Source organism: Primulina huaijiensis, unplaced genomic scaffold, assembly GCF_012295235.1.
Source record: "Primulina huaijiensis isolate GDHJ02 unplaced genomic scaffold, ASM1229523v2 scaffold43369, whole genome shotgun sequence".
NCBI lineage: Eukaryota > Viridiplantae > Streptophyta > Magnoliopsida > Lamiales > Gesneriaceae > Primulina > Primulina huaijiensis.
The window spans coordinates 1-133,091 of record NW_027360496.1 but is presented as its reverse complement, the minus strand read 5'-3'; the positions used below and the strand labels follow the sequence as shown (position 1 = coordinate 133,091).

The 133,091-nt window shown below is 34.6% G+C and overlaps 18 protein-coding genes, 4 long non-coding RNA genes, 1 other non-coding gene and 2 pseudogenes across 42 annotated transcripts; 13 read left to right on the top strand and 12 right to left on the bottom strand.

The window, feature by feature from the left end:
- Positions 1-1,655: 1,655 nt before the first annotated feature.
- Positions 1,656-4,911, bottom strand: LOC140970145 (probable NOT transcription complex subunit VIP2). The gene is made up of 6 exons (XM_073431751.1): positions 4,645-4,911; positions 3,041-3,357; positions 2,897-2,949; positions 2,768-2,809; positions 2,046-2,190; positions 1,656-1,755 (listed from the first exon to the last, which is right to left on the bottom strand). Exons 1-6 carry the CDS (start codon positions 4,745-4,747, stop codon positions 1,699-1,701), a joined length of 717 nt encoding a protein of 238 aa, XP_073287852.1. The 5' UTR covers positions 4,748-4,911; the 3' UTR covers positions 1,656-1,698.
- An 8,224-nt stretch (positions 4,912-13,135) lies between these two features.
- Positions 13,136-17,147, top strand: LOC140970153 (protein IQ-DOMAIN 22-like). The gene is made up of 4 exons (XM_073431768.1): positions 13,136-13,588; positions 15,268-15,468; positions 15,909-15,986; positions 16,077-17,147. Exons 1-4 carry the CDS (start codon positions 13,193-13,195, stop codon positions 16,839-16,841), a joined length of 1,440 nt encoding a protein of 479 aa, XP_073287869.1. The 5' UTR covers positions 13,136-13,192; the 3' UTR covers positions 16,842-17,147.
- Positions 17,148-17,378: 231 nt separating this feature from the next.
- Positions 17,379-19,308, bottom strand: LOC140970156 (large ribosomal subunit protein eL24y-like). The gene is made up of 5 exons (XM_073431773.1): positions 19,121-19,308; positions 18,167-18,242; positions 17,985-18,086; positions 17,748-17,896; positions 17,379-17,669 (listed from the first exon to the last, which is right to left on the bottom strand). Exons 1-5 carry the CDS (start codon positions 19,129-19,131, stop codon positions 17,516-17,518), a joined length of 492 nt encoding a protein of 163 aa, XP_073287874.1. The 5' UTR covers positions 19,132-19,308; the 3' UTR covers positions 17,379-17,515.
- Positions 19,309-19,990: 682 nt separating this feature from the next.
- LOC140970154 (bifunctional UDP-glucose 4-epimerase and UDP-xylose 4-epimerase 1-like) lies at positions 19,991-23,029 on the bottom strand. Of its 2 annotated transcripts, XM_073431769.1 has the most exons (9): positions 22,684-23,029; positions 22,326-22,375; positions 22,099-22,234; positions 21,852-21,953; positions 21,517-21,744; positions 21,256-21,337; positions 21,046-21,128; positions 20,688-20,779; positions 19,991-20,269 (listed from the first exon to the last, which is right to left on the bottom strand). In XM_073431769.1, exons 1-9 carry the CDS (start codon positions 22,879-22,881, stop codon positions 20,185-20,187), a joined length of 1,056 nt encoding a protein of 351 aa, XP_073287870.1. In that variant the 5' UTR covers positions 22,882-23,029; the 3' UTR covers positions 19,991-20,184. The 2 variants fall into 2 exon arrangements, with proteins under 2 accessions (XP_073287870.1, XP_073287872.1); XM_073431771.1 differs by lacking the exon at positions 19,991-20,269 and having other exon boundaries at positions 20,289-20,779; positions 20,986-21,128.
- A 1,468-nt stretch (positions 23,030-24,497) lies between these two features.
- On the top strand, positions 24,498-25,260 carry LOC140970155 (protein P21-like). Its single transcript, XM_073431772.1, has one exon. It carries the CDS (start codon positions 24,526-24,528, stop codon positions 25,192-25,194), a length of 669 nt encoding a protein of 222 aa, XP_073287873.1. The 5' UTR covers positions 24,498-24,525; the 3' UTR covers positions 25,195-25,260.
- Positions 25,261-27,126: 1,866 nt separating this feature from the next.
- On the top strand, positions 27,127-30,342 carry LOC140970184 (pentatricopeptide repeat-containing protein At1g15510, chloroplastic). The gene has a single exon (XM_073431820.1). The coding sequence runs from the start codon at positions 27,346-27,348 to the stop codon at positions 29,992-29,994; it is 2,649 nt and encodes an 882-aa protein (XP_073287921.1). The 5' UTR covers positions 27,127-27,345; the 3' UTR covers positions 29,995-30,342.
- A 595-nt stretch (positions 30,343-30,937) lies between these two features.
- LOC140970178 (uncharacterized) lies at positions 30,938-36,915 on the bottom strand. Of its 5 annotated transcripts, XM_073431813.1 has the most exons (8): positions 36,523-36,915; positions 34,650-34,754; positions 34,328-34,498; positions 34,150-34,245; positions 33,875-34,021; positions 32,933-33,008; positions 31,472-32,819; positions 31,136-31,394 (listed from the first exon to the last, which is right to left on the bottom strand). In XM_073431813.1, exons 1-8 carry the CDS (start codon positions 36,601-36,603, stop codon positions 31,352-31,354), a joined length of 2,067 nt encoding a protein of 688 aa, XP_073287914.1. In that variant the 5' UTR covers positions 36,604-36,915; the 3' UTR covers positions 31,136-31,351. The 5 variants fall into 5 exon arrangements, with proteins under 5 accessions (XP_073287913.1, XP_073287911.1, XP_073287912.1 ...); XM_073431812.1 differs by having other exon boundaries at positions 30,938-32,819; positions 34,328-34,444; positions 36,523-36,914; XM_073431810.1 differs by having other exon boundaries at positions 30,938-32,819; positions 36,523-36,913.
- A 379-nt stretch (positions 36,916-37,294) lies between these two features.
- Positions 37,295-41,845, top strand: LOC140970192 (uncharacterized). 2 transcript variants are annotated; one of them, XM_073431829.1, is made up of 5 exons: positions 37,295-37,476; positions 40,028-40,300; positions 40,876-41,007; positions 41,118-41,234; positions 41,357-41,845. In XM_073431829.1, the coding sequence occupies exons 1-5, from the start codon at positions 37,318-37,320 to the stop codon at positions 41,702-41,704; spliced, it is 1,029 nt and encodes a 342-aa protein (XP_073287930.1). In that variant the 5' UTR covers positions 37,295-37,317; the 3' UTR covers positions 41,705-41,845. The 2 variants fall into 2 exon arrangements, with proteins under 2 accessions (XP_073287930.1, XP_073287931.1); XM_073431830.1 differs by having other exon boundaries at positions 37,325-37,476; positions 39,992-40,300.
- On the bottom strand, positions 38,606-39,985 carry LOC140970193 (uncharacterized). Its single transcript, XR_012174084.1, has 2 exons — positions 38,907-39,985; positions 38,606-38,788 (listed from the first exon to the last, which is right to left on the bottom strand). It is a non-coding gene; the product is annotated as an uncharacterized lncRNA (long non-coding RNA).
- A 13,345-nt stretch (positions 41,846-55,190) lies between the features above and the next one.
- LOC140970163 (uncharacterized) lies at positions 55,191-60,670 on the top strand. Of its 3 annotated transcripts, XM_073431791.1 has the most exons (10): positions 55,191-55,613; positions 55,793-55,993; positions 56,079-56,201; positions 56,419-56,456; positions 56,544-56,652; positions 56,779-58,848; positions 58,948-59,112; positions 59,197-59,321; positions 59,634-59,908; positions 60,428-60,670. In XM_073431791.1, exons 1-9 carry the CDS (start codon positions 55,536-55,538, stop codon positions 59,872-59,874), a joined length of 3,150 nt encoding a protein of 1,049 aa, XP_073287892.1. In that variant the 5' UTR covers positions 55,191-55,535; the 3' UTR covers positions 59,875-59,908; positions 60,428-60,670. The 3 variants fall into 3 exon arrangements, with proteins under 3 accessions (XP_073287892.1, XP_073287891.1, XP_073287893.1); XM_073431790.1 differs by lacking the exon at positions 60,428-60,670 and having other exon boundaries at positions 59,634-60,327; XM_073431792.1 differs by lacking the exon at positions 60,428-60,670 and having other exon boundaries at positions 58,957-59,112; positions 59,634-60,325.
- LOC140970165 (tubulin beta-1 chain-like) lies at positions 60,389-60,907 on the top strand (annotated as a pseudogene).
- Positions 60,908-62,732: 1,825 nt separating this feature from the next.
- Positions 62,733-67,151, top strand: LOC140970149 (MND1-interacting protein 1-like). Of its 4 annotated transcripts, none has more exons than XM_073431764.1 (3): positions 62,733-62,900; positions 63,005-64,715; positions 66,273-67,151. In XM_073431764.1, the coding sequence occupies exons 2-3, from the start codon at positions 63,057-63,059 to the stop codon at positions 66,792-66,794; spliced, it is 2,181 nt and encodes a 726-aa protein (XP_073287865.1). In that variant the 5' UTR covers positions 62,733-62,900; positions 63,005-63,056; the 3' UTR covers positions 66,795-67,151. The 4 variants fall into 4 exon arrangements, with proteins under 4 accessions (XP_073287865.1, XP_073287863.1, XP_073287864.1 ...); XM_073431762.1 differs by having other exon boundaries at positions 62,733-62,905; positions 63,036-64,715; XM_073431763.1 differs by having other exon boundaries at positions 62,733-62,905.
- Positions 67,152-68,223: 1,072 nt separating this feature from the next.
- LOC140970188 (uncharacterized) lies at positions 68,224-70,376 on the bottom strand. Its single transcript, XR_012174081.1, has 2 exons — positions 70,165-70,376; positions 68,224-69,266 (listed from the first exon to the last, which is right to left on the bottom strand). It is a non-coding gene; the product is annotated as an uncharacterized lncRNA (long non-coding RNA).
- An 821-nt stretch (positions 70,377-71,197) lies between these two features.
- Positions 71,198-73,997, bottom strand: LOC140970191 (glutathione S-transferase T1-like). Its single transcript, XM_073431828.1, has 7 exons — positions 73,806-73,997; positions 73,617-73,690; positions 73,456-73,516; positions 72,629-72,682; positions 72,046-72,125; positions 71,670-71,875; positions 71,198-71,559 (listed from the first exon to the last, which is right to left on the bottom strand). Exons 1-7 carry the CDS (start codon positions 73,868-73,870, stop codon positions 71,386-71,388), a joined length of 714 nt encoding a protein of 237 aa, XP_073287929.1. The 5' UTR covers positions 73,871-73,997; the 3' UTR covers positions 71,198-71,385.
- Positions 73,998-75,140: 1,143 nt separating this feature from the next.
- LOC140970185 (probable phospholipid hydroperoxide glutathione peroxidase) lies at positions 75,141-77,301 on the top strand. Its single transcript, XM_073431821.1, has 6 exons — positions 75,141-75,300; positions 75,891-75,967; positions 76,404-76,465; positions 76,589-76,707; positions 76,837-77,004; positions 77,124-77,301. Exons 1-6 carry the CDS (start codon positions 75,265-75,267, stop codon positions 77,151-77,153), a joined length of 492 nt encoding a protein of 163 aa, XP_073287922.1. The 5' UTR covers positions 75,141-75,264; the 3' UTR covers positions 77,154-77,301.
- A 694-nt stretch (positions 77,302-77,995) lies between these two features.
- On the bottom strand, positions 77,996-84,935 carry LOC140970198 (DNA topoisomerase 2-like). Its single transcript, XM_073431832.1, has 19 exons — positions 84,335-84,935; positions 83,791-84,083; positions 83,639-83,705; positions 83,234-83,513; positions 82,947-83,146; positions 82,646-82,855; positions 82,409-82,522; positions 82,213-82,323; positions 81,913-82,077; positions 81,461-81,802; positions 81,152-81,285; positions 80,721-81,081; positions 80,449-80,635; positions 80,302-80,355; positions 79,771-80,195; positions 79,519-79,687; positions 79,375-79,442; positions 79,138-79,234; positions 77,996-78,786 (listed from the first exon to the last, which is right to left on the bottom strand). Exons 1-19 carry the CDS (start codon positions 84,902-84,904, stop codon positions 78,215-78,217), a joined length of 4,419 nt encoding a protein of 1,472 aa, XP_073287933.1. The 5' UTR covers positions 84,905-84,935; the 3' UTR covers positions 77,996-78,214.
- A 4,527-nt stretch (positions 84,936-89,462) lies between these two features.
- On the bottom strand, positions 89,463-90,916 carry LOC140970170 (uncharacterized). Its single transcript, XR_012174080.1, has 2 exons — positions 90,776-90,916; positions 89,463-89,550 (listed from the first exon to the last, which is right to left on the bottom strand). It is a non-coding gene; the product is annotated as an uncharacterized lncRNA (long non-coding RNA).
- LOC140970169 (serine/threonine-protein kinase BSK7-like) lies at positions 90,850-95,692 on the top strand. The gene is made up of 10 exons (XM_073431800.1): positions 90,850-90,979; positions 91,049-91,269; positions 91,549-91,684; positions 92,136-92,269; positions 92,399-92,504; positions 93,024-93,109; positions 93,773-93,961; positions 94,563-94,715; positions 94,801-94,914; positions 95,060-95,692. The coding sequence occupies exons 1-10, from the start codon at positions 90,898-90,900 to the stop codon at positions 95,303-95,305; spliced, it is 1,467 nt and encodes a 488-aa protein (XP_073287901.1). The 5' UTR covers positions 90,850-90,897; the 3' UTR covers positions 95,306-95,692.
- Positions 95,693-96,057: 365 nt separating this feature from the next.
- On the bottom strand, positions 96,058-99,501 carry LOC140970179 (probable aquaporin PIP-type pTOM75). Its single transcript, XM_073431815.1, has 4 exons — positions 99,089-99,501; positions 97,065-97,360; positions 96,505-96,645; positions 96,058-96,368 (listed from the first exon to the last, which is right to left on the bottom strand). The coding sequence occupies exons 1-4, from the start codon at positions 99,420-99,422 to the stop codon at positions 96,270-96,272; spliced, it is 870 nt and encodes a 289-aa protein (XP_073287916.1). The 5' UTR covers positions 99,423-99,501; the 3' UTR covers positions 96,058-96,269.
- Positions 99,502-102,872: 3,371 nt separating this feature from the next.
- LOC140970130 (uncharacterized) lies at positions 102,873-106,045 on the top strand. Of its 3 annotated transcripts, none has more exons than XM_073431721.1 (5): positions 102,873-103,016; positions 103,133-104,527; positions 104,608-104,765; positions 104,989-105,175; positions 105,273-106,045. In XM_073431721.1, the coding sequence occupies exons 2-5, from the start codon at positions 103,333-103,335 to the stop codon at positions 105,368-105,370; spliced, it is 1,638 nt and encodes a 545-aa protein (XP_073287822.1). In that variant the 5' UTR covers positions 102,873-103,016; positions 103,133-103,332; the 3' UTR covers positions 105,371-106,045. The 3 variants fall into 3 exon arrangements, with proteins under 3 accessions (XP_073287822.1, XP_073287823.1, XP_073287824.1); XM_073431722.1 differs by having other exon boundaries at positions 102,905-103,016; positions 103,130-104,527; XM_073431723.1 differs by having other exon boundaries at positions 102,911-103,042.
- A 600-nt stretch (positions 106,046-106,645) lies between these two features.
- On the bottom strand, positions 106,646-108,154 carry LOC140970190 (uncharacterized). Of its 2 annotated transcripts, XR_012174083.1 has the most exons (5): positions 107,853-108,154; positions 107,693-107,759; positions 107,544-107,614; positions 107,393-107,441; positions 106,646-107,279 (listed from the first exon to the last, which is right to left on the bottom strand). It is a non-coding gene; the product is annotated as an uncharacterized lncRNA (long non-coding RNA). The 2 variants fall into 2 exon arrangements; XR_012174082.1 differs by having other exon boundaries at positions 107,544-107,759.
- A 650-nt stretch (positions 108,155-108,804) lies between these two features.
- TRNAV-CAC (transfer RNA valine (anticodon CAC)) lies at positions 108,805-108,878 on the top strand. The gene has a single exon. It is a non-coding gene; the product is annotated as a tRNA-Val (tRNA).
- A 2,640-nt stretch (positions 108,879-111,518) lies between these two features.
- LOC140970132 (uncharacterized) lies at positions 111,519-116,260 on the top strand. Of its 6 annotated transcripts, none has more exons than XM_073431728.1 (7): positions 111,519-111,628; positions 111,942-112,029; positions 113,266-113,818; positions 113,903-114,609; positions 114,690-114,758; positions 114,848-115,046; positions 115,185-116,259. In XM_073431728.1, exons 2-7 carry the CDS (start codon positions 112,027-112,029, stop codon positions 115,253-115,255), a joined length of 1,602 nt encoding a protein of 533 aa, XP_073287829.1. In that variant the 5' UTR covers positions 111,519-111,628; positions 111,942-112,026; the 3' UTR covers positions 115,256-116,259. The 6 variants fall into 6 exon arrangements, with proteins under 6 accessions (XP_073287829.1, XP_073287828.1, XP_073287826.1 ...); XM_073431727.1 differs by having other exon boundaries at positions 111,529-111,678; positions 111,976-112,029; XM_073431725.1 differs by having other exon boundaries at positions 111,529-111,678.
- Positions 116,261-118,212: 1,952 nt separating this feature from the next.
- On the bottom strand, positions 118,213-124,628 carry LOC140970162 (beta-adaptin-like protein C). Its single transcript, XM_073431789.1, has 15 exons — positions 124,382-124,628; positions 123,848-124,045; positions 123,052-123,165; positions 122,672-122,922; positions 122,212-122,347; positions 121,864-122,043; positions 121,674-121,766; positions 121,368-121,579; positions 121,204-121,267; positions 120,935-121,114; positions 120,689-120,781; positions 119,804-120,198; positions 119,513-119,702; positions 119,235-119,438; positions 118,213-118,776 (listed from the first exon to the last, which is right to left on the bottom strand). The coding sequence occupies exons 1-15, from the start codon at positions 124,466-124,468 to the stop codon at positions 118,477-118,479; spliced, it is 2,697 nt and encodes an 898-aa protein (XP_073287890.1). The 5' UTR covers positions 124,469-124,628; the 3' UTR covers positions 118,213-118,476.
- Positions 124,629-125,001: 373 nt separating this feature from the next.
- On the top strand, positions 125,002-133,088 carry LOC140970180 (general transcription and DNA repair factor IIH helicase/translocase subunit XPB1-like; annotated as a pseudogene).
- The last annotated feature ends 3 nt before the right edge of the window (positions 133,089-133,091 follow it).

Genomic DNA, 133,091 nt, shown 5'->3' with positions numbered 1-133,091 from the left:
ATTTTATCACATATTTCATATTATGCAAATATATAGCAAGAAACATATATAGTATAAAATGGACAAACATGCCATTTCTATTATATTTTAATAAATTTATTATTTACCACTAATAAAATCAGCTTTTATATTTATTTTTTTCAATTTAAAAATAATTAAAATATTAATTTATTTTTGGATATAACATAAATTATTTATAAACGCGAATTTGTTTGTGCGTAGATTATTAATATTCATTATAGTCTTTTTTTACTTTTAAAGGGAAATTAACTATTTATTGAATCAAAGTATTTCATATGTGTAATTGCAAGTGATTGTGGTATTTAGAATAATCATATCATATTATTATTTCAATTTTGTATGATAATAAATAATATGGACGAAAAATTTCAATTGGTTGAAAATGATAAATTCATATATTTAAATTTAAACTATAGAATTTTATTTGCATAAAATAATTTAAGTGAAGATATTTGATTTAACAATATGTTTCAAATAATATATATTGAGTGAATTTGAAATTGATGACAACTATTGGTAAAATTAAACTGTCCAAAATAACCGAGAATAAATTTACAATTCATTTAAATTTAAATCATTCAAATAAGTTAAATAAATTTGAAGTATATAATTTTAAATAACTCGATCGAAACACGCTTTAGATTATTTTACAACGTACCCATTTCTAAAAAAGTTATTTAATTAATTTTATCTATCATGTCTATTTGTCTTTCTTTTTAATTTCCATTCATTTCCCTAAAACTGGGAACATGGTGTGCGAATGTTTACCAGTTTGCGACATCTCGTTAAATTATATTTTCCCCAAAAAAATGTCAATTCTACAAATTCTATACCCTTAAAATCGAACTTTCTGGCCCTTTGTTGTATTTTGATTTGATAATTGTATAGGCAAAAACTTGTGTGAGACGGTCTCACGGGTCGTATTTTGTGCGACAGATATCTTATTTGGGTCATCCATGAAAAAGTATTACTTTTTATTGTGAAAAGCGATAGGGTTGACCCGTCTCACATATAAAGATTCGTGATACTGTCTCACCAGATACCTACTCAATTGTATATTGATAAGAGTCTAATCATTAATTAGTGCTATATCTTCTTCATCATTTTGCATCCCTTGAAACCCTTTGTATAGATTTAAAATTGGTTGATTTAAAACATTTTAATGAATTGAGACATTAAAATTTTGTTTGAAGAGATTAAAATGCGTTTGGAATCCAAAATTATTTCAAGCGTACTTAAATTCATGCCTCAACAGTGTAGATGCACAAGAATTGCACAAAATTTATTTTATTTTATTTTTCTATAATAAAAAATTAAAAATTAAAAAAAGAAAGAAGAAAGAAGACCTGCACAAAATTTTCACGACTGGTTTTCTTTAAAAAATTTGTGCAATTCTTCTTATTTTAAAAAATACAAAATAAAATACATTTTGTACAATTCTTGTGCATATATCCACACTAATTATTCAATAAAGTTGCACACAACAAAACAAAATGTCACGAGTACTGGCTTTCTTTAAAAAATCGATATGATCAATTCATAATAAAATCACACATAAACTTGGGGTGCACGAATGTAGTTTTTGTTCGAACAATTTAACAAGTTCGTGATACAACGGATACAAAATGAAATTGACCCTATGGCAGGAGGGAGGAGAAATGACATTCCAAATCATCTCTACGGCGGAATTGCCGGTCGTTGCTCTATCATTTTGTAATACAGAACAACATTTTCCTGCATCCGACAAGGAAAAAATAAGTAACCCCAATTCTCTAGTTCGTAAAAGCATGTAATGTCAAAAACACAACGCAATCATCGAGATTCATTTTTTTTTATGACGTCCGCAACTGCTACCTTTCGGTACACATTATAGCTTGCAAATCATGTTATTATAGTAAAATTGTATTGTGCAAGCTTTGTGTGACAAACGTGCCCGATAAAATGTTGATAGAGGAATCAAACACTCGCCTACAATACAAACTCGGACACCCCTTAGGGGGCAACTCGAGATTAATATTGCTAACCTGTCTTATGGTCTGCCATGTGGAAGGGTCAAAACAGACGTAGCAACCTACTTCATAGTTTTCATTCTTTACCGTAGGAACCGAGTTCTTGTCCCTACTGAACCACATGTGGAGCTCTCTGTGGAAGTACCACCCTCTATCATGTCTGTGAAGAAATTGGAAAACTTTTGAGTCATTTTCATTATGAGGAACGAAACTTTAAGCATGTAACGTTATATGTAAAGATCATCATCCAACAAGTCGTAATATGACTAGTTAAGAGTTATGTATTAACATGAAGAATGGGTTAGTCGAATGGTACATTTCTGAAAAACTGAAAAAACAAATGGAACTTTAAAGATGCAAGGCGAGGTTAAATTTCTAAGTTGTTGTGAGGGAATATTTTATTTATATTTTTTAGCACAAATTTTTTTTAACAAAACCTCAAAAGTTCAAGCTTCTGGAGTTAAATTCTCATTTCTAAGGATAAGAAGAGGCAGCCACACGTCCGTCGTAATAGAAACGGTCTTCTTTCCAAAAAGATGTCGCTAATTAGCAAGAAGGATGAACAAGACTACCTATCGTTAAGCTCATTTTTATGAACTCAATGTTAATACTACAAGTTTCAACAAAAAAAACCCTCTTAACTATTCTATCTTGCAAAAATGTTATAGCTACAGAGAAATGCATGCTCAAGAAACAAAGAGAAATGTAAATCGAATATCTCAATGAAAAAGTCTTACAGTTCATTTGCTGCAAAGAGTTGCGCCTGGTCTTGTGGCATGCTGCAAGATAGGAGACGAAATCCACAAAAATAAGCACCACTGAACCTAAATTTTAAATTAATGAAAGGCCTTTATCGAAGTACTTACCTGTAAAAAATGTAAAACAACATCGCCAGATGGAATTTCTTGAAGTGACTAAGCTGCACGAATACAAGGTGACGCATTAATTAATAACAACGTTAACTGAATATGTTTGCAATAGTTTACCAATTAAAGGAATAAAAAAAACACCTTCAATGGAGGAGGTTGTTCAGTATTGTAGCAGTCAGGGATATTATACTTGGGCCCTTCTTTCACAGGTTCATCAGACCATGGAGATGCAAACTTTTGGTTAAGAGGCTCCAGAGAATTTAAGTCGAGGCCAAGGGAGTGCGGATCAACTCCCATAGCAAGAGAGGTTTTCGCTGGATTGGCACCTTTTATTATTTTAAGCAAACCAAGCAACCCATAGTCATCAGGTCCAAGCCGAGAGCTTTGTGCCACCTCTTTACCTCTTGAGGGATTATATAAGCGAGTTGAGGTTGAGGTTGCTGGAAATGCTGATATCGCTGCATAAGATGACAGATTACAAGTCATTAGAAATACAAATTATATATCCTCTATTTTTTTATTGCTGAGGCTGCACAAAATGTTCTCCCTGCCGCTGTGTTGCGCTATAATCAACTAGACCGCCGATGTTAAGACCACCTATCATAGTTCCAAGAAAGAAAAGCAAATAGATTCATAGCATCAAGCTCAAGTAATGATAAATATTCCATTGAAGTCAGACTAGACTAAATAGATGAAATCGGCAGCTAGACCCAATATTCATTTTCTTGATGAAACAATTGAAAACCTAGTAAATCTCAAACTTTTCTATACGCATGCTTTTCTAACTAACCGATATAGATTAGAGTTAGGAGTTGATTTATTAAAGAATGTTGAAGAGAGTCTCATTCCCCACACCCAAAATGAACAATAACAACCGGTGAAATTAGAAACACCAAGTTTATATTTCATCAGAAAATGTGACAAAATAGGTATCAAGACCATATGACTACCCTTGACACGGTGAAAAAACAAAAATTATAAATGTGATGGCATATATGGTATCAAAACCATATCACCACCCATTGAAGTGGTTGCAAATTCATTACTATGAGAATTAAAGCACCTTCATATGGCGACCAAGGGGAAAAATCCTCATTTGAAATGCCGAAATATTGATTATGTTGAAAAAAAAACTAAAGTTATTGGTTTGCTTTAAACTTGTACAGTAAGGAAAAATCTCTCGTAAAAAAAAAAAATTTTAAAAAATAGTCTCTCTGTTTATAATTACCTGGTTGACCTTCAAGATCACCAACAGAAGAATATATAATATCCAAATAGGTGGCATAAGTCATTGACATCAACATTAATATCATCGCCATTTGAGTCATTTAGTAATCCCATATAACTAAAATGACTGGTCTCATCTTGAAATTGGTTTTGTGGAAGTGGCATGGGAGCCCCAAAATGAGAATTGCCGGGAATGGGGAACATACAAGAAGCTAAGAAATCCAAATATTGTTACTTGAATAGCAATGGCAGTGTAAATGAAATTGGTTTTTCAACATTTAGTTTTGCATGAGTTGTATATCCATAAATACAAATGAAGAATACTTCAATGCAACTTATGTACGTAAAAATATACAATGTTGTTATTGCTAAGCAAACTTGAAAAACTAACAAATGGATAAGTTAGATTATGGACATAGAACTTGTAAATGCTAAACTTCATATCGGGTTTAAGTATAATCCTGCCAATGTTGTTGTACTACTTAGGTATTCATATGTGATAAACGTATAGTCTTTACCGGACAAATTCAAGCCAGAAACAGGACTAGGGACATTAGCCAACCCAGTAGAACTTGAACCACTACCATCTGCACTGACAAAACCACCAATAGAATTGACCATTCGTCCTGCATGTCCTTTATTTGGAACCACAGGTGGCTTATTTGGAACCAAAGGTGGCCCTGAAATCTCAAAATATGATGAAAAGATTGTAGATTCAATACATTCCAAACAAGTTGTATTTGTAGGTTTGAAAAACTTATACCCCCGGTTTTTGTGATGCCCGAATACCCATGTGAGCTTCCAAGAGACAGCTGCATCAGATGGTCAATTACAGTTTAGGATTTCTCAAGAAACTAGATAGTAGAGATATTTAAGACCACTTGCAGATAAGATTATTCGTTGTATGCATACAAAGAATTTTTTTGAAGAGTTTTTCCTATTGCAATATTGTTAGATAAATAGTTGTCTAGTTTTACCTGGGAAGGTTCATTGGTTAAAACACGTGACGTGTTTCTCATACTCGACGAGCCTCCTTGAGTTTGTTGAATGCCATTTGGAAGATCGACAATATTTGTTGATCTTGATGCATATGATCCAGGAAAATACGGAGTAAAACTCCCGTGAATATTGTTGCGAAGCCCTTTATTGTTTCCAGCAATATTGAGGAAAGAAGATTTGTGTTAATTCAAGCATTACAACATCTATATAAAAAAAGTAGATATTGATCAGCAACTTGGAGAGTATACCACCAGATTCATTAGAAGCAGCACTAGGTCTAGATGGAACAAATGGGGTAGAATAGGGAGTCATATAAGTTCTTCCATTGACATCTACACGGTTTGAGTTAGACTTGTTTGATGTCTTTGGTGTCCACATTTTGCACTTCAATAACTGCAAGATAATAAGTACAACATTATTAAATCATTTTGGTCTTTCAAAATATGAATGCCAAACTTTTTATGGCATATGCAACACATTGATTGATTTTCCAACTATGCGATGACGCATCGCCAAAAAGAATCATAAAGATCACCAAATGAACAAAAAATCTTCTTCTTGTCAACTTTTTCTTAATACGCATAGTAATTTTCGGATAGAATTTAAAATCGTCATTCCATCATATATAAAGCAAGTGACGTAAACTCGATTCCATGAATCTTGTAACGTCCAACTTACTGTAAATGTACAACGACATGATTTAAATAACACAAATATAACCGCACAATCGATTATCACAAAATAGATTTTTTTTAACTGTTAACGGTCAAATAACTTGTTTCTTTTTCTTTTTGGCATGAAAATCCAGATCTTTGTTTAAAAACCCACAAAACATATACAATTATGTCTTTTTAATGCTTTCAAAAAAATTTCTGCCATTTTAATTTGCTAGGCACCAAGATCTCACTTCTGATAAAGTTATTCTCTTAGAAATTTTTTTACCAAGTAAACCACAGATCTCTTCATTCAATGGTTGCTCCTTTAAATCATTTACAACTAAATCAAATCCAGAATTCAAGAAGTCTCCAGGAAAGAGGAGATCTAAGACAACATCAAATTCTTTAAACTCAATTCTTAACCCATGCAATAACCACATCCACACAAACAAAAGAAATTCAACAAAACAAAAAAAGCTCTAAACAAACGCGTGCATGCTCACCCAGATTCTTATAAAACCCTAAAAAACATATTGATTCAGATAAAAAAAAAAAAAAGAAAAGAAAGTTAAAATTCTACGGAAAGTTGTTCTCACTGAATGTTAAGTGGTGAACAGGAGCTCATGCGAAGAAGGATATATGCTTTGTAATAAGTTGGCTGGCTGGAAACGATACAGGACTCTCTTTATATAGGAGGACTCTCCATTGTCTACGGTGCTAGGAGTGTACAATTCTCTACAATTCTCCATTCAAACATTTATTTTGGGTTAATAAAATTTATTTTTTTTTGTAAATAATGCATTGTATGTACATCATGTATAAATTTGAAGTTACTATATAAAATAAAATTTTCATAAAATTGTCTTTTTCTGCGTCCTATTATTTAATAAATATATTATAATTATCCTATTTATAATTTTATCTCTACAATAAAAAAAAATCCACTCAATCTTTTTAACATGTGTCTTGTAAGTTCAAACAATCTATGTAATATGATGCTATTTAATGCATGTAATCTTCACTAGAGATTTTTTTTATTTAAAGTAAGTAACTTTATAATTTGTAATTAAATTGAGCTTATCTTGTAGAATTCTTAACATTTGTCTTTATTTTTTTATCTCATTCTATTTAAATTTAAGTAAATTAATATAAAAACGATCAAATCGTAATATAATATAAAATATTAAAAAAAAAAGTGAGTCCATAAGTTTCTATATGCATTTGTGTTAGATTACATTGATTAAAAAAAAACACGCACACACATTTGACAAACATTAGTTTAATTTACTTTAAAATAAAAAATTTACTTTATTTATTAATTGATAAAACATTTTACTTTTAATTTTATTAAAATCCATTTTTTTATTTGACTTTAAATTTTAAAAGGAAAAAAAAACATGACCATGACAGATTAATTAAAAAAAACTCAAACATAAACTTTGAATGAAAAAATTACTGTAACATCGCTTCACACAAACTTTGGATTTTGTATTTAATTACATTTACGTGCATGGAGAATAATGTTGACTCATTGAAATAAATTTTTTTGGGTATTTGCCATTTGGCACCTGAATGGAAACATTAACATGTTTGGTTTTTTTCTAAAATATATTCCAAAATCATAGACTGGTTATAATAAAGGGAAAATTAATTACAGCCGAGAAATTTAAATTAGTAATATTATTAATTCTAAAGAATGAATGTTTTTATCATTTAAACAAATTTTTTTTATTTTTTTATTATTTTTTATTATTATTGTTGTTACTTAATTATATGTTTTATATAATCCTTATATTATCCAGACCCATCCAAAAGCTTTCGCCTATTACCTTTAGTTAAATATATAGTAGAACAATCAAATTAGCCCAGTCCATTTTACTTTCAAATAAATAATCAAACTGATGGTATTAATATATTTTATATTAATTCTACTGGTTGTGACGACGGCTATATATAGGATGTTATCAATCGAATGAGTGATGATTGAATGAATGATAATATATTGTCTATGTACATAAAGAAATATTTTTAACAATTGATAAAGAAGATGTTGTACAAAAGTTTCAAAATATGAAGACTTGAATAGATNTTTTTTTTTTTTTGCCATGATGTCTTAAATGGAAACACCAAGGATAGATAAATGGGAAGAGATCAAAATTTAAATTTTATGTATGTTTCTTAATTTATACTGATCTTTTTTGGAACGTCGAAAACACGATGCTTGCTTTTATTTGTTTTATTCAACCCATCTCTTCTACGTCCACAAAACTAGAACTATAAGCATTGTCTATTACGGATCAATAATTTGCTCTCATCAGGAAACAATTGATCTTTGTGAAGACTATTATAATTATAATATTTTAAATATTTGAATTGCACAATTATTATAATATTTGGTTCTTTGGTAAAGCTAACAAATGTACGGTTTCATTATTAGCACTAGAGCCAATTTCACATGTAATATCGTCAGAACGATTATGAGCTTGTTCAAGAAGCTACTCTCAGAATTTAGAGCAAGAAGACTTTTATTAACAATCAATTGTGTATCTTGATCCAAGTCTCGAGTTGATTAGCAATATCAACGAACGACTTAACTTGCAAGTTGCAATATAAATATTTGACATGAAGCCTTTCAGAAAATAAATGTACATACATAAAAAATTAAATAGAAGATTATATTTGCACCCCCACGATGATACAATATCTTAAAAGTGGGCCAATACAAGTTGAAATTTGACAGGTTTAGAGTTGGCCCAATTCAAAAAATTTCAAGCATGATGATTAAATCAAAAATTTATATATAATAACACAATAAAAAATCTCTTAATAAAAAAATAAAATATAAAAGTTCTTCGACAATTTTTTTTGGGGAAGTTGGTGAAAAATACCCAATCAAAACATTTCTTTGGGTTCACACCCTATCCACAAAATTGTGGTACAATGTCATACAAATTGTGGTACACTTCATGTAGAAATGTGGTACACTTCATGTGGAAATGTGGTACTAAAAAAATACCCAGAGACTGAACACAAAAAAAAAAACGACGGCTGAAGAATGAAGGCCAATTCCCCGTTCTTTTTTCGTTGGTAATCGGCCACATGACTGAAGTCTGCGTTCCCAACGTTTTTCGGATGTTTGTTTCGAGAAAACTATATTGAAAATAAAATATCTATTTAGTTATATCTTAGAAAAGTAGTTAAGAAGATTTGGGCGAGTTTTAAACAAATCTTTGCAAAAATATCAAAGAATTTTTAAAACATCCTTTTAATAAAAAACAGGCTGTATCTTAAGATACCGTTTGGTTCGTGATATGAGACAAATAGTAGGGAGATAAGTAATATTTTTTAATAATAAAATATATAAAAATGATTGTTAATATAATATTTGATTTGATTGATTAATTTGATTAAATTTGAGATAATGTGATATTGTTTTGTCATTTTGAAAATATTAATAAAATATTTATAATATTATTTATTAAGGATAATATTGTAATTTCAATTCAATGATTTGATTGATTAGAGATAAATAATTGATGATTTGATTGATATAAGATAAATGATTGATTAATGGATAAATAATATAGTACATCAAACATGATATTAGATTGGATAAAAATATAGATAAGTAATATAGCGAACCAAATGATTCCTAAAGGTTTTTTTTTAATTTTCAGTTCATCTCCAAAATGATAATTTTTATTTATAAAATTTAAAGACCATAAACAAGTCATACTTGATGTATATCTTTTTTGTTTTATTTTTATCATTATATAATTACACAAAACATGCAATAATTTTTATTTAACTGATAAAATTAATTAAAAATTTTAATTCAATTTTTTAAAAATAAATATATTTTAAGGTTTAAAAAATAAAAATAATGGGTTAGATTTTATTTAAAAATCACAATCATAATATATTAAAAATTGCCAATACAAAAGTAGTGCTGCAACTTATAAGATAATTTTTATTTTTTTCTATCCAAATATCAAATCAATGGGATAGATATAGTGATAGGTCATAAATTAATATTTAATATGAACAAAATTATATAGGATAGGGGAGCAGACGACAACGTACAAATCCATGCACGTGATGCGAATTTCCAAACTGGCAATTAGAGTTCTGTACTTTGCTGCTTTTTCTAATTCAATCAAGTCTTTTCAATCCTGACTCGGACATCCCACCCTCAAATCGGGCCCCGTTGCAATTCATGGCAGGCTACAAAATACAAAATATATGTATTTTTATTTTTGGTATTTTATATATATAGCCCTACGAAAACTCGAGTCATCTCTCGTAGGGAAAGAAAACCAGGGTCGAGTCAGGTCAGACCTAGTCTTGGGTGGTGAGTTGGAGCTAACTCAAGTAAAATAAGCATCTACCCTATTTAAATCTCCATTTTTACCTCAGACACACGGCCATCCGGGATACATAACAAACTAATAGGAACGCATACAAGTTCGAACTCATATCCTTAGTCGGACAACATAAGAGGAATAAATCAATCGATCATGGACTTTGTCCACCGATAATCACGAGGCATGTTCTTTATGTTTACGAGATCGTGCTAAAGCTGAAAAGTCGGTCATGTCCTGGCATTGTGAGCACTACCCGAGTATACTGGGATAAGCACCTATCTTAATATCATATAAATACGTCCAGCATAGGTAAAATCGAAAATTTAATTCATTCTAAAAAACAATTCTAATACTCATTTTTTGATCATTATATTTTTCTTTGCGTGAATATTTCACTGACTTAAAAGTTGAAGTGACCATGTCAAAAACAATTTTGGTGTTCCGCTAACATTTTCTTGTTTGAGCGTGTGCAGACCACCCGATCGGGGCTCATCAACCCTGATCAACAGTACTCACAAGGAAAGAACGCATTCCAACCCGAGAAATTGCTCACTCAACACACTCACTTTTCTTGTTATAATCGATAAATATATATGTTTAAAAAAGAACACAAAATTCTCATGAGACTATCTCACGGGTCAATTTTGTGAGACGAATTTTTTACCCTACTCAACTCATGAAAAAAATATTATTTTGTATGTAAAAGATATTATTTTTTATTCAAAATATTGATCGTGTTGATCTATCTCATAAATATAAATATGTGAAATTGTCTCATTAGACAACTGCTCAAATAAAACACTGTGACATTCATCAAGATATTATTTATCCATCAGGTTCAACTGTTCAATCGTGGAAATAATGAATTATTTTTAAAGAAGAATTTTTTTTTTTTGAGAAATCGTACATGGAAATATAAAGCAATGCATATTGAACAAATAAATTACATAATGTGGCTCTAAAAAATTCAAATAATCGAGACAACACCCACTTCTGATTTATATCGGTAGTTAATTAGTAAAATATTTGTTTATATACGAATTTAATTTCCAAGTTCACAGAAGCGGATGTCGTTCCATTATTGGCGGCGTCATATTTTTCGGCCAGGCCGCATCCGACTTCTTTAGTTCGTGACGTTTTTCTTTTAAAACAAATAATGTAAAAATTCTCATTAATGACTAATATTTAATTTCGCGCATATTTTTCTAAAATTTTGAGGTACTTTTAATTATAATAATAAATGGCCAATTCTGAAATTTTAGAAGTGAAGGTGATGTATTTATTACATATCAAGAGGGGAATCAAAATTTTCCGAAAATCGCTTTTTTTTTTAGCAACAAAAAGTATAATTTTCGTAGCAGCAAATTACTTACTTTTCGGTTTTTTATTTCTTTTTTTTTCGGTTTTCGGTTTTGAAAATATATAATCCGATATTCGAATCATTTTTCTTCGTTTCGGTTCGGTTTTATACCAAAACAGTTTGGTTATTTCGGTCGATTATTTCGGTTTTGGTATAATTATTTAAATTAATAATATAAATATATTGTAAAATATAATATGTTAACGTTCTACATGTTTTCCTAATAAAATATTTAAATATAAAGTTTAAATTAATTAAACAAACAACAATCAACTAAAAATTGTTCAAAACGGTTTTTCATTCAACTAAATATTAAACTATTATTAATTTAATGAAATTTCAGTTTGTTCGGTTTTGACATATATAATCTGAAACCGAACCAAATAAACTTCGGTTTTAACATTTATATCCGAATTACAAAATTCGGCTTTTGGTTCGGTTTGTTGTTCGGTTTTTTCGGTTTGAATTTTCGATTTAATCCAAAGTTTGAACACCACTACTCACAAATTACAATCTATATTTATATGGTTATATTCAATAAAAATATATATATTTATGCACATTGAATGGATTAAATGTGCATTAATTTCTCGATTTGTTTAATTGACTATGTGGTACGTTGTATCTTTAATACATTTTACAACACTTTTGCAATAATAATTTATCGATGTGTATTTGCATTAATTATATATATCGTAACATCAGTGAATTATGTAAATGTTTTAAGAAAAGGTGTAATCCATTAAATTTTAAATATTCTTAAATTATATTCGTAACTTAAATTGATGGGAAAAAGTAGACCTTATTAACTATTGATCATGTTTTTTTTATTTTTTTGGAAATTGAAAAGACTTGTTTCGAAAGCAATTAAATTTCACCACAAGACGTTTCCTTTGTCAATTTTTCTTTTTTATTTTGTCTAAAATTAAATAAGATTGTACCGATCGATCATTTCAAAAAAAATTTGCACCAAAACATCAATTTTTTTATGGGATCGAATTATATACCTTACAAAATTAAAATTTTAAATTACTAGGAAGCAAACAAAATCGACTCAATTTAGAATACGTTCAAATATACTTTCTAATCGAATAATGAAGGCAAATTATATTATTTGATTATTTGCAAGTCATTTTATCATTTTCTTTTGGTAGAAAGCAACGTGCGACTTGAAGGACACGATCCGTTGTGGATTTTTAGATCCACCATCTTATTTTAGATTTATCGAGGAATGTATGAAAATAACGAGGCCATGAAATGATTCTATATTTTGTCTAATACTACAGGACGATCTACTAAACAAATTTAAGGTAAATTCGGATAGTTGACTCAAATTGAATTGAAATTATCGCAAGTTTATTTATCGAAATTTGAGATGACTAAACACAATTTTGCAGCAACAAAAAAATCCTTAATTTATTTGGTTGGGTCCCAATCAAACGCTCTACTCAACAAAATTTCACTTATAATTAATATAATAGGATATATATATTTACGATTATATTATAAAATAAAATAATAACGAAAGCTTTTTTATATTCATTAGAATTAATTAAAAATAATAAATAGGATATATATATTTACGATTTAAGATATTCATCCTTTAGTTAGTATAGAAAAACATCAGCTCTCTCTCTCGCATAATGGCTTCTTAAACTTTCTGATCACTAGTAAAACCAGAAAAACCATGGGAAAGACTTCGAAATGGTTTAGAGCTCTGCTGGGACTCAAGAAATGCGATCCAAACCCGAACACACGTCAAATCTCGCAACCACCGAAGAAGAAATGGAGCTTTGCAAAGTCCCATATGGAAAGAGGTCACCTGAAATCACAATACGTCGTAGTCACGAACGATAATGACCCCAGCCACCACGCAGTCTCTGTCGCCGCTGCTACAGCTGCCGTTGCGGAGGCTGCCGTCGCGGCTGCTGAGGCTGCAGCTGCGGCAGTCAAGTTAACCAGCGGCAGCGGTAGGAGTACATCAACGAGCACGGCGGCGTGGGTTAGCAAAACAGGCGCTGGGCGCTGGAGCCTGAAGGATCGGGCAGCCGTTACGATTCAGTCACATTTTCGTGCATATCTGGTATGTTACGCGTTATATACTTTCCTATTTATATTATTCGGGCACCCTTACTTCTCGATCAATTTTCCTACTACGTACTCGGGAGTTTCGAGTGTCGTACCAATGTAGATAATTTTTAAATGAGATGGCGAAGAACTGGTTTGTCTCTATGCACATCCTGAGCTGTTTTCTTGTAGTCAAGTTTCAATATTTTAGGCTGTATTCAGATCGGATGCATAGTAATTTAGTCGGGAAGTTGTCCCTTTGAGGCTGAAACGTGCATTCTTTCTTGAATCGTACATAAACTTTCTCTGGTTATGATATTTAAAGAAAATTTATTTGTGCTTGTGGACTATGGTATAGTTTTGTTCTTCAGTTCACATGAAATATGTTATATAAAAAAAATGTATGAACGGCCCATTAGCCGGTGAAGAAGAAAAAGGAAGATGTCAGATAGGGTCTAAGGCTAGGTCGAAGCCGTGTGGACCTGCATGTATTGATACTAGTAGTTATGGTTGAGTTAATTTAAGCATCTTCTTCAAAAATACAATGGCATGGCGTTTTCATGCATTTATTGATCCTTAATATTCTTGCGTATAAATTTGTTGACTTTAATTAATTCTTCATCGGTTTTGTACGTATTAACAATAGGGAAGCTTTCTTTCCTCATTTTTTTGAAAAATAATATAAAATTTGTTCTCCTAATGGGCTCCTTACTCGACAAATCATTCGGGTCTTCACATGGTTCAGGACATGGTTCTTAATGAGTTAGTTACGTTGGTTAGGAGTAGCCAGGATTTCAAACTTTCCCAGTAATTTGGTTTTTGAAAATGCATTATTATGATGTTAAAAAAGTGCGTATCTTTGTGACTTAAAATTATGTAAACAATTCCTGGGAATTCGACATGTGAAATTTTTCGCTTCCGTGTTCTTTCATTCATACGTGTTGTGAATGCAAGTTCTTTCTTTAGCATACCGCTGGCGATATAAGATATGAAGTATTATGGGGTTCGGGTTAGTTAGCTCCAAAAACTTGGTATCTACTGGTCCCATTCTCGTTTTATTTCATTTGAGATTTAAAGTTATCCAAGTTGAGTTTGCTTTATATCTATTACTTTTTATGTATAGAGATTTTAAGTTCATTTTTTTCTTCAGTTTTATCTGATATGCCTACTTTTAAATGTCATACATGGTCTCAGAAGACTTTTGAAGTGAAATTCGTGTTTCTTGAGGTGCCAATATCTTTAAAAAAAATTTAACATGGTTTTTCGTCTATGGCTCATGCCTCCATTATTGGTGATGAATTTTTTAGTTTATTTAAAAAAGTTTCATCAAATGCTAATTACTTTCTCTACTACTTTCACTTTATGTACTGGCATATGTTATTAATGAATAATTGTCCCTTATTGCAGTTTAGTCGTTTGCACTTTGCTATAATGAATTTGTTGAACGCGTCTGGCTTGATTTGTAGTTTCACTTTCATGTTTAAATGGTTTGATATTTTTACATATTGAGCTGTACTAAAATTTCGATTTTTGTCACCTTCATGTTGTCTCGTCTCAAATTCCCACCTTACATACACCTTGACTCCGCCAGACCACTATGGTAGCACCACAGTTTTATCATTTCAAGAATGTATTTTTCCCCGCACCACCCGATTATTAGAACCGGTCCAATAAATTGTTTTGTTGAATGTGTAGTCAAGAAGAGCTCTGCGGACCCTGAAAGCATTAGTTAAACTTCAAGCATTGGTGAGGGGTCACCTTGTGAGGAAGCAGACTGCAGATGTTTTGCGACGAATGCAGGCACTTGTACGAGCTCAAGCAAGAGCCCGAGCTGGTCGCTTTTGGATTTCTGAGTCCCCATATCCAAGCCTGAAATATTCCCACTTCAGTTATCATGTGAGAAAATACTGGAATTACCTCTTTAACTTTTTAAATTTTGAATTAGTCGTAGGGGCATGGCATGACCGGAAAGCGTATAAGTTGGGATGTGGACCATTCTTTTTATTTCCGGTCAGTGAAAATACGTACTACTTTATGATTCGAACAGTTGACATACTTCGTAAGTGTGTAAACAGGCCATGTGAAAAGTTGCTTCGCCTAATTTTGTGGTGGAACCTACTTCAATCCCATTGGAGTTGATGATAATCTGGTTTTTATTTGACTTGATGAACATTTGCAATATATTTTCGAATAGGTTTTGTACCTCAGGGGTAATTTAAAGTTTAAACATTGACCGTTCAAAATCTTGTCGAATTTGTGTACATAAATTTTACCCCGTTTACCTTTTTGACCTTTTGAAGAAAGGCCTATATTTTTACATTGCACAACATTTTTAGGGGCCGCCAACACCCGAGAAAATTGATCATGTTGTTCGGACTAGGAGTATGAAGCACGAACAATTAACGATGCTCAAGGTGAACAAAATTGACCTCGTTTCCCCTGGATTATTGTCTTCTTTCTCTCTAACCATACAACTGAGCATAGATTAATATGTGTGCATGCAGAGAAAGAGTTCAAGATCCAGCGGCAACGTTTCCTTGGATGCAGAAAAACTACCAACAACTTGCAATAGATTGGACTGTAGATTGGGTGATAGATCATGGGAGCAAGGACTTCGTACAAGAAATGGTCCCACAGATGACGAAAGAAGTTATAAGATTCTGGAAGTCGACACCGGAAAACCTTCCGCTACCAATTGTAAAACGCTATTCCATGCTTCTCATCCTAGCCTTGGCTCTGATCTAAACTGTCAAAGCTTTTCAACATCCAAGGACTCCACATTGCATTCAACAGTTCTGAGTCCAATCTCTGGTGAAGTTAAATCTTTGATCCCTATGAAATTTGCAAAAGACAGAGATGAAAGTGCTTTCTGTACTGCGGAGAACAGCCCACAATTATATTCAGCATCATCTATGGGTGGCAGCTCTAAAAGAGGAGCATTCACCCCTTCGAAGAGCGATGGCTCGAGAAGTTGTCTCAATGGTTACACCGACCACCCAAATTACATGTCTTTCACTGAATCATCAAAAGCCAAGGCAAGATCCCTCAGTGCTCCAAAGCAAAGACTTCAATACGACAGATCGGGGTCTACAAAGAGATACTTGGTACATGGATGCCATGAGTCGAGGTTGATTGCCCATAGAGTTTCTGCACCGGATGTCAACTTCACAATCAAAGCTTATCCAGGGTCTGGTCGATTGGACAGGCTTGGAATGCCCACAGGAGAAGGTATTACTGGTTTTCGTGGTGGTCAGTGGCTCGGATGTTAAGTTGCCTTTGGTTTGGTATCTTTTTATTTGACTGATACATTATCCCAAGTTTAACCAGCTTCCCTTACCTTAACATGTTGAAAGTTAGTTTTTCAGTTGTTTAAATGATTAACGCAAGTCATATCCAGCAACTTAAGCAGCTTTTTACGTAAGTAAAGAAATCACATGTTAACATGGTTCATGCACGTCCGAGTGAATTGTTTGGCTCGTTGACGTTATTTTACGGATGCAACACTAGAACTATGAAATGCTACGGGATTTAAATATGTAACTAGTCATGTCAAGAACTAGCTTCCGATCGAAAATGTGCAATTTCATTAACTATAAAAATTATTTTCGGTAGGACACTTGGTTTGATTTAATGGTTTGTCTATGCATATTCATAATTAGGTCAAAGATGATACAAAACGATATAAACTAGTCACTTCGGAATAGGAATATATGTGCATCAGAAACATGGTATGGCCACTGTGGCCATGAGAAATTCAGAAATTCAAAGAAAGTGTGTCTATGCTACTTCCAAAGGAATCCAGAGGATATAGCAATGTAATAATATGCATTAAAACCGAGAAATCAAGCGGTGCAAAAAACAAATCAGCACAAATTGCAATCGAAAGGAACTATCTCTGAACCAACCAACATTAAAAGACAATAGTTACGGAGCCATGCAAAAATCAACGCTTGCCACCACCACCTCCGAGCTTAGGGCCACCTCTGGGTCCAGCACCCTTAGGCACGTTACTCTTGGTACCTTTCTGCTTTGACAAAACTTCAGCCTTCTTTGCCTTCTTCTCATCCTTGGTTTTCTTGATTCTTTCCTTAATTTCACTGCGGTAAAAAATTAAAAATCACGAGGAACTCTGAACTGCACAGATACCACCGTTCTGGGGTTTGAACTCAACTTACCGTAAAGCAGCTTCACGTGCAGCATCACGGACCTCTGGCTTTTCAGTTCTTCTCTTCTGAATAACTTCCAATGTTGCGCCAACAATAGACCTTGAGTAGGGTTTCCTTGTGGCTCGTCGCCTCTTCTTCACCGCTTCGGCAGCATCTCCCTGAGTATCAGTGCGGAAATAAGAGCACAACGAGAATCAGTTAAGAAACATACTGAGAGAGAGAAGATGGTCTCAAGTAAGAAAAAACCTTCTTATGTTGTTTTCGGTAAATAGCAGTCCAATTCAGTTTTGCTGGCCTTAGTCGGTTGTGGAAATACCTCTTGCATTTTGAGTTAGCAAAGAGGAAGACCTAAAGAAACCAGAGAGTAAAGTTTCAGCAGAAAGAAACTTAAATCGATGATAAATGTAACCACCTCCCTCTTATCTGACCTGGGAGTCGGAGCGAATAAATCTTATGCCTTTTCCTGGATATATCTTGGCACCACTGAAACGACAAAGCTCTGTCCTGATAACCCAATATAAACAGTAAGTTATGAACTCGTATACCACCTGAACTAAAAAAATAAGCAGTGGAAAATAGTAACAGTTCCACTAGAATTCTTAGTTAACAAGAACAGAACTCTCAAGACATTGAAGTCCTCATCAAAAACCATTTCTGCAATCAACTTTTCCGCAGCAAATCAAGTCATACACAGCTTACGAAGATTGAACACAGCTTACGAAGATTGAACATTATGTACCATAGGCTGGAACTAAGACAACACAGAGCGATATGAGAAGGCGAGGATAATAATTAACACCACCATACTCTTCATTTGAACTCTTTGAAAACAAGTAAATACACAATGAAAGCTCCAAAAGCACATGATTCTGCAGAGTACTTCCTAAACCATAATTTTTTTTTTGAGAAGACTTCCTAAACCATAATAACAAACGAGTAAAATGCGATTCCAGGTTCATAAATATAAAAAGAAAAAATTCAACACTTAACACGCAAATCACATTTTAAAATCCACTCAAACAGAAGCTAATTCTCCACTGAAAACCTAATTCAAGCCACGTGATCGACCCCTTGAAATTTTATTACACAAGATATGCTACGTTAACTTGCCATTACTTGAACCAAAATGGTCCGCTGAAATCCTAAGCCTGCATGATTAGAGCAAGATACAAGCGAATGAAACACTGATCCCATCGAAAACTTGAAACAACAGTCATCCCCACAAAAAAAAAGATCTCAGAACAGCAAAAAGTTAATCAAAACGCCAGAAAAATCCCGACACCGATAAAAACATTAGGTAAGACAAAGCAATTTTACACACAAGAACCATAAAAGGTGCAATTTTGCATGCGTTAGGGGTAGAAAGAGATCGAGAAACATACTTTAGAACCATTGTTGTCCAAGCTTTGTAGAATCCGGGCTGCTTGCTATTCTAAAGAGAGGGTGAAACCCTAGTTTCCCAGCAACCTAAATAGGATCTGGCTTCTGCATGAAAACGGTGTCGTCGTACATCAGACATGGGCTTTTTGAAGCCCATATTTCGTAGTGGGCTCTCATTTTACAATTGAAGGGCATGGCGTAATGGTTTCTTCATAATGGCTCACCAAATTAATAAATATAGATTTTTTACTTAAAAAAGAAATAGATTTTGAAAAATATTTTCCATCTCAAGAAAATAAAAATAGTTCATTTTCTATATCACCAGTGACAGTATAAATTATTTAATGAACCATATTATGATGTAATTTTTTTTTAAAAAAAAATTGCCAATAAATTTATATATTTTCTAAGAGCATGTATCTTCTGATACGGTCTCACGGATCCATTTACGCAAAACAAATCAACTCGATACATATCTAAAGTAGAAAATAACATTGTTAGCATAAAAAGTCATATTTTGTTATTAATTGAGTTGACTGGAGATTCATATCACAAAATTGATCAATAAGACCGTCTCACAAAATTGATTCTTGATTTTCTAATTACATGACTAAATTAAAATGCAAAAACCCTTATTAGATCGTTCAATTTCGTGAGACGGATCTCCGTCCCAACCCGATCCATGAAAAATTATTGCTCTTCAGTATGGATCGATTTGACCTCTCTGACAAATATTGATCTATGAGACCATCTTCACAAAGATACATGCTCAAATTAAAATTAGTTCTAAAGGCTTTTATAAGCTAGATTTTTAATATTGGAACCAAACGAATCAAACTCGACCTTGGACAAATTTCTGTTACATTCTATTCGTTTGAGTACCGAAGTAATTGTAGGATTTTAAATCACATCACAAATCGTAATTGTAGGATTTTAAATCACATCACAAATCCATAAAAAGATTAATAACAAGATTTCTGTGACATTCATAATAATAAAATAAAATAAGGAAAAAAATTTGAAAGTTAGGAATATGTGTGGAATATTGACTTTGTGCAGCAGCTGCTCAAGACTTGGATTGATAGCCCCACGGATTCTGGCTTGCCCACTTCCATTGATCCCTACACATTTCTTCTATACCATATTTTGCCCTGTATATATTTATATATATGTATAAATATAAAACATGCGCTGAAAATGATCACAAAAGAACATATGTGCATTCAGCTACATCCTGAAAATCATAGCAATCCAAGAATATCAGGTTTCTGTATTCCTCTCTCTCTGCCTAGTGCCTCCGAGTAGGAAAAAAGGGAACCAGGCCAGAATAGGGCCTGAAACCCAGCTCACTCCGTCTGTTTTAACTTCACCCATACCTCTTAGGCCAGGAAAAGCCATTACTTCATGCGCCAAGGCCTCGACGAATAGTGTGGTATGACTAGTATTTTAACTAATTCAAATTTCAACTGAACAATGAAAAACTATGACAAACCCTGAATGTTGTTAAGCTCAAGATTTGAATGCAAAGAAGAGAAGTGTATATCCGCTGGGACACTTAAATATACTTACTTCCAACCGAGCTCTTTTTCGGCTTTCTCTGTGGATGCATAAACAGCCGTGGCATCTCCTGGCCTCCTCGGACAAAGTTTGATGGGTATTTTCTGCAAGATAAGAAAAAACGTTACAAGTCTAACTAGTCGCGTGGCATGTAAACTAGCGGGTTTATGGACAAGACAGGGAGATATTTCTATGATGTCGGGGATGCAGTCTGACAGAGGGGAGAAAATTAAAATCTTCAGGTGCAGCGAAATTTTGATTCTCGAAAAAATTACTGATAAAAATACATTTTTTTCAGGTGGTGTTTTACCGTCTTTCTCAGCTCCCATCACTATGCTCTAGGAGGAAGAGAGCAAGGAAAAGTAGTCACCTGTCCTGAAGCCCTTTCGAATGCAGCTACCATGTCAAGAACGGATGTGCCACGACCCGTCCCCAAGTTGTAGGCAACACAACCTTAAAAGAAACCTTCATTAGATAAGGTAAATCATATCCAGTGATGTCATGCAATCACAAACTAAAATTAAAAAGATGTGAAATTTTGAGATAGCAGAATAGTTTTTCAGCAATGGTATACGATCACCTATATCCTTGTTCTCGAGAACCCTTTCAAGTGAAACTACGTGACCATCCGCCAAATCCATTACATGGATGTAATCTCGTACCTGTTTCAGATGGTATACATAATGAAACACAATTTAATCACTCGACCTTTTTAATATGCCTAGATACACATCAGAAATACAGAGAATGCATTTTATATATATAGGAGGATTAAAAAACATCAGTTGTGCAAAAAACAAATTGAGCACCAGGGATTTTATTCTTGAATGAGCCTACATACCGCACTACCATCATGTGTTGGATAATCGTGACCATAAACATTTAACTCAGGCAATCGGCCAACGGCCACTTGAGTTATATAAGGCATAAGATTGTTAGGGATGCCCTTTGGATCTTCTCCCATAATGCCACTCTCATGAGCTCCAACAGGGTTGAAGTATCTGAGCAAAATGATTCTCCATTCTGGGTCGGCTTTTCGAATGTCTCGAGCAATTTCTTCGAGAAACAACTAGTTAAACCAAGAAGAGAAAATTGTAAACGCCATTTCTTTTAACCTAAAATACAATGCCATAAATGAAAAGACATATTCTTGAAATAGTTATGCTGAAGACCGACCTTCGTGCGACCATATGGATTCATGGCCTTTAATCCATAATCTTCGAGACAAGGAATTTTATCCGGTTGGCCATACACAGTTGAAGATGATGAAAATACCAACTACATACCGGAACACAAACAGAAAAAGGTACAAAATTTACAAAAAAAGTATAATTTGAAGAATATCTCAGTTTCAACATCCCTGAATTCATTTAAATGAAAGGATGTGTTGAAATCCAATAAAAGATTCAAGTGAAGCACACACCTTCTTACAATTATATTTAGCCATGGTTTTGTATAAATTAATTGATCCGATCAAATTATTGTCAAAATATCTCATGGGGTATGCAACACTTTCACCAACAGCCTTCAACCCCGCAAAGTGGATCACTGCATCAAAACTATCATAAGAATAATAAAAATTATATTTGCCAAAAGATCAAATCCAAATCCATTCAAATTAAAGATCTTTCTTAATAGATTAATTCATACTTGGTAGAAGAGAACAACTTCTCCAAATCCTCCACATTCCGAATATCCCCCTGCAGGTGAGACCAGAAGTAAAAAAACATTCAGAAAAACATCGAAATTCATAATATATACATCATACAAACGTATCTTTACAGTCATAAATCATTACTTGAAGAACAGATATCACTCCCAGTTTATTTCAAGCAGATGAAACAACAAAAAATAACGAAACAAAAGCAAAGTTTTCACTAATCACAAATCAATAAAATATCAGCATCACCTTAATTCACAACTCAAGATCCCTACTAAAGCACATTACCACACGCACAGAACACACATCAGTTCTCGATATATAAAAAAATTCAGAATCGTAAAATACCAAATGGAAATCAAGATACTGGGATAGTTGAGGCCCGGCCAACTGCCTTAGTCTATGAACCGCCTCTTCCACAGAATTGTCGAGATTATCTATGATCGAGACCTTAAACCCCTGCTTCAACAGCTGCAACACCGTGTGAGTGCCGATGAATCCGGCGCCACCCGTCACCAAGATACTCCTTTTCTTGAAGCCCGCCATTGAAATCGATCTTTCCTTCTGGGATCAGCAGATTCCGCGACTATTTTCTTTGTCTGCAATGGAAGATGGAGATTTTACGGAGTGCCTTGCAAGGGATGGGAGTTTGCTATGATTGAGACGCATTAAATATGTGTTGAAAAGAGTTTGAGCAAATTAAGAAAACGTTTTGACGTAACATTCGATAAAGCTAGTTTGTATGATCGAATAATGAATAAACAAAAATATCCATCAATAGATATAGTATAATTTATATTAAAAAAAAAACATTCCCAGCAAATCTTTAGCGCCAAGAGTCCCATAACTTCCAAAACCCTCGGCCCACCCTTTGTGCCACCGCCGCCTACAGAGGCTTCGTTCTCCGACACCTCCACCTTCAGTTCGATTAGTTTTCTCTCCCAATTCTAACCTCTTAAAAAGTGTATTTACCTGGGTGAAAATGGCGGTAGACAAAAGAGCAAGCTCGAAGAGGAAGCTTGCATTTTTCGATTTTACAAGATCGTGCTTTCCTGGGATTATCTTCGCATCCTTGAAGAATCCGAGGTATTGAATCCCCTACCCTATTCCCTTTTTCCTTTTTCTCTTCCGTTTTTTGTGTGGGTTTTTGGCCATACACTGTTGGTGCAATCTGCGTTGTTAACTAGCCTCACTGAATCACAGTTCCGCAAAGTCTAACACGCACAAGTCTTCTTCTTTTATTTTATTTTTATAATTTTGGTTTTACGGTGGTCATGGATTTTGATTATCAAGTCTAGTTCTTTGTATTCGAGCATCAATTAAGGTTTACTCACATTTTTTTTTATGAAATATTTAGTAGCGGAACCCCGATAAGAAGATCGGGGAAGGTGGTGTAATGGCTCTTTAGGGTCGTGAAAAAGATGTTGCTATATTTTCTTGTAAAAAGAGATGAACACTGGAATAACCGATTACGAACAACCTGAAGTTGACGAGATGGTAAACGCCGGAGAAGGATATGCATATGATGACGACTTTGGCAAGAATATAATGAATAAAAAAATGGATCAAGTGTGAAGAGGTAGGTGGGTGATTGATATTCCAAAAATGTAGCCTACTTTGGTGTACTACTTTGAATTTTTCAAAAACTAAAGGATGAAAAGTAAAAACCTACCTTTTTAAAAATTTTAAAAAAAAAATTCGAAAACAACCTACTTTCTAGATGGAAAAAGGTCATAGTATAGTAGGAAAAATATATAAGAAACTAATTAAACATCATGTGATCTTTGTTTTAAAAAAAACAATTTATTCGGCTGGACCCGGCGGCTAAGTACAGCGAGTTCCCACCGACAAAAGGAGAGGCTGCTGATAGAATTTAGAAATAGTCGGTCAATAAATAAATTTAATGTAGTTGTTGCATACATATATATATATAAATAATATTATATCACTTAAATTAGCAATGAGCAATGGTTTAATTAATTTATTTAAAGTAAAGAAATCTGAATTTGGGGAAAAAAGGTAAGTAGTTTTTTTTTTCTTTTTGATCAAATTTTAAAATTAAAACAATAATAAAAACGCGTCAATTTAGTACGAAATATGATGTAACCAAACGCAATCTTTCTGTATAAATACTCTAAACCTCCACAAATTTACAAATGTAATTAATCAAACGCACATTCCAAATTCAAAATGAATCACCAAAAGATTGCTGTCCTAATCTTCTTCCCACTTCTCTTCCTCCAAACCCATGCGATAATCTTCAATATCCTCAACAACTGCTCCTATACCGTCTGGGCCGCCTCCCTCCCCGGTGGAGGCCGCCGCCTCGACAGCGGTCAGACGTGGACGCTCGGCTTCCCCAGAGGGCCCGGACGCGCCAAAATATGGGCCCGAACAAACTGCACCTTCGACGCAACGGGCCGAGGCAGCTGCCTCACCGGAGACTGCAACGGCCAGCTCCAATGCCAGACCTACGGGTCACCGCCCGCGACCCTCGCGGAATACGGGCTCAACAGCTTCGCATACAAAGACTACTACGACATCTCCGTTTTACAAGGATTCAACGTGCCGATTGAGTTCCAGCCCACCTCGAACGGGTGCACCCGACCCTTGAGATGCACGGCGGACATCACGGGGCAGTGCCCGAATGTACTCAAGACTCCCGGGGGATGCTATAACCCGTGTACGGTGTACAAAACGACGGAGTATTGCTGCCACTCGGGACCGTGCAGGCCGACGGATTTGTCCAGGTTTTTCAAGTTGAGGTGCCGCGATGCTTTCACGTATCCCGAGGATGACCCCACCAGCACTTTCACATGCCCCGCCGGGACGAATTATCGGGTTGTATTCTGCCCGTAGAGATTTCTGCATTATAATTTGAATTATTATTAAATTTTGTTTCATCCAATATATAATAATATAATAATACATATTTTCTGTCTATTCGATTTTTTTCCAAAGTTTGAACACCCGTGTTTGCAAGTGACTTCAGACAGATCTATCTTGTGATTCATTAGAATAAAAACCAGAGTTTATAATTTGAGTTAAAGCTGAATTAAAGACTCTCGACCGAGACCGGGTTACTTGTCTAAACTCGGAGAAGAGATTTCTTTTTAATGACAATTTCAAAACATATAATAGTTTGACATAATATAATTAGCTAGTATTCAATTAAACTTTCGAATTCATCGATCTGTAAGGCCCGTGATTTTCAATACATTTAGTCGGCAAAATGTTTTATTCAAATAAAAACATTTTTTTATTACTTATATTATCGTGTGTACGAATTGCTAGTATTGTAATTAAGACCACAAAACGTATCAAATGTCCCACAAAAACCTGGTGGGCTAAGGGATTTAGGGGTCGAAATTAAATTAGAAGATAACATCTAAATAAAAGTCGCTGCGCTGCTGCCTTTCTTGACCAATAATTTATATACATTATATTAACTTAAATACAGAGGCGAAAAGTATATATGTGCTCTGATTTTGGAATATTCTCAACACAAATAGAAGAATTCACATTTCAATTATTATTACTCAAGTTTAGTTAAAATCCAGACATTTGTCTTGGTCGGCTCGATTTTAGAATTTTTAATGTTCAGAATAGTATAACAACTAAGTTCTTATTTCATAGTTTGAACGCTTCAAATATATTCTTCCTACATTACACAGAATAATATCAATTTTAGTAAAAAAAAAAAAAAAATTCGAGAATGCTAGAAAATCTAAAGGAACGAGAATATTTTGAATTAAAAATAAGGAAAACCTGAAATTTTTTGTATGTAAATTTTTTTTTTTTGGCGTTTTTGATTATTTATATTATTGAATTTCATATTTAATTAGTAATGGATCTTCTGATTTTTTAAAAATTTTAATTATTTTGATCGAGAATACTGATATGAAACCGTGAGTCTAAGTCTAACCAGGAAAAATCAAGAAAAATACATATTCAAACCTCAGGAAAATATCCCCAAAGACAAGGACGTACGGGTGCTTTGAACACACATACATATATACATACACATATATATAATACATATATACATACACACACATACATATATACATACACACACATACATATATACACACACACACAGATATATATATATATTATTAATTTGCACATGTTTTACGATTCGGGTTTGAATCTGTGTAATAGTCAGGGGACTATGCATTTACTTTTGGACAATATTTTGGTTTTTAGAAGGAAAAAAGGGTAAGTTGTTATGGGGAGCTCTCGTTGTTATACATGCGGACTATCGATTGGAAATAAAAACAATTAATTCTTAATATAATTAATACACAAGAATATAAAATCTATATTATCTATCTATGCTATCTTTACTTTTACAATATTTTTAAGTTTGAGATATTTACATTAACTAATTTTCGATGTCATGATTTATTTTAATAATTATATATATATTAATAAAATGTTAAAATTTTAATACAAATTATATGTAACTCAGTAGATAGAGTTTTTGTTTGTTAGTCATTACGTTATGGGTGAGTTCAATTCTTATTAGATCATTTTTTTTATTTATTTATTTTTATTTATTTTTTAATTTATATATCCAAATTACATTATAATTTTTCACTATTTTTTATAATTATATTTTCATTTTCGTTTAATTATAAACCAAATCAATCGTCGGTGCACTTGTTTATATGAAAATTCAACACACAAAAGAAGAAATGCCATTATATTTCCAATAATCACTATTACCGGCCTCGCAACATTGAGAAATCTTAGCTACATATTTGTTGTCTGGATATATTGATGACCATGTGTTGTTGATTGGACGAGTTGTTCTAGAACTTTAAAGTTTTCCAGTTCAGATTCAACTTGCATATTATGTATTTGATTAATTGATCAAGTGATTTTTTATAATCTTTTGTGGAAGTTCTTCATTGGGAATGATTTTTATCATGATTCTGTGGAACATTGTAGGACGTCTGGTTTGATAAGAACCGCAGCCTCCATCTTTGCCTTGCTTCGGCAAATATGGCTGTCTGTGCTAAAATCTCACCAATCTCTCTTCAGACAGAACCTAAAAATCTTCATCTGTTCAATTCCAATAATCTTAGAGGCCAGAATTTCACTCAAAGTATTTGTAAAACCCACCAAGTTCGGCTGAAAATATGCCACCCGCATTCTGTGTTGAACTCCAGCTCCTCCTTTGCCACCGAGCCCAACTCACTATTGACTCAGTTATGCATCGAAAATAAGCTAAATCAAGCTATAAATTTCTTAAACTCAATTGCAGATGAGCCGCAAAATGACATTGAGGAAGAAACTTTTGTTTCTTTAGTAAGACTGTGTGAATTCCAGAGGGCATCTAATGAAGGATTATTTGTTTACTCCTTTTTGTCTAATTTGATGACACGTTTGAGTTTAAAGCTGGGAAATGCGCTCTTGAGCATGTTTGTGAGATTGGGTAATTTGAGTGACGCGTGGTACGTATTCGGGAAGATGGAGGAAAGAGACGTGTTTTCATGGAATATTTTGATTGGTGGGTATGCAAAGAATGGTTTCTTTTACGAGGCAATCGAGTTGTATGGAAGAATGTTGTGGCTTGGTGGGATTTCCGTTAGGCCAGATGTCTATACTTTCCCTTGTGTATTGAGAGCTTGTGGGGGTTTGGGAGATTGGAATTGGTGTAGGGAGATTCATGCTCATGTTTTACGATTCGGGTTTGAATCTGAAGTTGATGTTGTTAATGCTTTGGTCACCATGTATGTCAAATGTTCTGATGTGTGGAGTGCACGGACAGTGTTTGACGGAATGTCTAAGAGGGATGTGATCTCGTGGAATGCCATGATCTCTGGGCATTTCGAGAATGAAGAGTGTCCGGAAGGGTTAAGATTATTCTTTTCAATGAGGGAGTGTTGTTATTGCCCAGATTTGATGACTATGACAAGTGTGATATCGGGTTGTGAGGTTATTGGTGATGAGAGCCTAGCACGAGCGGTTCATGGCTATGTTGCTAAGATGGAATATGGATCCGAGTCTTCAGTCTATGTCTCATTGATTCAGATGTATTCAAGTTTAGGACGATGGGGTGAAGCTGAGGAGGCTTTTGCTAGAATTGAGTGTAAGGATGTGGTATCTTGGACATCGATGATTTCGGGTTATAGCAACAATGGGATGGCTGAAAAAGCTATCGAAACTTATAACATGATGGAGTTAGAGGGTGTGATGCCGGATGAGATCACTATCGCGAGTGTCGTTTCCGCCTGTGCTTCTTTGGGGTTTCTTGATTTTGGCATAAAGCTTCATGAGATTGCTGAACAGGTTGGACTTATAGGGCATGTTATGGTTGCAAATGCTCTTATCGACTTTTATTCCAAGTGTAAATGCATTGACAAGGCTTTGGAAGTATTCCACCAAATTCCTGATAAAAATGTAATTTCGTGGACATCGATTATATTTGGGCTTCGAATCAATAACCGCAACTTCGAAGCCTTGATCTATTTTAGGCAAATGAAACTCGGTTTAACCCCGAATGATGTTACCTTGATCTCTGTACTCTCTGCATGTGCAAGGATAGGAGCATTGATGCGTGGGAAGGAAATCCATGCCCATGTATTGAGAAATGGGTCGGTATTTGATGGTTTTATACCAAATGCTCTTCTCGACATGTACGTTAGGTGTGGTAGGGTGGAGTCAGCACTGAATCAGTTTAAGATCCAGGAACCGGATGTGGCGTCTTGGAATATTTTACTGACTGGTCATTCCAGTAGGGGCCACGGTCATCTTGCCACCGAGCTATTTAACAAAATGATTGAGTCCAAAGTTAGTCCGGATGAGGTAACTTTTACAGCACTGTTATGTGCATGTAGCCGATCCGGAATGGTCACTGAAGGCCTGCAGTATTTTAATGTCATGGAAACTGAGTTTTCAATTGCTCCAAATCTGAAGCATTATGCCTGCGTGGTGGATTTGCTTGGCCGAGCAGGAAAGCTGGAGGATGCTTGCATGCTTATAGAAGAAATGGATATGAAACCAGATGCAGCAATTTGGGGAGCCTTGTTGAATGCATGTAGGATCCATAGACGAGTCGAGCTTGGGGAAGTGGCTGCCAGACACATTTTTGGGATGGATAAGAGGGACGTCGGATATTATATTCTCTTGTGTAACTTGTATTCCGACAGTGGTAAGTGGGATGAAGTCGCAAAATTGAGGAAGATGATGAGAGAGATGGGGCTGACCATTGATCCTGGTTGCAGTTGGATTGAAGTTAAAGGAAAGATCCACGCGTTCCTCAGTGGTGATGGTTCTCACCCTCAAATAACCGAAATAACTGCTCTCTTGAAGGGATTTTACCACAAAATGAAAGTTGCTGGTCTTGGTGATCCAGAAGAAAGTTATGCAAATGAAATTGAAGCTTCGAAAGCTGAGGTTTTCTGTGGTCATAGTGAGAGGTTAGCTGCTGCGTTCGGCCTCATAAACAGTGTCCCTGGAATGCCTATTTGTGTAACAAAGAACTTGTACATGTGCAAGAGCTGTCACGATACGATCAAATTCATGTCCACAATGTGCAGGAGAGAAATTTCGGTACGGGACACCGAACACTTCCATCGTTTTAAAGATGGGAGCTGCTCGTGTGGTGACGAAGGTTATGGGAAATGTTTTGTTAACGAAATAACTTGAACTGGTTTCCAAACGCCGAATCTCGAATCTGCAAGTTGCACGACAACATACTCTCTCTCTCCTTAATCACTGGAGTTTGCTAGCAGATGCATATGTAATTGAGCACAACACATACTCCAAAGAAGCTGGCACTATGTTTCTAGCTTAGAAAAGCTCGTTGAAAGTGAGCTGGTTCGTCTCAGGCTCTGGAAGATCTTCAACTAAAGCCAAGGGATTCGCTTATCAGTTACAGACATTGAAATTCGAGTTATTTTCAACATGTATATTTGTTTGTACAACTAAAGCTAAAGCTGAAGGGTTCGCTTCTTAACTATATGAATTCAGTTGAGACAGGCATTGTTGAATTTAGGAGATCAACTTGTATATTGTTTGTACAATTTTGTCACAAATGTAGTCCACTAGGACTGCCGATGCCTATCGGTATCCAGGAACATTTCAAGAATTTATGATTTATCAAATATGGATGATTTAATTTAATCGCGTTATTGGTTTAAAAAATAAATAAGAGACGTCTGTTCAGATGTTAAAAATTGTTTTCATAGGAAACAGATTCAAGTATCTGTATTGAAACTCAAGACGAGTTTATAATTGTTCAAAACGACGTTTAAAAATAATATTGAATTTTCGTGCTTTTGATTTTTAGTAGGTATAAAAATAATTCATTCTATATTTAACCATAAAGAACTTAAATGGTAAAATACTATATCAATAAATACAAAAATATTGCTTCAGAAAAATAAATATAAAAATATTGTTAAGTAAAATAACGAAATGAATAATATTCATAAACGCACACACATATATACATATAATATAACAAAATAAATATGTATAATAAGTAGAGGAAAAGAAACAGAGGATTGCTAAAAATTAAATTTCATACAAAGGAACTTTCCAACACATCATATTTAAGCAAATTGGAAAACGAAATAGCAGAAGATCAGAAAACTGCACAATCTTTTCATGCATCTGGATACTGAAAATAAAAGTGCATCCCCTAACTACATTTGCAGACACATAGCTTAGAAGTCACTATGACAAAGGCGGCTGTAATGATAGACACCAAATAAGTCCAAACTAACAAAGAATTCACTAGGGGAAAAAACATTAACGACAATTCTATATAGTAAGTTATGGTTTTTGTTCCTATTTTCTAAGACTAACCTTTGTCTTGTACTCCCTGTTCCTCGCTTCTGAGGTTAATTGTTGAGAACTCAAGCCACTAAAAGTCGGGAAGCTTACATTATTACCTGGTAACAGATGAACTACGTTGTTTTTCTTCAATTGTTCCGAATGGCAAGGAATTTCATTCGGGAAAATGGTTGGTACAACAGATCCTGATGGTTTAATGTGATCTTTAGCTTGATTGTAAGGTACCCTGGACTGATTTCCAAAGCGACCTGAAAGTGCAAAAGTTTCCTCAATAGGAAGTTCACCTGTAAGAGTCTTAAATGCGAAATCTAGGCATGGATCAGACCAAGAGCTCCCGAATTCATAGCAGAGTTGTGATTCTTTAGATATCGCACTGTCCTTTGGTTTATGCTTATCATCTGGGATAGACTGGTTTTCTACCAGAGGGTTTTTTACTTTGTTCGATGGCTCGACTTGTTGAAGTGTTTTCTCACCTACAAATTCAAGCGTCGTAGCGATACCACTCCAGGCGAGCTTTTCTGATGATTGTGAGGCCAAACTTAGATCCTCCTTTTTCTTGGATTTTCTTAAGCTCACTAGGGCTTTAGCAGTTTGTTTATGTGTCTCACTCGCTGGAAGGTTTGGGCAATCCTTGTTCCTTGCCTCAGAACTAGATTGTTGAGAACTTACGCCACTACAAGCCAGGAAGTTGAGATTTTTATCTGGCGACAGATCAAGAGCCCCTTTATGTTTCAGTGGTTCTAAATGGGGAGGAATTTCACTTTGAAAGACACCAAGGACATCGGAATCCGACGGTTTGGAGAATTCATTTGATTGATTGTATGGTATGCCGGACAGATCTCTGAAGCAACCCGAAAATGCCAGCGTTTCTTCATAAGGTATTTCCTCTGTAAGAGTCTTGAATGCAAATTCTAGACATGGATCAGGCCAAGAGTTCCCAAATCCAAAGCAAAGTTGCGACTCTTGTGATCTTATATTGTCGTACGCTTGCTTCTCAACCCAAATAGCCTCCTTTTCTATTAGAGGTTTTTCAACATTTTTCAGTGGCTCGATTTCTCGAGGGGTTTCATTGGCTACAATTGGAAGTGTTGTAACCTCTTTTGAGGATGGTACACAGGAAGACAAAGGAATATCAGCTACAGTTTCAAGAGAAGAACTCGGTAATGTCTTAACTTCACTGCTGGGGGATCTCTTAGCAGCAACTCTAAGTGGTCGTTTGCTTGGAATCATGTCGAACTGAATCTCGGGTTTGCACCCTGCAAGCCTTTTTGACACTCGCGATGGCAAGATTAGACCCTTTCTTTTCTTGGATTTTCTTGAGCTCACCGGAGTTTCATCTTCTTGTTTTTCGATTCCACTTTCATCTTCTTGTTTTTCTATTCCACTCAAAGGAAGCTTCTGGTGGGTCTCAGAATCAGTTTTAGCTAATGCTTGATCAGTTGATTTCACGTCTTCAGATGGTTCAATGTCAACTTTCATTTCAGCATCCTTACCTGAATTTTCACGTGATTCATTTTCTTCAGTTGGTTCAGTGCCAATTTTCATTTCTGCATCCTCATTGGAATTTTCACACGATTCATTGTTTTCAAGAGTACGAGCACTGTTATCTTCCTTTAGTTCAGAGATCTTAGAATCTGGTGCTTCCGGACTTTTTGTACTCGAGCTTTCGCCACCTACAACATGTATATCATTTTTCAGAACAGCTAAAGTATGTAATTATTTCATGCCAATCATCAAAACATGTTTCCCTCTTAAAAATAATAGACCTGAACATAAATGTATGTACCTGAATCTGATTCTCCAGGAGCTAAAAGTTGTTCTGTCTCAATGTGTTCGGACAACTTATTATTTTGAGATAATGACTATAAACAGAAAATAGATATTTTTCAGAGAACTAGGATGTAAAAACAGAATAACTTAATACAACGCATGAATCGTCAATCAATCAAGGCCAAACACCAGAAGATAAAATATCTCCCATCAGCATTAGAATGGAATAATGCAAGTATGATTGAAGTCTAATATTTTGATTTTCCTCAAAGCATCATTGCACAGGATACTTGACAACAGGAGGAGGTTGTTCTCGACGTCAAGTTTGAAACTATGCATGCAATAGTGTTGTTAAATTACAAGTTGAACCATAAAATTTACGCTGGATAGTGGGCCACGCAGACAAAAATCACAAAATTTGAAGGTCCCATAGCGACACCTTTGAGCTTTTCCTATGTCCAAGCAACACAATTTCACGCATCTTCAAATAGATTATCATTTCAATTATGTGTTTAAACATCTCATAAATGTTCATGGAATCAAAAAGTACTTTTTCCTCTATTAAATAGACGAGCAAATGCATATACCCATGACCCATGAAAAAATCATTCAAACATTCAAAAGCTTGAAAAAAGATTGCACTTTTCCATGGCCCAGTTCACTTTTCATCATACCAACTATGCATTTTGAATCACACAATGGATTTTGTGCCTAAAATACATTGTTTTCCGTTATTTTTGTCAATTCTTCCAAACTAGATTAATCATCATCAGATTATGCTCTTACAATGCTTTTACATAACCATCATCTCACAATCCAATCCACGGTTAATTTTTATGTGTATACATAATTACAATTTACTGAAGTAAGGCTGTACTTAAGTGCAAATTGTGCAAATAAAATATAATGAGATGATGAATATTAGGTAAGAAATAAAGTAACAAAGCTATCAACTCACTTGGATTTCATTCTTAATCAATTGGAGCTTATCACTCTCCATTTTCTTTGGCCTGGTAGCACAGTTACTGATATCCCCATTTTCCAGATATCGCATAACATCTTTTTTTGAAGATAATATGTAACCACTGTTTGGATCTATGTAGTACTTCAGAAAATAACCAATCACTCATTAATCATACAACATAAGAAAAAAATAGTAACATTATTAAAAGTAAAAAAACAGTAGACCTGATCATTATTAAAAGCAAAATTGAAAAGTACATTATTAAATACCCGATCATTTCTAATCTTGTTCCCAGATTTACTCGTCCTCATTTCTATTATCCATCCTGGAGGTATTCCGTCTGGTAATTCACTCTCACAGGCAACCTAGACATCATTAAAATGTAAGGTGGTGGAAATACTTTGACAGAAACTGTGATTAGTAAATCGAGCTCAACACAGAACAAACCATTTTGAAAGAATGCTTCCCTTTGTTCTTCCATTCAGAGTTGCACCCTGAACTAGCAATAGGCATCCTTTGTGGAGAAATTTCAGACTTCAAAGAGGGCTCATCCTCAACTTCAAGCTGACTTCGTGGAGAAAAATCGGACTTCGAAGAGGGCTCATCTTCAACTTCAAGCTGAAATAAAAGCAAGCAAGATATAATGCATCATATGAAGTTCAAAGAACATGGAACATATAAGTCTCAAAATCCAAATTTCCGTGTTTGGCCAGGAGGACAAAGAAAAATTAAATCTTTTTCACTGCAAAAGTTAGAAAAAAGAGCATACTTTAATTTTTTTGGCAGCAGCGTCACTCTGATTTACATTTCCGAGGTATCGAACAACAGCTGGCCTAGAATAAAATTTGTTTCCAGTTGATGTATTGGTATACACCTGCAAGACAAAATACATTGAGAAATCCAAAGTTATTGAATCTCAAGAATAAGCAGAGAGACGTGATCGTTGTAGCTTAAAGCAGTGAAAAATATAGAGATGCAGGAAAACCCCAAGTACAATACCCAGCCTCACTATAACAAAGCATTAAAGGTGTGCCCAATTTTGTGTGTGCATTTGAAATCCTCTTCATTCACATTCTTGCTGTTCTATAAAAATTGAAGAAAAGAACAAAGTAAAAGCACCATCACGGCATTTGAACAACAACAATGCACTCTACACACTTTCGACGACATGATAGGCATTTATAAAAGATGACATGCAACACACCTTCATGGAAATAAATTATATTAATGGTAATGGAAAATTTTAAAAAAAAATTGAATGCATTATGTGAAGCCTAAAAACTTAATTCAATGAGACTCTGACTGTGTTACTAGTTATCGTAAAGCAAAATTTTAACTCATAATGTAAAAAGATTGGCACTCATTACAGCCAAATACTTAGATCCCAAACGACAAATAAATACATCAACCGAAGTTAAACCACCAGTGACAGACAAAAATTAAAAAAGAAACGACAAGAATTTTAAAACATAGATTGGCAACACATGCAAACACTTGTAACTCGAGGATTTTAACATGGCCACACTGTTACTGATTCTCAAGCGAATCCACCAAATGATTAAATAAACCATATATCCACATGCTTGTTAATAATCACATGTAGCCAAATGCGGCAACTTTGTACAAGCTTTTACCATTCTAGTTCGAGTCCAGAAAGTTCAACAACTCAAGCAGTATGAAAGCTATCAAGAATCAGTCAGACCTTGAATTTGTGTTAGTTGAAAGTCAAGAGTAAGTTTTTTATTGAAGATATATTACATACTTTCCAAGTCAACAATGAGGCGTAAATTACCGTTACTTTTCTTCTTTTCGAGGTCCAATCTTTATCAGATCCTCAGCACAATCAAAATTAGAAATGTAAATAATAGCAAACAATGCGCCCTAACACGTGCCAATATCTTGTTTAGTTCAAGGTTCTCTAACGGTAACATATAATGAAATTCACCATGAATTCAGTGAAATCGAATTTAAGAACCATCACTCACATTAATTACAAGTAAGCTATATCATAGCGTCAGCCGAAATCCCTACACCCCACCTAGCCAATTACAACGATTCTCTACCTAGTTATGACACGAAGCTGCTAAACGACAAAGAATTAATTTAACCAAAATTAAACCAACAATCTCCACTCAGCCCAGCCCAAACACCAGAAATTCAAAACGACAAGAAGACTAGTGTTGAAACATAGATCAACTACACGTGCAAACAAGATAACTCAAACCTTTTTATCACCTTTACCCGCTAACGGCTAACCGATTCTTGAGCCAATCCACTTAAAGATTGAATAAACACCATAGCCATTTGTTTGTCACATATCTGTATGTATCTAAATGCAGCAAATATACACGAGGGTTTTTATCTTTCTGTACCAAATCCAGCAACTCTACCAATTCAAGTAATACAAGAGCACCTCAATAATAACCGAATTATACCAAATCAACTGATTTCCACTGTTTCCAATTTTCAATGCACCGGTTATAACTACAAGTAATTCACGGAGCAAAGATCAAACTTTTAAACTCCTAAGTTTGCCACCGAATAATCACACAAACTCAGACCCACGAAAACGGCAATTAATTGAATTCAAACGTTAACAATTTAAAAAAAAACACACATACTCACAAACACAACATTTTTACCTTGATTTTCCTCCCATCCTTGACTTTAATGTTCTCAGTAAAGCCAAGAGGAGGCCATTCCGGCGACGTCCCGGCAACCATTTTGACAGAATTAGAAGATTTGTGGCCAGCTACGGTGTGAACGCTGTACCATAAATACTTGCGGATTTGGGTCAAGGATTTGCCGCATAGGAAATGAAGATTTGGTGAATTAATATAGAAAAAAGAGGTAGGCCTGGTGAATTGGACAAGAGCGTTCTTGGTTACACGTGTTGACAAATATGCTTGCAATGGCTGGAAACTGAAAATACTGTGACCGTGAGAGATTTTCTGTAAATTGGGAAACTGTATTGCTGCTGGCTAACATCACATCTCACTCATTCATTCATTTAATTTACGATACCATATTTTTTAAAAATCAAAACTTTACCATAATTTATTAAACTTTTTGTCACAAGTTATAATCTTTCGGTTTAATATCAATTATCGTTTGAAATAATTATAGTTTTTTAGTTTTGAGTTTCTGCCAAGATAAAGTTTTTGTAGACCATATTCTTTGATATAAATTTCCCATTATATATATTTTATAATATCTCCAAAAATAAAGAGACTTTTCAACAGCATGATGCCAAAGTTCGGACACACTGTTAATTAATGATTATGATTATTATTAATATTGATTGCTTTTTGCACAATATTAATAATTATCAAAGGGACTGAATTGTAACCAAGGTAGAACTGAAGGACTAAAAAAGGAAATGCCTTTGCGTATCATAACAAACGACGCCGTAAAGGTTTAAACTTTCTCTATATAACATGAGATGGACTCCTGTCCAGAATCGCTATCTTTATTATCTTCCCGGACTTCTTCTAATCAATACCCTATCTGTTGTGAATTTTCTGATCTCGGAACCAAATTCAGGATTTTTGGAGAGAGGGTGGAGCAGTAAAGTTCCATCCCTATTCTTTCTTGACGTATGCTCTTTTCTCCCTTTTGGAATTTGACCTTTTTCGTTTGAAATTTGTTTGAGAAATAATGGAATATGTTGTATTTGTGATGAGATTTTTGGATTTGAGAAACAGGTGATGGACTTGTTTCAATATTTCTTGAAAATTGGAAAAAGATGTTGATGGAATCGCAAGATGGTTAATAGGGTTATCTGTGGAATGATAGTTCAGTCTTTTGTTTGCGAGGTCGTCGGCTGCAATTTGGAGTGCTTACATACTGTTTGATGCTTTGGTTGTGTGAGATTTTTTGTGGGTTCTTAGCAAGTTTCAGTTTCCTCGCCTTGAAGTCCACTTAAGAATTCATTTTTAGGAATATTACATTATTCACCTCTTGTTTATAGTGATTTTATGCTTCATCTTGGAGTTATAGATGTTTTACATCAAAATTTAGTTGTTTTGACTTATTGTTTAGTAAAGGAAATTATGAAACTAATGAGGTGATTGGTGCAGAATTTGTTGATCATGAATAACTGATGAATCTTGGGAACAATTATGATTATTAATTAGTGGGCAAGTGTGAAAGAATTGAATATCCAGCAAACATAAAGAGAAAATTAAATCTGATAAAGTTGCCTATGAAGATGAATCAGAATAGTAGGCATATTAGTTTAAGTACTTATGGAATGCTTTGGTGGTGGTTTTTAAGATATGGATTCAGGTATCGAATTGTTTATTCAACTTTGGATTAGTTATGTGATTGATGGTATACTTAACGAGTCTGAGATGTAATTCTTAATGAACATGCAGCTGTTATTCTCTCAAACCTGGGTTTACTGTTATTTTTTTTAAAAAAAATCATGATTTTGTATGCGTTTGATTTTATATGGATCATGATAGTCAATTAATAAGTTTCAAGGTTTTGATTAGCTGGTTTGGTTGTTGGTCTTTAAATATGGTATTTTTAGAAATCTATTAAATTGATTTTGTCTAAATTAGTTGATTTGGTTGTCTAAGATAACTTTAATTTCTTTTTGGCTTCAAGTTTCATCTTAAAAATAGAAAATATGATTTTCAGCAAGAGATGATTAAGCTTTTATGAAGTTTTGGTTGGGTCTATTTTGAATAGATTAGTGCAAAATTTAATTCAGGAATTCGGTTTTAATTTTTTTAAAAATCGGATAAATCAGATCAAATATTTTAACAAACGGTAAACCGATTTAACAGTTTTTTTAAAGTAAAATTATGTTTATATAAATTTTAAGACACATGGGCTTGCAAAATTCATCCCTAAACACCCACAACCATCCTACCCTAAATTGCAAAATTGACTTCAGCGCTCCTCACTTCATCGTTCATTGCTCGTCGTTCTGGAAAGTCGATTTCTCTGCTGGTAAGGTCCGATTAACATTACTTGAAAATAGTGACTGTCCCCCCCACCCCACCCCACCCCACCCCACCAATTATAATTTGTTTGGATAATTTAGAAGAAATAAAAATAATTTTAACTTTGAAATTGATATTGACGGAAAACCCATAGGTAATTTGGCATCATTATTTTTGTGTTTACTGTCTTGCATATATATTGAATTACAAAGTTATCTTACCTCTGTTCCAATGAAATCCCAAGTGATCTAAAACAGATAGATGACCCAGGTCATATATATATGTTTATAATCTGTAATCTTTTTTCAATTTTTATTGATTCATGATCTTATTCGTAAGAATGCACAGTACCATCGATAGAACCATGTTTAAAAACTCAGTATGCCGTATAAACATATATTCCAAACGTTAGACAATGTTAGAAAACAGAGGAAGTCATATATCAAAATCTTTTTAAACAAGTTTTAAATGCCTAAAGTTTCTGGTTTGGGGTTTGAGCGTGAAGTTCAACGAATATGCTTATGTATGGTGTTGCCTTGGTGGATGTTTTTAGACCAATTTTGGTTTAGAACTATGGCTTTAATTAATTATAAGAAAGGAAAAAGGAATCATCTTCTTTCTAACTTCGATTTGATAAGTTTTTCTCTTATAAATATTTTTTTTAAAGGGACTGAATTTAACCGATTTTAAATCAGTTCGGTTTTGTAAAAATTTCGGTTGGTTTGGTTATACGAAAGAAAATTTGTTCGGTTCGGTTGTTCGATTGAATGCTCACCCCTAGTTGTACTATTTATTATTTTATTACTTTATTTGAATGCAAACCCTGACAAATGTTTTTCTCATAAACAAGTCATTATTCTTTTATTTTCTTAGGCTTGAATTGATGGTGTTGGTTATTTAGAATTTCAAAGAGTATTTTTTTTCAAAAATGAATAGACTAGGATGGGCTCATTTAAGAAGACCACGATCACTTTTCTAACAACTAATCCAAGTCCCACACCATAGAATTCGACAATATTGTGGTTGAGGTTTTGGGTTTTGTGGTCAGATACGGTTCCCATTGTTAGTTACCAAATTTGAAGGTTCCCATTGTTGGTTACCATTTTTCAAATTTGGCCATCGTTTTCATGTGATATATGTTGTTTCTTTCTCGCCGCAGCTCTTCTGGATGCTGATTATTAACTGTTGTCTATAGATGGCTACATCACTTGAAGAAAGTTTGAATAGATTTAAGAAACAACAAGAGAAATGCCAGTCATCCCTTGTCAACATTGCAGCTAAAGCAGGATCATCTAAAACAACTTCATCGAAAGTCATACCCTCGGGTTCATCATCTTCAGTGAATACCAAATCTCCTGCACTTCCAGTTAAATTCTCAAATGACACAGAACGCCTTCAACATATAAACAGCATAAGGAAAGCTCCTGTGGGGGCTCAAATAAAACGAGTTATTGATTTGCTCTTTGAGGTACTGGTACCTCTTGTCCGCTGGGTTTTATTTTTTTCAGACAGAAGTCCATACTAGCTCTGTGTATCCATGTATATGTTCTTTTCATCAAAATTGTTGTCCAGTCTTTCTATTTTGTTCTAGTTCCTTTTTAATGACTCGATGTTGTTGGCAGTCATTCTGTTTTTGGTATAACAAATAGAAAGGTTTGACGTGTTGTGAAATAACTATCTACCTAGCATACTTGTATTGATTGACAGAATAAGAGCTGATTTTTTTTTATTTTTCTTGACGTCCAAAGATGAGGCTCTTTTCATTTAATCCCTTTTATGTTTCTACTTGTATGGGTCGAATTCTTTACTAAATTTAGTGATTATATGTTTTTCCAGCTGTATCTTTTATGAATGCTAGCCTTATCTATGTTACCGGTTTTGTGCGGTACTCAAGGCACCTTTACACCAATCTGCACTGCTTTTGCCAACATTTGTCTTTTTTACCTTGTGGTTGAGAATTATCCTTAATGCATTTTTTACTCAATGCAGTTCCAGTAATTATTAGCTGAGCCTTGCCTGATTTATTAATTTATTTGTCTCAAGACTAGGCAAGCCTTCACACCTGAACAAATAAATGAAGCGTGCTACGTTGATTTGAATGCAAACAAGGCTGTCTTTGACAGTTTGAGGAACAATCCGAAAGTGAGCTATGATGGGAAGCGATTCTCCTACAAGGTAGCTTCACTCTTTGCATGGCTCACCAGTCAAGCTCGTTGGACATTAGTTCATTATTTCTGGTCAATCAGATTTGTAGACTAATTACTTTTTGAAATATTTGTTTGCAGTCGAAGCATGCTTTGAAAGATAAGAGTCAACTTCTTGTCTTAGTTCGGAAATTTCCAGAGGGTATTGCAGTTATTGATCTCAAGGATGCATACCCAACAGTCGTGGAGGACTTACAGGTGACTCGGCCATCTTCATTATCTGTCAAATTTCAATGTTTTTTTATTGGCTTGTTTCCCCATCACTATAACCTGTGAGTATGAGAATGATCCACTGATTAAATATTAATATTCTTATTTAGGCCTTGAAAGCTTCAGGCCAAATATGGCTGCTATCGAACTTCGACTCACAAGAGGACATAGCCTATCCGAATGATCCAAGAGCAATTATTAAAGTAGACGACGAATTGAAACAATTGTTTCGTGGAATTGAACTTCCACGTGATATGATCGACATTGAAAAGGATCTTCAGAAGAATGGGATGAAACCTGCAACAAACACTGCTAAGCGTAGAGCCATGGCACAGGTGCATGGTATTGCTCCCAAACCTAAGACAAAGAAGAAAAAACACGAAATCAGCAAGAGGACAAAACTCACCAATTCTCATCTTCCTGAACTCTTCAAAAAGCTCAATGTCCCCGGCTCTTGATACCAGATTCAACTTTAGGATTTATACTGTGTGCATGTTAATGTGTGGGGACGTTCTAATTGTTGTTTTTTTTATTGTTTTCTCATGGATCATCCATCAAAATACTTGATTTTTCTAATCCATTTTCGAGTTTACGTGTAACTATTATATGTGGATAAGCGCAAGACGTTAGCTGAACGAACTTTTGGCCAAAAGACTCTGCGCTGAATATAATGAAAATGTGTCCCGGAATTGCGGTATCAACAAATTTTTTTAAAATTTTTTTTTACTTTGTTTTGGTGGGCAATGATTTTATGAGTACATTTCTAAGGGAAACCGATCGCCTCAGTAGTTTGTAATTTGTTTTATAACTGACTTAGATTCATCGTCTTACTTGTATTTTGTGTTACATTGATTTAATAGGAAGCGACTTTTGATGTTAAATGACGGAATACGTTATTGCCAGTAGTTCATAGATGAATTAAGACAAAATCCTTGGACATATCTGGCTTGTGATAATCACTTAAATTGGAATATATATTAAATTTTTAATGGTTTATTGTGCACGAGACAAATTTTTTCAAGGTCGAATGTTTTGTAGTGCGTTTAATTTTTAAAAATTTATACAAACAAGACTTTTCATTTTTTTTTATTTGAGGAGATATATTCATTCCATACTTTTAAAGACTTTTATGAAATTTTAAAATCCAAAAGTATTTAATTTAGATTTTTATGTACTCTATATGTGTTTAGTGGTATTCAACATAGATTTTGGTAGATTTTTAAAAATCATGTGTTATTCAAACTTGATTTTTTGAAATTTTCCAAAAGTTAAGAGGTATTCAAAAAATCCGTAGATTTTCAATAAAAATTCTTATTTTATTATTTATGTACAAACGTTGAAGTGTTATGTACAATTAAAAAAAATCTAAAATTTTCTTCCAACATGGACCAATCATACCAAAGATATCCTATGAATTTTCCTTACGAATTTGGGAGTAATTCGTAATGACCAATAAATTTTCATCCAAAATTGGACCAATCATACCAAAGATTTTTTATGGACTCTCTTTACACATAAACATTGGCAGTAAAATTAAACAATTTTTAATAAAACAATACAATTAGCAATGAAAATTCGAATAAAAAAATATAATTATATTATTAAATTTATAAATAGATTTATAGTTTTAAACAAATTTATTTTTAATGTTTTTAATTATCATAAATATAAATAATTGATAAAAGATTTGATTGAGCAACAACATAATCGAAATATAAACACAAAGAAAACACAAAACTGAGAATATATATTTTTGCATAAGTAGTCATCTAATTTCTGCAGTAGTTGAATGAATACACATGCCATTTTCTCGAGCCATAAGACCGTTTTCATACGTGGAAGGTACTTTGGTCAAGGTTAGGAACCGTATAAGCATCCGGACCAGACCGATTGTTTGGGGAAAAAACATTTTCTTGAACATGTGAACAAAGCAAAGCATTGATTTCAACCATTCTTGAAACTTATCACTGGTCATTACAAGATTCGATTCGCAAAATAGGACATTGCAATCAAGGCATAATCCTAACAAAATATACGACAAGAAGTTGAAGAACAGCCAAGATCTAAAAAAAGCCCTTAAACGGACAATGTATTGATTAGATTCAAGAAAATAAAACTGACAATTTCAAAGTGACGACCGAACCGAAACCTAACCCTATCCCATCAGTTAATCTTCTGAATAATGTCAGAAATGACATCCCCTATGTCCAGTTCCTTCATTGGCTTAAAGGGCCTCTTCAATTCCAACAAACTCACAAAAATCTCTCCACCTACCTCACGTATTTCGAAGCAGCCTCTCCTGGGCTTCTCAGGATTGACCAAAACTCTGACTCCCGCAACCTCTTTCTCCAACCCACTCTTCACCTGGAGAGCCCTGGTTTTGAATGAGTTGCATTGTTTGCAGTGCTCGATGATGATAGTCTTGGAAGTACCAGTAACCTTCGACTCAGCCTCCAGTGATTGTGGTGGTGTTGTTTCAGATTTTTGTTCAGCCACATCGTCAGGGGTGGTTTTGGATTTCTTTTTATTGGGTGGTTCTGGGTCAGCGGCAGCTTTGGCGGGAGCGGCATTGTCTCGGCGGTTGGAGCTCCGTGTTACTCTCCTCGTACCGGCGGCGGACGTGTTGGCTTCACCGTTTTCATTTTTTTGTTTCCTTTTCGGTGCCATACTGCAAAATGAAACTTGAAATACGGACAGTCAATTTTCTTGTCGATCTAATTTAATGGGTGGACAGGTGGTGACATTTGCAGTGGCAGGCAGCCTTTATCTGATCTCAATCGTTGATTACCAATTTTCCGCTCTTTCGGACGGTCGAGATTATGCCTTCGTGGGTATACTTTTTCTCTACAACCAATTAAAATATTTAATTCCTCGATGATAAAAATAAAATATATATACACTTTACAAAAGTGTACTTCACACATATTTGTTGATTATATTAGAAACAATAATAAAACTAAACAAATATTTAAAAAAATATTAACAAGTAATACTTCATGGAAAACAGAGATTGCCTCCTAATATTGCGGCTNTTTTTTTTTTTTTTTTTTTTTTTTTTTTCAAAACGTTATGTCGATAATTTTTCCAAGTTATTTAAATTACAAAACGTTTTTATTGTTATTAATGAAATTCTATGGATAGGAGAGAGCTCCCCGTTGACTTTCTTTTGTCTTCGGTATCGTTTTCAATTCTTACGTAGCTTGCAACCTTTACAAAATATAAAAAAAAACAATAATTTTTCTGGAATTCTTATGCTGAGATATTCAAATTTTTAACAGTGGCTTCGACTATTTCAACGTGATCCTGTGGGAAATTTGAAGAAAATAGTATAATATTATGAGATATGTATGGTGCTACAGTCTGTGTAATGTTGCCCTGGAGTAATTTTATCTTAGGCATACAAATGATTGATAGGAAACAATTCTTTGCTCCATGTAATTATGTGTTCGTTTTACTCGCTTTGTGCACACAAATGCATGTAATCGCTTCAACTTCAAGTACAAATTAATTATAATGGATCGAGGTCATTGCTTGGAGAAAGAAAGACCCGCTCGATCTCCTGAAGTTCAAAGATTAGCTCATTGATGCTTATGGTCGACTCTCTACTTGGGGAGATATTGTAAGAGACCGTTGCGAATGGAACTATGGAAGGGTGTTCGATGCGATAACAGGACTAATCACATTGCGGTACTGGATCTTCCTGCTCCACAAGTCGACAACTTTGTTCTGTCTACCCCATTAAGAGGTAAAATCAGCTCTTCTTTGCTTGAACTTAATTAGAGAGTTGAGGTATTTAGACTTCAGTAACAATTATTTTAATACGATCCAAATCCCCGAGTGCATTGGTTCTCTTGGAAGTCATTCGAACTTTGTTGGTCCACTCCCTTATCATCTTGGTAATATATATGTCCATGTTGCGAGTTCTTGATTTGAGTGGCAATGGGGATAATATTGATGTGACTGAACTTTATTGGCTTTCGGTTTTGCGTTCATTACAACATCTTGACCTCAGTGGCGTCAATCTTTTTCAAGTGACAACGTTGGTGGAGTCAATTAGCACACTGGAAGGGCCAGAAAAAATTGTTCTTGCATAGTTGTGGCATTCAGTAAAGTCTTCACAACTTATCGATCTCTTCCGTCAGTCAACAGTAATAGACCACTTTCTATCCTTGATCTTTCTTCGAATAATCTGGACTACATTTCGGTGTTTTGGTTTCTAAACTTTAGTAGAAGTTTAAGTTACTTTGATTAAACATTCACGCGCAATATACTATTATAATTGTTAAATAATTAGTATGATTATCTCACCAGTTATGTCGTTATTTTTTTTCTTGGCTGTTCAAATTGAAGAGAATAATTTCAGTTCAGATTGGTTTAAAGTGCAATCAAATCGGAATCATAGGGTTGCAAATAAATCGATATGTTTGGCGAATTTTTCGAGCCTACTCGATAAATATTTGATTCTTATTTGAATTTATCGAATTCGAATAAGAACTCGAGCCAAAATTATTTTGTTTCATAGTTCCCGAGCTTTAATGTTTATTAATTTAATATAATTATATATTAAACATATATAAATTTCGAGATTTCGAATATTTCGATCTTTCGAACGTATATTATCGAACTTTACTATCCGAACAATATTTCAAATAGTTCGAGGATAGGTTCAATGTTTTCGAGTTGAACTCGAACCAAAAAATTAAAAACATTCGATTTTCAAATCGAGTCCATACTTGAATATATTTAATTTGAGCAAAACTCGAACCTTATATTTTTATTAATATTAAACTCGATTCGATTGATCCCCTTATGCGAAACAAAAGCTAAAAATGTATTCAGGCGAATAAAAAGGGCTATATTCGGCTATGTTTGCGGAATTTTCCGAATATATTTTCTTAATATATTTTTTTGCGAATTGAAATGGAAAAAATTTAAAGTATATTTGGTTATTTTATCAGAATAAAATATTTTCATTGTGATGATGTATCATATGTGAACATCTTTTTTAAAATATTTAAAGTGTTGTGAATTAATTGATTAAACGCCAATTGCACTTTGCTGGAAATAATTCTTGATAAATGAAGCTATTCAATATATATTTTTTAAATAAAATTTTGGAATTTGAATTTTATTTTAAGGAGGTCCACCCTGATGTCTTGTATCCAATAATTTAAAAGATAAATATTAGAAAAGAGAAGAGATTGGAGCCGAAAAGAGTGAAAACCAGCACTCATCTAACAAATAAAAAAATTTATTTATAATTTTTAAAATTATCACACCACCACGAGATATATTAAGTCAAACTGCAAGTGGCACGCCCCGATTGAGACAGCATCTTCATCTTCATGGATCCATTACATTTCCTCGACTCGAGGGTTGTCGGAACCAGACACAAGATTAACAAGAAAATCGAAAACGTCAGTATGAATTACGGCAGAGGCTACATCTTCTTTGTTCAATGTCCTCCTCTTGCCCTGGACCGCCATTTCCCATGCACTCTTTGTTAATTCCTCTATGAACAATTCACAAGCTTTTGCAAAAACAATGGGGGCCTCTCCCGATATCATTTTCACGTCGTCCCCCGACTTCTTCATTATTTTCTTGATCCTTGCCAGTGGCAACGAATGAGGTCCTGTTCTTCCTCCACATAGTAGCTTCGAATACGCCCCTGGTTGCCTCATCGTGATTTTATTTTTTTTTCACCGGATGTCTATATATAATGTCTGTGCCTTGTACGCGCGCAAAGATAGATCGAAGCGACCGGGGTCCGTCCTGTTTGATTTATCAAGGTTTATCCCTGTTTGTATTTCTTTTTCTCTGTGTATACGTGAAAGAAAATTTGGCTTGGAAGTGTACGTGTAAACTTGTATGTATTTTATAGGGTGGTATTCAAGGTGAAGGAGAGGAGGGCCGGCCTGCGTGCTTGAGGGCGCCGGCTGGCTGGGAGACTAATTTGAGATAAAATAAATTTTAATATGGTTCTTATTAATTAGGGTTTTGAATGAAATTAATTAGAATGTCAAAGTGTTGGCTTTTAGGGTTGTGAAGCGTTTACTGGTGGAGATTTAATAAAATTAAATTTATAAATCATGTTATTAAATCCGTATATCATAATATGCCAGAAATTTATGTCAAATTATTAGAAAATATAAATAACAGTAAACATGTATCAGAATCAATTGATTAATCTAACGTTGGAGTTGTGGATCTTTCAAGACAACAGAAAATATATCATCTTATTCTTGTCTTAGATGAGAGAAAGAGAGAGATCTAGAATATATGTACCGTATATATTATGTGTTATTTTCTATGTCTCGAGAATCATAATCTTATATAACCTTATAAGTCTTCGACTAATCACAGAAGACTTAATTGAGTTGGGTTTCTACACATAAAGTGGATCATATCAATTTATTTAATACTTTGAAAACTTATAATTAATTAGCTCGTCTTATTTGGTGTTTTATTAGATAGTTTCTCTATGTACAATTAATTATAATATTGTATATAAGCCTACAAAATAATTTCAACATCTACTACGTACACGGTACACCTAGCTAGCTACATGCATGACTAGGTACTATCATATGGATCGTGTATGCATGGTGGATTAAATGGCTCCTACAAATAAAATTACAACTTTTAATATTTGAAAAACATACTTCCAATATAATTTTCCAAAATCTTGGACTAATATTTATAATTGAACAAAAATGTGCTTGGAATTACTTCAATGGATCTATCGATACCATTAATTTCTTATGACATCAGAATATATAAATTTTATATATACATTAACATATAGCTAAAATTAATTCACCAACAAGTCCAAGATTTTGCATTAAATTTATTATTAAGATATGACACCAACAGCGCAATTAAGTACTTAAATCTTCATAAAAGACATACTAAAACTTTTTGTGATATGTCAAAGCCTACTCAACTAGTAGAGTGGGGTCATTAATTATATANTATTATATCTGTTTGTCTCAGCCAATGCTTCTTCAAATCGGAGGTGGTTTCTCTGTTTTATATTGGTTGGTGCGAATTGGAAAGTCAAAATTAAATTTTCTAATACACACACACACACACACACACACACAAAGTCGAAATATTTTTAACTTAAAATAAAAATAAAATCAATTGTAAGTCTATGTATTTATTTTTTTAATACAACGTACGCTTTTGAATGATGCAGACAGGTTCAGCGACAAAAGTGTAGTCAAATTAGATTGAATTTTAAATTGATAAGGTCATCTTCTACCTCGAAATTAAATTACTTTTTTTTAGATTTGGTCTAATATTATGTGTCGAATAGCATCATTTCAGTCCTAAATGCTATTTGAATCGTTCGACATATTCTACATAGTGTTAATCTAGTTTATATTTGCAAGACAATTTTCGAGAATGCTCCAATTATATTAATTCAATCATATGATATTCCGTAGAATCATCGCGTTCGATGTTTACGCAAATATAACATTTCATGTAGGGGTTGGATAATGGATTTCAATTTTTCCTACGAGTTTGAGAGTCCCCGGAAAAAACAAAAAATGGTTCGGTTAGGGGAATTTTTTAATCCCCTAAGCAAATCGGAGACGGGTGTAAGCTCCGAACCTGCTGATAATAATATCATTGTACTGATAATAATGATTTTTCTAATAATTTAAAAAAAAAACTCAAATTCATAACATTCAACTCACCTCACGTTCATGATTCAAATCTACACCTCATGATAATTATGTGGTTCATTTTTTTTGTTTATTAAACAATGAATTACAAAAATGTGTATTATTTAAGTAATATTATTATGTAAATATGTAATTTGATCACTCAGGTGGAGCGTTTTCGGCGTCCTACCTAATTGTTGTATCAATATTTTTTAATTGAATTTGAAGATTTTTTTAAATTCAAACGAGGATTTGAAGCGGTGACGAAGATTTTGATTTAATATACGTCAGGTCGGGGATGATGATAAATCTGATCCACTTAGTTACAATTCCTAGATTTTTTGAAGTGAGTATGAAGACTATGATGAATATTTAATGTCGGAGATGAAATTTTCAACCCAATTAGATATAATTGAATATAAGAGCCCGATAGAGACTTAATCCTCGTCTCACTTCATTGTCATCCCAATGCTGGATGCCTTTTACCCACTTCATGTTGTGGTTGCTTTTTCAAAATAAAAAAATTATTTAAAAAAAATAAAAATTAGGCCAGTGGTTATTGACGAACCCGAGCACAACTCTGTTAACTGGACTGGGTTCCTTGTTCTTATAAAGGCCTACCGAATTTTTAATTTTTCATTTGGAAGCGGACTGGGCCATATTAAAATCATATTTTCTATCATCATACACACACCGATTTTATTACTAAAGTTCCAAATATCTTGGTGTTCTTTTAATATAAACAAATATTAATTAACCTTTAACAGGTGTATCACAACTTTTTTCAGTGGTAAACTTTGTGTTATTTTAGTTCTTTTATGTAATTAAACAAAAAAGAGATGCATTTCACGATATTTTTGTGAGTATATATATAAAGTATATAGTTTATCTATTTGATTTTCCACACCGGTCTTACATAATTGCTCACATATTGATTAAGATGAAAATTTAAAACAAATAATAAAAATACCACATTTAAATTTTTATTAGGTGCAAAAAATTTATTGACCAACAATAATTTCGTCGCATGTTCTAATGTGTAACATAGATCGGGAATATCAACTTGTTTTCACTTTTCACTAAATGTGTACAAATATTGTATAAAATATTTTCTGGAGAAATTATATTTTTGGTAATATAAATTATATCTTTTTCATCAATGGCAGTCACCATATTAATTTACGCTGTCTCCTTCACGACCACATTGGCTCGTGATTGTTAGGGGGGGACTTTTGATTTTGTAATTTTTAATTCATTTATTCAATATTCTTTTAATTTAATTGTTCTGATTTTTATATTAAATAAATATTAATATAACCCAATCCACAAGTCTTTGAGTTGTGACACTCAGATATGCATCTTATCATTTGTATGAAAAAAGGTTAAAAAGTCCTCGTGATCAACTTTTAAAAGTGGCCGATAGAGATCCTTCTGATAATTTTTTTTCTTTTTTTATTATTTTTAAAAGTTTAATTATCAGTAAAGTTTTTTCTTTCCTTTTTTAAAGTGAATCGGAGGAGGAACGAGATTTTAAGTTCACATCGAGTAAAAAATATTTTGATATACAAAATTTCGATAAATGTCATAATCAGATAATGGAAATTAAATGTAATATGAGATATGATAAATGAATGTTTAAGAGGAATGATGAATATTCATGATATTTGTATAAATTGTTCATCGTTTTATCGAAAGTTATATTTAGTGGTAATAATACAATTTCAATGTTTTAAATCATGAAACAATTCAAACATCATATTTCGATAGCTTTCTATTGAGAATAATTATTGTACCCCGATAATTATGACTTATCAACTTTTGCATCTTAATTTTATAGTTGGCAATGAGGGACATCTTTCCACTATAAATCCTTGCATAATTAATTAATTTACAGTTTTAGAATATAACTGACTTTTACTCAAAGTTAATAATGACCACAAAAGGTTTCACATACGATGGGACATGATTTTGGGCAACAACATGTTTTTGTCCTCAAATTTAAGATAGATTGGGTCTCATGTGAGACCGTCTCACGGATTTTAATCTGTGAGACGGGTCAACCCTACTCATATTCACAATAAAAAGTAATACTCTTAGCATAAAAATTAATATTTTTTCACGGATGACCCAAATAAGAGATCTGTCTCACAAATACGACCCGTGAGACCGTCTCACACAAGTTTTTGCCTTTAAGATAACCTTATCTTTTTATTATTATATTTTTTTTAATAAGTTAATCCGATTTACTACGAAATCCTCTAATAATAAGAGGAGGAGACGTCAAATTTCTGATTCATATGGGTAAATATTTGGCTCATATATTAGGGTTCTTAAGCTTTTTTTTTTTTTTTTTAAAAAAAAATTTGTTTTATATGCTTGTGCATGATATTAAAAATTTGCTAAACTCTTTCATTTGGTAATATATAATATAGTGTTTAAGATATGTATATATATATGTCACGGGTCACTGTATTTTTAATTATGAAAATTGATTTATGGTTGTAAGTATGATTTATTAAGCTCAACCACCGACTAATTATTGATTGCTTTTAATGGAAAAATTTCCTATAATGATTGGCGAATTGCATGTTTTGTTTGTCAAAATGGTAAAATAATGCTAAATAAATAATTTAGCATAAAAATTAGTGGATGAAAAATACTCAATGATAAAAACTAGCCAAAAAAGAGTATAGACAATACTATACTTGCGGGACAAGAATAGTGAACCTTTTTTAAACATAGAATATAATCACGTGTTCATTCGATAATATCACGGTAAAATATTTAATTTTTTAGGTTAAGATTTTTTTTAAAAAAAAATTGTTCTAAGGTACAATAATTATATATGATGCACATTTTTTTATGTGTTTGAAAATATTATATTATTTCTTCTATATTCTGTTTTCAATAATATTATAATATATTATGTAACTAATTAAAAAGTTTTATTTAAGTTGGCAGCACAGTACAAAAGAAATATTATGTTTGTTAGTGTTAGTGAAAATTTGAATTAGAAATAACGATAACATTGAGCTAAAATGAGTTTAATAAAATAAAATAAAATAAACTCTTAATATTTTTTTATTAGTGAAGATTTTTTTTAGAAACAACGCATCTCTTACCTGACTCGACCTACGAAAATTTATTATTTTTTAGTCAAAATTATTATTTTTGATTTTAAATATGGATTGAGTTGATCAGTCTCACACACATAAATATATGAGACTATCTCATGATATATTATAACTCTTTATTAATCAATTCAAACGCTAATATTCCGATATAAGATTATCACATACGAAATGTTGATGTGGAGATTCAGTAATGTACACTTGGCATATCGAATTTTTCGGGATTTAGATATAATTATGTCCGACTATTTTGAATTAATGTAGAAGAGTCGTTGCAATAAAGCTAACTATTCTTGACTTCGAATTTATTTGAGTTTTTCTATGTTTTTCAACCGCTGACGCTGAGTACTGACAAAAATAATAATGGTGAAAGAAGAATATCAATAATTTAATAATAAATAAATTATAGAAATTACATATAAACAAAGAATTGATAAATTGCACGACACAATGGACACATACATCAGATATTCAATCAAAGTTAGAAAATTTTGAATGGCATTCAAATTTGAGTGCAGAGCCAGTCCTCTGAATTAATTCACGTGAAATGGCTTCAAGCATTAATTATCAAGAACCTCTTCACGATCAACCCATGATGCTTTTTTTAAAAAAAATAAAAATAAAACAAGATAAGATGGAGATATGAATTATATATACTTGATAATATTCAATACGCTAATATTTATCACTTATAAATTCATTTATTAAAATATAGGCAAAACCCATGTCCAATTTTCACCGTCCGAACGTTCGAGCCTCAACTGTACAAATCTTTCGGAAAAAATATACCATCCGATCATAACACACACTTATAAATACATGTGTCCATGGAGCCCATTTATTTATTATTATTATTTTTTTAAGAATGTGAGATGAGTCAACTCAATCGATATTCACAATAAAAAGTAATATTCTTAGCATGAAAAAGTAATATTTTTTCATGGATGACCCAAATAAGATATCCGTATCATAAAATACGATCTGTTAGATCGTCTCACGCAAGTTTTTGTATAGTAGATAAATCGCCCGACAATTTGTTAAGAATCTAGTTGTCCATCTGTTTTAGTAAAAATGCAGCCAACAACCAGTATACCAAACGTTAGGTATTCCTTTATATGGGCACCAGCGATTCTGTTATGCATGCATTCTCTCCGACAATGACACCACAAATTCAATATTATTATTTTTTAACCATTTTCTTTAAATATTGATAATAATTTTGACATATATAGAGTAATGCATATCGTACAATATTATTGGCCATCGATCGATTTAATGTTCCTGCTTAATTTTATGATGAATACACACCGGGCGAATGCATTATTAATAATTAAATACATCGATCCAAAATTCAATTCTTAAGTTAATCTATAATTTTCGAAAATTAAGTTTTCAGTCAGATACTTGTAAATTTATCTGGATAATTCTATCAAAAATGTAATAAAAATTGGGGAAAGCTCATAAGAGGTGTCCGAGTTTGTGAAATAGACGAGCGTTTGATCAATGGTCAGAAGTTCGATTATCTCTATCAACAGTTTCTTCTCGTACAAAACTTATCTAATATAATTTATCTGACTGACATAATTTATCGGAAATCATTTTCAGAACATAAACCAATCACCTAATTTTTACACTAAATACGTAAGCTCGTCAGCCTTATCTTCGGAGATTCCAAACGTAGATCTTGAAGCAATATTGTCGGTGGATAGAAACTTGGCCATTTGCGGTAACCTTAATTTACACGCCTGTGTGCGGAAAAAAATTTAATCAGCAACGGCGATAAAATACTCTATTTGGGAAAAAATTATTTAGAATATTATATATATATATATATGGGTGACATGAATTTGGTGATGGTTTATTTAATCACAATTATGACATCAACTATAACATAATAACCTGCAAATTACGTCAACTGAAATAACATAAGTTGAATAAATTATTTATTCTTATTAGTTTTTTTTAATATATATAATAAAACTTACAAATATATGGAAAGCAGCTACCGAATATCGAGTACCAAAAATCAATCATGGATTCCTATTTATGGGATCCACTTTTTGGATTTTACATTTTCATTTTTCCAATAATTCCACATTTTATGGAAGCCTACCACGATCTTTTTTTTTTTTTGGGAAAAAAAAACATTTATTAATTATGAGCCTCGTGATATATGGAATCCTATGCTAATGTTATAATAATCTTAATTGTTACCTATTATGATTTTTCTAGAATGTTTTTTTTCTTTATTTTTTTGCTAATTGGCATAACCAAATCAAGAAACGGACAAACATGCAACCACCCCTCCCATTTTCGTATGGGACAAAAATTTGTGTGAGACTGTCTCACGAGTAGAATTTTATGAGACATATCTCTTATTTGAGTCATCCATGAAAAAATATTACTTTTTATGTTAAGAGTATTACTTTTTATTGTGAATATAAGTAGGATTGACCCGTCACACAGATAAAGATTAGTGAGACCATCTCACAAGAAATCTACTCTTCGTATGGACAATCCATAATAAATATTTTAGAAAATAATTAAAATTTTAATTTTCAAAAAGTTTATTAAATAAGTTTTTTTTTTCTTAAGAAACTCATTCAATTTAAGTCAAACTCTATTATTTTCTTCCTGAATTATTATTGTGTAATTTCAATAGATTTTTTTTATTAAAATAAATTTTTTATCGTTGTATTTTTTAAATATAATTCTTTTCTTTTCTTTTTGAAAAATAAATGTTATGCATATTATTAATGTTATTGTTCTAATTTTATTCTTTATTAGTAAGCATTATTTAAGTGATTAATTTATTATGTCTATACATTAATGATAGTATTTAAAAATTTAAAATTTATACATTTTATTAATAATTTAAGAAATTTTAAAAAAAATTTAAAAAGAGAAGCCAGGGCATAAGACCTAGGCGCCTTATTTATCAAGGGACATCGGCTCGTCAGGAATTTTTATATTTGATTGATATTTTATTTTTTTAGTTTAATTTTATTATTTATATTATTTAATTAAGAAAACCATTCATCCAGTTTTTCTTATTTACAAGAAAATAAAAAGATACAGATATACTAATTAGTTGCTGAGACAAAATTTCACACTAAAATAGTAAAAAATATAATTTAAAAAATAAAACAGCAAACTAAAAAGAAAAATCTCTTCTTTAGATCTGCTTAGCCATGTCCATCAATTCGATCTTGATTTTAGTTTCTGGGTTTCCATTGTCGGTGTCAATTTTTCCATAATTCACTGTGTTTTAGACAGCATTGATCCACTGAACATTCCTCCGTAATTCAATTTTTTCTTTGTTTTTAGCCTTTTCTGAGGTTTAAAATTGAAGTAGGCGCATGAAATTTGGGTGCATTAGTGAGTTTTGAATGGAATGGTGGTTTTCTGGGACTACATGCCTGAGCTCCGGATGGTTCGAGTTTGGGTTATGAAAGATATAATGTGTGAATGAAGGTAAAATAGCAAAAATGTTCAGGTCGGCGCGATGGAGGAGCGACAAGAACAAAGTCAAAGCTGTTTTCAAGCTGCAGTTTCATGCAGCTCAGGTATAATACATGTAATTTTTTTTTCTTGGTTGCGGAAGAAATGAATTTCAAGATTGAATTCTTGCCGTATAAGCATTGGTGTATTTTGAGGCAGTCGTCAGTAAAGAAACAATATTCAATTTTTTAAGAAAATAATTTTAATGATGGCGATCTGTATGATTAACCTATTGAATGTTCAGTTGACGAAGGTGGTAGGCGATGAATTAATGGTGTCTCTTATTCCTGGTGATACTGGAAAGCCGACAGCGAAATCCGATAAGGCTGTAGTTCGTGATGGGAGGTGTTTATGGGAGAATCCTGTGTATGAAACTGTGAAATTTAATCGGGAGCCAAAATCAGGGAAGATTCATGAGAGGAAATACTATTTTGCTGTCGGGACAGTAAGAGAGGCCACTTGAAGTTTAGCTTTACTTTACTTCCAAGTGAATTGTTTGTGCGACTAGTTCTTTTCTTCTTGTGCTACAGGGGCAACTGAAGGCTGGGCTTATTGGAGAAGCTTCTATAGATTTTTCGAGCTATGCCGAGGCTAACAAGGTCACATTGGTGTCACTTCCCCTTGAGAAATCACATTTGGAAGCCATATTGCATGTAAAAGTCTCATCCATTCTATGCGAGGAACAAAGGGGCTGGTAGAGCAGTAGCTACATACTAATAACAATAATTTCCATGTTTAGTTTTTAGTTGGTATCATGCATGGAAACTTTCTTCCTTCAAATCAATTGTATCATGTGATCAATGGATTCCTAATAATTTTTGCATTGTATTTTGGAAAGGATTATCATTTGAATTAATGTGGTCTCAACAGGTATCGATTCAGAGGATACAGGAATCTATTGAGGAAAGGTGCTAATAGGAACCAATTACGTCTTTGTCTACCATTGAACGTCCATTGCTACTGGGATGTTGATTTAACTTGTTCACTCTTTGCAGAGATCTTGAAGAAAGCGAGAATGTGATAATGAATTCCAAAGATCACAGCTTGAGGGCACAATTCGTCAATAACGACATAGATGGAACCAAAAAAGAGGATTCGTTTGAGGTAACGTGATCCCTTGTTCTTGAGCTAATGGCTCTTTCTTATTTGCTATGTTTCACCTGTATCTCTCATCTGTGTGATATAGTGAATGTGGGTGAATAGTTCTAAAACTTCTTCACTTTTGAATAGGACGTGCATTTTAACCTAGATAATAATCAAAGTTCTGAAACGAAAAGGAACCGTCAAGCATCTAGTGAATCTGATGTTACGCTATCAAGTTCTGAAAGCAGCTCGGGAATCGACATGCCTTGGGAACCCCTGATAAAAAATCATAGTATTCATTGCGGGAATGGTGAATCTGTGTCGTCAAGGTCTCAAGGAGCCAAATATGATGGAATGAAAGGTATTTACGAAGTGCATCATAGATCTCAATGGGACTGGATAGGAAATTCAGCCCTTGAAGCAAGTACAGACGACTCTTCCGGTACTCCACGAGAGACCTCTGTACGTCAGCATTCTGAATCACCATTGGATGTGATCGAGAATCTTAAAACCGAGGTTGCTGCTCTATCCAGACAAGCTGAGATGTCTGAGTTAGAACTGCAGACTCTTCGGAAACATATAGTGAAAGAGAGTAAACGAGGGCAGGACCTCTCGCGGGAGATTGTTTTCTTGAAAGAGGACAATAGTGCTTTGAAGGAAGAATGTGAAAGGCTTGAAGCTTTTCAGAGACAATCCCATTTGAATTTCAAGGGAGAAGATTCTCGGACACTTGTTAAAGAGCTCCGGCAAGAACTAAATCACGCAAAAGAACTCAATGTCAACCTTCGAATTCAACTTCAGAAGACACAAGAATCTAATGCTGAGTTAATTCTTGCTGTGCAAGATCTGGACGAGATGTTGGAAAAGAAAAATCAAGAAATATCTAGCCTCTCCAACAGATCGTTGGCATTAATTGACACCAAGAAAAAGTCCTGCGAGTTGGACTCTGTGGTTGAAACGGACGATGAGGAACAGAAGGCACTAGAGGAGCTTGTGAATGACCACAGTGGGTCAAAGGAAGCATATCTGCTTGAACAGCAGATGGTGGATTTACGTGGTGAAATAGAAATCTTTAGGAGGGACAAAGATGAATTAGAGTTGCAAATGGAGCAGATTGCCCTTGATTATGAGATTCTAAAACAGGAAAATCATGAAATGTCATATAGGCTAGAGCAGAGCCAGATTCAAGAACAACTCAAAATACAGTATGAATGTTCATCCTCTTATACTACCGCACACGAACTTGAATCTCAGATAGCAAAATTGGAGAATGAACTAAAAATAAGATCTAAAGAATTTACTGATTCATTGGTCACGATCAGTGAACTTGAAGCTCGTGCCAAGGTCTTAGAGGAGGAGCTTGAAAAGCAGGCACTAGGATTCGAAGTTGATCTTGAAGCTCTTATGTGCTCCAAAGTTGAGCAAGAACAAAGAGCAATAAGAGCCGAGGAAACATTAAGAAAAACACGGTGGCAAAATGCACACACCGCAGAGCGACTTCAGGACGAATTTAGAAGGCTTTCTTTGCAGATGGCATCTACATTTGAAGCCAATGAGAAACTGGCCATCAAAGCTCTTGCTGAAGCAAACGAGCTGCATTTGGAAAAAATACGTCTTGAAGAAATGCTTGAAAATGCTTCTGAAGAACACAAATCGATTAAGGATCATTACGAGGCAAGATTGCATCAACTTTCAAGTAACATGGCATTAATGGAACAACAGAAAACTCATGCTACAGAAACTGAGAGGCTCCTCTCAGAAGAAATTTTAACAATAAAAGAGGAACTGGAACAAATGAGAAAATCAACTAATGAAATGGAGTTACTAATGGAGCGTGGGAATAATGAAAGAGCTGAACTGGAAATCTCTGTAAAGTTGGTAAAGAATGAAGCTGAAGAGTTGCAAAAGGAACTAAACAAAATGAGATGTCTTTTGGATAAAAAGGAAATGATAGATGCAAATTTGCAGTCGGAGCTCGGCACTCTTCAGTCTCATTATAACGAGTTGACACATATTTTATTTAATGATAAGTTAAAAAATGAGAAATTGAAAGAGCAAGTTATGCAGTTACAAAATGATCTAAAGAAGAGGGAAGATGCACTCAAGAGCATGCAGAAGAAGACAAAGGATATCAATGGTAGAGGAAATAACTCCGCACCTCTTCCTTGTGGAAACAAAGACGTTGCAAATCTTAAGGAGCGAATAAAGTTGCTTGAGGTAAACCTGCCCTGGTTATATTTGTATTATTGCATGATATGGAGTTCACCATCTTTAATATGTTTCAATGTTAATTTCGAATTTCTAATCCATTTCTAGGGTGAAAAGGGCCAAATCATTTTAAAAGAAACGGCTCTAGAAACATTGAGTAATTTGTTTTTAGAAAGGGAAAAAGATCTTCGAAATGAAATTCAGGAGTTAGAAGAGAGACTGGAAGTGCTCAAACAAAGCAGTGCTCTTCTTCTCGAAAATGCTGTTGAAAAGGTTTGTAAATTAGCCGTTTGTTCATTGTTGCTTTGATAAGAGATTTGTAGGAAGTTGTGACACAAGGTATCTCCTCGGAAGCAGGTGGTTGCACCTGAGGAAAACGTGGCTGCGAATTCTGCATCAAACCCAGAATCGACCAAAAGCGATGAAAAGTTGAGCAAAAAGTTCCACACTTTAAACGATTCTGCGATGTCATCAACGAACGGGTATGACTTCAGCAAATCTAATTCGAGCTACCTAAAATAATACATAAATTTATATCTAACTTGAGCATAGCTTGAACATTTCCAAAATTTCATTTCCCTGTCTTCGAGCCAAAATTATTTTGTGCCAAAATTATTTTGTTCGACTTACTCGTGTATGAATTAGACACTTGCAAGTTCAAACTTTGAATAAAGCATTTGATCAGGGAGCTCAGTAATAAGCTAGAATGTAATAGAATGACTCTGACTTTTAGTCTATGTGAGTTCGAGATCAAATAAACAATGAGTCGACCTTAATGCATTTTGCCATTGCAGCGAAGATCCAAATTTATCTTCAGCGGTGCCAGAGGATTCCACGAGTACCACGGGAGATGTTTATGAAAAAAGAAATGAAATGGCGCTACTAACGGAGAAGAACAGATTAATGGAAGAAGAGTTGAAGGAAATGCAGGGCAGATATTCAGAAATAAGCTTAAAGTTTGCAGAGGTAGAAGGTGAAAGACAACAGCTTGTTATGAGATTGCGCAACCTTAAGAATGCAAAGAAGAGACCATAATTGGTGCACTGGTCTGGGTTATGTGTGTGTATAGGTAAATTAACCAGGTTTTGATTTTTGAAGGCGCATTTTGCAGAGTAACATTTTTTATAATTTGCTAAAATATGGTTTCTTCGTTCATATTCTTTCAGTTGTTGGATGTGAAAAAATACACAAGTAAAATGATAATTTTATCATTTACATTGTATATGTTTGGCTAAATACATCTCTCTCTTTTTGTTTTATATAATGTAATTTGCTTGGGATTATATATGGAAACGAGTAAAGTTTGTGTCCAGCACATGTGGAAATTTTCAGATTTTTTACTTACATAGAAATAATAGATGGAAACAAATTATTCACAGAAAGAGACATTTCTGTTTTTGGAAGAGTGGATTTTTTTCATTAGAAATTCTTTTGTATGGATGGAGATTTTTCGTATAATTAGGTTTTTTGGCCATTTTTATAAATTGTAGTTCATATATAACACATTTGTGCTTTAGTTGGAGACTTGAACCATTTGATATCTGCAACGATGAGTGGTGTCACTTGTTGTCTCCGCTTCCCCTTGCAGCTCAACTCAGACCTTCGGAAGTTGTGTCAGTCAATCTTATACCATTGCCACGACTCCACTTCTTCATGGTTGGTTTTGCACTAACATCTCGTGAATCACAGCAGTACTACCGTGCCCTCAACCCAACGAATGTAGGATACCAAAAACACGACGCGTGCTATCGATCCTCGACATGGTCGATACAGCTCACTGCATCTGCTGTGTTCCGTGGCAAGATGAGCACCAAGAAAGTTAATGAACGGAGAACAAGAACTCGTCATCGGTCATACTTTGTTAAGTGGATCCCAAACAATGTGAAGTCTACTACTGTCTGTGACATCCATGCACCCACTGGGCTGAAGATGGCTTCTACATTTGTCGGTAAAGTACTCGACATCCATCCAAGAAATGTTCGTAACGGTCAGTGAGCAGTTCACCGCCATGTTTAGGAGAAAAGCTTTCCTGCACTTGTATACTGCTGGAGAAGGTATGTATGAATGAGATGGAGTTCACCGAAGTAACATGAACGATTTGGTTGCGGATCGGAAAGGAATTTGAGATATGCATATATATATGTATATATGTAAATGTATTTATTAAATGTGATACAATGGTTACACCATAAAATATCCCGTCAATATATGAAAATTTTTCATTTTCACTTCATATAAAATACCATAAAAATGTACTTTAATTAGTTTGTAATTTGAAGATAATTACCATACCTGAAGTACCATCCAATTTTTTAAAAAAAACAGGATTCATTTTTTAAAAATAATCGACAACGAAATTGTTTGATTTGATTATGTAAACAATAATATTTTATTTTTACTTTTATCCTCTTAACTTCATTTATGAATACTCATTCATTATTTATTTCAAAATCAAACAAAAAACACAAAATCGTCTCATTTATAATCATAATTATAGAAATGAAATAGAGGATTTAGTGTGAGAGTTCTTAAAAAGTGTTTTATCTTTAGAAGAAATATTATTAGCAAATAGAAATGAGTGTTAATATCAGAGTGTTTTGAGTGAAATAATTTGTATCCTCAATATTCTTTTCTTCTTTGTTATTAATAAAGAAGTGATCTCTTTGAGATATATAGAGTGAACATATCTCAATTTTGGGGTGAACTACTGTAAATATTAGTCTTCATTTTATTCAATTATTGATATTATACGTTTCGCTATGATGTTACCTCATGCAAATTATAAGTTTAGTGTGGACACTTTTTTCTAATTCACGGGCCAACAGAGTAAGCAAAAAACCAAGACAAAAATTTGTGTAAGACAGTTTCACGGGTCGTATTTTTTGAGACATATCTCTTATTTGAGTCATCCATGAAAAAGTACTACTTTTTATGCTAAGAATATTACTTTTTATTGTAAATATCGGTAAGGTTGACCCGTCTCACAAATAAAGATTCGTGAGATCGTCTCACAAAAAACCTACTCAAAAACCAATCAAACATTGGATATAAAAGGGACTATTATCTTGTCACAAGTTTATCCTATGCACCAAAAGAGCTTGGTAATGCGAGAGGACCCCTCTCCTCTAATACGTTATTAAACCATTTTAGAGTATTTTTAAGTATGTTATAAAAAAACTCATTTAAACGTTGATTAATTTCACTTAGGGTTAAAGAAGTTTAATGCTCAATTGACTCTCTGCTTTTAATTTCAATATCAATACATGATGTTTTGTTTGGTAATATATTTAATTAGAAGGGTAAAATGGTCTTTTTGACATAAATAAATATAATTAATTTTTTTAATCAATTTATTCAACTGAACAACCGTCATCGTCATCAACCGTCTCATAAAAAAGCCGTTGAAGTTTTCATCTTAAAGATGAACGAAATCACATAACTGACAATATCAAAATAGCCGACATCATTTTTGTAACTGTCGTAAAACAGTCATGTCTTATGGTCATTAAGAGCTTCTTTTTTAATTATCGTAGCTCTGTAATTACTGATAACCTAACAAGATTTATGTTACGTTTATAAACCATTGTCTGTCTTTGATTGATCGTTAAATTATATATATCTCGGATTCAAGATCTTAACCGTGACGAGAAATCCGAAAAATATCAAAGAAGATAGCAAAAATAAATAAATTGAAAGTAAAATAATTAGGTGACCATGAATACCTGGTAGAAGTGCATGGTAAAAGCCTGAGATGATTTTTTTGCATTTACACTGTCCCATAGATGATAATATTATATAATTTTGGTCCTATTCTATTCTAAACACGACCAATTGAATTTTGCATTATATATCCAAAATTCGGGCGAATCAAAGGTAAGGTAGTTTCAAGATGTTCAACCCGACCCGGGTCTTGCTCCGAATGGGTCCATCCCGCCTGGCACGAAATCCCACTCTCCAAACATAAAAAGGCCAAACATGTACCATACACCCTTCGCTGCCCACAATCACAAAATTCACGGCAGTTCATAGTTTTTTGGCGAAACCCTAAAATCACCTGATCCGTAAGGTTCTCTCTTTCTCTGTTTCTTTCTTTCTGCATACAAATGGTGTTTGTGCATGTGTTTAGCCGATTATTTGGTTTGATTTTCGATTTATGTTATTACAGGATTCTTGTGCCTGATTGTTTATTTTTACAGGATTATTAGTTAGATTCTTAAATGGCACATGCAGTGAAAGAGAAACATGTTCGGGCTAATCGGGGGGCGGGATCAGTCGAGCCCGAGTCCGATCATTTTAATCCCATGTCACAGGGTGATGTGGAGAAATCAGCAAATACATCTGAGGCTAATCCCAGCTATTCCCAAACTGCCATCAATGTTTTGACCCAAAGCCCGAGCTCGAATTTGAGTTCGGGCTCTGGATTTGATGATCATGGGTGGGGTTACTGCACTGAGGAACAGTTAGAGGATGTGTTGCTCAAGAATTTGGAGGTATTGTACAATGAGGCTTTTAATAAACTCGTGGGATTGGGTTATGACGAGGAAGTTTCTTTAAAGGCTATTTTGAAAAATGGGCATTTTTATGGTGGGATGGATGTTTTGACAAATATTTTGTCTAATTCTTTGGCTTATTTGAGTAATGATGGGTGTAACGAGGGCAATGATGAGGAGGCCGAGGCCGTGACTTTTTTGAACTTGAGACAGATGGAAGAGTATTCACTTACGGGAATGGTGTGTTTGTTGCAACAAGTTAGGCCTCATCTGAGTAAAGGTGACGCTATGTGGTGTTTGTTGATGAGCGATCTACATGTTGGCCGTGCCAGCATGATGGAAATTCCGGAAGCCTCCCCATTGTCAGCTGGGAATGGGTGCGAGAATGGATTGGTTAGTGGTACTGGGAATTCTGAGAGCGGTTTTAGCAATGTAGGAACAGTTGGGGTTCCCCCAGCGATGTGTAAGTTTCATAGCGGCTGGGGCTTTGATAATTGTGGTAAGTCTGAAATACCAACAAACGGATTTCTTCCACATGCATCAGACATGATTTTACAGAGGGAGATCGAGTGCCCTAAGAGGTTTAATTTCACCCCTTCAATGAAGAATCTGTTAAAGAGAAACGTTGCGATGTTTGCTGCAGGATTTAGAGCAAACTCGAAGCATTTTCAAAGTCAATCACAGGCTTGTCCTAGCTCGTTGTCTTCTGGGGATTTGTCAAATGAACCTGGAAAACTTGAGGTTCTTGCTGGGCACAGTGAGGAATCCCAAAATGAAAAGAATCAGGATGTGATAAACTCCGTGATGAATAAGTTTCGGGACTTAAATCTTGATGAGAATATAGAACAACTGCCATTGGATAAGAAAGATGAAACGATCCTGAGTTTAATTAATCAGATAAAGGACTTGGAGAAACAAGTGCAGGAACGGAAAGAATGGGCTCAGCAGAAGGCAGTGCAAGCTGCAAGAAAGCTCAGTCGTGATTTAACCGAACTTAAGACATTAAGAATGGAGAAAGAGGTGGTCCAGCTGCTGAAAAAGGGGAAACAAACCCCTGAAGATTCCACCATGAAGAGGGTGTCTGAGACAGAGAATGCTTTAAGAAAGGCAAGTGGTCAAGTGGACCGCGCAAATGCTGCTGTTAGAAAGCTCGAGACCGAGAATGCTGAAATCAGAGCAGAAATGCAGGCGGCTAAACTAAGTGCATCTGAATCAGTTGCCACCTGTTTGGAAATTGCGAAAAGAGAGAAAAAGTTTCTGAAGAAGCTTTTGGCCTGGGAGAAACAGCAGACCAAAATGCAGGAGGATATCACAGAAGAGAAACAAAAGATAACCGAGTTGCAGCGGGAGTTGGCTCTGGTCAAGGTAGCCTCAATGGATACCGAGGTATGTGATACTTCAAACTTTTCAATTGCTAACAGGCAATTTTCAAGTGCAGAAAATGTTCCTGACCGTTATTAATTAACTTCCTTGTACTTCCATGTTTTAATGTATCTGCTACATTCTATGATGACGCCACATGACAGTATTTCGCGAAATTGATGTTGTGACTGTTTCAGTTGGGAAGCTCGCATTTGGTTTTGTATCTTCCTGCTGTTTGTTGTTGCTATCAAGGGTCTTGAGTATGAATTCATTTTTTCATTCTATTCTGATTGTTAAGACACTATCGTACTCCTAATTTCCTTCGATGAGATCTTCTCATTTTGTGATGTCAACTTTTCTTGAACTGACATGAATTTGTTTTAGACAGAGATAAATTCAGATTTATTATCTACAGAATTTCAGATATTCTTTCAGCTCACGGCTGGCAACTGTTATATTATACTTGTACTTATTTGGTATACTTGAACTTTGTTGGTGGTGTCTCCAGTGTCATTATCACCTGATTTTCCTGTATGTGATGAGAAAGATTTTATTGTTAACTCCTACTTATAAATCTGGGTCTTGAATGAAAAGCAGTTCCCTCGTAGACAGACAGGCATGACCACGATGCTCATGGGCATGCTCAATTTGTCGGACGTACATGATTTGCAATTAATATTTCCAAAATATGTTCTTGTAATGGATATTTTGTCTTGTAATTCGCTATTCAATTTGTCTTCCGGAACTAGCAACTTTTTTAGAGTAATATATGTGACAAGGACGGTCTAATCCTGGTACTGTCTATTTCCCTTTTTAATATAATTTAGTCCAATGATCTTTGTTGCCTTGTGATGGTCTATCTGGTTCTTATTTTTTGGAGTAATAATTTTATTTAGATACGTATGCAGGAGTAAATAGTTGAACAATTGTACGAAAAATGCACGGTAATGTTTCATGATACCTGATAAAAACTACTCAATAAATTTTAATAGTGTGATTCTCTCAGGACTGCTTCAAATTTTTAAGTTTTTCTCCCCAAATTTTCTTCTTGAAATATCATAATTTCAGCATCCTTATTGCCAAGCTCGGGTTCATGCATTACTATTTTCTCAGATTATGCTGAACCTCTATTCCATATCATTAATTTGTAATGAAAACATTTAGGCTTGAAGATCTGAACTGCCTGGATATTGGTAATGTTTTGTGAATTACGAAGCTTTTTGACATTCTTTTGATACATGTATAATACTATCATCTACATTTTATTAATTATGCGCATTGCTGCAACCTTATTTATGTGATCGATTATTAACTATAGTAGCCATTGTGTTTCTTTTCTCACTGTCTAGTTCTTGCAAAACACTCTGTTAATTGGAAAGTATTTTTTTTATTAATTGGAAAGTAGTTGCTACTGGGAACATGGTAAAATGAGATCCATTATTTTATCTGATTTGTTTCCTTATTTTGCTTTCTAAATGACTCTCAGTACTCCATTCGCATCGGGCACCTTTCATAGTCAATAAACTTATACCCCTTAAACAAAGTAACTAATAACCGTGTTTTTGAATTTCAATCTGAAAGGCAAAGTGGAAGCAAGAGCAAAAGGAAAAGGAGCAAGTTCTTGCTAAGCTAGAAGATGAACGATGCCTTAAAGAGGCATCTGAGGCTAATAACAAAAGGAAGCTTGAATCAATGCGTGTTAAGATAGAGATCGACTTCCAACGTCATAAGGATGACCTTCGAAGGCTGGAGCAGGAATATGCACGCCTCAAAGATTCTGCACAATCCAAAGAGGTTGAAGATCAATCTAACAATACAACGCTGAAAAACTCTGATGACACAAACCTACAAGGAAGAAACATTACAACGTTGCTGCGCGAGCTTGATCTTTTAGAAGAAGATTCTCCAGAGAAAGAGGTTAGCCATGATAGGGACTGTATGATATGCATGGAGGAAGAAGTTTCCGTCGTTTTCCTGCCTTGCGCTCATCAAATTATTTGCACCAACTGCAACGGGACTTATGGGAAGAAAGGAAGAGCCACATGCCTGTATTGTCGTGCTCCTATCGAACACAGGATTCGAGTTTATGGGGCGAGCTCTTAGACATAATGCCATTGGCCAAACGTCATATTCAGAAGACTTCTTTGGATGAAGACTCGTGTATGTCTTCTCTTTTTTCTGGAATTCAGGGACATCTGTTCGAACCATTTTGCTTGTTTTCTATTTGCTATCTTGAAGTGGCATGGTAGATTCGCAAGTAATTAATTATCAGTTAAGACACCTTTTGCATTTGCTACATGATGATACATACTTTGTTGAAGATTGGTCTACAAATTGGAGCATTCATCTCTCCCATTGCAAGTCTTAGATGTTTTAAATCTCGACTCTCGAGTAGTTCTACTTGTTTGCTGAATTGTTCTAAAAAAAAGAAATTTTTTTATTTGACAATATATTCGGGTCGATTTCGTTTTGCTACTTATTTGGTGGATTTATTATGTCGTTATTTGCATCACTTTGTCTCTTTATAATTGCATTATTTTGTTTGCTTTATCATTTATGGCGACCCCAATTATCTTATTCAACAATTTTGAAATCAAACCTATTATTTTATGTGCTGCATGACATTTTAGCAAGAGGGTAAAACGAATGGTGAAATGTTTTAATTAGTCTTGTTTGGTTTGGGTCACATATTTATTGTATATAAAAAAAAACGAATGATGTTTTAATTGTTAGCTGAAGTGTCAATATAAACTGAAGTTACTGTATCATAATATTAGAAATTTATCGAGTACCAATTGTTACTGATTCGATCTTGTTTACTTTTCAAACAAAATATTATTCGGATTTGAATTTTTTTAAACCATATTGTAGCGTATGCAAAACTCAATTCCTTGTTTGATCACAAAAAACATATAATCCAAAAAGAGTCGATCTAATTACCCCCTCAAGTCAAGTATAGCATTTTTTGAGCAACGAGTTCATATTTATCGCTCCTGGATAATTGATTTGGTGAAATTCAATTTGTCATGTAATTATAACTTTGGAAAGGAATAAAAAGATAATAAATTTATTTTATTTTCAGTAATTAGGTGAATGAAAAAGTCACAAAATATGTAAACATAGAGGCATCATTAAACCATGTCTATATAATTTCATGTGTTGAACCTGGACATTTTTCTAGCCTGATGAAGCACCTACCCCAGTTCATATCACTTTTTACTCCTTAATTATGATTTATGAGAGTGCTGCATTGCAGCCTTCTGTTCGTTTGAGAAGGCCATCAAACGCCTCCCCGGAATCAAGGAGGAGGCGGTAGATGTCTTGAACAATCGCGCTCCAGTCATGTTTTCCCCGGGCCAAGTTCCTGTTACGACTGACCTTGAGGATAGGAGGGAAATTCAGGTAGCTCATAGACCAAGATTTTTTAAAAAAAGTTCTTTTGTTGTGAGTGTGTGTCAGTGTGTGCGTGTGAGGAGGATTAATATTTGTAAGGCAAGGGAAGGAGTCACCCCGACTCTATTACTAAGGCCAGTAGACTTCTTATTCATATATAGAACAATAAAAATCGTGTATTGTGCTGTCTATTTATGTTCCGAAGAAAGTCCAGCTATCAAGTTAGATTGTTGACAATTACTAGGAACAAAATTGCTCCGTCAATGAAAACTAGATTAATATGTTCCGCGTGTTGAGGAGGAAACCATCCGTGAGACGATTGAAGATGTAGGATTGAAGCCACATTGATTAATGATGAAATACATGAGAATTGTTCTCCATAAAAGGAATGACTTGCAGTTCTTGTTCCTCAACTGTCGAATCTGCTTTGCTAGCATTACCGCCCGGTGTACAAAGAGCACAGGTAGCATTAGCAACCGAGAAGGCCGAAGTCCTTTACGATTCAAAGATCTTGATATATATAGTCAGATCTTGGAAGCTGTAGAAATTACTGGATTTGAGGCCTTGCTCATTAGCTTTCATTCAATCCCATTAAGAATTGAATTAATCTGCCTTGCTGTAGCACATCCGCAAGAAGGAAGAGTGGCCAAAGATGCATACTCATCCAGAACAATAAGCAAAAATAGTACTACTCCCTAAAGTTAATCGACCTATATCACGATGAATTTAGAAAATCCGATCCGCCATTCACTGATTTTATCATATTGTTCCTTCAGGTCAGACCAAACTATCGATGCATCCGTAATTCCTCCAAAAACATCATTTGACACGGTGTTCAGGAGCCACGACAAAACCCAATGCATTGCATCGGTCCCACGGATGCAAATATGCATGACCGACAGAAGGTCGCGGATGAGAACCATCGCTAAAGGCTCCAAACTCCATAGTTTTCAACTCCAAGCAATTGATCATTGACTAAATTCATCCTCGGTGTATACGAAGGATGTAAAAACAGAGGATCATTGAAATTACCTGAATTTGCCATCACGATATCAGTCAATGAGCAACAAATTGGGAGCATCGAGCAATCCAACAAATCGCAAACACTCTCAATGAATCTTGAACACCAACAACACCGACACCGATCGAACACTAACACTGATCAATAGCAGTACCTGCCGCCTCAAAAACAATGCACAATCGCAAAAAACAAGCAACGAAATCATCCAGATATCGCACGAAAAAATTAATGGCTCTGGTACCATGCATGTTAAAAAGCATGAAGAGAATTGAGCTTAAGGACTCATTTTCATATCTGTTTCTGTCGAAAGTTACAATGTAGTGAAAATGAAGCTACTTATACTACCTGAAACACAACTATCCTAACTCTAGAAACGCTATTTTAGCAATTAAACAAAAGAAAGCGTAAACGTTTTCTCACATGCTACAGCTAACTAAGCCCAACAAAAACGAAACCACTTGCCCAAGGGTGAAGAGTTTGATCTCCCTACTAACACTTTTTCGAGCGAGTGTGATGTCGGCAAGCAGGAGCATTTATTGTATGTCGGGCGAATTGACTGAATTTGTTGAATAAAAAACGTGTGGTTGGCTATGCAATGCAGCGGAAATTTCGCGGAAATTTTCAGAGTCAAACAGACAAAGGGTTCTATAAATAGAGCTCCCTTTCATTTTGAAATCATTCATTCTTCGAATTTTCTCTCATTCTATAGCATTTGAGTGCTTAGTTCTATAATATTTGTGAGGTGTTAAGAGAGTGTGTGTTTTCTTTAGAAACACAGTGAGTGAGTTGTATACTGGAATTCTTTTCATCTTGACCGTGGTTTTTACCCTAATGATTTTTAGGGGTTTTTCACGTTAATCTCGTTGTCCAGTTTATTCTTTATTTTCGGATTTTATTATCTCAAATTACCGTAAATGGGACCAACAAGTGATACAAAGTTTGCTTAGCTAGTGTTGTTTGAGCAGTACACAAGAAACGTAGCTCTTACGGTTCCATCAAATAAAAAAAACACAAAAGAGATTAACGACTTGCAAACGCCATCAAAGAAGAGATCTTTACTTGCAGAGCATGATGATTGCACGGGAAGGTTGCGATATTCGATCTACATAAACCTTCAAAGCCATTTTTCAATCTTTTGCTCCTTCACGCTCGGTCAGGTCTCGATCATACACACTGATTAATGGCTGTAGAAGTAATCGTATGACTAACAAACAATCTAAGCTAATATCATCGCCTGGTCAAACATTTGATTTGGTCAACTGTTTTTTAGATTTTACTTTATTTATTTCATTTTTCATTTATAGTTTTGTGGAAAAATAATTTTCTCCTAAAAAATAGTAATAATAAGTCTAGTATGAAGAGATAATATAAATATATGTGATTTTTTATGTAAATCATATTTGAAAATTAAAATTTATTTTAAATATATTGAATTTTCTTCTAATTTAATATTTCAATAAGGTAGATATGTTTGATAATTTTATGTGTATTTTCTTTATGCATTTGAATAAATATTATTAAAATATATGATGTTTAATATGTTGGATCAATAATTTGATATTATCCTAATATGTATATATAGGAAAATTGTATTTTTGATGTATATTTCTTCTTTTTTTTATATTTTTTGTTTTTTATGTTATTAAGTTTTAATTTTAACCTTGAATATTACAATTTTTGTCATTTTAGTTTTTTTCATTTTAATTATTGATGTGACATTATACAAAATGTCATATCAATGTTATTTTAAAAAAATGATTAAAATTGTCAACATCAACTTTATTTTAAAAAATTACTAAAATTATCAAAATTGCAATTTCCCACATGCATATATATCGTTACTTAATATTGTAGATGGTATTTTAAAATTTTAAAATATAACATATTAAACTATATAATATAATAATATTTTTAATTTCATAGTGATGACATATTTAATGATGGTATAGAATTGTCATTAAAAAAATTGAGTAAAAATATATATCAAGATAAGCATATCAAAATTAAATAAAAACTTTCTTTGAAACCTATAGATAATGTGATTTGACTGAAAGATAAAAATGAGAATTTTGGGAATTTTACAAATACGAAATTCTAAATAAAACAATGATATATTATAGAATCCTCTTAAGTAGTGTTGAAGAAAACCAGGATATTCACTTGTCCACAAATCAAACCATCACTACAGAAAACTAGGATTATAGTACCTGAACGCCTTAGCAATTTTATCTGATGTTCATACATCAAGAAAAGTTCGTTCAAAGTTTAGTACTTTCTTCCTCATGGTTTGGTCGCAGCTTGGACCTTCAGTTCCTTTAGTTTCTCTCTGACAGGTGATATGATCGAGTGAAGCTCATCAAAGTAAGGTTCCGTTGCATTCTTTAAGTCCTCGATCCATTTCAAGATTCTTTTGTGTGGTCCTAAAATACGGTCACGATCCTCCTCTTCCACCACCTAGCACGGGAGAAGGGGTGTTGAAAGAAAATGAAATTTCTCTCATCTTGTTGAAGCATTTGTTAATTTCGAAACAACACATATTTTTCCGAGAAAAAAATGTTGGCTACCTCAATTTGCATGACTTCACAGGCTAAAGCAAGATCTGCGATGGAAGGCTGAGAGTTTCCAAGCAAAAAAGGTGCATCTTCTTGAAGCCAAAAAGATTCAATTGTTGAAAGAGAGGCTGACAAAAGTTTTTCAGCTTCGGCTGCTAATTTCGGATTTGTGGGATGACCAAATGCCAGTATAATAGTGGAATTTAAAGCGTATCCAGCTGAAAATAAAGTATTATATGACAGATCGGTGTTAGAACAGTAACAGTGCCCCAATATGTCCTTGTGAGGACAGTTGCAAATTTTGCACTTCTGGGAAAAACAATATCAGCGGCATGGATCAGTCCTAGCATAATATCAAGAAATAATTCTAGATGTGCAGATAAATCACCTGAACCACGGCGCAAATTGGAGTGGTGCCAATCAAGGACTGAGTGAATCTTTGCTCTCTTTTGCACATCAGCTGGATACCTTGACCGATGAACAATAGTTCAAGAATCGAGTTAGCCAAGTATGTAGAATATACCATGACATAAAAGATGGCGGACTAACAAAGACACAGACGAGTAATCAGGTGGAATTCTGTAGGAAAACTCGAGCAAGAGAGGTGTTAAGTATCAAGGTTAAATAGATGTCAATGATTTTTCTTCTCGCAAAAAGCTCTAACCTTACTGAACCCTGTTTGAGAGTCCAGACGTGTAAATTGATGACAGACACGGTAAAAATTCAACAAACTTACCTACCTTCTAGCGACTAGGAATTTATGATGTATTGACAAACGATCACACAAATATACATGATTGCTAGGGTAGAATTGCACCAAATTGTAAACATAAACAGGTAATTCCACTAAAATGCAGCAAACCATGCCAAAAGACATTTAATTATACCAAAACGTCGTTTTACTAAATGCATATGTTTTATGAGTGCAGGAGGTTAGAAGGAAATTTAATGACGAAAGAGAAAGAGCATACCAGTGATCAGCGACTTCAGGAAATGCAGAAGCCAGGTAGATCAGTATTGCATGACTGCAGAACACACCGAAATTGAAAACAGATATAAATAATGCTATAATAAACTTGCAATTGCTTGTATTTAGGTTAGCAAAAAAGGCAAAAGAAAAGATTAAGAAAATTGGTGTGATCCTCATCAGGTCTCCAAGAAATTCTTGAGCAGCCAATACGCTTGGGAGCTCTCCCACTCAAAAGGTTAGTCTTTCGGGTCTGGGCTCTCTTCTTGAGCTTATGGTCTCAAAAAAACTGGCTTATATCTTCATTCTATAAAAATTAGTATAAATAAACAAAAAAGAGCTGGTAAATAAACGAGAGGGGGTACGTAGGTCATAAATTCAATTACAGTTTACAAAGATCAAATCAAAAATATTTGTCACTTAGGTGGGAAGGATCTCAGATTTATTAAAATTTTCACAATGACTCAAGAAACCAACCAGGGAACATAGCATTCGATTATGTTCCCAAACCAAGCTCGAACAACTTCCAACGGGTAGCACTCCATTTTTCCGAAATTCAAACAATAACGTATGAACGAAACACATAAATAGAAGTGATTAAACCATTGACTCATTAGCACAGCTTGTAATTACAGAGCTCAAACATTTAATATGAGAGAAGCACAAACCATCTGGGATTAAACCAGCCAAACAAGTTCAGAAAACGACATTGCAAACACATATAAACCATCCCTTAATCAGATCAATCATGGGAGCAAATGTTACATATCTAATGATATGAAATTTAAGATATTAATAATAATTAATTTCGCAGAATTAATTAAACGGTACCTCTCAAAAAGCTTGAAATCACCGTGTACAATCGCTGGAACTTGTTTCATAGGGTTTATTTCTGAAACAAAGATGAATCTCGATTTCACACATGATAGTACAAGAATCATTAAACTTTATTAACTACAGAATCATGAAATCCAGGTTGTGCAGCGTGACACCTGCAAATTCAGAGGATTTATGCTCCGATTTCGCAAGCTGAATCTTAACCTCCTCAAATTCAATCCCGTTGACCCTTAAACGAGATCGGATCAAATATAAAGAAATTCAATAACCCAAAAAAAAACCCAGAAGAGGGCAACGAATTGCAAACATTGTCAATATAAACCGACCAAAGAAGAGATCTTTACTTGCAGAGCAAAAGGATTGCACGGGAAGGTTGAGACATTCGATCTACATAAATCTTCAAAGCCATTTTTTAATCTTTTCGCTCCTTCACACTCGGCCTCAACCACACACTAATTACTGGATGTAGAAGTAATTGTATGACCAACAAACAATCTAATCAAAGATGATTACTTGCATTTATAGTTTGTTCTTATGTGAAAAAAAATACATTTATCATATAAATATACATATATATGATTGTAATGTAATAATGATGAGCAGGTATTGTGATATCATTATTACATATAAATTATATTTATATTTAAAATAAAAAATAATATTTTTTATTTTATTTTTTATAAATCGAATCACAAAGCTCATCACAACTTGTTTTTAAAACAATCAAACAAGAATCTTGTGTGCGATAATTTATTTAAGAGTATGTCTCTTGTGAGACGGTATCACGAATCATTATCTGTGAGACGGGTTAACTCTACCAATATTCACAATAAAATGTAATACTCTTAGCATAAAAAGTAATATTTTTTTCTTAGATGACCCAAATAAGATATTTGCCTAACAAAATACGACCCGTGAGACCGTCTCACACAAGTTTTCTCTTTTATTATTTAAAGTTATATATTGAATTTTCTCTTAATTTAATGTGTTGATCCATAATTTGATATTACACGTAACAGTTTTCTAATAATTATATAAATTTAGTTAATAGGATAAATGATATTTTAAAACACAAAACTCATATAAAAAAAGTCATGTTAATTTTTGTGAGACAGATCCTTATCTAATATGTGAAAAATATTATTTTTCATGTCAAAAATATTATTTTCACTCTAAATATGGATCAGATTGACCCGTCCTATGAATATAGATCCGTAAAATAGTTTCAAGATAATTACTTATTTTAAAACTCACAAAAACTCATATGCGATCGTCTAATGATTTAATTTGAAAAATCACAAAAATTCATATTATTTTTCATTATAAGTATAGACTGAGTCTACACGTCGAATAAGATATAACATATTAAACTTGATGTACAATCATTTTTATAAGACAAAAAATTCAATATAAAAACTATTTTTTATCAAAATATCATGATAAAATCAAAACAAAATAATTTGAAATAATAACAAAATTTCAATATATAATTGTTATAAATATATACTTGTTAGACCTTCGGCGTTATTCTTACATAGAATCATCGTTAAAAATAGAAATTAGCGATAAGAAACGTGTTCACGGAACAACCGTTGAATTCTACATTGCAGGACATACCAGTGGACAAGATGATGCCACGTGGCAGAGTGGCAAGCATCTTAATATCCATGCATGAAACTCAAACGAGCAGTTCTATCTTCATCTCCTTCCAAACCTAAATCAATTCGGACCACAAAAATTTTATTGAATCTTCAGTCAAAAACTCGAGCCCTGAGTCTTCATTTTGGGGGGTTTCGAACAATAATGGCCACTCAATCAATCCATGACTTCACTGTCAAGGTACTTCTGAACTTCTATAATTTATGGAAATATTTGAGTTTATTAACAAGATTATCAGTATTAGTTACTTAATGCTAGAATACAGATATATCATCAGTTTGGATAGTACTTCAATACGACGAGTTAAATGATCGGCAGGATGTTACAATGAGTTTGAATATCTTATAAAAGCAAATGCCCTTTTGTATTTCATTATCTTGGAATGCTGTTAAATAGTTCTTGTTTTTATCGTTCAAGTTGCAACGGTTCATTCATTTTCCTTAACCAAGATATCCGCTTCGTTTGTTATAAACGAAGACAGACGCTGGGATGTGATTTCATATATTTGGAGGAATAAAAAATGATCATGTCTTAATCTGATTATTATAGCAAATCATAAGTTGGGTACTGCAATTTAGGACATGGTGTGATGGTGGAAATGCGAAAGAACAGATTTAAGCATGAATTGTGTCAGTCAGATAATATACAGAAGTGTATGCATTTTATTCTTGATTTGATCGAGCCCAGTCGACTTACACGAGTTGTATATTACTTGCTGTCTTGATGTTGCAGACTTGCATCTAATTAAACGTTAAACTTTATGGTTTCAGGATTTCAAGGGTAGGGATGTTAATCTGAGTATTTACGAAGGAAAGGTCCTGCTCATTGTCAATGTTGCATCGAACTGGTATATATCTTGAGACCGCTTGTTTTATTATAGGCAATAAATAAGTATACCAGGCATGCTTTTGCTATATTATGAAGCTGTCTAGCTAGCTAGATATAAAGATAGTGTTTGAATTAAAATGCTTTGAAAAAAGTGATTATGATATTTCCTTTACAAATTTGTAAAACTTTGTAACAGAAAAGTCCGTAATCATTTTTTAAACCATTTACAAACACTACCAAATTATTGTGTCATTTGACGACGTACAGTTTATCTATCTGTTTCATATTGATGAAGAATCTTAGACTCTATATAGTATATCTAAAAATAAATCAGTTTCGGTCTAATTAATTGGTAAGGATCATTCTCTTCCCAAATACTTCGTTTACTGGTGTCAAATGTGATCTGCGCTAGATGTCTTGTATTGTGAATACTCATCTTTCCTCGTATTCGACAGCGGCCTAGCCAGATCAAACTATGCCGAATTGGCAACGTTGTACGACAGATACAAGGACCAAGGTGTACTTTCTGTTTATTATTTTTCTGAGGTTGCGTCAGTGCAATTACATTCTATTGTTTAATTTACTGATAACACTTTTTAAAACCTGAAGTATAACTCTTCGGATATGGCATATTTGCTAGGACTGGAGATATTGGCATTTCCATGCAATCAGTTCGGTTCACAGGAGCCAGGCACCGATGAACAAATTCAGGAGCTTGCTTGCACTCATTTTAGAGCCCAATATCCCATTTTTCGCAAGGTTATTTTAACAAATTGAAGGATTATATTTCTTGCTAAAAACAGTACTTCTAATTTTATGGAGGGCTTGTCCATAATTAAATTTCTTTTCTGATAAATTTTTCAATTGTTTTGGAAAATGATAACTTAGATTGATGTAAATGGTGCCAATGCTGCTCCAATATACAAGTACATGAAATCAATGAAAGGTGGCCTTTTCTGGAGCAGCCTCAAATGGAACTTCACCAAATTCCTCATCGACAAAAATGGCCGAGTATTCAATCGCTATCCACCTATCATTTCCCCCCTAAAGCTAGAGGTAAATTATCTGAAAATTTATTTTTGTTGTCTCTGGTAACTTAAGCTGTTGTTCGATGATCGTATCGTCGATTATTCGGTAAATCAAAACTGTTCATAACAATCTCATATATTTTTCAGAAGGACATAAAGAAGCTCCTTGAGAATTAAAGCTTGAGCAAATATAATGGCGCCGTTGAGGTTTGTAAATAAGCAAACATGAAGAATTTGTGTAATCTTGTTGTGCAAGAACATAAATTACCATTACGATTTGTTGTTGTTTATATAACTCCTTAATTCTTATATTATTTGCACTCAATTGGTCCCAGTAGTATTCTTTACTCTTGAAAAATTATAATTTTTTGGTTTTTTTTCCTACCATGGATCAAAACTCATTGCCAATTCATATTATGAAATATTCTCAAATTTCCTCTTACAAATCTAACATGTTTCAAGAAACCAATATTCAAAGAAGAAACGAATGCTAGCATAAAGAAATTACTGGTGCAACGGATTGTTTGGAACATAACTCTCCATTGGGTTGTCCAAAATGATGGATAACAACTTATTTAAACAGACAAATATTTAAAATGCTGGCTATCATTATCTTCCACTTTCAGTGATCGAAAATCATCTAAAATGTTCAACAGAAAAGAATCGGAACAACAAAGAGAACGGATAAAGTAGTTTTCGTGTTTGGAACACATCTTCTAGCTTGTTCATCCAAATGGAATGATTTTATACCATCCACTGGAAATTTGCTGCCTGACTAATTAATATGGTGTTTTAAGCCTCTCCCTCGTATAATATTGTAATTAGGTTATTCCTGATTCTGTATAAAAGCTAAGAAAAAATGTGACTATCATTGGATGGCAGGTTGTGGTGACTAGTGACTCAATATTTCTTACATCATAATATTTCATATATTTTGTGGAAATAAATGACAAATAATTTATATACTTATACTAAAATTGTCATAAAAGCATTGTATTTAAATTTGTAAGGTGAATCAAAATTTTATTATACAAGAAAGTTCTTATAAGGATGATTTTGTCTCAATTAGATAATGACATTGTTTAGGATAAAACAATGAAAAGAAATGTTGCAAATAGCAACAGTGGCTCATTCTACGTCACAAGGAAAAAAATGTGAACAAACTAAACAACGCAAATATCAAAGACCACACACTATTTGTGATGGCCATTGACGTGCGAAAACTTAAAAGAATTGAACTAATCCTCGTCATCATTAAAGTCGGAGAATTGATCACTCTCAGAATCACCATCAGCTGCATCACTCCCGGAATCATCACTGATAACATATGTCCGTATCACCCGGTTTGCCCTTTGAGGTCTAGCTCTTGGAGCCACAGCTTGGCCGTTGTCACTGCCAATGTTCTCTTGCTCGGGTGAATTCTCCTCCATTTCTATTGTGAGCTCCCTGCCGAGAACAGAACTGCTTTTCTTGTTAAATGGTGATGCTCTCATTTTCCTCACTTTCTTGTCAGGGGAAATAATATCGGCCGGCTTCGAAACTTCTGTGATCAGTTTTTGGTCTATAACTTGAGACTGCTTGCTTATTGGTCCTCTTTTCTTGGTCCCTGCAGGAGGTTTGGCAGCTGCTTTTCCATTAGCTGGTTTTTTCCCTGCCTTCTGTTTATTCTCTTCAGGATCAAAACTATCGTCTTGGATTATCTCAATCTCGTCTTCATCAAGAGTCTCGGAAACAGTTATCAGCTGCTTCTTCTGTGCGGCAGCCCTTTTGCTTGGTCCTTTGTTTTTATTTGGCACCTCGGTCTCCATATCTGTACAAAATATAAGGATTTCATTGTTGAATTGTGAATATAATCATATTTCCAGTGTTCATTTCCATGTTTTGGACCTGGAAAACAAAGCATATCAATGCACCATGTAGAACCAGTATAGGTGCATCATTTCAGTTCATTTAAAATTTTCACAATTAATAGCTTCATTAAAATGCGACTGCAATATCTCTAGCGCTGGTCATAGAAGGAAATAGGAAAGTAGTCAAAGTATGACTATGTTTGATAAGATTTCTGCATAAATCAAACTTCACCTGCTCACTATGAACTCTGAAATAACGTACCTGAGCTGTAAAGTTTGCTTTGAGAACTAATTAATGGCACTTCGTTTACCTTCTGCGTGATCAGGAGAAGAGTCCAAATTGTAAGACGCAAGGCGTTGTCTTAGACCAGATATCCCACCATAGTCATCATCATCTGAGTCAGCAGCCTGTCGTGATAAACGAAACCAGTGTTAAGAGACCAAATTGACTAATATAGATTTATTTAATACATCTTGACAAAAATATACGTAATCAGCATGCTACATCTTGACAAAAATAGAATGATACATTATCGAGTAAATCTAACCTTTCGGGCAGGAGCTTTCTTTCTTGCTGCTTCCTTGCCTTTCACTTTCTTGTTTTCTGCAATAGTATCTGAAGGCAAATGACCAATCACTTTTAGTTACCAATTACGGATGCACAGTACAAATGGCTATTTACATGAACCGACCTGTTTCTGGAACAGAATTAATCGATATTTCATTTGGTTCAGCTGTTTCTTTGTTGTTTGCCTTCTTGTTATTCTTACGTTGATTCTTCAGTACTGGTCTTGTAATTTTTGCCTTGCCTAGTATCTTTTTTCGCTCCACCTCTATTTGTTGCACACTTTGCTCTAGTTCCTGAAACAGAATTCCACCTTTAAGCAAAAGCTAGAAAATAACACCAACTTATTACTGGACATGTTGTGTTCTCAAAAGCTCACATCAACTTTTCCTTCAAGAGCATCAAGATCGGATAACCATAAAGACTTTATCGTGGCATTTTTCAAGTCCTCAACTTCCTGAAGGAGTTTATCTCTCTCAGCCCGCAGCTCCTGCAGCTTCTCAAGTGTTAATGTACCAATTGACATAGAGAGCAAGTAGTCATAATCACTAGTTGAATCTCCTTGGCTTGTTGCCCCTTGGAGATTCTCCTCAGTTTCTTCGGCATCATCAGTTGAGCCAGCAATGAAAACATCTGCAGAGCTTTTCTTTTTTGGGAAAGGAGTGAAACCCTTCTCCTTCAATTCACAGAACAAGTCGGCTCTTTTTCTGTTGCTCACAATAATGCTTCCTTCCACGACACACCGTATAAATCTATATTTATTTTCACATTTTAACAAATCATTTTCAAGGTTGACCATCAAAGCTTTCTGCATAAACAAGTTCGTTGATTAAAACTTATTATAAAGCAAAGCTAATGCATTAATGATACCAACATCAACAAGTACTATTGTGATTTTACATGATGAGACTTGCCTTTCTTTTGTCGTAGAACTCGAGTCTTATGTGAAAAAATTCCTCAAGAACTGCAAATGACAAAAAGGCGCCAGTAAAAAAATATTGTATACACATTGGAAGAAAACATTTAACCGAAACCTATTGAGGGGCTTGCCGCTTACTCTGTTCAGGGGTGTCATATTTCTTTATTAAACCGTTTGAGTCAAACAAATGCATGTTAGTGGTACTGATTGATGTGGTTAGTTTAAATTTCTTCAGCAAACCCTCCTGCTTAGCTAGCAAAAGATTGTCCGGAGACATGCAAACCAAAAAATGAACAATGTCCCCAGTACTATTGTCACTGCAGCCCTGCAATAAAGGAAAAACAAAAAAAGAAATACTTTGTAAGAGATCCCTAACTCTTCCTCACGTTGTTTCTAACATGTAAAAACACCTCAATGAATGGGTCTTTGCTCTTATCATTCTCTGCGGCAACAGACTCCAGGAATTCCTTGTAATCTTGAGTCCACTTTCGAATAGGAAGCTCTGTTATCCTAAGTGTCGCTTCATCAACTTCCTCCATGATTCCACTGATTGTATAGCCAGCTCCTCCAGCTTCCTTTGTCGCAGTTTTCTCAATTGTTCCTCTGAATCCTCTGTACCATGGATGCATAGCATCCATTGGTTCACCATTCAACAAATGCCTCACATTGGCAATAATGTCTTTAGGGTTGTAATTTGGAACAAAGGAACTCCAACCTGTGCCAATTCCTTCACTTCCATTTACTAAGACCATCGGTATGATAGGGACATACCTGTGATGACAAATTACATCAGTTCTCATATAATTATGCTCAAATATTTATCATTCACCCAAAAACTCACCATGAGGGTTCAATACGCTGCCCATCTTCATTCAAATAGTTGAGGAGAATATCATCTGCCTTAGGAAACATAAATCTTGTAACAGGAGACAACTGAGTGAAAATATACCTTGCACTTGCATGATCTTTTCCACCCTGCGAACGAAAGATTTTACATAAGATCCTATGTTGTAAGGTGCAAATGATGAATTGCCAAAGAACGGAAATCATATATATATATATATATATATATATATATATATATATATATAGTTTGAAACAGTCAACAGTAACATAGTTAAAATATATAAGCAACTTTCTGTTGTCTTGCCTGTCCTCGTGTGCCGAACTGACCATTAGGTTTAAGGAGATTTATGTTGTTGCTGCCTATGTAATTCTGAGCCATGCCAATGATGGTACTGGCAAGACTCTGCTCGCCATGATGGTAAGCTGAATGTTCAGATACATAACCCGAGAATTGGGAAACTTTTGCTTCCTTGATGAAGTTTCTCTTGAAAGAACAGAAAAGTATCTTTCGTTGACCTGGTTTCAATCCATCAACCATGGATGGAATTGATCTCTGAAGATCAGCCATTGAAAACAATATAAGTTCCTTATGGACAAAATCTTTGTACTTGATAAGTCTCTCTCTCTGATCAAGGTACGTCCCTGGCTGCAAAACAAGAAATGACAGCCTTGTAAGTCATTTTAAGTAGTCAAATAGTGTGAAGATAATCATCATGAAAACCAAAACAATCTACATCTGGCATTCTGGCTGCAAACCTCAAATTGGCGAAGCCAACTTTTTCTTGCTTCAATCTTTTTTTTGCTGAAAGCAAGTTCAATTGCCTCTCCATCTTCTTCATCCACCCATAGAAAATCCTTCTTGTGCATCCTAAGGTCTCCAAAATACTCCTTGGCTTCCTCATTTGTGCTCGTTCCTAACCCCTTCAAGGATAGCAAAGAGACAACCAAAAATCTTTATAGAATAAAGGAAATTGACTGACTTTGCTATCAATTTTAAAGGTCAAGCACATTGTGCCCATTTTAATCTCTGTTTATTCGTATCTTAGAGAGACAAACCTTGTAATACTTAATAGACCAATTTTTTGCGTTTTCCCCCAAACTTTCCTTCCACGATTCGTACTCAGGCATGGTGTAGAAGGACTTCTTTTCTCCATTTCTATGAGTAGCCTAAAGAACAAGATACATTGAATTCAGGAAATAACAAAACTAGTGATTTTGAGTTGAAAGACAAGCATTTTCATTTTCTTCAAACCTTAACAATAGGAGTTATGAATTCTAGCATAAATGAAGGAACTTTGAGCAATGACGGCCAAAATGAGTGAACGAAATTTATTAGCAGCCCCTTGATATGGGAACCATCGTGATCCTGCACTATCACAAACATTGATTCTGGTTAAAATTCCAAATTGCTACAATCTATATTCCATAATAATTTTCAACAATGTGGAGATGGAAGACCAAAAGACCTCAACATATAACAAGAAGATACCTGATCAGTCATTATCATCAAATGACCATATCTGAGTGACTTTACACTGTCATATTGTTTACCATGCTGGAGTCCTAAAATCTGCTTGATATTTTGAATTTCAAGATTCTGCATTAGCTGATTATGACTCGCTTCCCTCACATTAAGCAATTTACCTCTTAGAGGAAACACACCATAATGATCTCGTCCAACGACAGCCAATCCAGCAATCTAAACGAACATCTCACCGTGTTAAAATTTAAATGCCAATCAAAGCAAAAAAAGGTTTTTTTCGTGCAAAGTAATGAGAATGGCAACTTACTGCAAGTGCCTTGGCTGAATCACCTTCTGTCAAGATTAACGTACACTTATCAGAATTTTTTCCCCCGGCCTCATTAGCATCAGCTAGTTTTGCAAGCCCATAGATCTTTCTGTCCTTTGATCCATCTGTTTTCTTGAGATCCTTCTGCTGCTTGAATTCGGCCCATTCCTCAATGTTTTTCATTATATCAGACTTGGCCACTGCGCAAGTTGAATTGATGAAGCTCAAATAGAGATAAGGACTCTGCGAATTGACAATATATTGGCAACAATAACCACACCACATACCTTTGTCCAAGAACTTTGAAGTGAAATCCCAAGATGAACCGAAACTTCCTGCACGAAGTGTTAGAGTCTCTTTTGTTTGAGAATCAAAAGCAGGGTTGTCAATAAGAGCATTGACAAATATCCATAAATGATTCTTTACGGTATGGGGTTTGGGATCAAACGTCTTATTCTTTTTGTTCTTGCTCTTCATGACATTAATGAGATGGCCAGTTATCTTGTTGGTGACAAAATCGACATGAGTCCCACCCTTGACTGTTGCAATTCCATTTACAAAGCTGACCTGCTCAACAACGGATACATTAACCATTTTTCCTTTCTCAATGACAGCGTTACCCAATTTTGACCAATATAAATAAAACTTAAACATATGAATGAACAGACTGCGACAACATTACTTTTCCACACCTGTTGAAATTGTCCTTCACTTCGACTTACACAAATTTGCCACCTTTCATGCACTTCCTCTTCAAATCTGCCAAATTGATGAAGAACGTGAGTTCCCTGACTTTTGAAATTTAACGGACCAGATATAGTAGGAAAAAAATGACAAGAAACACCTTGGTAGCGGATCGGAGCTAGATACCGAAGGAGATTTGAGATAAAGTTCACAGTAACTTGAAAATGATTTAAAATTAAATTGCTGCCCGTTCAATTCCACCTTCACTGTCTTCCCGAGGCACCCCGCAACATCAATTACCCGCTTTTTCATCAAGGCAACGACATCCTCCTCCAAATTAGTCATGCTAAACTTCGCCAAGTCTGGCTTGAATGAAACTTTTGTCCAATTCTCATTAGATTTGCATTTTGTTATTGCAGGCTCCGACTTTTTTCCCATGTTATCCGAGAAAACCTTCATAATATCAGGACATGCTCAAAAATTAGCTATTGATAATTTCCTTAATACGCAATTAAGAGAGAAGTAAAAAATCAAGAAATCAGCATCTGGAGAACAGAATCGCCAAAAAAATATCTCTAAATAAAGCACTATATTCTATTGTAACAATCCCAATTTTTCAAAATTGAATACAGAAATCAAGAAATCCAAAAAACGGGAAACTTGGTAAAATCTAACCCTACTAGATCTAAAAATTGTCTTAGCACCTGCTTGTATTTCTTCTGCCTCTTTCCGTCTGCAGTCTCGATCACAAATTCAGTGGAAAAGATATTCGTGAGTTTAGCGCCATAACCATTCCTTCCACCCGTAGTCTTCTTCTCCTTGTCGTCGTAATTACTACTGGTCAACAGATGCCCGAAAATCAATTCAGGCACATAAACACCTTCTTCCTGATGAATCTCCACCGGAACACCATCCCCATTATTGTAAACACTGATGCAGTTGGACTCGACGTCAATCGTCACCTTGACCGAGTCCATTTTTGGATCCCTCTGCTTGTTGTCAGCAGCATTGACAAGGATTTCGTCAAAGATTTTGTAGAGACCAGGGACGTAGGAGATTGATCTGTGGACCATTTGTTCGTTTTCGTACACCCATAAGGTCTGAGTATGCTTTTCAATGGAACCAATGTACGTGTCAGGTCGAATGAGGATGTGCTCGAGCTGGGTTTTCTTCTGGTAGGTTTCTTCGATTGTTTTCTTACCTGCAGCGGTTACCGGCGGGGGAATGTTGGAGTTGTTGCTGGTGGTGAGGGGGACTTTTCTGGCTGCGGCCATGGCGGAGGATTTGAGAGATAGTGAGTGTGGTTTGAGGATGGACAGATGTGAGAGTAGGTTTTAAAAGAGCGGGCTTACGGCTACATTGATTTTTGAATTTCAATTTTGAATTTTGATGGATGCGGGTGTAGGGTTTGACCCGTTTTCCGCAACAAAAATTACCCACTTTCCAAAAATGAACTCTTTCGTAGTAGTATTTATCGGTCGATTCAGTTCGATTTTCGATTTTTATTTAGATTTTTTCGGATTCGATTTTACAAATATATAATTTGATATTCGAATCATTTTTCTTCGACTCGATTTTCTACCAAATAGTTCGATTATTTCGGTCGGTTATTTCGGTTTTAATATAATTATTTAAATTAATAAGATAAATATATTGTAAAATATAATATGTTATCTTTTTACGTGATTTCTTAGTAAAACATTTAAATATAAAGTCTAAACGAATTACATAAACAACAATCAACTAAATATTATTCAAAATAATTCATCATTCACTGATATCATCTTAAAAAATATATAATAAAAATAAATTATTAATTTAATGAAATTTCGATTTTTTCGGTCGGTCGGTCGGTTCGGTTTTGACATATATAATCCGAAACCGAACCAAATAAATTTCGGTTTTAACATTTATATTCGAATTATAAAATTCGGTTTTTCGTTCGATTCAGTGTTCGGTTTTTTCGGTTTTATTCGAAGTTTGAACACCACTGCTCTTTCGATACAATGCTTTTATATAATTTAATTATTTGAAAAAATATATTTTTTTTAAAAAAAACATGTGAGCGATTTTTTTTAAAGATGCTACATTGTAGTTCATAATTTTCAAGAATGTGGTATGATTGTTCTAAACAATAACTAAAATATTGTAGTTCGGAAATTTTGGTCAAATTATGTTTTTATACCCTCTTTAATCTATATCTATGTATATATATAAACAAAGTTTTGAAAAATTAGGGAAGTTTCAGCACAAATTATTGACTAAAAAAGGAGATGCAATCTTTAATTAATTTATTTGATTTTTCTTAACAAAAATAATTGGTTGAGTATTAAAAATTATTACTTAATCATAAATTTTCCAATAGACATTAAATTACCATTTAGTAATAACAAAATTTTGAACTCAAATGCATGCTATTTCGAGATTATCTTAATTTGAAAGAATTAATGCATAGTAGTATAAATGTCTCGTAATGAAAATGATTAAATCGATTATAAAGGAAGTACACATCTTATTGGAGGACGCCTTATAAAATTTATTGATATTGTTTTGGAAGATACATAGTAAATGTTAATAAAATAATTTTTCTGGTTAATACGTAATTTACTTATAATTACATATTTTATTGTTCTTTATGAATAATAGGATGTCGTGTACATTAAGAGTAGATTTTGTGGATAAAACCACAACTTGTGGACTCCAAGATTTTTGATGAGATGATGAGTGTTATAACTTGAACCAATACGGATGCGTTAACACCTTGTACTTTATTTTTTATTTACCAAGTCAAAACATGTTGATACCATCATTCACGAATCCAAAAACGAAACATTATGTACGATCAGATAATCATATGATTCATAAAAAAAAATATGTATAATACATTGTGATAAATACTATTTACGTGCGAGTGCGATGTGATTTTAAAAAATGAGATAAGTTAATTATTATTATAAAGTGGGACATTTTGGTATTTTGATTACCACAATCTTTAGTACCGTAGAAGTGCAAGCCATGCCAGAACCCACTAAATTCTTTTCATGCATGCACAATGAAATTAGTTGATCATACACTCGCAATCTAGTGCTAAAAATAAAAGTAACGTGATTTTATCTAACAATAAAAAATTAATCAAGCCTACCAAACGGGTCATAGCTAGACTTGGTATCAATTTTTTTTTAAATTAATAGCATTCCGAGTACAATAAGATGGAGATTGTTATAAAATAATTGAAATGCAGAAAGAAAGAAATTTTTACCAGAAATAATTATTATAACTAAGGATAACAATGTTACGATCATAGGGATGGCGGATTATTCACTCTGGAAGATTCGACTTTCTGCTTCCTGACCTTGACTCCGGTAGCATAATCTAGGTAACTCTTCTCCAGTTAAAAACACTGTTTCACACAATATACAGCCAAGATTTTTAGTGTATGTAAATCTAAAAGCATTTCACATAACTGCATCAAGAAATCAATCTATTCTAGCTGTTGTATGGAACCAAAATTTGCTAATGTTCAGTCGATGAATAAAGGTCAGCTTTGAACTTTTCATTTGCTAATCCTTTCAACTTGTTAAGTAGTCAAGGAAAAGATATTCAGCAACTCTGATCACAAGAAGTTGGCACTGATACTTGCAGGATTCCAACAGCAGCAAATTCAAAGGCCGCAAGAGGAAATCGACGCTCTAGTTACATACAGAAAAATGTGTTAATCAGTAACCTCGTCTTGTGAAAATTATCTTTCACAAGTGACAAGGTCCATGAAATATCAAAATAAATATATGAAAAAAAGTTGAAACAAACAGATTTCTTCTTCGATGTGAAGCACTCATCCCAAAAGCTATAATTCAAATCTTCAAATTTCCCTGTTTTAGTAAGGTCATCAGCGAACAGCTTCACTTTGACCGCCTGTCAAAGGAAGGCACCATGAAATTTGTGATAAAAACAAAAAAATGATACAAATAAATGTGGATATGCATGTGATGGTTGGCAACTTGGCATACATTTCGTCTGTTCTTTTGCCTGTCGAAAGGACAACCAAAAAATGAAGCCTGACATTGAAAACTCAGAGATCTGCATGCACATTTAAAATCATCAGTGGCAATGATAAATTCAGTCAATTTTTATAATAACTTGCATCACAAGGTTTGGAAATAACTCCATTAATACGATCGAAGTTACCATGATGTTTTTTTTTTTTTGTCATTTCAATATAAACTTGAAAATTGAAAAATATACCAGCAAATGCAATACCCAATTTCATAAGCATGGAAAGTTCAAAGAAAAAAGACGGAACTGCCTGTGTATGGAAAAAGCATTATCAAAGGCATGTTCAAATGAATGCCTGAAACCTTAGCAGCCATACGCCATTTACTTGCATATCTTTTGAAGATTCAACATTGCAGTTTAATTTTTTTTGTTAAAAAAAAACACTCCGAATAATGCTAAAGGTACAACCAAAATATCATACAGCGATATTTACAACCATTAAATCGTGAGATTTTGCATTGAATTTATCATGAGATGTTGATAAATGGAATTTTTGTATTGAATTTTTTGTGTTGTAAGAATTCTTGTACAAATTTAATTGTACATGTAGCATTACTAAAACACTCTAAGGTTATAAAGATAAAAAAGAAACATTAAAAATTTTCCAAACTAGAGTTAAAAGCCTTTAACAGGATAAAAAGAGGAAACAGACAAATCACAGCTAAATTTTACCATCTGCATTTAATACTTCAAATATTCTCTAAATATATTAGGTTTAACAAAGGGCTGCAAGGCAGAAAATGAATGATACAAACAGCAAATATACTCACCAGACTTTGGAAATCAGAAGCCATCAAGTCAATGTTCGTTTTCCTGCGAACCAAGACACTGCACGGAAGCAACAATTCACCTCAGATTATTCAAATTGATTTATCAGCAGACCCCCTATCCGTCATTAACAGTAAAGAACCTACACAACACTTACGTTACGAGAAATAAAAAAATAATTTTTTTAATAAAAAACACAGCAAAAGGATTACCACAACTGTAGTGACGGAGCTAGGAATATGGCTCTGTCCGAACTAGAATTTTAAATTATATAATTTTTTAATATTTTAAATTGATCTACCAGGACTAATATCAAATTAATTCAAAATTTACATATAATTTTCTAAAAAAATTTGGACCACCCGAGCTTGTCATATAAAGTGGCTCGGCCACTTTTAGCTTTTTTAGAATGGTCAAAGTCGTAATAATTTGCGATAAAATTATACGTGACACAAATAATATATTTTAAAAAAATATTAAGTATAGTAAAGTTTTAAGAGCCAAAACAACAACTACAATTCGAATTCAAATATGTTTCAACTCGACTTGATTTTGATATTTTAAATACAAATCGAATAATTCGTACCTTGATGTATTTGCTCACAACAACCGTATAATTTTCAATATGAATTATAAATATGTATTTTAAAATCAGTTATTTTTTTTTTAAAAAAAGTAGTTAAGTTGCTAAAAAAGTAAATTAAGCATAAATTTTAAAAATGATGATTATACATTACCATAAATGCAAACCAGAAGCATAAAATTAAGCGACAGAATAGTAATAATGGGTTGGATGTCGGTGGGAAATGGAGAAATTAACAAGAAGAAAGCATTTAAACCCCACACGCTCAAAATAGATCTGCATTAATCTCACCCAAAGTACACAACACATTTGTGTGTATCTATCTGTGTCTATTTTATATATCCATATTTATGTTCCTCCGCCTATACATATACCCTTCTGATCTTTCATTTCAGGCTACCCAAATCAAGCCTTTATATACTACTTTATTTTATATTTCTCGATATACATATAGACGGCGTTAACAGTTCACTTTGTGCTTTGACCAAATCCGGTTCAGGTTCAGCCAAGTAATCTCTTCTAAGGTGATTTTTCTATTCTTGATTGATAATTTTTGGATATGGGTTTTTCAAATTTTTGTATTCTTTTATAATGGGTCTTTAATCTTTTGAATGTGATTTTTCTACTTTGCTTTGCGTTTTTTTTTAGGAAACATGGTTTCTAGGAAATCTGTTTCTGGGTTTGTAATATTGATTTGGATTGACTGAGTATGTATGTTTAATGTGTGCTAGAAAATAGCTGAGTTGGCATAGCAAAAAAGAGGCCTTTTGGGATGTTTTAAAGAAAGTTGGAACCTTTTGAATTGAAAAATAAAATAAAAAATGGGTTTGGTGCTTTTCAGGTTTCCAGATGTATTTTTGCTAAAAGTTGCTCTCTCTGTATCTAACCTGTGTCTGCTTCACAAACTTATTACCCAGTATGGAATATTGTAATATCGCCTATCCCTTGAGAATACACGCCAAAGGGTCCAGCATTCATTGACCTATCAGTGTTTGACGCATATGCCTTATTAGCCTGTTAGCATTTTATGTGTACGCCTTAATCCAATCTTTAATGTGATGCGTACATTGACTACATTATCGATAATTACCAATAGTAACTTCTTTTTAGGCCCTCTCCTCTCACTGCGTCGACTCGTAAGAGAGCACTTTGGCCATAAATCCCTGTAGGAGATCCGAAATCTTAATGACCAGCCTTCTAGTTGGGATAGCCCTCAAACTCATTAACCTCTCCTGATTCTATCGTGCAGCCTGGAGCCAAACGTGGGATATATAACAGAAGTAAATGCAAATGATAAGATTTTTGTTTAATATTTTTAAGCTTCTTTGCTTCTCATATTTATAAGATGCCAATGTAATGTAATATTCTGGGATTCTTTGATCAGTTGCAAGTTACTGAATGATAATGGCGGTGCTTGTTGGTCGGCACATGTATGCCAGTAATAAAATTACAATTTCGGTGATATACGATGCATGAATGGTTTATCCTGATGCTGCACCAATCATAATTGTTCTGTAGCCACTCGTTGCATATAAGAATGCCTGTGTTTGGCATTTGGCATCTCAAATTAACTATCCAAATTGCAGGTTTTATCTTGGGATTAGTAGAAGATTCCTTTAGAGGTTCCTTGGACTCTTAAGGTTTTTTGTTTCACTTGGCATGTACATGGTTTTGAATTTGAACACTTATTCTGTGTTGATACTTTAGGCGCAATGGTATAGAAGTATAACTTCAATGTAACCCTTTATGAACTCAGATTGATGTCCTTTAAGTCATAAACAGTGGCTTTTGGACTTTCGTAACTCGTAATTTTGGAAGTTTGAAGTTTTAATTCTGGTCGCTCCAAATAGTGGTTGGATTGGGATGGGTTGCCACTGTTCAAAGATCACCTCATGTTGTTTTATCTCGGATTATGACGGATCAGTTCAGGAAGCCAAGAATGCTGGTTTGTAGAAAAACGTTTTTCATCTTATGTTGTCAAGAGGTCAAATTTGACTGCTTATGTTTGTTGCAGAAAATGAAAATAAAGGTGAAATTAGTGGTTTGCCTGTATTTCGTGAATACTCAATCGAACAACTCAGGATAGCTACATCTGGATTTGCGGTTGCGAACATAGTTTCAGAACATGGGGAGAAAGCTCCAAATGTGGTTTATAAAGGGAAATTGGAGAATCAGAGGCGGATAGCTGTCAAACGCTTTAATAGGTCTGCTTGGCCTGATTCCCGGCAGTTCCTGGTTAGCAGGCGCTACATGCATCTTTTCCTTTTTGTTTATTGAGAAATTATTCCCGTACAATGATGTTCCAAGCTGTTATTTCTCTTTACTATTCCAATTTTGGGGTTATGAGTTGTATATTTCTATTCTTTCATAATTTTTTGCAATATATATTACTATTATTTGTATATGATTTTAAGATATGTGGCTGGAAAAAATGTCACAATGTCTGTTACTCTTTTAGCTTTTTGGCTACATTGTATATATTTTCTTGGACTCATTGCATGATTGAAACTTCAGGAAGAAGCAAGAACTGTTGGTCAACTCCGAAATAATAGAATGGCCAATTTACTTGGCTGTTGTGCTGAAGGGGACGAGAGGCTGCTTGTTGCTGAATTTATGCCCAATGAAACTCTTGCAAAACATCTGTTTCATTGTGAGTGGATTTGGTTTGACAATTACGTTGCTATTAGTCATACATTGTGCAATCACTAGTTACTATGGAAAACTGCAATTATTATGGTGAACTGTTGTGCTTGAACGATATCTACTATGCTCAGTTGAAATTTCCTTTTCCGTGATGCGCTGTTATCTTGCAAGAGCTGTTCTAAATATAAGTGATATGCTCTCGCTCCCTTTGTCTATTCATACAGAGTGTTTTCCTTTCGAATAAATAATAGTACTCACATCATCCACTGTCTTGTTAATTTAAATTACAAGCTTTCACTTGTCTGCGGACAATTTTTTATTCCATTATAATGTAATTGATCAATGCAGGCCATGCCAGAGGCTGTCTACTTGTTGTGCTAATCTAGACCTCCAAAACATTTTATTTGGTATATGCCTTGTTTTCATATTTACTAAGCTTCTTTTCTATGTGAATTCAGGGGAAGCACAACCTATGAAATGGGCAATGCGGCTAAGGGTTGCTTTATATCTTGCTCAAGCATTAGAATATTGCACGAGTAAAGGACGGGCTCTTTATCACGATCTCAACGCCTACAGAATAGTGTTTGATGATGTTAGTCTGAAGTTCTTTCATCTCAGTTATCTGTTATTCATCATTTCCCATAGATTTAAATTCTAACAAGTATTGGCACAATTATAGTGGTAACTCTGTGCTTCTCATTGTGTACTTTGTATGTTACAGGATGCCAATCCCAGACTGTCATGTTTCGGTTTAATGAAGAACAGTAGAGATGGAAAAAGTTACAGTACAAATTTGGCATTTACTCCTCCTGAATACCTAAGAACTGGTACCGTATCTCCTTTAGAAATAAGTATCTTAATTCAAACTGCTTGATGTTTGATTACAGGATGCTCTTCTTATATCTATGCATATTTATTGGTTTACAACACTTAATTTATTTGATCCGTATTTAACAATTTCATGGTCTCTTAAGTGTAAGAACCTCAGGTAAAGCAAATAGTATTTTTGTTTTTTCGATGTTGCAACCAAAAAATTTAATGTGATTTTAATTAGCTATAAATATCTGGAACTTGTGCAATTCAACGCAATACCAATTTATCGACAGAACACCTGTTGAGACAAGAGAGGGCTGAAATTAACCTTCGTCTTTTTAGCTCATTTATGTAGATAACTACATTAATTCAAACTAGTGAACACCGTGTGTTGTACGAATTGACTCCTGTTCTGTCTTTGAGTTGCTCGGTACCATCAATGCTGTTAACTCCTCTCAGTGTTCAATGAATGCACTATGAGCTCTTGTATTTGAGATTATTGATTGATTTTTATTGGCTCGCTGAATTTTTAGGAAGAGTTACTCCAGAGAGTGTAACATATAGCTTTGGCACACTTTTACTTGATCTCCTCAGTGGTAAACATATTCCACCAAGCCATGTAAGTCTTGTTATTCTCTGTTTCCTTAATTTTACAACATACACTTTGTTGGTAATATTGCAAAATTAACAGCTCGTGAAAAAATATGCTAGTTGTCAGTCAGCCTGGGAAAAATGTCTTGATATTTTTTGCTGCGATGTTTTGTATTTGATATGTTGCCGCCCATGGATTGAAAGCCCTTTTTTTGTATGTTGACCTACCACTTAATAAGCCACCGCTGTTCTTTTTAGTTGCCCTCCTATCTGCAATAATTCTTTATCTCATGACTTTGATAACACTTTTGTAATGTCACTTTTTTCAAATTTTTACCATCCAAAATAGTAGGGACATCCCCACAAAGACTCGCATGCATTCACTTGATTGTTTCTGTGTACATGGGAGTGATTGATTCCGTTGGCCATATATTGGCAGCATTTATTTGTTTCTTGTTGAGTTTGGAGTCCAAGAAGTGGTGATTTATAAGAGTATTTGTTTGTTTTGTTTCTTCTCTTCAGTGCATTTTCTTTTGCAAAGTCTCTGCCTGTGAATGGAGAGAGAGTTTATCTGATTGATATTGTCTCAAGTTGTCTTTGAATCTGAATTTACTCCAATTTCTGCTTCAATATTCGACTTCTGACTAGCCTTGCAATCAATTCTAGTCTCATTTCATTCACGCGTTGTCAGGCCCTTGATTTGATAAAGGACCGAAATCTCCAAATGTTAACTGATTCTTGCTTGGAAGGTGAGCTATCCAATGATGATGGAACCGAGTTGGTTCGTTTAGCATCAAGATGTTTACAATACGAACCCCGCGAGAGGCCTAATCCTAAATCACTAGTTGCTGCACTAGTTCCTCTTCAAAAGGATACAGAGGTTGGTTCTCTTAGAAACGTGCAAATGCCCTGTTTATTTTGCCATGTTTCCTTGTTTGCTTCACATGTGCATTGCTCATAGATGCTTGAGTATAGGATAAAAGTAAACAGTACCCCTATTGTTGGAAGAAATAACTTCTTTTTTTGGATTAATGATTGCAATAAGTGTTTGCCCGACATGTGATGATTTCTTGAAAAATGTATCGAAGAATGTGATTGATATTTGGTTTTCTTTCCTGCTTGAGATATTTTTTCCGGTTGAACGTTATGGCATGTGAGCATGATGTTATCAAAATCATAGAAAAGAGAAAATATCTTAATGGTGTCAGTTATTTAGAAAATTTTAAAATATTATCTATTGAATTTATAATATAATATAATTACTAGTTTTTTGGAGTTGTGAAAAATTAAATTAAAAGTAATAATTATTTTGGTAGATGTAAAAGGGAAAATATGTTTTGAGGGATGAAAAGTGTAACATTAGGCTTAATTTTCAGAATTCCAATTGTGACACACGATGTTGTGAAGTATGGGTTACGAAAGAATTGCATTTGTCACGTGAATGTATTTTATGGTGACAACACTGAGTAATTAATTTGCAGGTTCCTTCTCATGTGTTGATGGGTATCCCTCATGGCGAAACGGCTATGCCTCTGTCGGTCCTCGGCGAAGCATGCTTAAGAATGGATTTAACAGCTATACACGAGATGTTGGACAAACTCGGGTACAAAGACGATGAAGGGGCGGCAACTGAGGTATGTTTCTCGCTAATCTAACTGTAAAATTCTTTTCCCTTGTCTTTTTTGCCGGAAAATGAAATGATCATTTCTGGTTACGCAGCTTTCATTCCAGATGTGGACAAATCAAATGCAGGACACTTTAAACTCAAAGAAGAAAGGCGACATGGCTTTCCATCAAAAAGATTTCCGAGCTGCAATTGAATGTTACACAGAGGTTAGAACTTTGACCATCCTTCCCCCATGGCTCTCCACAGAAAAGAAAAAGGAAGAAAAACATCACAGTACACGCATTCTTGATTATCTACTGTTTCCTGAAGGGAAAAATGCGTCTCTATCATGCCCTTCGTTTTTTTTTGCAGTTTATCGATGTTGGAACCATGGTATCGCCTACTGTGTTTGCTCGTCGTAGTCTCTCACATGTTATGAGTGATATGCCAGAGGAGGCACTTGATGATGCGGTGCAGGCACAAGTTATATCTCCTGTTTGGCATATAGCTTCATATTTACAAGCTTCCGCTCTTTTTGCATTAGGAAGGGAGAATGAGGCACAAATTGCACTTAAAGAAGGTTCAATTCTTGAAGAAAAACGGATCCCACCGTCCTGAATAATCCACGGGATTTCTTCTATTCATGTCAAGACGATTGAAGAAACTTCAACTCGAAAAGCAACAGATACACGTACTTTTTAACTTTTTCTGATTATTTTGGTTTTGAGGATTCATTTCTCGAAGTGCAGAACGCCTGGACTAAACTTTTCCAAGAAAACATTAACTTCAGAGCCATTGAAAGGGATAACATGTTGGTTGATGGAGGACTGATTAATTTTTATATTTTTAAAAATTGAGTTCTTGAAGAGATTTGCTGTACTGTGTGATTTATGTACAGTGCTACATGGTTTGTATTTTTGGTGGGATTTTTGTGGAGATTATTTATCGGTGCCAGAAACTGGTTGTTTTTGGTGTAGTACGAGAAATGATTTCTTGGTTTTGGAGGTATTGGATTGGAATGGATTGAGGCAGTCGAAGAATTATTTTTGTATCGATCAACATACTGATTTGCAATTTTATTTCAAAAGAGAGCTCTAAATCACAATAATCGGTTGACCTTCTATACCATATCAATTAACAACCATACAAGTTCTGAGAAGAATCTGAATCGTAGCGATAAATTGTTCTGATATGAACTTAAAAGGTCAATTTTTTGTTGTAAATTTATATCAAAATTACAATATTATTTCGACGACGGTGATAGATGTTCAACGGTCACGTGAATCTAATTCATAGTTATTATATATAGCTAATTAATAAGTCGCCAAATCAATCATATACATTTTTTTACAAGTCTCGAACACTGTAAATGGAAGCAAGATGTCTGAACCACGACATAGCAACAATACATCAATGCGAAGTTCAATATTATTCATGGGTTGAAACAAAGCATAAATAGTTACACAGAAATCATTGAACTTTACACACATTCAATCACAGCATAATACGAACACAGAAAAGAACATTCAAACTGCTCAAATAAATAAAACAAGCATCGGCACAGCAATGGCAGCTCAACTCATCAAACTCTGCCACTTTTGAAGGGTATGGCTCGGATGATAATTTGGTGGTAAACTGCAGCAAGCGCAGCACCGATGAAAGGTCCAACCCAGAAGATCCACTGGGATACATGAATTAATAAAAATGTGTTTTAGTCCAACAATACAGCAAAACGATCAAGATTTAGCGTACTTTGCAATGTGTGTGCTGGTTGGAGTATGTAATTAAGCATGTTTTATTCGTCCAGAGATACTTACTTGGTCATCCCATGCGAGGTCTCGGTTAAAGATGATGGCTGCACCGAGGCTTCTAGCAGGATTGATGCCGGTTCCAGTAATTGGGATGGTGGCTAAATGAACTAGAAACACTGCGAAACCTATGGGAAGTGGGGCTAGAAGCTGCAAAGAATGCAATGGTAATCATCAAGAAAAGCAATTTAGATACATATATATGACACAAAATACACACAAATATATTCAAAAATATAAAAATAAACATACATGATAGATTGAGGTTGCTCCTCAAATGTTTTCTTTAGTGCAATTGAAATAACGTAGAGCAATAAATAAAGACATGAATCAAGTGCATATAAAAAATAGAGAAATACGAAATAAATAGAAAATTAATATCACCTACTCATAAGGATTTGATCATATATATATAGGCGTATTTTTCTTCTAATCCTCTTTGACAATTTCATTCCGATGGTGTAATTTCCGTAGAAAAAGTTAGGGATATGTATAGACCAACACACCAACATAAACACCTCGAAAAAGGAAAAAGACTAACTATTTGTGGGGGAAAAGATTAAACTTACAGGAACATGTGAATCCCTGGCATTCCTCTTGGCATCAGTAGCAGAGAAAACAGTGTAGACGAGCACGAAAGTGCCTATGATCTCAGCACCAAGTCCATCGCCTCTAGTGTAGCCATGCTGAACAAAGTTCGACCCACCTTTGAATCTTTGGTAAGGTCCCACCATGAAACCCTTCACCACACCTGCACCACATGTGGCACCAAGGCACTGCATCACCATGTAGAATACAGCTCTCGTCAAGGAAAGCTTTCTTGCAAGGAACAAACCGAATGTTACAGCTGGGTTTATGTGGCCACCTGTTCATGTTTTCAAGAACTTCAGGTCTCTACTCTTTCAACGATAGATCAAGTGAGATACTTTACCGGAATATGTCACCCATTTTCTAATAAATAACCGGAAAATCATACCGCCCCTTTTTGAAAATAATGCATCCTCTACGAGGTTATCAAAGTAAGTCAAGGTTCTTATCCTCGTGTATGCATCAACATTACTTTGAAAAAAGGGCAATGATTTCAGGGTTATCAATACAAAAAAACCAGTTAAAGAAAAGTTAGTGGACAGGTATATGATTATTTATACCGTGCTTCGGGAGCGTGTATATAATTATAGATATACTTTTATCTCAAAGCAACACAGTTTTGTACACACATCACAATTTAACTGAGAATTTTCTATTGAATCTACTGATAAAAATTGTACTTTGGTGTACGTGATCGTTTGTTTTTTTCCCTGTAACATACAACGTGTTCATAGATATAAATATAATAAAAAATCCATTGTTTATTGTACCATAATTCGAGGGTTTACTGAAATTAGCTATGTTATCAACGTAATAGATTAAAAAATATCTCTACTATTCTACGAGACTTTAAATTTTTGTTTCGAAAGTGTAAAATTTAATCTTACCAGTGGATATTAAACTGTCTTTAAAAATATATGCAAAATTTTAATTGCTGAATATTTTAATTACTTGTCCAATTTTAAAATAATAATAATTTGTCTCACAAGTAATCTAGGCCTCTGGTTTTTTCATTATCATCTATGCTACACCAGATGAATTTCACCCCTTATAGCATGACAAAATAAGAACCATTTGATCTTCAAAACATGTAATTAAGAATCCCCTTCAAAATATAAAATATAAGAGTTCTATATGATTCAATAATTTCGAAGATAAAAGAGGTGAAAAACTCTAGAGATAACATAACAAAAACCCTGCTTTTCAATGAATTGCCAGACAAATGCTTCAAGCAATCCTGTCACAGCAAGCATTAGATCAATGCATGTCGTGGTTCGGTCTTACACAAAACCTGCATTAATGCAAGCTTTCTTGAACCATGCATTGGCACTAAACACATCCACACACATTCTTATTAACCTGAAGTGGAAAGCGTTTAGTGCCCGTCGTGGCATAGTCTTCAAAAAAACCTGCATCAACGCAAATTTTCTTAAAGCATACGCTAGCTTCATTGAAGTGCTTCACCATATGTCAATGCCTTTTTTTATGTTATATCTGTGATTCTCCACTCCTTAACCTCAAGCTAAAGAAATAGTTAGATCATATGAGCTCATCATATTTTATGGAAGATCTAAAATATGACATTTGACGATACAAGGATTCTCATTTTGACACAACACACGGGATGAAAATAATCGGGTGCAGCATCGACATATGATCTGCTACGTGGAAAGCATTAAACGTTTGAGAAAAACTGTATAAACTGAATAAATTGTACAAATATAAATTTAAGATATGTTAAAAAACAGTAATAATAAAAAAGACAATCCCGGTCCTTTTTATTTTCCTTGAGCAGCCGAAGGTGCCCATATATTTTCCAACCCCGAAATAAATGAGATGGAATGGGTGTTCTTCGTTTTAATTTAATTGCATAAATTATACTATTTTAGTCCTATATCTGCGCAGAAGATCGTCAGTAGATCTAATAAGCGATTCAAGATCCAGTAAGGGAAAACAAGAAAAAGCCAAAGAAGCGAAATTACAAGGGAGATTACATGAAACCAACCTGAAATACCAGCAGTGCAGTAAACAAGCGCAAAAATCATGCCACCGAATGCCCAAGCAATGCCCTGAATACCCACAGATGCACACTTGTTCTTCGCTCTATTAACCCCCATCACTGTCAAGATTGAGATGTACAGAAACAAGAAGGTGGCCACAAATTCCGCAATCCCAGCCCTGTAAAAAGACCACGATTTCAGCTCTCCGGGTTCAAACAAAGGGGCTGGTGGTGGCTCCGAGTAATCTTTCAAGTCCGTTTGAGCGGCGGTGCCCAATGGCTGCGCTTCTGTAAACTTGTTGGCTCCCAGCCTGACATCCTCTTCCTTGTTCTCGGCCATGGATTCAGTAATCTAGCTAGAACAGAAAAAAAGTTTGAAGACGCCAAGCTAACGTAGATTTATTGTTACGAATAGTACTTTTGTTTATTTATACACATAATATGCCATTTATTCAATAAAATCGAAATCTAACGTGATTTTAGTTTTATCATGCACAAACTTTTCCTGGATTTAAAGTAATCAGTGGGGTTTAAGGCCTGTTGGGATAAGAGAAGGGAATGGATAAGATGCATGGGATTGTGACAAAAGTCTTCTCAATTGTTTATGCTTTTTAGGTTTCTTGTTCTTATCTTCTTCTACATACGGTCCCATCCCATCGTCTTTTTATTTAAAGTTTTGGAGTTTTTATTAATAAATTTATAAATATTTGGGTGCTTATGCTTTTGCCATTCAAGATGAAGACATATATATAGCAAATCAATGATGGTGGACAACTCATTATTTAGGGTTTCTCACATGCAAGTCTGCCTGCCCTGCCCTTGCATCTTTGAGACGCCGGTCCCATGCATTCACTGCCATGGGTTCATTCGACTCCCCAATATCTCAATTCTTAAAAACAACACAAACATGAATTTCCTTAACAATCAATGCTTAATCAAATCTACCAAACTTCGTTCTATTTTATGGAATATCTTTTCTCTTCTCTCCATCAGTATAACATATAATTTACCATGTAAAGTTAGTTTTTGTTTATTTTCAAAAACTTACTCTATTAGTTTATATATTGTAATTTAATCCTTGATAATGGCACTGATATATTAAAAAAATGTTTAAAATTATTATACTCCTGCAATTTGAAGTAAGTACAGTAGGAAGCCCAAATTCTTCGGACTGATATTGATGGGCCATCAAATGAGGCCAAGTCCATATATGTACCAGAGAAATTAAATGTCCTGTAGTGAAAGTCCATCAAAGGGCCTGTTATTATCCAGTCAACATTCTAACTCATGATTGGGGAATTACGAATCAATAATTCTTATGCCTTCGTAGCGTAACATATTTCATAATTAGTTTTCTAAAAAAAAAAAAAGTGATGAGAATCTACGATATCGAGTTCGATTTGATCTCAAATTGATGCTAAAAAATTGTAATGATAAACGGCTCGGATGCGTCTTCTTATTACGTTCACCAAATCGAAACTTCATTTCTCCTATTCTACTCGTTGGTTTTCTGGAGAACGACGGTACCATGAACGGATTTCTGATACTGTAAGTTACATAAATCAAGCAAACTCCGACCCAAATTTACTTTCGATCAAGCTAAAATAGTGAAATTATATTATATATGAATAATATATGCATTATTGGGGTATAAGGAATAGAAGTCTAGAACCTACCATGCATCTATCTCATAATAAATAGGAGACGATATGCCATCAAACCAGGTGAGAAGGACACAAATTTTTAGGGAATTAAAGAATTTGAGGTTTACATAGAGCGAAACACATAATTCTTATAAATATATATAATAATAAAAAAAATGAGTACAGGTTTAAAAAAAATAAAATTCAATCCTGTTTTGTCTCAACCTTCACATCGGTAGCTATTAGAACAAATTGCTATCAATCAAATACACAAACTTGTGGACAGACGAGTGTTCCTCGCAAGGAACAGTTGAAATTCTGCCACATGCATGATTTTTATTTTAAAGGGTAAATTGGTTATTTTTATATTTTTAATTTAAAAACAATTATTATGAATGTATGTGGTAATGAAGTCGATTTTATTTTTCAAGATTGTTTTTTTTTAAAAAAAAAAAAAACAATACTTAGCATGTCGTGTCATGATGTGCACCAAAAAATTTGGGAGAGTGTGGGGCTGTTCTCCTCCACACGCGTCACTTTATAGGTATTTTATTAAAATAAAAATAAAAAATGACTGAAAATTGTGAAATTATTGAATATTGAAAATAAAAATTGTAAATATTGAAAAATAATGTGTAATGATATATGTAATAATGTATTTATTTTTGGATTATTTTCAAAAAAATTTATAAATAGCTCTCTCAATTTGTGAAGAAAAACACAATTGAGTGGGGAAAATTTTATAAAGTATGTAGTTTAATATATTTTGTGAGTTTGAGATTTTTATTTTTTTACCGTAAATTTTTACTTTTAACATAATATATTTTATTTTTAAGTAGTTATTTAAAAATTCACGCCGCTATTCACATATGATAATAATAAATTAAAATATATTATTTAATTTATTTGTTTGATCCATAAAATTGGAAATAAGTAATGATAATGTGTGGGTGTGTGTTTCTCTCTCTCTCTCTATATATAATAATTTAGAATGAAGGCGAAAAAAATGAGTGGATAACCAAAATAGTATAATGTGGCACAACTTAACACATTCATTCGATAACATACGAATAAATTAAAGACACATAATTTTCTCCAATATATTTTTCGGATAGAGTTTCTATTAAATATTTCTTGAAAAAATAATGTAAAAAAATTTTAATTATAGTTTTTTCCCAAAACAAAATTACGCATAAATTCAGAAGAAATTATGCTCAAGTAAAGTACCAATACATAATTAGATAAAAGTGCAATTTCACTGTAATTTTTTTTGAAAAAATTCATTAGAAAAATATTATTAAACCATATCTGGAATAATCACACTTGAAATAAAAGTAGATAGCGTGACTCGTGCCATTATACCAGTCATAGAAACAGTCTATTTAACAAGAATGGGTAGAGTCTGATTCGTTGATTTATACACAAAAGCAAACTAATAAGATGATTTATCTCTAGTAATAATTTTACAATTTTAGAATTAAACACGAAAAATCTGACTCTGAATTATTCAACGATTCAATTCTAACGAATTCACTGTAATTTAATATTGAATTATTGGATATATAGACTTTATGTTTCTTTAATTTATTTGCTGGCGTCATGGGTAGCTAGGCTGAAGTCGGTGCAATCAATAATATCTTGAATCGGGAAGGAAGTGCCGTTTCAAAAGTGCAAAAATAATGCCTCAATAAGTTCTTCACAAATATTAAAATACTTGGTAATTATATATACTCCGACATTGAATTTGTACGACCATTTTCTTATATATAATTTAGACCACAAATGGTTTACAATAATTACCGAGGAAGGTGTACATCATGCAAAATATTTTTATATGTGAGACGGTCTAATTTTACTTGTATTTATAATAAAAAAATAAAACTTTTATATCGATGTATCAAATAAAAAATTCGTCTCATAAAATTAAGTGATAAGATTATCTTAGACAATTGGATTTTCTTGAATGAAGAGTTTTTTTTAAAAAATATAATTAATATTTTTAGTTGTCAGATAAAAAAATCCATCACAGACGAGATTTTCTTTTATGATTTCCATTTCCACATGGCAGAGCCACCTCACAATATATAATATTTATTTACCTGAGATGACTGACATTCTCAGTCTCTCTTTATTTCACGTGTCATTTTCTTTCTCCGCCTTCACTCAAGAAGTTGGCCAAAGTGGGAAACCCGAAGATGTTCTGTTTCTCGGGGAATTCTATGGTCCGATAGTGGATGTGATGAAACTTGTTCATGGGCGTGTTTAGAAGTTATAAAAATGCTGAAAATGAGGTGATTATTATTAAAAATTTGAGCTTGTGAGAGTGTTTGTTTTTCTTGATTTCTGTGTGTTTGATGAAACTTCTGCTCATATTTTCGGGCTTCTTTGTTTCTGTTATTCTTAGCAGTTTCTGAGTTTGATGTATGCGGCGGGGTTCTCTGTACCAGAGCTTATTCTCGGAGCAACTTGGACTCAAATAACCGTTTCATCAATTATCTAGCACTTACTTGGATCAACGGGAAAGGCGTAATCTTGTTAGTTGCAGAGCTCCATCCACTCAATTCAAATTCAGCTGAAATCTCTTCAAATAAGCTGCTAATTACTGAAATGATGGGGGCAATCTGCACTCAGAATGATGAGAACAATATTCAACATGCTTGGATGAGGGCCAGAGCGTTTGTTGATCAGATGTTAAGTGAAAGAAAATTCATCTACAAACAAGGGTCGCGGTCTGAGCACAGACCCTTTTCCTACGCATTAGAAATTTTGAGTACAAACAAGGATTTGTTCATGGAATTTTTACCTGGACCGAAACCAAGAATTGCTAGGTTCATCCATCCAGTTCTGAATGACAAATTATCAGAATGCGAAAGCGAAGGTCCAACTGATTTGAGGCATGGTAGTACGGACGGTAGATACTTGAAAACTATCAATCGTAAGGGTCGTCAATATTCTTCGGAAACAAGTTTCAAGGCCCATCCTGATAAGATAGTAATGCTGAAGCCAGCTTCCCTGGACATCAAGTATTCTGATAGTGTGACGTGCCATTGCTCATCCCTGCCGGATTATAAGAGATCGAGGGGCGAAATACTGAAAACAAAACCTGCATCTTTTTCTCTCAAAGAGATGAAGAGGAAACTGAAGAATACATTTGCAGGCACTAGAAAAGAACCAAACCAGTCTTTTATGGATGGCAATTCTCATAAACTTGCTACTAGTAGATCGATTTTTAAAGTTGGAGACTGTAATTGTCGTGAAGTGGACATGAAAGATTCTTTCATCTTTTCGAAAAATGTAGAAATAAAGGAAAATCAATGCAACAAACCATGGATCAAATCCATAATGGGTCCTGATGTTGTTTGTATGAGTAATACTGTGTGCAAAAAATTAGACTTCCCTAGTGTTAGCCTATCCAGGAAACAAGAATTTGATGTGATATTTGAGCCAAGAAGACAGCATTCTACAAGGGTGAAGAATATAACTGAAATTGAGATTCCTATGAAGAAAAAATCCCCAAAAACCTTAGAGAAGACTCTCTCCTCTCCTGATCATGATTTCTTGCTTATTAACCCTATAACGAATGACCAATGTTGTCCTGGTTCTGCACAGATGAGATTTAGTCCTTTCAGCAACTCTCTTACTCGAAGTCCATCAAGACCAAATAACGAGATAAAATCTTGGGTTGATTTTAAGATAAATGATGGTATTGAGATCTTGGAGATGAAGACGAGTTCGTCTGGGATTCGAAGTACTGTTGATCAAGCACATGATACCGTTATTGCTGCGACCAACGAAATGAACTGTAATTTACATGTTTTTATGTACTCTTTAAGTTTCCAGTTCTGCGAACTGCTGATTTATCTGATTGGCATCTTTCTGCAGGTAAATCAATGATAGAAGAAATGAGCTGCACTCAGCATCCTGAATTAAGTTATTCACAATTGTGGAGTGAAATAAACAGCGGTGATGTTGTCAAAACTCGACAAAGAATTGACAGAATCAACGTACACGAGGACAATGGAAATGAGATTCATCCCATGGTGAGTGCCCCTGCCCCTTCTTTTCCCAACTTTGAATGATTGCAAAGCTAAAGGGCGTCGGAGAAGGCAGTCATCCGTTCCATGCATTTCTATTTAAAAAATTCTCAAGTACATGAAATTTTGTAACTCTTTGTACTAATATCAGCCTCTATCCTAAATCGTGGCTCCCACGCTGATTTGATTACTGACTTCATATTCTCCTTGCCCAATTCCACTTTTGCAGGATTCACTTTCTGAGAATGAGATATTGGTACCTACAGTGGATGATGTCCCGTCAACCCCTTTGTTCTGTCACCAGATGAAAATGTCTGACAGCATTAAATATCAAGAACTTCAAAGCCCAATTTCTGTTCTCGAGCCATTTTTCAGTGACGACTCTATCAGCCCACAAAGCATCTCGCTTCAAACTGGTAAAATTGGCATAGATCATATATATAATTCATCCAAAGTATTCTTTTTTATGATGTCAAAAAGGCCTCACCAAACAAATTTAATGACCATTTGCAGCCGAGGAGCTAGTACAACCTCTTCGCCTTGACTTCGAGGAGCACTCATCAGAGTCTACCTCTCAAAACCCACAAACCAATGCCAGTTCCAGCATATGAATGAAAACAATTACATTTCCCGTTACGTGCATTTGGTGTTGCAAGCTTCTTGCTTAAACTGGGAAGATCTATCAGCAATGAAGCCACCACACCAAGAACTGCTCGATCCCTCCTTGCTCGATGAAGTTGAGTTTCTACCAGTGGATTCTACTACTGATCCTAAACTCCTCTTCGATCACATAAATGAAGTCTTACTACAGATGTATCGATGCCATTTCTACTTTCCACCTTCGATGGCTGTCGTAAAACCAAAAATGAGACATCTTCCACTTGTAGAGGCTGTACTTTATGAGATCATGAGAGAAGCTGACTTCTATCTGCTTCCTCAGGCCGAGAAAAGAACTTTGAATCAGATAATTTCAAAAGATGTTATGAATTCAAGATGGTGGCTGGATATCCAGCTTGATACCGAGCAAATTGTGAATGATGTTTCAGAAGAGGTTCTCGAGGAATCTGTTTTGGATACAATACTCGAATTTCTCATTTGATTATACATGTACAGCTTTTTGTTCTCAGCACCTTGTGTACTCCATAGAATTATACCATGTTACATCCTACGATAACTACTAGTTTTAAGGATTACAGATAATGACGATTGATCTTCACCTTAAAATAAGACCACTCGATCAACATATTTTACTCGCTTTATCAATAATGTGAAAAATATTTATCTTACCTTTTCTTGTTCTTATCTTATTTCTGTATTCAAACAGTCATATCTAATTACTCGCAAGCTCTAAAATCAGTTCTTAGTTGACAACCCATTTATTTATATTATATCATTTGTGGAGGAATGATCATCACATTTTGAGACTCAAAATTATTTTTAATTGTGAATCCATAAATCAGACTATTAATTTTTAATTACATAATACAAATGCAGCCAACTTCTTCGATAATACTTCAAATTAGAAAGATCGTTGAATTACTATAATAAAATCTTATATTTTTAATTAAAGATCAGTCTTTGATGTATAATTTTAATCACCTGAATAGTGTAACATAGTCGTGCAGTCTCCATCTTCTTATGGTTTCAAGTAAATTTTTTTCATTTTCAGGGATAGAATTGAAAATTTGAATATGTATTTGATTTTATTGTCTAATTTGTATCTATACTTTTCAATCATGGATATCATGTGATGCAAGAATAATTTGGGTTAATAACGTTGATCATATGTGTCAGCTTGGATAGTGTTTCAAATAATTTTACTTCAAAAAAATAATATATATTGCATTAACAAATTAAATGATAAAAATAAAATAATTCTTGAAAGCTATTACGAAGCGTCCGGAATTCATTCAGAACAAGTTGATGACTCAAGTGGAAAAAGACCCATCTCAAGGGTAGTCATCAGGTCACGTTCAGAACACCACCTTGAAGTGTACACAAAGAACAACTTCAAAGAGAGTGAGTCATACATACATCTGTAGTTCGACTTCTGAGCATCAAGGGAAACAAATGCTTCTATTCACGGCGGTCTCCAGTGCGTCGACATGCCTTCGGACAATTTTTCTGATTTTTTGTCAAGAAACTAACATTCTATATATCCCATCTCAAAAGAAAATATCAAGCTGAGAGGAAAGTGAAAACCATGAAGTTATGACTGTTTTTAAGAAAGTATAACGGAGTGAAAGTTCATAAATGGAATAACAATCAATTCAAGACATACCAGTTCTAGATCTCATTTCAGAAATCTATACCTCTCAAAGCCATGCTCAAACACTAGGAAAAGAGTAGCTTGGCTTTCACAATTTCTTACATGAAGTGAGAGGCAACACAAAACAATTTTACCAAAAAACCAAAAGCAAAAGAAAAATTTTCTGAAGCCAAAAAGGCATTAAGTAGACTGTGGATCGTTAAATTTTTCATGACTTCATTCACCATAAATTCATCGGATCACTTGAAACCCTGAGGCATGAAATGCATCTCATTACAGTAGGCAGTAGCCAGCATGAAATTAATGAGATAGACTCATCGTCTCCAAATATCATTTATACAGGGAGTTAAGTGCAAATGCTGACCTGAGGCAAGAAATTATGTAACGATTTCCTTTTGTGGATCCATCAAGCACTGCAAAAACAACACAGCAGAATGCAAAGTCTTCATGACATCAATAACAACCAGACAGCTTAACTATTAATTAAAATTATATATTTTCTAGAGAGCACTGACCATCCACAGTGGTGAAGATCGTGAGAAAAATGACTCTTTAATCAAATTCCAAATAAGACTTAGCTCCAGGTCTGAATCGCCATTGATGGAGTAAAAATGAAATGTATAAAATGATACATCTTGTTAAATTAAATAATAATAATAATCACCAGTTTCTTGAATGCATCCTGCAGCATCGCTGAAACAGCTCATATGCTCCGCCATACTGCTCGTAGCCTAAAAATTACATTTTTCTGGTAAGAATTTTATCTGAGTAAGATTCTGCATCAAAAAATCAAAACCAAGTATGATAGAGAATCATTAGCGAACCTGAGAAAGTGATAAATGTAAAGAAGAAAGAGACTGGAGAAGCTATCCGCGATCGCGACGGAATCTCTCTCCACCGCTTCCAGAATCTCCCTCCTGCTAAAAGCCAGCGCCGTATCACCGGAATCGTTGTAGGCTGGATCGTTCAGGCCGGAAGCACCTCATGATGACGTGGCGTAGGCGTATTGGTTGGAGCCTCGCTGATATCGGTGGCGTTTGAGGCCATCGACGGGTGGGCCGTGGGAGGAAAGTAGTTCGGGTTAGTAACTACCCGGGTGTCAATCGGGTCTAGAGTATAGTCATGACTCAATTGTCGGACGTGGGCTTAAATTTATAAGCTATTTAAAAATAAAGTACACGCATTCAAGAAAAAATAGTAATAATAAAGTACAAGGTATTTAATAATTTATAATCTAGGTGAAATATTTAATTAAAAAATTGAAAATTATATATTTTTAGCAAATAAAATTATTTAGATAATTTGTTCCCAACCAGGTTGTTTTTAGATAATTTAGAGAAACTTAATTGGATTGTTCTTTTTATCTTACTTTCATATAATTATTTGATAGTTGATTACATTGCACCACTTCGGGTGTGCTCTCAATTTTTTTTTTATTATATATTTTTTTAATAACGATAAAATTCTCGGTCGTTATTTTTCAGTACGCAATAAATAAACCTTGAACTCGTTCGAACATTTTATATTTATATTCATGACTTTGATCAATGAATACATAATAAAATATTAAGTATTTTTGAAACATATATTACTAGAAAAGGGGGTATAAATGAAAATAATAAGGATTTAAATAAGCTATTGAGGAAAATAAATGCAACCATGTAAACAAGGCGGGAAGTGGACCCACTTTTTGTCACGAGGTATAATTTGTGCGCAGATTAAAGAATATACAAAATGTTTTTTAGTTATATAAAAAACTTTTCTGCCAACCAACAAGTCTGGGTGGTGTAGTTGGTTATCACGCTAGTCTCACACACTAGAGGTCCCCGGTTCGAACCCGGGCTCAGACATTTTATTTAACCTCATTCATTATTTAATGGCATTTCAGCAGCGATTAACCATTTTTAAAGATTAATAATATTTTTTAGCGTTAAACACATCTAACCACCAGCTATCTCTTCGAAAACTTTCGGAATCAAGAAGTATGAAGGTGCTTCCAAATCTGAGCAGAATCTCAATGATGACGTATTCTTTTTTGCAGACAGTGCTCTTGCATACGTACCTTTTCTAATCAATCGCCTTAGGATAGACGATTTTTGTAATGACAGTGATTATCATATGTTATAGATGTGATATTCGTAATTGTCTCATATTCTTCTCTAATCTGAGTACTGTTGCTGTAATTTAGTCTGCACCTTTGAATAGTTTGAGTAAGTCATCCACGGAATTCCATAAATATCGAATCGAGCGCCAACCGTTTCGGCAGAACTCGGAACTTCTATGGTCAGAGTAGCAGCATCATCCCTGGAAGCATACCCGGCCAGGTGTTCCCACAAGCATTACACTCCAACTGGGAACACAAAACAAAAACATTATGGTTTAGAACATGAAAGTTTTTCATGCTCATCATTTCCACGAGGCCATCTACCATGTAACTGAATGATCATGAATGGAAGCAACTTTCTAAAGAGGGGGCGTGAAACAATATTAATTTCAAGAAATAACTTATCAGTAGCCAAGTAAACTGCGTGCTGTTGAAAAAACAAGGGAAATATGAAATAATGAAAAGAGGGCAACCTAGCTCCATTACCATGATATCCATGTGTATTAACCAGATCAACTCCATGGCCAAAGTTCAACTCTCGGTAGGATGCTATGAATTTCAAACTTAAAATATCATAATGTTAAATTTCAACAGTTTGACTGTGAGTTACTGATCTAATCAATGCTGCATGTCTATTTTTGTGAAGAAAAACCATTTTGTCCTTTGAAATATATCTTGCAGTTCACTTCTGCCCTGTACTCTTCAAAAAAACTTCAGGAGGGACATTATGTTTTGTCTTGCAGATTTTATAATTAATTCATTTCAATTTTTTACCTTTTGAGTAAATTCATTTCAATTTTAATTATCGATGTAATGCTGCCAAATTTTCTCTTTACATTCATCACTATAATTAATTATTATATAAACTTAATCAACCTATTCAAAGCACAAAATGGTAAGGTTAGATATATACATATAAAAAAAAGAACATGGTAAAATATGTTTTATTTTTGGCAGAAAGATATCCTATGATTTTAATAACCACATGCAAGTTTACTAGTGTTAAATAACGCAATAATAAAAAAAACAAATGTAAGAAACCTGGTAGCGATCCCTGAATAATTTCACTCAATCCCACCTGTTTCTCCATGCATATTAGGGATGACAATTTCCTCAGAACCCGTTGGAGGATCCGATACCCGACCCGAATAGAAAAAGGAATGGAGGGATTTTTAGACTCGATTAAATAATTGGGTAATCGGGTATGGGGATTTTCGGGTTCATNTAAATAATTTTTTAAATATTCATAACTTAATTCATTGAAACAATTTAAATTTGAAAAAATTCAATTGTATATGATAATTTGGTATTTGGGTAGGGTATGAGTATCCGATAATCCGATGGGTATGGGGATGATGATGAAATTCAATACCCGATGGGTATGAGGATGAATTTAATAAATGGGTATGGAGATGGATGTATGAAATCCGATCCATACCCTACCCATTGTCATCCCAATGCATATTTTGCAACGAGCATCTGTCATCTGGGGCCCAACAATGAAAATTCATCAGAGAATGAATAGTGGTTATTATAGAAAAAAGGTTGAATTATTAAATCTACAGAGCAAGTAGGCTTAGTTCAGTATTTTATAACAAAACCCAAAAGCAGGTCCGGGCGGTGGATGAATCGGTAATGGAAATGGCCGCCATTTTGAGTTTGTAGTATTTGGACCAGAAATTTTTTGTATTTCACAGTTTTTCACATTTTTGCCTTGCCCAAATATATTATTTTGCTATATTATTTTGATTCCGTTTCAAATACAATCTTCGATCTAATCATATGAAAATCATACATCTAAATTGATTTGATTTGAGATCATCTTACAAGTCTAAATCTTTTAATCCAAACACAATTTTTCATAACAAGAGAAAGATTTTGACTCAATTCATCAATCCATTGTCTTAGTTCATAAAACATCGCAAATGAACTGAATCAAATCAAACACGGCCCTAAAGTTGGAAAATGATTTATTTTTGGCTGAAGTTTATTTCGATTTAAAGTTCAAATTCAAACTGAGTTATTTTAGTTATAATCTAATTATAGAGATTTAACATGTAAAAACTTGTATTTTTTTTAAAAATCCTAGACTCGAACACACTGAGAATTCCAAGTGTGACCACTAGATCTCAAAACTAATACTTATTCTCGAGCCAGTTAATTTTATTATTATTATAATATAATATAATATATTATAATAAAATATTAAACCTCACCACGCCTACAAAATTTACTAAACAACTGAAAATCTTAACAAAACAAGTCGATAAATTTTTATTTAAATTATATATATATCGCAATTTAACGAGTCGAAACGTCACTTTCTCAAAGTACAGAGCGGCGTTTCTGCACTTTTCGCAAAAACATTTAAAAATATTTAATTATATTTTTACTGGAGACAACGCGGACAGCTACCAAAAAAAAAACGTTCCATTCCCGTCGCCGCAGCATCGCCGGGAACTTACATCGATAGCCTCTGCTTAGTTTCCGGTCAATGTATCACCTTTTTCGACTAAAACTAGTAGGCTACTGCACCCGAGTGTTGAGTACGCACTACTTACTAGGGTCACGGGTGAATTTCGTTTTGATGAAATGTATCTGATTTTCAGGCTCGTTGAGCATACAGTGTATGCGAATTAATCGATCAATGCTAGTGGATTGTGTTTTTACATTTTTGTCAGAATATATCGAGGGTTCGAGAATTTTATTGCGTGTTCAGTGCTACTAGGTCGACGAAAATTTGTTTTTTAAATGAAAAATCGATGAAAAGTTTACCGATTTGCTGTTAATTTGTTTATTTGTGCATCAGTTGCTTGGCACATTAATTGGTACTGTTGAAGCAGGGGACTTGATCGAATGAGCTGAGTTTTTTTCTTTCCAAGCTGAAATGAAAAATGGTACATCTCCATCAATGAATTCAGCAAAAATATTGTACTTATAATTTTGTTGTGGCTTCGTTCTCTGGCTTTTTTGTTCCTATCATGTACCTAGCTCGAATGATTTCTTCCGATTTTTTGTAACAAGTCGTTAAATAAATTTTAATTCATGGCAATGGATCAGGATTTGTTATTTTAGTTTAGATAAGTTCTGAACATGGTTTGATGTAACGATGGTGTGTCTTAAGATTTTTGAGTAATCGCACTATGTGATCTGCATGTAGGTTTTTGCATTTGTGAGGACTGAGGTGTGTAATTTTCCCAAATCTGGACTGTGGAAAAATTTTAAACTGAAGGAATTTTCTTTACGAAAATTAATTGGTGCTGATGTATTATTCAGAAATGTGTTTGCCTGCTATATATGGATGTTTGTCAAGTTCATGATGTTATGTCCGTTAAGAGCCAACAATGGCAACCAGAAAAACAAAGACACAAATCTTGATTTCTTGGTGTATCAAATGTAGCGGAAATTAGAAACAGGAAATTCTGAAGAGCTCTGATGAGTTTCTATCTAATGGCATATGTGTCTTTCAAAAATTGTATAACTCTTCATCCGTGTCTCGGGGCTTATCTGTTTTATTCTCGTGATTACTTATCATTATTACCATAATTCTGAAAAATGTATGATGTTTACTTCCAATGCATGGATAATGTGATTTCTGGGTATCTCTTGGCATTTTTTGGAGCCATACTCGAAACAACACTCGCATATAAAGTTATCACTTAACTAATTGTTCTCCTCGTCATTGGCGTTCTCATCCTATTCCTTATAGGCACTAATTTTGAATTTTCTTAATTTGCTGTAACAGGTCTGCCTTGATGTTGATGATGCGTGAATCTTTTTTTATAAATAAATTAAGATTCATCTGAATCTGTTTTCGTTTCCCTCTGAAAGATTGTATGGTAGTTAGTACAATTTTAGATTTCCTGCCTGCTTTACATATTTTGAACTTTTCTTTATTTTCTTTTTGTGCCTTTTCCCCCTATCCTTTGACTCATGGTTTGTTCCAAATCCATCTCCTCTGTATCCATGGCACTCATGTATGATTATACGGTTATCTGGTATTTAAAATCTTTATCAATCACCCAACCTGAAAGACGCCATTAATAATTGAACTATGTGTGATGATGGTTACTTTACCCCAAGTTTCATGATGTTGTTACTTTAGTCTTGTGATTCATATTTGGTTTTTGCAGTCTTTTCCAAACAACGGAATTTGGATGCCTATTAGGTCTGGTTCTCAGGATAATGGAGAGGTGGCTGATGTCTCTACTAGAAATGAGCACAAGCGTGGTTATCAGTGGTTTGTTGGTTCACATGAGCAAGAGCTGTTCTTTAACAAGAAGCAATCAATTGAATCTGATAACAAAGGAACAAGTTCAGGAGCTACAGTTACGAGTTATCCTTTATGGAGTGATATTTCCAGTTCTCAGCCAGGAGGTCATATAGGTGATCACCTCGTCAACCCCATAACTGTTCAGAGTTCAGATCTTTTTCAAAATAATGTCTTCTTTACTGTTTCCACCGATCCCCATATGGAAAAGGGGGGTTCTGAGGATCAATTTGGAATTGACTTATCAACCTGTTTTTCCATGTCTCAAACTGTGGAAGATCCTTTATGTCTAAATTCAGGAGTTAGAAAAGTAATGGTTGATGATACAAGAATCTTTCAGAATTGCTTGCCTGAATTTGTTCAGAACTCTAACCCTGGAAAGAAAAATGAAAAACCATGCACCATTTTTCAGAACGGTAATATCTCGTTACTTAAATCTACTTATAATACTGTTATTTTAGTGGATTCTGCGTTTAATAACAGATGAAATTTTATTTCAGTTGAACAGGCCTGCAGCAAGAGAGATGGTATGGTTGAGAATCAGTTCTTTAGTGGGATATATGACAATATGCTCTCTGTTTGTCAAGCCTTCAACAGAAGGAATTATGATACTGGTTCAATTGAAAAAAGTAGTGGCAATTTCATGTCAATTGGTTCTACTTGCCAGGACCAGGAGAATTTCTTAGCAATGAACCCTTTCTACAATAAAGCCAATGAAACATTCAATTTATCTGCAAGTTCTACTTATAATAAGGGGGACAGAGATTTTACATCACTAACATATATTCATGATCAGCAAGATGCTACCTTTATGCCACAAAGAACTGTCCACAGCAAAGAAAATTCTACGATGCTATCATTGGGTGAGAATCATGAGAATGATGAACTAACTACCATATCTTTTGGTGGCTTTCAGGATGATCCTGATGATAGTGACACCTCCGGCAGACTTATATGCAGCCGTGATATTTTGTTAAGTCAATTGTCTGCTCAATCTTCTGCAGCATTGGGACAGAGAAATTTTGTGGAGCAGATAACTGCAAATGTTGCCTCGGTAGCTGCTCCACAGACAGATGGCACACTCAAGAATCTAGAACCGAAGACAAAAAAAGGAACTTCACACAACTTCCCTGCAAATGTTAAAAGTTTATTATCAACTGGCATACTTGATGGGATTCCAGTGAAGTATATATCGTGGTCAAGAGAGGTAAAATCAGATATTATTTGGTTTTCATTTCTTTTCGTGGGCCTTTCTCTTAACCTGAGCAATGTTATCGACACATGCAGAAGAATCTTCGAGGTGTGGTAAAAGGGACGGGTTACTTGTGTAGCTGCCAGGATTGTAAGCTTTCGAAGGTAACAACTCTTGTTGTGAAGATGGTTTCCTTACAATGTTGAAGCTAGAATTAACCCCTGTGCTAAGTTTGCGTCTTTGCACTGTGCAGGTTATCAATGCTTATGAGTTCGAGCGCCATGCTGGTTGCAAGACCAAACACCCCAATAACCATATTTACTTTGAGAATGGGAAGACTATCTATGCAGTGGTTCAAGAACTGAGGGGCACCCCGCAGGAAATACTGCTTGAAGCGATTCAAAATGTGACAGGCTCCCCTATCAATCAGAAAAATTTCCATAATTGGAAAGGTGAGATAAATTTCTTTCTTTACCCTGGATCCGGATACGGATGATTGTTCATCTGTGTAGGTCCTAATATTATTTCATTCGATTCTTCATCTTCTCCACTAGGAAATTATGTTTTTTTTCTTGATATTTTATTGCCAGCATCATATCAAGCTGCAACCCGGGAGCTTCACCACATTTATGGGAGAGATGACACGATCGTAGCATCTTGATAATTCGGCTTTCCCGGATCTTCAAGGTTGGCTTATATCTGTTGTCTGGTAGATGGTGGATTTCAGAATAGGAAACGCACATACATTTTGCCGGGAAAATTGGTTTGGTTTTGCTAATTTGTAATTTTAGTGTGATACTTTGTCAAACCATTTCTTTGTTTTTATCTTTCTTTAACAAGCATCTTGTTTGTGTAACGATCTTATGTCGGTTCTGTCATAATTATGCGTCGGTTAATAAATTTTAAAGGCTAAAATGATATAATCAACATCCCAATCAGAGCTAAAATGACAGTTGACAGGAACTAAGTACCAAATCATGCTTTAAACCGACAATTTCTGATTAGATTTTATTTTAGAAAATCACAACAACTTGTGTTTCTTCTCCTTCTCTGTTCACTAATGCCGCAAACTCGAGCTCGACTCTGAGACCGTAGAGAACCAGTACCTCCAAGCCCGTACTCGCTCACCTAGCAACCAACAATCACATCTCCCAGCAGAAAATTGAAAACCCCGAGATCATGAGAAGCCAAAATCAGCAGAGTGTTAGCCAGCCATGCACTGCAAAGAAGAGGAACGCCACCACTTGATGGAAGGACGTTATTCTGAAGAAATTCTGAACAACAATGGTGCCCGACATCCCAACTGGAAATTTGACCCAATTTTTCACCTTACTTTTGCTGAAGATGAAAATATTTCTCTCCGTGTGATCGGTTACACTTACAGGCAGCTTATAGTGCAACCATATATCCCTTAAATCTTCTTTCCAGTAGGGAAAAACCCATGACAGAATCATCAGCATCACACCAGCAGCAAACATTAGCTTGTCGGCGAAAAAAAAATGATAATGGAAACGAGAGGTAGAATGGCGATCTTGATCACGATTACTGCGTGAGTGGTGAAATGGGATTCGAAAAAGAAGAAACACAAGGCAGAAAACCCATTTATCGCTAAGATTGAGAGATTCAAATATGCAAATGATACCAAAGTGTTGAAAAGAACAGAGTTTCATAAATACTATATGACATGTGTCGATAGAAATCTTTATATGGAGGAAACTGAACTTGAGAGCTCGGTTTTTGTATTGCATCTCATCCGAGTTTCAAGAAAGTGAAGCCAATCACACCCCAGAACCAGAAGAAGTACCTCGCAAGAATCTCCATTTCCTTTTGCTTCTATGATCATTGGGAAGTTCGAAATATACAACAATCATGTAAGATATAGGGAAATGAAGAGGAAGCTGTAACCACAATGCCAAACTTTTCATATTCAAATAATTCTGTGATACAGGTAAACTAAAGATTTAGACTATTTATGGCTTCGGGCAAACTGGATATATATATTAAACATCACTATTTAAGTGCTTTTTTCCCAGGAAAAAAAGTAAAAGAGTAGAAGCCATTATGTTCGGATATTGTTGTTCCATCTTTTTCTCTTCCTGTTTTGATCTTGGGAAGAAGAGCTGAGCAAAGTAAAGTTTAAAAGCCACCTTGTTTTGGCTTCTAGTTTCAGATATTTTTAAAAGAACATAAGACAATATAATTATTTGTAGGGTGGATGTTGTAAAATCAAATTTAAAATTAAAATAATATTTATATATTTTTTATGAAAGTGATTTTTTATAAAATATTTTAAATGTTGTTTTAAAAATAAATATGTGTTTGGATAACTACTCTATAAAAATACTTTTTAAGTTAAAAATATATTTGGTTATTTTAAAATAATCAAAAAACACATCTCAATTGTTTTTTTTTTAAAAAAAAACTATGCTTGGAGAATAATTTGTTAAAAACTATTTTCATAAAATGTATACAAAAATCTTGTCCAAACACATATCTCATTTTCTTGGAAAATATCCCTACTTTTTCACATTTTTATTATTTTTCAAAATATTTTAAGAATTTAAACTCAGATTGTGATTTTATTTTTATCTGTTGAGTTTGGCAAAAATCGAGCTCGAAATTTTTTTTACTGGTCGAGCTGAAATATCGATCCATTTTTTCAAGGATAAAATGTACATGAATTTCTGATAACCGTGTCAAAGAAGTAAGTAATCAGGTTGCTTATAGTCCTTTAAAAAGATCTCTGATTCTTCAACTTGCTTTGGCAGTGGCACTGTTGCAACTGAGCAAACAAACCTTCTACTGATACTCGGAACACGCTAGAAGATCTTGAAAAGCAAGCGCAAAGAATAATGTTACCAAGACAACTTGACAATTTGTTAAGTCAATAGGCTCCCCTAATGAATGAATATATATGCTTACAGGCAATGAGTGATTTGGTAATCGACAACTCCTCCGATAAGGAACATGGTGGCAACTGGCAATAGTTAAGCAAGAAAGTATCTGAAGCCAAAATGCATGAGCAAAGCACACAAACCTCGGAAAATATATATTTTTTTTTATCAAACGCCCCATAACACGAGTATCAAAATTGAGTATCAAAATTTTCAAAAATATTAAAATTTTCGAGTTCGATTTACTCTAGCTCAAATATATCTAATTCGAGCATTGAAATTTTTTTCATATTCAACTTAATTTGATTCATTTACATTATTGTAACCCTTCCGCACTCCCAATGATCCCACATTTTTAGTACTAATTGCATCAACACCCTTCGTAAAAACAAAAACATCATTTGTAAAATTGATAACATTTTATATTTCATATTTTTTTAAATCAAGCATAAATGTGATAAATGCGTTATTAATATTTTTTAGAAGAGTTTATAATTATATCTTTTAGATTTTTCATAAAGAATAATTAGTAAATTGTTTTATTTCTTTAAATTTTTAGATATATGACTTTCCACGAATGCAATAATTGGGAAATTGTTTTATTTCTTTAAATTTTTAGATATATGAGTTTCCACGAGAGCAGAATATATATATACTGAAAATAAGACAATTCTTCAAATTTCTAGTAAAGTTTGTTTCAGTAAGCATTGATTTCCAAAATGTTAAGAGGAATATCCCACAAACTCATTAGACCAAATAAAATGATTTCTACAAGAAATTTACGATCTAACCCCTTTCAAATCAACATATTCAAACATCAGATACAGCTAACTAAAAGGTCGTCGATAGATAAGAAATTATGCTAAGTGAAGCAATAAAGTACCCCAACTTTGGTGTTCAAAAAATGTGATGCCGTAACGCAACCCACATGAAAAACCAGAACACACTGGATAGTGGAACTCGGATCAAGATAAAGGATACGATCATATTAATGCTGGAGGAGAGCTTCTATGGATTCGAAGAAAAGAGGGGCCATTTCAGGGCTTGGTGTTTTTACCGCACATTTAAGGCCAGGGATACCGATGGCTGCAGTAAGTTCGATCAAGAAAGGGATCCCTCGAGGAATCTTGGCAGATAGATACAAAACTTCTTGATTTGTGTGCTTGCGCTTCGCAATAAAGAACATGTTGGATGCAGCCAACCGGTCTATGATTGCTTCAAAACTATTCACCACAATTGCTGGGAAGTCTTTGGAGATCTCATTAGAATCAGGTAACGATTTCCATGTCTGCAATGCACAGAGGCGCGAAATCAATTTCCAGAAACATATTGCTAAATAGTTCATGTCGTGTATATGTATTTATGAATCTATGTGCATTGGTTGGTTTTCTAGTTGCTTGCAAATCAAACATACATTCAACCACATTCCACAATTTCCCGAACATGCATATATCTATCAATTATATTTGACAGCTAACATTTTCGTCAAAAGTTACCACAGTGGCAGTGTGGCTCCTTCTGCGCAACTTCAGGAAATGTGAGCCAAGTAATGGTTTTGTATGTTCGCCCGTGAGGTTATTAACATACAGATAATCTCTAATGGTCGTATCATGGTGAATGATGCTAAATGTTTGCCAGCATATATAATATGTTAAGGTGTCTCAAAAGCAGAATAAAGCACAGAAGGATTCGATAAATGAATTACCTCATCACCCTAACAAATTAGCTATGAGAAAAGTTTTGTACCTCAAGAAATGCTGATCGCTCCATTTTCCCATCTTCAGCAAAAAATACAGGCATAGGAATGCTGTCATTAAAATACCATACAGGTTGCTGATTATTTTTCAAAGCAACCTGCAGAAGTGTACTTGGTGGACCAGGGGAAACGTTCTGGAACAAAACCATAGGTAGAAGAGTGCTTGCAGATGTCCCAGGTAGCAATTGAGGAACCTGATTGAAAAAGGATATTAGCCGGAAACAAAGGGTAAAAGCCAACATCCTAGCAAATTGTTAATGATACATACCTGAAGAGGTCCAGCTGCAGTCAGACCGATAGTGTTCTTGTTGAACTGAATCATGAACCCATCAAGTGGAATCTGTGAATTGTTCTCAAATAACATGCTGTAAAATATTTGGCCATCTTTCCGGATCAGCTGGGCACGGATTTGTAGACCTTGACCAGTAGGTGCAGGTAATAGAACTGGTAAAGGAGGTCTGCAACTCAAAAAGTTTTAGTTTATGAATGTTCTGGTTAAACATGTTTAAACAAGAAAATAAAACACATTGTAACCACAACTGAATTACAACAAACATACCCAGAAATGGTCGTAGGCTGATCCTCTGATGCACTGTTGTTATCTAAGCCAATCAGATCGAGTAAATCGGGTATGGCCACAGGAGCGGCTGGTGCAGCAGCTGGTTGCCTTCCAGCTGCATTCTGAGCATTACCTGTGGCAGCTGGCGATGAAGCACCTGCATCAGCAGCTTGAGCAGATGATTCAGAATACCCTCCTTCGCTTCCATCGGGATAATCCTCTTCCTCAGTTTTCTGGATGGTTTTCACACGTGTTACAAATGCATCAGGGGGCTTATGATAGACAGAGGACAGTGTAGCAATGTTAGCAAGAAGCTCATCCAGGAGAGAAGGGTCGAGTTGATTTGAATCATCACTTATCACAGGCTTTTCAGCTAAGACGACATCCTTTGCTGCCTGAAATTTTAGAAAATCGTTATTAATGAACTATAGAGAGATATATGCAAACAAAAAAGGTTCCCTTGCCTAAATGGGGTGATAAGCTACGACACAAATAATGGAAAGACTTGGGACCTATTAACTATAAACGCTGAAAAACCCAGCACTACCAAGCCAGCAAGTACAACCTGAGTTGTAGGCTTGAAAACCAACCAACTGGCCAATTTGTCCACATGCCCAACAGGGTAAACTCAAGGCCTACACAACCAAAAACACCTAGACCTAAGCTGGCACCAGCAATGCTCAATTAAACAAATGCACCACATCAACCCCCGTACATCTGAACACCAGAAAAGAATTTCTTTTCTTTTATTTCTTCAAATTTTCCAGGTGTAACACGAGGTGAAAATCAGAAACATATTCTTGACAAAAAGTTGGTGAGTGAGAAAATGGAATATCATGAAGCAATAAAGCAGCATCTTACAATTTTAATAAAAAGTATGGTTACCTCAGGATCGGTTGATAGGAGTCGCCAATATATGTAAGCACGATCTCTAAGATCTGGGTTGTCAGTTTCGACTGTGGCATTATTCAAAACAACCTGTTCACAAGATTATAATGAAAGCCACATTCTAAACATGCATTTAAAAATACTAATGAAAAATATTAATTCAAAACTCAGTTTGAATATTGGAAATTTTGAATGACCTCCAATTGTTACATGGAAATGCACAAACACGCATGTTAACGGAACCTGGATCATCTGTTGTGGGCTTTCAGTTGGCTTCTTGAGGAAAAGTTTGACCGTCGCTGTCAACAGCTGTAACTGAACTTGTGGAGGTTCCTCAGGAAATGTTTCCAAAAAGCTCTCCAAGAGCTCATCAGCGTTATCAATTCTTTCAGCATATTCACCAATGATCCAAATCATTGATGCCTGTAAAGAAATATGGAGGAAAACAAGCTCAAAATGGCCGGAAAGAAACATTTTGAATAGAGTCCACATGATCTCATCTCTCAAAGTACCTTTGCTTCTGGCTCGTCCAAGGTGTCCAAGTTCTCACAAAGTGTGGCAATGATGGACTCATAACTGAGACAGAGAACATATTTATTTTAGTTTAGAAAGACAAAACATATTAGAACAAGTCCGACACTAATTACCAGACTCAAAGATAGCAACATTGACATACGTGTTAGGGTATCTCCTAAAGATATCCTTAATCACTATGATAGCTTCTTGAACAACATAGTTTACTTTGATCTTGATCAACTCAAGCAACACGCTGATACACCGTTCAGCAGCTCTCTCTAACTTGATTGCACATCGTCCAATGGCACGAACAGCTTTTCTGACAAAATCCACATCTACTTCTGTAGCATACTCTTTGAACTCCAATAAAACCTGCAAGCACAAGTGTAAAGAGGATCATAATAGAACATAATCAATTCAAAAACAAGGTAAGATATGCAATCTACTGCAACCAAAGTCAACTTACTTGGTCTATATTTCTATCTGATGCAAGCTTTATCATGATTTCCAACTTTTCCATCTTCACATAAATTGGATCATTGTACTTGCAAAAGAACACCTAAATGGAAAAGGCAGCGCAAGCATTTGTAGATTCAACTACATGTTTGAGTCTTTAATCCTAATTCAACTGTGCATAAGACATCATGTAGAACTACCTTGATTTCATGGGCAAGAATTGTGGGTCTCTTTTGCACAATAAGGTTTATGTTTCGCAAAGCAACATATTGAATCTCGGGCTCAGCAGACAGCAATGTCACAAGAGGAGGGGCCATCTTCTTGCAAAGATTCCGGACTACATCAGTGCTGGTAATTAGTTCCATCTGTAAAAGGATCATCTGCAATATTGTTCCACAAGATTACATCATCGGTAACGAGCTTTGATTGTCACGACAGTGACAAATGGAAAAGGTAAACAGGTAAAGGAAAAATAGACGCTGATAAACAACTAAACAAAGTTAAACTCGTTCAAAGAATTCTAGATGCAAATCACAAATGACTATAACCTTGACAGCTGAAAGAACAACTGCAAAATTAGCATGTTGTAATCGCGGCGTAACTCGCTCCACTATATTTTCGGCTTCACGAGCATCAGCTGCCTTATACTTGGAAAGAGCATCCAAAATAAAAACTTGACCCCACCTGAAGGTGGAATATTATTGTTACAGCACGATAGATCATGGAAAAATAGGCTGCATCTTTTGACAAATCAAACAGAGCAGGGTATAAACGTTCCACCAAATATCAGTCCTATGCTAAGCAATAAGTTCAACTTTTTATAATGATGAATAACTCCATTAACAAACGGAAGCATAGAAATTAGCAAATCAACACCAGATGTGATTGAATGCCAACTTAGAACACGCATATAAAACTAAACATATGGATGACTTAAGTGCATAACAGGTGGGTAATGTTGAGTTTTCCTCCGAATAACGGTGAACCAGTCATGCAGTTTTTACTCACTCGGTGCATTCATTCAGAGCAGTAAGAAGCTTTGTGAGCGTGTTACTAGTGATTTCAAAGATGGGTCTGATACTGTTCTCTTGAATTTCAGCAAGTGCAGCAACAGCATTTGCGACAACCATGGGATTGTTGTCCGAAATTAAATCCTTCAGAGCATCTAGGAAACCTCTATCCTCCACCAACTCTGCATTTATGTCATAAAGCTTAGCAACACATATAGCTGCCGTCTTGCGAACATATGGGTCATCATCCTGATATGAAGAGAGAAGAAAAAATGGCATAGCTTAGTTCGTTCATCACTCACCACATTTCACTCATGTCCTGGCCATAGTAAAATGAAATCAAATGAAGAATATATTGCATAAGAAAAATTGGTAAACCTTGAGGCATCGCTGCAAGGGATCACATAAATACTCTGTAATTTTATCAACACGAATGCATCCCATTGTCCTCACCGCCAAAGCACGGATCAAGGGATTTGGGTCTTGTGAATCCTGAAAAACATGATAGCAGGAAACTTTACCCCTCACTACAGCCATTTACAAATTGTTTTAGAAGCCTTAGTCATTCATCAGAACAACACTGGTACAACATTTTTCAGAGATGTCTGTTCGTAGGAAAGGATAGTTAAGATATCACCCCAAACATGACTTACCAGCCACCAGCTTGTCATTATTTCTACAATACAACACATGCAAATATTTTAAGGTGCCTACCAAAGTTCTATTTCATACACCACCTAAACTAGCACAACCACTCTCATTTATTCACTACAGTCCCACCCTCTTCAATCATTCAAACGAAAACTAACTCTTATTGATGGGTGGTGTGGAAATCAGATGATCAAAGATTGTTAGCATAAAAAAAGAATACAGGGGTGAAAGCACTTTCATTGTCAGCGAGTACGACTTAGTTTCCACATGAAACATAAGGACTCTCCCTCAGTCCTTTTCATATTTATCTGAGGACCTCCACGGAAGAAATTTCTTTCCAGTGAATAAAAGGCACAAAATGCATTAATAACAATAAAACGGCAACAATTAATTGAATTTGTACACCGCAGATTTCCAAATACATATCTCGACCAGCAAAGTAACAATGGGGACTCACATGTTGACCCTAAGCATACAAACTATGAATATCCCAGAGCTCATGCAAATAAACACAACTGTTTACCTTAACAAACGTATTCACTGCTAATATAGCAAGATCAGGCTGGCTCTTTGCATAATTGATGAGATACAAATATACGAGCTTTTTAAGCTCCAAATTTTCAGTTTGCATACAATTCACAACATCCGTAAAGAGGGATGATACGTCCTTCCCCACTGTCATTGCAGCAATAACCTTCTTAACTGCATCTTTCCTCTTATCCTGAATCCACAAAGTGCACGTGTAAAAAATGGCACACCGCACACGATCAAATCAATGATTCAATGAATATCCACCCAGTCAAATAGATTCCCATGTCAACAAATAAAGTCCACAATTTTACCCACAAGATCACACCATGGCATGAATAGAAGTTAAGACCCCATAAATCAGACATTATAACGATAACTCTAACCAGCATTTCTCGTCAATTAGGCCAAAAAAATGATAGATCCGACTCTAATTCACACTACATCCACGAAGATCCCCGCAGATTCATCAACGCACAAATTGAAAACACCCTACAAAACATAAAGAGTGAACGGGAGAAACAAGTACCTTGTACTGAGAATTGAGTTCTTCTTTGAGCTCGGGGATTTCACCCTTTTTGGTGGTGGAGAAATACTTCGAATCGTGCCCGCTCATGGCTCCTCGATTTGCAGAGCTCCGCTTCCGCCGTGTGCAGACCAGTAGAAGGAGAAACAGGGGATCCGGCCGCCAATAATTAAAATCAAATCAAGAAAAGGAAAACGTAAAATCAAGACAATGGAGATGAAGCAGCGGGTATAATAGATTTGTCAATTTTGATGGAATTTTTTTTAATATGATAAAATAAAATAATTCTTTTTTTTCCTTTTTTCTGTTAAATAAATTAATATTATTTTCTTATAATTTTAAATTTTTATCCAGCATTACTCGTAAATAATGTACTATTAAGGGGTCTTAATGCAAATATCTCTCAGGCGTTTCGTTCCTCCTATTGATATATTCGGTCATCCGCCAACAAGAAGACACTGAATCTCATATTGTGCGAAATGGAAAATGGTACTTCTATTGCAAGAACTGATTGTCCGAATTAGATTTGAATTAATTCATATTTTCACGAGCACACAGGCAGTAATTGTAGACTGATACTGAATGGAAATGTTTTAAAAGTCTCGATACTCAATTTGACTTGAATATCGTTTGAATTCCAGGCGATAAAAGGTAGACCCATCAAAAAAATCAAGTACTCCAAGGTTCATAGAATTTTTCCTTTCCAATTCTTTTTGTATGTTTACTTCCCTGACCTTTTTAAACTGAAATGTCGTGGAATTTATGTGTTTTATGTTGTTTATTTATATTGAAGGAGGACCATAGGAATATAGGCGCTGATGAAGATAATTCTCATTTCCATGAAGATATTGACGAGGATCTTCGAGATGGTATTGGCGCTAATTTACAGATTGTGACATAAATTTTCCCCAACTTATATGGTGGTGATGCGTTTGTGAGGGGCTCATTTCATCATTTTGTTTAATTTGTCTTTCAGGTGAAGGGAAAAAGAGAGATTTTTCAAAATTGGAACTTAAACCTGATCATGAAAATCGGCCATTGTGGGCTTGTGCCGATGGTCGCATTTTCTTGGAGACTCTCTCCCCACTGTATAAACAGGCCTATGATTTTCTTATTGCCATTGCTGAACCAGTTTGCTGGTAAATTGGCACACTTTAGTTCTAAGGGTGCACCAAGGAAGTTTTGATTGTTGATTGATTGCTACTATACTTTTTTGTGTTCTAATATATGCTTCCAGTTTCTTTTTGTCCTTAACTAATCATTTAACATCCTACCACTATCGTCCATTTGTTAACTTGCATTGTGTTTATTAGCCTGAAATGCAATATGGCTCAAGTACATTGCAAAATTGTATGCCTAACTTTTTTATCCTATATGACTGTGTTTGATCTGCACGACTTAACAAAATATGTCATTCATAGTAGTAGTAGTATGGTTTGAGAAAATTTGTAATTGGGGCAATGAACTCAAACCTCTTCTGTTATTGGAATTTGGACCTATACACAATCTCCATAGTGTGAGCTAATATCTTTTCATACGTACTTATTTTTAAGTTATTACACTTGTGTGCATGTGCCTGGGCTTTCCTTTCGGTGGTTTAAAATTTTATTGCAGTTGTTTTGATGCTTTTTTTACTCAACAGGCCAGAATCAATGCATGAGTACAACTTGACTCCACATTCCCTGTATGCCGCGGTGTCAGTTGGACTTGAAACAGAGACTATTATTTCTGTTCTAAATAAATTATCAAAGACCAAGCTTCCAAAAGACATGATTGATTTTATTCATAGTTCCACTGCTAATTATGGAAAAGTGAAGCTTGTGCTAAAGAAGAATAAATATTTTGTTGAGTCACCATTTCCAGAGGCAAGATGTTCTACTCTACCCATTCTTCTGTTAAAATGAAGCTTATGATTTTGATGTTATATATATTTTTTTATTGCTATCAATAATTTTCAGGTATTGAAAAAATTGTTGATGGATGAGGTTATAGGACGAGCAAGGATTTCTGTTGAGGTATGTGCTTAGGTATTTGCCTCTGGATGGTTAGTACCTGTTACTGCTTGGCCAAATTTGTATGTAAGCTCATATAGCTTTTCTATTTTTGGTCCATAATTTGCTGTTACGTTAGGGAGTTCAAGGAAGTGATGGTTTTACAATAGGAAAATCTACTGGTGAAATAGAAGGCGGACACAATGAGTTGCTAAATGAAGTGGAGTTGGCAGCTGCAGCTGAAGAAAAAGAAACTCATTCGTTTGAAATTGATTCTGCTCAGGTTGGTCTTTGCGGATTTGGTTAGGGATTGGAAGTTTGTATGCTGCTGATTTTAGTTCAGAGACTTTATTTTCATTATGTAATCAAGTTCTGAGGATTACTATCCTTTGTAATCCAACATCATATTTTAATAAAACTTAGTTTCGTATCAAAAAAAAAAGTCTCTTGTTTTTAATATTTATTAATGTTCTTTTTAGCTGAGATGCTTCAACACTGAACCAGATATGACAATTCAATTAGCTTTTATCCATCATTAAATATTCAAAGCAAAATGCCATTTGGAGTTTCTCCATACTAAATATATTGATTTATAACTATTTACTTAGATAAACATCTGTGTGATCTACAATTTTACAGAGTCTAATCAAGTTATTAACATTGTTCTCATGGACATACAGTACATATGCCTATGCATGTTTTGAACCAACTACTTTGCAGGAAATTGTTTCAATGAGCGGACTACAGCTTAGATCTGTTACAAATTTGAGATGATAACGCAATCTGATTTCGTTTATGTTTTTCTAGCTACACTTACCTAGCCTGGTGGGAATTCTAATGTTTTAGAATTATATTATTTGATGCCATTTCAGCTAGGTTACAACGTATTCTATTCAGCATAAAAAGTATTCAATCATTTTGCAATGGATTGCATGGAATTAGCTAGTTTTCCGCTGACAGGTTGAAAATGTAAAGCAACGATGTTTGCCGAATGCTCTAAATTATCCCATGTTGGAAGAGTATGACTTTAGAAATGACACAGTGAGTGGCCCTTATTTCCTTCCCAGAATTGGAAAGTTATGTATATCGGAGATCATGATATCAGTAGTTTTAGTTATCAACATTAGGTATGCTTGGTGATTCCACCGATCGTCGTGGATATTGCAGGTCAATCCTGATCTGGAGGTTGAATTGAAGCCCCATGCACAACCACGACCTTATCAAGAAAAAAGTCTTAGTAAAATGTTTGGAAATGGTAAAGCATCCTACTTTCATATTCATGTGGTTATTTTATTTGTATTATTTGTCTGCCAACAATNTGTACATATATATAATAATTCCATGGGCCTTAAAAGTACACCAAGGATATTGCTTGAAGGATAAGGCTTGCAACTTCATTGAAGGGTTGCACCTTAATTTGTGTTGAGGTGCAAAGGCTGGATTTGCCTAGCCTTGAGCTTAGGCACAAGTCTCGTGGCTTTTAACTCTTAAAATATGGCAATATCTTCTATGAACATTTTGAATATGCAAATTTACATGCATATGAAAATAATCATATAAAGTAATTAGATGTTATGGAAGTGTGAACTTTCATTTTTATTCTGTCACTCTGTTATACTGGCTAAGAGAATTAACATTTCAGAGAAAAATTTATGAATCAGTACTTCATTATTTTTCTTATTTCAGGCAGGGCCCGCTCTGGTATCATTGTGCTACCGTGTGGTGCAGGAAAGTCTTTGGTTGGTGTTTCTGCTGCCAGCAGGATAAGAAAGAGTTGTCTTTGTTTGGCTACGAACGCGGTGTCTGTTGATCAGTGGGCTTTCCAATTTAAATTGTGGTCGACTATTACAGAGGAACAAATATGTCGATTTACATCTGACAGCAAAGAGAGATTTTGTGGCAATGCTGGGGTGGTGGTGACAACATATAATATGATTGCATTTAATGGCAAACGATCTGAAGAAGCTGAGAAGATCCTCGAAGAAATAAGAAACCGGGAATGAGGATTGCTTCTCATGGATGAGGTTTGTTAATTGTTTACATTCTTTGATGATGCATACATTTATTTTCTTTAAATTCCAGGTGCACGTAGTCCCCGCTCACATGTTCCGGAAGGTCATCAGTATAACAAAATCTCACTGCAAACTGGGTCTTACTGGTATGTTCGCGCCACGTTTATATAAACAAATCTGTAGTCATCCATGTATACTTGTTACCAGTGAATGATGAGTCAAATTGTTGTCACTATATGCAGCCACACTTGTGAGAGAAGATGAGAGGATTACCGATTTGAACTTCCTTATTGGTCCAAAATTATATGAGGCTAATTGGTTGGATTTAGTGAAAGGAGGGTTCATTGCAAATGTTCAGTGCGCTGAAGTCTGGTGTCCAATGACAAAGGAGTTTTTTGCCGAGTATCTAAAGAAAGAGAATTCGAAGAAGAAACAGGTATGTTGGAATCAGAATGACGTCTTTTTTTAATGTCTTAGATTGGATTTACTCAAGGAGTATTCAACTATGATTTTTCTAGTAATGTTGAATTAATGTTCAGTGGTATTCTGCGTATCAAGGACAATCTAATTTACCGTAACTAAATGTTCTCAGAGCACAAACACCGATCATTGATCAAAATACTTTCAGTGCCCCTTTTAATGAGACATTGGTCTTCAGTACCCCTGCTATGAAATAGTTCCATGTTTCTCTAATTAATGGAATATTTTTCCAACCACTTACGATTGAGCATGATTGGTTTCTTTTTTGCTTGAGTTTAGTAAAGGTTATTTTAACAAATATCTGTTTACATAAAATTTGAAATTCCACATGTGCTGTGTTTTTCCAACACGTTTTTCATTGCATATTTCAGGCTCTATATGTGATGAACCTAATAAATTCAGAGCTTGTGAGTTCCTTATCCGTTTCCACGAGCAGCAGCGGGGTGATAAGATAATAGTTTTTGCAGATAATCTTTTTGCTCTGCAAGAATATGCAATAAAGCTTCAAAAACCTATGATTTTTGGTGCAACAAGGTGTGCTTTTATTTGACATGCTTATGCTGTCACAATATTATGCCATAATAATTGGGTGGTGTGATTCGCAGCCACGCTGAAAGAACTAAAATTCTTGAAGCATTAAAACCAGTCGGGACGTGAACACCATTTTCCTCTCGAAGGTATGTAAGCACATTACTGCCCAAGTGTTGACATCCTCTTGGTAGAGCAACGTGAAGAGACTATCGTTTTCCCAGTGTCCTCGAATTCATCTATCACAACTATGTAGCATGTGGTGATGCATCACTATGTGCTTTCCTTTACTCATACAAGATGTTTTTAGAAGTGAGTTTTGTTTAGAAGCGAGTCAATTAGGACGTGTGATTTGTCTTTTATTCGTTATGCATTTGAAATATCTATTGTCGGAAATGAGGAATGTGCCTTGTATACAAATCTTCACCTGAACTTTCTTGCCCCACTCATATGATGCATAAGTTCCACAGCCATTTTTATTGTCGAACGCTATTACTAAGTGAATAAATGTTGTGATATCAAAATATGTGGACTGTGTTCACAGGCAAGCAGCTTTACTTTAGGCATGACTGATGATGTCTGTTTATCATTTCGTTTCATAAAATTGCTAATTTAATTACTGATGTGATGTCAAAATGTTTGCATCATGTTCACAAGCAAACATCTTTACTTCAGGCATGACTCATGATGTCTATTCGTCATTTGTTTTATAAAATTATTTATATTCATTTCAATGCCCTTGTTTTTTGTATCTGGATTTTCTGTTCCTTTCTCCTGTGAAAGCCTGTGGTAATTTTGGATGATGGAATAATTTAACTGATGTCTCTTTGCTTCCAGGTGGGTGATAATTCCATAGATATTCCAGAGGCAAACGTGATCATTCAGATTTCATCACATGCTGGTTCAAGGCGTCAAGAGGCTCAACGACTTGGCCGTATTCTCAGGGCGAAGGTAAGCTTTTCCTGGTATGCATGCTCACTATGAAGAACTGATGTAGGTTTAAAACTTATTGACCATTCAAATCTATACCATTTTTATAGTTATTTGCATTCGAAAAATGGTCTCGTTTTTCATGTACCAAGTGTAGCGCCCTTACCCGAGCCACTACTAAACAGACTAATAAGCATGCAACATTAAAACTTAATAACAACAATTAAACAGCGGAAACCAAATAACTTAATCATCTTACAACCCAAATCAAAACAGAACAAACAACAGCAGTCTTAAACATTAATACAACCATATCGAAACATAAGTCTGAACGAGAAAACGATAAACCACACATAAAACCTCCACTGGATCACCACCGAAAACCCAACTGCTCTAGCCACTGCCCTGGTCGTCCGCACCGTCCAACCTAAGACCTGTCCCGTGGAATGGGGTGCCCAAGATGAAAACATGGACGTGAGCAATAATCGCCCAATACGAGAATGTACGAGTATACAAACTGATATGATGCATGCGAAATGCAATATGCTCGGATATCAAGGATCAAGTCAAGAATCTCATGCTCAGTCTAGAGGCGCCTGAGTGTGTAGTCTCTGATCTGCCCTAGGCATGTTTTGGCTCCCACACTCATCATCAAGACGTGGACCTACAATGTCCAGGTCATCAGAGCCCGCGGGTCCAGTCGGACACTGTAGCTCTCGATGCCCCATCGTCCATAATACAGATAGGGCTGAGCGGCCCCCAACAAACGAGGTATATCTCAAAAGATATCAGGCTCAACATGATATGTCATGCATAATATGCCAAAGCAGTAAAACATGTATAATGCAACACATAAATATGCAGCATATAAGTGTGTATACTACGCTTGGATATCTCAGTCAGTACTCACGTACCTCACTAAAACAATCTGATAGAAAGCTCTTAACCTAGACAATACCAACAATATGAAATCACTATCAACCCAGATTCTGAATTACCAAACATGCTATAAAGTTCTTCCTAAAGGCTTTAGGGTTATACCTGCGTCCGTCTTCAGCCCGCTGATGATGTCTCGATCTCAGTTCACCGACCCTCCCTCGAGTCGACACTAGCTCCGAAACTTCCCGACACCAAACTTGCCCTAGAAACTGGCTAGAAAACCTAAGGTAAAAGACTAGAACTCTCTCTCTGAAGGATGCGGTGTAGAAAACAAAAGAATTCGGCTTCCATTTATAGGCTGCATCCGGACTATTTCGGAATTCCGAATCAATCTTATCTGCCACGTGTCAGAATCTCATTCGTCTGGTTGGATTTCTCGAGATAACGTAATCGGAAGTAGATCGGGTTATCCATTTAAAATTCGGTGGATCCAACAGATTAATCCCAAATGATCAATTCGTTAATAATACTTAATTAACAACTCTTTAATTATCTCTTAATTAATACTTCATTCAAAATACGAATTCGGGTCATTACATCAAGTATAGCCTGGACCCTGTATTCACATTGAGCTTGTCATTTTACGTTTTAGACTGACATTAACTGATTAGTTATGGCAGACTTTCTGGTTGTTTAAGTGGTTATTAGCACCTCTACTTCTATCAGGCTGTCAGTGTCACCTTTCAAAGAAATTTTTGGATAGGGATAAAAAATGATCTCTCTTTATTCTGAAAGAATATAGCCTTTGCTTGCATGTCATGCATAACTAAATCAATACTTTAAAGAAGTTATGGATTTTCTTCTCCTAGAAAATTTGTCGTATAAGAAGTTGCAGCTTTTAGATTTTGGAGGTCAGATAAATATTTGACACAAGATCCCCAAGAATCCTTTTCCTTTCTATACTGCATGGAGAACCATAAGATAACGCTATTTAAAGTAATTTGACCACTCTTTAAGTCAGTATATCTGTGATCTTCCAATATTTGATTCATTGTTGTTTTTGCTGGTCACCTTTATTCCATGGATATGAGAAATTTGTTATTCCGTGTGAGTTTGTTCTCATTCACATCTACCTCTGTTTGTGTATTTCCCTTGGCCTGAGTTTCTCTTCTTGTCTGAATTTATCAATTTAATAGGGTAAGCCTCAAGATAGGGTGATGGGAGGCAAGGAAGAGTACAATGCATTTTTCTACTCACTTGTATCTACAGACACTCAGGTATGGTAGTCTTCTCCTTCCCATTTACAAGATTTGCTTGCTCTTGTTTCCCCTGCAGTTGACCAGAAATAGCATTATTGATTTCTTTTTAATGCAGGAGATGTATTACTCAACCAAAAGACAGCAGTTTTTGGTTGATCAAGGTTATAGTTTTAAGGTACATAGCAGTTTCAAAAGTTTATGCACTTTAGCTTTCTTACATTATAACGAGTTTATGCACTCTAGCTTTCTTACATTATAACGACCCGACTATATTATCCCTTCAAGTCCATGTACTTGTTTCTTGAGAATATGTTTCATTTACAAATAAATGTTTGAATTGCATTCTGGTCATTTTTTCTAATGTTCAACTGTCTTTTCCAGGTTATCACGAGCTTACCACCCTCAGACTCAGGACCCGAGTTGAATTACCATTATCTTGATGATCAGCTAGCACTTCTTGGCAAGGTCTTCTTTATTTGTGTCCTTGTTTTGTGGCTTGAAATATTTATCCCTTTTCTAGTATTACTCAAGAGTGCTGATTACTTTATTTTTCACAAAATAGGTGCTAAGTGCTGGGGATGATCTAGTCGGTTTAGAGCAACTAGAAGAAGATGCAGATGGCATTGCTCTTGAA

Bases quoted from the DNA above. Each gene is read 5' to 3' on its own strand.
- LOC140970145 (XM_073431751.1), bottom strand. From the start codon at position 4,747: ATGGTCAATTCTATTGGTGGTTTTGTCAGTGCAGATGGTAGTGGTTCA. The intron at 2,950-3,040 runs GTGTTTTTTTTA...GTATTCGTGCAG, and splicing joins AACAACCTCCTCCATTGAAG to CTTAGTCACTTCAAGAAATT. The intron at 2,810-2,896 runs GTAAGTACTTCG...CCTATCTTGCAG, and splicing joins TTGTTTTACATTTTTTACAG to CATGCCACAAGACCAGGCGC.
- LOC140970153 (XM_073431768.1), top strand. From the start codon at position 13,193: ATGGGAAAGACTTCGAAATGGTTTAGAGCTCTGCTGGGACTCAAGAAA. The intron at 13,589-15,267 runs GTATGTTACGCG...TTGAATGTGTAG, and splicing joins CACATTTTCGTGCATATCTG to TCAAGAAGAGCTCTGCGGAC. The intron at 15,469-15,908 runs GTGAGAAAATAC...CAACATTTTTAG, and splicing joins ATTCCCACTTCAGTTATCAT to GGGCCGCCAACACCCGAGAA.
- LOC140970156 (XM_073431773.1), bottom strand. The intron at 18,087-18,166 runs GTCAGATAAGAG...TGGTTTCTTTAG, and splicing joins TTATTCGCTCCGACTCCCAG to GTCTTCCTCTTTGCTAACTC. The intron at 17,670-17,747 runs GTAAGTTGAGTT...TTTTTACCGCAG, and splicing joins GCACGTGAAGCTGCTTTACG to TGAAATTAAGGAAAGAATCA.
- LOC140970154 (XM_073431769.1), bottom strand. From the start codon at position 22,881: ATGGCGGGCTTCAAGAAAAGGAGTATCTTGGTGACGGGTGGCGCCGGA. The intron at 21,338-21,516 runs GTATGTAGGCTC...CATCTGAAACAG, and splicing joins CAACACATGATGGTAGTGCG to GTACGAGATTACATCCATGT. The intron at 20,270-20,687 runs GTAAGTATATTT...AAATATATACAG, and splicing joins GAAAAAGAGCTCGGTTGGAA to GGCAAAATATGGTATAGAAG.
- LOC140970155 (XM_073431772.1), top strand. From the start codon at position 24,526: ATGAATCACCAAAAGATTGCTGTCCTAATCTTCTTCCCACTTCTCTTC.
- LOC140970184 (XM_073431820.1), top strand. From the start codon at position 27,346: ATGGCTGTCTGTGCTAAAATCTCACCAATCTCTCTTCAGACAGAACCT.
- LOC140970178 (XM_073431810.1), bottom strand. From the start codon at position 36,603: ATGGTTGCCGGGACGTCGCCGGAATGGCCTCCTCTTGGCTTTACTGAG. The intron at 34,755-36,522 runs GTAAAAATGTTG...TTTGTCTTGCAG, and splicing joins AGGATGGGAGGAAAATCAAG to GTGTATACCAATACATCAAC. The intron at 34,246-34,327 runs GTTTGTTCTGTG...AATGATGTCTAG, and splicing joins GGAAGCATTCTTTCAAAATG to GTTGCCTGTGAGAGTGAATT.
- LOC140970192 (XM_073431829.1), top strand. From the start codon at position 37,318: ATGAGATGGACTCCTGTCCAGAATCGCTATCTTTATTATCTTCCCGGA. The intron at 37,477-40,027 runs GTATGCTCTTTT...TGTTGTCTATAG, and splicing joins CATCCCTATTCTTTCTTGAC to ATGGCTACATCACTTGAAGA. The intron at 41,008-41,117 runs GTAGCTTCACTC...ATTTGTTTGCAG, and splicing joins GGAAGCGATTCTCCTACAAG to TCGAAGCATGCTTTGAAAGA.
- LOC140970163 (XM_073431791.1), top strand. From the start codon at position 55,536: ATGTTCAGGTCGGCGCGATGGAGGAGCGACAAGAACAAAGTCAAAGCT. The intron at 56,202-56,418 runs GTAAAAGTCTCA...TGGTCTCAACAG, and splicing joins ATTTGGAAGCCATATTGCAT to GTATCGATTCAGAGGATACA. The intron at 59,322-59,633 runs GTATGACTTCAG...TTGCCATTGCAG, and splicing joins GCGATGTCATCAACGAACGG to CGAAGATCCAAATTTATCTT.
- LOC140970149 (XM_073431764.1), top strand. From the start codon at position 63,057: ATGGCACATGCAGTGAAAGAGAAACATGTTCGGGCTAATCGGGGGGCG. The intron at 64,716-66,272 runs GTATGTGATACT...TCAATCTGAAAG, and splicing joins TAGCCTCAATGGATACCGAG to GCAAAGTGGAAGCAAGAGCA.
- LOC140970191 (XM_073431828.1), bottom strand. From the start codon at position 73,870: ATGGCTTTGAAGATTTATGTAGATCGAATGTCTCAACCTTCCCGTGCA. The intron at 73,691-73,805 runs GTAAAGATCTCT...ATCTCGTTTAAG, and splicing joins GCAATCCTTTTGCTCTGCAA to GGTCAACGGGATTGAATTTG. The intron at 71,560-71,669 runs GTAGCCAACATT...CTCCCGTGCTAG, and splicing joins GTGAAGTCATGCAAATTGAG to GTGGTGGAAGAGGAGGATCG.
- LOC140970185 (XM_073431821.1), top strand. From the start codon at position 75,265: ATGGCCACTCAATCAATCCATGACTTCACTGTCAAG. The intron at 75,301-75,890 runs GTACTTCTGAAC...TTATGGTTTCAG, and splicing joins TCCATGACTTCACTGTCAAG to GATTTCAAGGGTAGGGATGT. The intron at 77,005-77,123 runs GTAAATTATCTG...TATATTTTTCAG, and splicing joins TTTCCCCCCTAAAGCTAGAG to AAGGACATAAAGAAGCTCCT.
- LOC140970198 (XM_073431832.1), bottom strand. From the start codon at position 84,904: ATGGCCGCAGCCAGAAAAGTCCCCCTCACCACCAGCAACAACTCCAAC. The intron at 81,082-81,151 runs GTGAGTTTTTGG...TTGTCATCACAG, and splicing joins CAGCGTATTGAACCCTCATG to GTATGTCCCTATCATACCGA. The intron at 79,443-79,518 runs GTCGGTTCATGT...ATTTGCCTTCAG, and splicing joins TAATTCTGTTCCAGAAACAG to ATACTATTGCAGAAAACAAG.
- LOC140970169 (XM_073431800.1), top strand. From the start codon at position 90,898: ATGGGTTGCCACTGTTCAAAGATCACCTCATGTTGTTTTATCTCGGAT. The intron at 93,962-94,562 runs GTTGGTTCTCTT...ATTAATTTGCAG, and splicing joins CTCTTCAAAAGGATACAGAG to GTTCCTTCTCATGTGTTGAT. The intron at 94,716-94,800 runs GTATGTTTCTCG...CTGGTTACGCAG, and splicing joins ATGAAGGGGCGGCAACTGAG to CTTTCATTCCAGATGTGGAC.
- LOC140970179 (XM_073431815.1), bottom strand. From the start codon at position 99,422: ATGGCCGAGAACAAGGAAGAGGATGTCAGGCTGGGAGCCAACAAGTTT. The intron at 97,361-99,088 runs GTTGGTTTCATG...AAACATGAACAG, and splicing joins CTGCACTGCTGGTATTTCAG to GTGGCCACATAAACCCAGCT. The intron at 96,369-96,504 runs GTAAGTATCTCT...CATGTATCCCAG, and splicing joins ACCTCGCATGGGATGACCAA to TGGATCTTCTGGGTTGGACC.
- LOC140970130 (XM_073431721.1), top strand. From the start codon at position 103,333: ATGATGGGGGCAATCTGCACTCAGAATGATGAGAACAATATTCAACAT. The intron at 104,528-104,607 runs GTAATTTACATG...ATCTTTCTGCAG, and splicing joins TGCGACCAACGAAATGAACT to GTAAATCAATGATAGAAGAA. The intron at 105,176-105,272 runs GTAAAATTGGCA...GACCATTTGCAG, and splicing joins AAGCATCTCGCTTCAAACTG to CCGAGGAGCTAGTACAACCT.
- LOC140970132 (XM_073431728.1), top strand. The intron at 113,819-113,902 runs GTAATATCTCGT...ATTTTATTTCAG, and splicing joins ATGCACCATTTTTCAGAACG to TTGAACAGGCCTGCAGCAAG. The intron at 114,610-114,689 runs GTAAAATCAGAT...CGACACATGCAG, and splicing joins ATATATCGTGGTCAAGAGAG to AAGAATCTTCGAGGTGTGGT.
- LOC140970162 (XM_073431789.1), bottom strand. From the start codon at position 124,468: ATGAGCGGGCACGATTCGAAGTATTTCTCCACCACCAAAAAGGGTGAA. The intron at 121,580-121,673 runs GTAAGTTGACTT...TTGTGCTTGCAG, and splicing joins CAGATAGAAATATAGACCAA to GTTTTATTGGAGTTCAAAGA. The intron at 121,115-121,203 runs GTACTTTGAGAG...ATTTCTTTACAG, and splicing joins TGGACGAGCCAGAAGCAAAG to GCATCAATGATTTGGATCAT.